Source organism: Micromys minutus (assembly GCF_963924665.1).
Source record: "Micromys minutus genome assembly, chromosome: 7".
NCBI classification, from domain to species: domain Eukaryota; kingdom Metazoa; phylum Chordata; class Mammalia; order Rodentia; family Muridae; genus Micromys; species Micromys minutus.
This window is the reverse complement of record NC_137976.1, coordinates 64894200-65016095: the sequence shown is the minus strand read 5'-3', so window position 1 is coordinate 65016095 and position 121896 is coordinate 64894200. Positions and strand designations below refer to the sequence as shown.

General features: G+C 38.2%; 1 protein-coding gene and 1 pseudogene across 3 annotated transcripts; both read left to right on the top strand.

The window, feature by feature from the left end:
* Positions 1-816: 816 nt before the first annotated feature.
* On the top strand, positions 817-51323 carry CCDC50 (coiled-coil domain containing 50). 2 transcript variants are annotated; one of them, XM_080919637.1, is made up of 12 exons: positions 817-945; positions 16073-16135; positions 17086-17212; positions 19823-19913; positions 25960-26077; positions 30054-30581; positions 35972-36087; positions 36783-36827; positions 36912-37016; positions 38627-38703; positions 43997-44103; positions 45586-51323. In XM_080919637.1, the coding sequence occupies exons 1-12, from the start codon at positions 897-899 to the stop codon at positions 45603-45605; spliced, it is 1446 nt and encodes a 481-aa protein (XP_080775763.1). In that variant the 5' UTR covers positions 817-896; the 3' UTR covers positions 45606-51323. The 2 variants fall into 2 exon arrangements, with proteins under 2 accessions (XP_080775763.1, XP_080775764.1); XM_080919638.1 differs by lacking the exon at positions 30054-30581.
* Positions 51324-75113: 23790 nt separating this feature from the next.
* Positions 75114-76604, top strand: LOC308422903 (tubulin alpha-1C chain-like; annotated as a pseudogene). Its single transcript has one exon. The product of its transcript is annotated as a tubulin alpha-1C chain-like (transcript).
* The last annotated feature ends 45292 nt before the right edge of the window (positions 76605-121896 follow it).

Here is a 121896-nt window from a genome sequence, read left to right as displayed (position 1 = left end):
CGTCACACCCATTCTTTGATAAATATGCATGGTTTGTGGACTAATGGACTGAAAGATAAGGTTAGTGAAGATTGAGTTTAGGACTTCAAGGCTTCCTTTAGGAGGAAGAGACAGTTCCCAAAGGAGAGAGACTGCTGTATAGATCCATGAAATGAAACATGAAAAGTCGCTTATTTCAGGGAAACACAAATGCCAGAATTATAGATCAATGAGTGGCATGTTGGAACTGGAGAAGCCCACACAATTATGTCACAGGCTCTCCACCCCCGAACTGAATATCCGATCTGGTAGACATTTATAGGTTTTTGTTGAATGAATGACTCAGTTTTTCCTGCTGGTTGTGAATATTCCTTTTCCTGAAGGGCCCAGAATTTAATTCTGTGTCTTGTATACTGGTTCCTTAAAAGAAAAAAAAAAATGTAAACACACCCCCACACACTCACCTATGTATGTATGTATGTATGTATGTATGTATGTATGTATGTATGTATGTATGTATGTGTGTGTATGTATGTATGTATATATGTGCCCACGAACCCCAGATACATGAGAGCCTGCTTGATAATACGGATTTTACTAGTCTTAATCCCCGAGTGGAGCTCAGACTATCCTGGCGCCTAGCTGGCAGGTGCAGCCTTCGGTCGGGGATTTTGTGGCCGGGGCTGGGCGCGGCAGGCACGAAGGCTAGGGGAGGGAGGCGGTCCGGCTCGCCCGCCTCGCCGTGCGGTGCAGCCTTGCAGCCCCCGCCCCGCGCCGCCGCCGCCTTTCTGTCTCCTCTCTCCCTCCGTACTGGACTCCGGTGCATTTCCGGCCCGGGGGAGTTAGGCGTCGCCCCGGCCAGCCCGCGGGGTGGGCGTGCGCCGAGGTCTCCGCGCGCCCGAGGCCGAGCGGCCGCCATGGCCGACGTGAGTGTGGATCAGTCCAAGTTGCCCGGCGTGAAGGAAGGTAGGTCGGGGCTCGCGTGCTCCGGGGAGCGGGGCTGCGAGGGACGCGCGGCCCGCTACGAGCGTCGCGGACCGGCCTGGTCCGCCGGGGGCTGCGGGAGGCGCCCAGCCTGCCCGCGAGGCCTTATTCTGCCCGGTGGACGCTTAGCATAGAAATCACAGCCCTTCCAGGCTGGTCAGGGCCAGGGGGTGGCGTTCAGAGTGGAGTCTTTGTTTTGAAACATGACCCTCTCTTTCCCTCCTCTGCTCCTTCTGCTCCTCTCTTCTCCCTCCTTTTTTCTACCCTCTAGTTCCTCCCTCCTTCTTTCTTGCCCTCCTTTCTCCCGTCCTCCCCTCTCCCTCCTCTCCCTGGCTCTTAGGGTTTAAAATTGTAGGGTTGGCATTGCTTTGAATGGTGGACCTCAATCCCTATAAGCATCTCCCCACTTCCTTTTTAATAAAGACCAGATTGAAGGGGGTGGGAAGCTTGTGACCCTGTCTCCTCCACCAGCCCCCCATGGCTCAATATATTGAAGTCAGGAAAATAAGACTAAGACTGACCAGGCCTAGTTTACTTCATCACCGCCCCTCTCCCTCGCCATCCCCTGGGGCTAGCTTTTTATTTTTTTTACTGTTTTTGTTACTGGCTCATCTTAATGTCACTCTTTGTCTCTCCCCTTTCCGGGAGCAATGGAGTTCCAGATTTAAGTTATTACAAACCCTAGAATGTCCAAGAGTGCAGTCTTAAAAACCTTAAGTTCGGAGGGCGTCTTTGTTGTGGATCTCTTTTTGTTTCACCAGGGATCTGTGGCCAACACTGTCTGGGACTGGGGGTGTGTTGTGTAAGTGAGAATACTTTTTCTTTCTTGAGACTTTAGGTTTCATTGCCAACTTAAAGTGACTCAGATGGTCGTGCTCTGGCCAATCTGGAAATCCAAGACAATTAGTGACTACTTGGCTGCATCTGCTCTAGGGTTTCAGAGGAGGACAGTGGCTAGGAGTCCGTGATTTTTTTTTTTTTTTTTTTTTAATGTTCAAAATTGCAGTAGGCTTGGATCTACTCCATTGCTTCTAAAGAGTAACAATGTCCTCAGGCTGTGCTTTTGGTTTGAGCTTTTGGTCTTAGTATTTTTCCATCATTTCTGTTCCCAGCTTGACTTTGGTTATTTCAGTTTTTAGTAGTGGATCTAAGGAGCTGGGCCACAGGGAAGACAAATTGGTTCCTCACCTTGAGACCCATTGTAGAGCCCCTCTCTTGCTTCTGGATATGGGTTTTGTGTGCAAATGTGTTGGATTTATGTCTGAAGAAAAAGTGCTCCCTTGACAGTACTTTCATTGTTGGTGGGTATTGCCGAGAATGGAGTTCAAACAAAACCTGATGTGCAAGGTGTGCAAGGAATGCTTCAGTGCTGGGGTGCTGTGCCCGCCCTCAGCCCTCCACCTTAAATAGGTGACCTGGAAAGAACTTCCTGTTTGGGTATGCTTGGAAACCCTGAGGCCTTGTAATTTACTAAGACATGCCTAGTGCTAGTTAGTATCTTATTTCACAAGGAGGTCCCAACTTTCCATATAGGCCTGCAAGTTTTTTTCATTTCCCAACTGTTGTGTTAGAAACAGAGGGGGTAGGGTGGGGTGGGGGGACGGGTAGGGAAGAGAGAAGAGAGAGGGAAGTCAAGAGGGTCTGCCTTTTATTTAGCCCGTGCTTGTAAAGGTGGGAGGTAAATCAGGTGGATGCTCGGAATGTATGGTGATTGCCATGGCAACAGATGTGCAGGTCCCAGCCACCATCATTGCTGGATTTGGTGGTGACCTGTAACTGGAAAGCCCGTTCCTGACACCAACACCAGTGCTATGAGTTTTATGCTTGGCAATCCTGTTTAGGGACTCTGATGAAGTGACAGGGACATTTAATGTGGCTCTTTCATGTGTGTTTGTTAAATTAGAATTTGATACTTTCTCACTTTGAAGAGGTCAAAAGCTGTTGTGATCATTGTCCTTACCAGCACCTGGCTCTAAGATCATCAACGGCCATGTTGGATTTACTAGGAAAGTCCCCAGAGTGGTGAGAATTTGATTTGGGAAGTATTCAAGTCTAATAACTTGTATCTCCCTTTCATATAATTCTTAATTACGGCCCAGTTTGCACCTAACAATCTTTCTCCTAATTAAAGAGAACCCGGAGATGCCAGTGAAGGAGCAGAGCACGTCCTGACACCAAGCAGTCCCGAGGCCCTCAGCTACGTCCCAGCGACTTACTATGACTTTGTTTAATATCTTGGCTCAGATATTTGAACGTCATAAAAAAAAAAAAAAAAAAAAAAAAAAAAAAACCACTACCTCTTGTGTTTTCCACTTTTCTTCAGAATTTAAATCTTGGTAGGTTTATGCAAGTTACAGTTGACATCTCGGAGCGGATTATAATAGAGACTAAGAAGAATGTGGGCATGTGTTCTGTCTCACTCTCCTACCTTTAAGAGAGGGTAGGATGCTTTGATCTTTGATGTATCAGAAACAGATACCAGGGTACGGGACTACTTCAAAATCTTCTCCCCTGGATTAACATGTAATGCATGCCTGTTTGGTTTTTTTATGGAGGTCAGAGCTTCATTGGGAAAACCCTTCATAACACACCCAATTGTGATGTGTGTGGATACTTTGAAAAAAAAAAACAAATTAGGAGACAAGAAAATCTGAGTTAATACAAGTGAAAAGAGTAAAGCCAGTTAAATATCAGTACACCCCTATTTCCTAATCAAAATATGTTTGGGACAGCCATATACTTTTTGTAAAGGAAAGCCTATTTTCTCCATCAGTCTTCTTTCTCCCCACGCCCCTTCCATATAGCAGTTCTCCAAATCTTGTTTTGTGTTCCTTTTGTTCTGATGGCTGGCAAGGCTTATCATTTGCCAAGTCCATATAACTCTGCACCCCATGGCCCATGTGTGCTCGTGTGTTACCGACATGCTTACTGTCTAAAGTCAGTGCATCGGTGTACCCAGGAGGGACTTCCTGTTAGAGCCTAGGCCCTGTTTGTGACTCAGCTCTTTTTTACAATAAACAATAAAATTAGTACAGTTCTAGAAGTAGCTATGCAAAGAGTCACATCTGGAAAGCACTGGTCGGTTAAGCGTCTTAGACCCCCAGGTTGCACAGTGGGGTAAATGAAATTATTGGTGTAACTTGAGACTTGAAGAGGAAGATAAAATAGTGCCTGGCATGGTGAGTTGAGTCGTGTCAGCGACCCACCACACCTGTCCCCTGGGAACTGCTGTGATGCCAGCATTTGTTTGGTCACAGGGCAAGTTTACCTACCTTTTCAAAGTTCCACAGCAGATTGTGCTGGTCTTCATGGGTCCATATTGGGTTTCTTACAAATATTTTATTTATCTCATTTTTTTCTCCTCATCTAGATCCCTGGCGTTTATGGAGCCAGCAGTTACTCATTTAAATAATCAAATATGTGAATGAATGACTAACTGAATGAGTACACATATTTTAAATCTTTTGTCTGGTTTACATATTCTATTTATAATGTAACTTTCAGATTCCTTCTCTGACTATAGGCTTTTAAAAACATCGTTCCTTTTAATTATGTATGTCACACACCAATAATGCTACATTGAGATTATAAACCCACTTCTACATATACACATACTATATACACATTTATGTAAATATATAACTTGTAAGTAGAGTTAATCTGTTATAAACATGTAACATACACAAAAGAAATTGCTTGCTTTCCTTCTGGCTTTGAAAATAATACTAGAATAAAATTATACTAAAAGCATCATTTTAAATACAATGCAGTGTGACTGAATATATATGTGTGTGTGAATACATTTTTTGTGTGTGTTAAGGTGCTTAGTCTACATGTATATCTTCACCATTTGGGTGCTCAGAGCCTATAGAACACAGAAGAGGGTATTGGAACCCCTGAACTGGCATTACAGATGTTTAGGAGCTGCCATCTGGGTTCTGGGAATTGAATACAGAGTTTCTGGAAGAGTAGGTGTAAGGAAAAGATGACAGGGCACCAATGAAAGGAAAAGTCATGGGGCACCAATGTTGTGAAAAGATGACATCCTGGGTTTCGGCACCAATGTTAGGGGAAGGATGAAGAGAGTGGGGGGCATATGGCCCATGGAGGTGCGAAGGCCTGAGGGCAAGGGAGATGCCTCTGAGGGACCCATGTTGGGAATCCCTTCTCCCTGAGGGACCAGACACACAACGGTATAGTACAGAATAGAGTTTATTCAGGTCATGGGAGAGTTAAGAGCGTGGTAGAGGAAGAGACAGAGAGAGAGAGAGAGAGAGAGAGAGAGAGAGAGAGAGAGAGAGAGAGAGAGAGAGAGAGAGAGAGAGAGAGAGAGAGAGAGGAGTAGAGGCCGGCTATGAGTGGAGGGAGAGGGGGGAAGGGAAGGGAAGAGGAGGGGTAGGGATGGGAGAGCAAGGCTGCAAGAGCACAAGAGCAAGAGAGAGAGGAGGGGTCAAGCAGTTCCTTTTACAGTGTCAGGTCACTGGGGCGGAGCATACCTGGCTACTGCTAGGTAATTGATGGGCGGGGTATACCTGGCTGTTGCTAGGTAACTGAGGGGTGGGGTTTACAGAATCCCAACAATAAGTAGTTCTCTTAATCTGTGAACCACCTCTGTAGCTGCCAGATACATATGTTTAAAAATAATCTGCTCCTTGCCATATAAGGTGAGAGAGACAATAGCTCCATAATAAGAGTGCTTTGTGCTACATGCTTGTGATCTTGGTTCAGTTGCAATATATGATGCAGAGTTGTACAGAACCTTCTAGATTGCATTGCCTGTACCATGCCTGTAATCTCAACAGGCAGGAGGGTTACACGTTTGAGGCAATCTTGAGCTATATAGTAAGACCCTTTCTCAGAAACAAAGCAGACATGTTCACATTTACATTCTTACTTGTTGGAGGAGTTGAAAATCTGTCACTTTATTGTAGTGTAATGGTTTCTTGAATCAGTAAGTGAATTTTCCTTCAAATGGATGTTTGTTTTATTCTTTTCTTTCTCTTTTCTTTCTTTTTTTTTAAAGATCTTATTTATTTATTTATTATTGCTCTCTTCAGATACACTAGAAGAAGGCATCAGATCACATTACAGATGGTTGTGATCCACCATGTGGTTGCTGGGAATTGAACTCAGGACCTCTGGAAGAGCAGTCAGTGCTCTTAACCACTGAGCCATCTCTCCAGTCCAGGGTCTGTTTCTAAAATTAAAAACAAAACAAAACAAAACAAAACAAAACAAAAAAACCCCAACACAAAACCATAAAGCCAGCAATACTGCAGGCACAGAGAATACAGCTGTCATTTAGAAAACAATAAAGTTCACTCTCATTTTTAAAAAGATAGTTGAAAGCACTAAAAACAGCATATGTGGCAATGTAATCATTTTAGTTATGGAAATCTGGCCACCAGAGGTGGGGACTGAGTGGTCATCCCGAACAGGTGAGGTTCTGAGGGCATTGGTACCAGCTCCGACTCCCCTCCTCTCCCATCCTTTTCTCGCCTGTCTTCACACCTGTTTCCGCTAAGTTGCCATGCAGATATGTAAATGTAACTTCTGAAGTGTGTCAGATGCAGTCTATCTTGGTTAAACTACTGGAATGAAAGTGAGGAATGACAAGATTGAGGGGGTTTCCATAAAGTTATTTTGGGGATACTGTTTTCTGTGATGCTTTACAGGCTTTACTTTTAACTAAAAGTTTTCTTTTCAGCTCTCATGTTTGAAGAAATAAATTGTATGAATTACTAACATCCTACTCCTGCCTCAGTGGTTTTCTCCTTGGGGGAAAACCCACTTGTGTTTTCTTGTGTATTCAGCCTTCATGAAAGGGTTAATATTTAAGGACATAAACTGTCTAAAATTAATTTTTAAGAATAAACTCAGGGAACCCATAGTTCCTGGTCTTCCCTTACTTTCTATAACTATTTTTCCAGATGTATGAATTTTATTTCACTGACTAGAAGCACTTTGAGAGGTAGCCACTGTTAATGCCATTGGATGAACGCTTTTAGCCAGTGACACACTTAAAAGATGTCCTAGCTTCATAGATAGACAATTAGGATACGTAGATCTCTTATAAAACATTGAGAGGATAATTAGTTTTATGTGCAAGAGGACTCCAGAGAGTCTTTAGGTGTTTCGCATAAGAAACTAGTGTAAAGAATGATCAGATATTTTTTAAATAACACCATTTTATTTAAAATCGCACGCGCACACACACACACACACACACACACACACACACACAGTTTGTACACAAGACAGTTGGTAATGATAGTATCATGAAAATGTTACAGTTTACCTAGTACTTGTTTGCGTATTCCTCTTTCTTTTCTTTTGCTTTCCATTTTCAGTAGAGTTCACTGAAATATTCTGTTTAGTGTGATTGTGAATAGTTGTAGAGTGTTTAACAGAGTTTACTTATTTTTATAATTAGACTTCTGATTGAACTTGGACAGCTTTTCAGGCATTCTGAATTATCAAGTAATGTCAGTTTTAAATCTTAGTTTAAAATCACAGCACTGTGTACAGCTGCCTTTATTTTTTTGAAGTTAGCAAATGTCTTATAGATGTTCCAGGAAGTTCTTTTTAAGACTGTATCTGTATTGAGCATTTGGGAAATAGAGAGGGAGAATATTGTGGCAGTCTTAGTCCAAGGATTCTGAAATTTTTTCAGGTTTTTGCAGTTAACATGTATCTGTTACATGCTTGATCTGTAAATAAATGTTCAATTTCATTAGCTGCTAAAACCTAAAGATGCCTGTCTTCAAGACTGTCCTGAGGGTCTTAGCTTATTTTTAAATTCATAATTATGAAGTGAAACCTAAAGTATACACTATAAAATGGAGTAGAAATGATTGAGGCTTCATTTGTTCAGTCCTAATTTTACAAAGACTCTCCTGTCTTGTTACTTTTTTGCTTGCTCTCTATTGGTTTTCCTGTATATTTCCTTAGAAGGTAAGGAACTGATTTTGCAGGATAAGAGTTCTACAAAATGTGTGATTTATGATTCTTCATTAGCAGTATATAATATAACTATCATTTTAATTTTTATTTTAAGATTACATGTAGGTGATTTACTCCTTTGCTGTAAGCATTTCTACTGTACACTTTTCCAGTAACTGAGCCATTCCTAGAATTACTTGATTGTACATACTTTAATCCTGGTATTTTATACAAGGATATATGATGTAATGTTTAAACCAAAGTAAACATGTGTCCAAATATTTATCAAAATTCTTTTATCCTATGGAAATGCTCATCCTATTGCTATTTTATATGGAGTCCTTTTGTTCCATAATGTACCCGAAACTTTTTCCTGGTCCCTACAACTCTGTACTCACTAAATTACATTTCCCCAGTTAAGAAACATGAGGTTGAGATTCCCCAGATGAGAAGCAAACAGATTAGTGAATTGCCTAAAGGGTGTTAGCTGATGAGTAAGCAATGTGTGAATCCTGATCCATGCAGCTCCAAAGATGATGTTTTACTTTCTATGGAAATAGTTCAGAAATACTAAACAAAGTTCACAACATATTCATGTTGCCACATTGTACTGTTTATCTTGGAGCTTAGCATCCTTACTGGAATTCATCTCAGTGAGTTTTTGCTTCTCTGCTTTCATAGTAAAAGCTGAATTTCCAGCCTTTGCGAATAGAGAGTTATCAAAAATCCACATGTGGGGCTGGAGAGATAGCTTAGCAATTACAAGCTCTAGGTACTCTTTGGACCTACAAGAGAGCTCACAGTTATGTAACTTCAGTCTCAGGAGAGCTAAAGCCCTCATCGGCCTATGTAGGTACAACATACATGTGGTATATACAAATACAGGCAATACACCATACACATAAAAATAAAATTTTAATTATTCATGTTATTTGAATACCAATTAGATAAATACTTTTTTTTCCCCTCAAAATAAGAAACAAAATGTCTCAGTTTAGGTTTTCATGACCATGACAACTCTTATAAAGAAAAACATTTAATTGGGGCTGGCTTACAGTTTTTTAGGTTTAGTTTAATATCTTCAAGGGAGCATGGCAGTATGTGGGCAGACATGGTGCTGGAGAAGTCTTTATTTGGATTTGAAGGCAGCCAGGAGGAGACTGAAATTCCCCACTGGGTAGGAGACCTCAAAACCCTCCCCTACAGTGATATGCCTCCTCCCACAAGGCCACATCTCTTAATAGTCCCCCTCTCCATAGGTCAAGCATTTAAATGCATGAGTCTGAGGGGACCAAACTATTCAAACAACTACACAAAACAAAAATAAAAAGATTACCTCAGTCAGTTTACATAATCCCTTTAAAGAGCTTTGTGCATTTCCTCATTTTTTTTATTATAATCTTATGTTTATACTGGGAATCACAGACTGGTTCCTTTGTAATCACTGTAGGCTCTCTAAGTCGACTTTATTTCTAGAGAATGATTATCCAATTTTAGTCTTTTTGTGTGATACTGGGAAAGTAGGTCTGTTCTGTGTGGACCCTAAATCAGGAGCTTGAATGGATTCTAAGAAGGTGCCTGTGATCTCAGGGCATTGTTTGCTCACATTTCCTGACCTTGATTAGGACTAGTTTCTCTTATACAGTATTTCAGACCAAACTTGTGGGAATTTCAAGACTTGCTCATTAGTTTTTTAACTAACTCCATATTTTGAGGTTACTGAAAACTTGTATAGATTTTTGACAGAGTTATCAGAATGAAAATCTGAATTTTACAATTTTTGGGAAACTTTTTAGAGATGTTTCTCTTGTCTACTTTTCTTATAAGCTGCAATAATGTTGGATGTTTTTAGTACTGGTTATTTATTTTTAATGAGATAAACTTACTACTACTAATAGGGGAAAACTTGACAACCAAGTCTGTACTTGAGAAGAGAAGTGAAAGTGTAGTCAGCCACTCATAGGCTAGGACAGGGTGTCCCCTGGGAAGTTGGGCTGGATGGGATCTTCTGGGTTTTAATGAGCTGCACTGGGTTTTTTCTACAGAGGTTTAAGGAGATGAGTGGCTTTTCTTTCTAGGCAAACAGACAACTTACTGCCAAATCCTAGGAGGCCTTTCAAGTGCCAGGGAAAGTGCTGCTCCAGTGAAGCCATGGATGGGTGGAGTTCTTTTCCCTAAATGAACTCAAAGTAGGAGAAAGCAATTTTTATTGTCTGGATAATTTTAGAGGAAAAGGGCTTTGAAAAAATTCTGTGTGTTGCTACTTAGTGTTTTTGAGAATGCCCTGTGGCTAACAATAGTCTCTTATTTTCTAGACTGAGACTGACTCTATCAGAGTAAGATGAGTAGTTTTAGAATGGTGATTTGCATTGCTTAAGTACTTACTGATGGTTTCTTCTCTCATGTTAGAGATAAGTAACTTCCGTGTTGTCAGAATATTCATTTAGAGAAGCCAATCATGGTAACCCGTTTCTGCTTCCTTGTGCAATGTATATTTATTGAGTGTCTCACAGAACTAATGTCATATAGCATACATGCATTTACCAATGTAAAGATGAGAGCAACATCTTTTTATAAAGATAATTAGGAAATTCTGGATTTATTTGAAAATAAATGCAACATTTTAAAACAGAGGAGCTTCTGTTTTATTAATTTTTATGATAGACTAATTTAGTTGTTTTAACTTCAAATGTTCATGGGTTGTTGTAAAGATCAATCATATACAATGTTAATTACCAAAAGGAATAGTGGTAAACATTTAGGAGGAAGCTTTTTCAAATGTGATCAGTTTGTTGAAACGCATGGATATACACATTTGCTAATCCAGTTGTAGGCCCCTTGGGTATGATGAGCCTCTTGAGCAATGAACCTCTCAACTCTGATGATGCCTGCTCCCTTCTCTACTTGAGCTCTGTTTACTTTAGCTCTGGGCTTGTATCTCCACAGTGCTTGCCTTAAACGCAGAGTGGCTTCTTTTCCTTTGTACTCTTCTGACCTTATAAAAACTGCCATCAACTAACTGTACAGCTAAGGGACAAGGAACAGGAGAAGTCTTAGGATATAAGCATCTGAAGCTAAACTGGTGGCTAAGACAAAACCAAGCATGTTCTCAAGTCCTCAGTTGTTTGTGTAAAGTGATTTGTAATTCCAAACAGGTGTGCTTCCACATACCTGGAGACACATATACATATACACACCTGCACACTTGTGTTGTATAAGCATGTTCACATGTGGTATTGGTTTTGGTATTTAATATTGTAGAGCACTGTCCCAGCTGTAGAGATCTAATTATTCTCTAGAACACTGTTACCCAATAAAACTTCTTTGGTAATGAGATTATGGTATATCCTACAAAGTCGTAACCACCAGTCCCATGTAACAGTTTAGTACTGGAAACATGGCTCATGGAAATTGGACCTCAATTAAAAAATCAATTATAATGAACTCAGGCTGAAATAGGTACTTGACTAATGTAATATGAAAAAATGTTATTATGTTTTTAGTATTAGATAAATAATAGCTTCAATAGAACATTCAGCTTTTGATCTTCAAACAAGGTCTTACCTAATTTGTCTACTAAATGTTGGGCCACAGAGAATATACATCACTTGTGATGTTGAAGGAACACTTGTGTCTTCTGAATGGAATAGAAGAAGGAAGAGCTCAACCATAAGTTTGGTGATCTTCAATTGAACTCATCTCAACTGTAGGTGTTCCTGGAGAAAGCAGATGCTGTTGTTACTCCAGTCTCTGTATACCTATGAGTATGTGCATCTTTAATTTCTAAGAATGGACAGGATCCGAACTTGCTTAGGGTAGGTTTTGGATTATTACTACTGCCAAAATATTTACGTTTCACAGTAATTCCAATTACTAAAGTTTATTTCTGTAACAGAGGAAGTTTATGGAGTTGTATATTCTAAACTTAGAAGGGCAACATGAAAGGACTGAAGGAGCTGTGGGGGTTTGCAGCCCCATAGGAAGAACAACAGTATCAACCAACCAGAACCTCCAGAGCTCCCAGAGACTAAACCATCAACCAAAGAGTTCACAGGGAGGGACCCATGGCTCCAGACGCACATGTAGCATAGGATGACATTTTCTGGCATCAATATGAGGAGAAGCCCTTGGTCCTATGCAGGTTCATTTTCCCAGTGTACGGGAATGCCAGGGTGGTGAGGTGGGAGTGGTTGAGTGGGAGAGGAAGCATCTTCATAGAAACAGGGAAAGGGGATGGGAGGGGGGGGAACCAGGGAAGGAGATAACATCTGAAATGTAAATACATAAACTATTAAAAAGAATTACTAAACAACAAATGAAGGGCAACATGAGTTACTTATGGAAAGTTATCTCTTTCAAGAAGTATTACCAGTATGAGTAATAATTCTGTCCCTTGCTGCTTTGTAGAAGTTTCCCTGCTGCTCTGAGCCCTGGTCATTTTCTCTGTCAGATTGGAATTCCTGACTCAGCGTTTTCTCTTTGAATACTCACTTAGTTACCCTGTGGTTTTGATAATGAAGTAAATGGCTCGAGATATTAAAGTGGTACGTCTGATTTGACGACTTGTATAATCTCAGCAATTTCAGAACTGCTGGTCTATAATCTGCCATGTCTGTGGTTAGCTATAGTCCTGCTTGCCAAGTAAGTGGTTTAAGTTACTGGTTTTACACTTAGCTTTAAATTCAGGGGTAGGAAATTCTAGTGGCACAGAAATTTACTTTGATAAATTGCATAAGAGTTAAAATTTTGAGATTAGATTGTTCTGCTTTTTAAAATGTCTCTTCTGTTCTTAGACTTGATTTTGTGTGAATGTGCAAGTCTGTGTGTGTGTGGGGGGGATTTGTGCATCTATGCACATGTTTAAACTCATGCATATTACTTTTCTATTCTATAAATGTGTGCATTTATTTAAGTTCCAACATGAATTTACTTGCGTATTGTATGCTAATAAACAGTTGTTCCAAGTGAAGAAATGGCTTTATTTATTTTTCTGCTAAGAGTGGAACAACTGTTAGTATTTCATATTTACTGCTTCAGGAAAGTCATACAGATTACGTAGATTTTATTTGCATTCTTTGCCATAAAACAAAAACTCTAAGGGAATAGTATAAATTGAACCAATGAAACCTCTACTAAAACCTGTCTTTTTCCTAATGAGGGTTTGTTGCCTTACTCTTTGGATATTTAAGCTACTGTAAAAACACATCTTTTTATTACAAAATATTTTGAAATGATTATAATATCCCCTTTATAGAAAATAATTGGAAAATAGAAATGTCTCAAAAGGAAAGGAATTTTAGTTGCATTGTAATCCTAAGCTATATTATTAGGGTTTTTTATGTTTATTCTTTCTGGAACACTAAAAATTCAACTCAAGTTGAAAAGCCAGATATTTCTGTTGTAGTCAGAGTATTCTGTAAGGCTTCCCAGCATCATTGTGAGGCTCTACTTGTGTGTACCCCAGATACTACTCAGTCAGTGCACTAGCCGGTAAGATTGCCTGCACAAGTGGGCATCTGTGTGGTACATCAAACAGGCTTCAGAGTGCCGTGTGGTTCAGTTGTATGGGTTGGGGAATGTGGATGTCTTGAGGCTTAAACCAAGACTGCACTGTACATGATCCCCACTGTAGGTCACAGGTTGTGTTTTTCTGAAGACCATTTTGCTTAGTTGTTACTTAATGCTCTGATGTGAGTGAGAGGAAGAAGCCTTCATGCTACCACAGTACTTAATGGGACTATAAATCGTTACTTGGATTGGACAGGGTGAGACTGGATTTGACAACTATTGGAACTGGTTGTCACTGTTAGTTGCACGTTGGATGAGGTGATAAGCTAGTCACCTTTTCTGTGAACAGTTGCTACGTTTAGACATATTGAAATGAAGCCTGTCATATAAGGCTCTTGTTCTCGGTACCTCCTTGGGAGTAAGGGTTTCTGACGCTAGATGTGTTAGAACTGACATAGTGATTCTTTTAAGTTGCATTTTGGGAAGGCACTATCCCATTGCATAACTTTTTAATACAAAAGTAGGGGTTTTTATGTCAGCTTTCCATATTGCAGGGTTATTAACCCCCCAAAAGTTTTATGACTAAAGACTTTTTTATTTTCTTTTTGATTTATTGAACTTGATTTGTTTTATTTGAATTTTCATGCAGTTTACTTAATTTGTTAATATTTTCTACCTTTACAAGTATTTGGCAACCAGCAACTTCTGAGGTCATAGGCCGGGTTTTTCAAAGCAGTGACTCAAGAAATTGATTCCAAATTCTGCAAATTGCTATCAGTATCTTACTACATGTTACACTCTGCTTTAAAGTGCCACATACATCCTAAGTTTATTTGCTGCTTGCCTGAACAAACCTACAATCAGCGTACACACATGCACGCACACACACACACACTCACACACACACATATGCTGTACTGGGCTCTATATTAGTATGGTATAACTTTTACCATTTTGGGATATCAGGATTATTTTTTATACGTTTAGTGGTATGTTTTATTATGGCTCAAGGAGACAGGTAGTGGACTACCCTTCTGAATAGATGTCAGAGTTTTTTCAGGTATAAATACATGTACTGAATTTGGGTTGATGGAATTTTACTGTTTCTTGAAGAAGGATTGATAACTTCTTAGGCCTGTTTTGAGTAGGTGGAGAATGTAAGTGAATCAGTATACTAGGTGGACATGAGTGGGGAAGTTTAGAATTTCATGTGCGTGGTGTGTGTGTGTATGGTGTGGACTACATGTAATGAAATCCTTATTTAAAAATTACTGTACAGGCATTATAAAGAGTGGGAATAAAATGACCAATAAGATATTCCTCTTTTTCAGAATTTACAATATGTACTGGAGACTCAGATGAATAAGATTATTTGTGTTATGAGTCAGGGCTACAGCATCATCATATAAACAGCTGAGTGCTCGTGAGTGAGCCCTATGTATTGCTACAAGTTTGGATTAATGGAAAGGTGGCAGGCATTTGAAGTGGGATATTGAAGGCCGATCATAAATTTTCTATCTAGTATTGGTGTATAGTTTTGGCAAATAAAACAGGTTTCTCCTTTCCATATCTTCTTCACATATAATGATGTCTCAGCTTTTTCATACTTGCTAGTTCTTTCTGTTTCTTTGCTACATATATGCAACAACCACATAAATGAAAACAAGTCCTTTGTTTTAGACTTTAAACTTTTTACATATATGAGTGTTTTGCTTGTATGTACATTTATGTACAGCATGCCTGGTACCCACAAAAAGCCAGAAGAGTCTATAGATTCCCTGGAACTGGACTAGATACTTGCGAGCTGCCATGTGGGTGCTGGGAATGGAACCTGCCTATACAAGAGGCTGAAACCTCTCTAACCGCTGAGCCACCTCTTCAGCATCCTTATCCTCAGTTTTACAACTTCATTCTTCAATTTACAATATGCAGCATACAAATATAAAAGTCTTTATCTTTTCTGATTTTGACAAAGAAAATTTAGAAGTCTTTGTACTATATGAGTAGTTTAGTAGAGGATGAAAATATACTAAGGATCATGTCACACACACACACACACACACACACACACACACGCACATGCACACGCACAATGGATCACTGTCTGCCAGGAAGGAACAGTGTCTCCCAGGCAGACAGAGAGGTAGATGGGAATTTGTAGATTTGTGGGTTTCAAAGCTGTGCTTAATATTTTTACCTCAGGCAACAGACGAGAGTTAACCATTGTTTTGTATCATACTTGCTTGATATTGGACAGGAACTATGGGCCTTTCTGTTATGATTTACTTTTGTTTATTTGTAAGTGTTTATTTCCGTTTCTGTATGTGCAGTGCATGGGTGCCTGGTGCCTGTGGAAGCCAGAAGAGTGTGATCCACTAATGTAAGCTTCCATGTGGGTTGCTGAGATCCAAACCAAGGTCCTTTGCAAGAGCAGTGATTGTTCTTAACCCTTAAACCATTTCTCCAGACCCAACATTAGGGATTTTTGTAAATGATGTTAAATGAATGCATACTTTAACCAGATATTTTACACATTACAAATTATTTAAAGTAATAAGCCAAAAATTGAAATTATTCTAAAGTATATAGAATTTATTTACTTGTATGTGTAAGTGAAGTAATACTAACTAGTCCTCCATTCTGTTTTTCTCTTCCACAGTGTGTCGAGATTTTGCTGTCCTGGAGGACCACACCTTGGCTCACAGCCTACAGGAACAGGAGAGTAAGTACCAGCTCTAATTCACCAGCCTGCAGCTTTCTCTTTAGTGGCAGCTTGCCTGGTTTCTTCTTGTGAGGTACGGAGAAAGTCACTAAGTATACCTTATGTCTTCCCTGAAGATAGGTCTAGGCAAATGGCAAGAGTGCATAATGAATTCTACATGTTTTGAAGTGAGAGTCAGGGATAAAAATCCTCACTGTCTGGGAAAAGCACAGACTTTCCCCTCTCTTCCTTGGGAGAGTGGCAGTGGTTGTAAGTATATCTGTAGTATGTCAAGAGGCTTTCCTGTGAAATAGAGACAGGCATTTTTCACAGGCGATAGTAGTGTCTTCATTAAGTAACATTGTGGAACCATTTGTTGTTTAAGAAGGGGTCTCATGTAGCCCAGGATGATCTGAAACCCCCTGTATAGTCTAGGATGATTTTGGTACTCTGATCCTTCTGCCTCTGTGTTCCAAGGGCTGTGATTACAGACATGTAACACCACTCTTAGTTAATGCTGTTGCCAAGGATGGAGCCCAGGGCTTCCTGCATATTAGACATGCACTCTGCCAAGTAATGCTGGTACAATTCCCAACCCCATAGTGTGGATTTTTCTGTGTACTTACTTAGTGTTTTAGTGGAAAGTAAAACACAATTAGATACCAATCTGTGGGTACATGGAGTGGCAACAGAAATTAGTAGAAAGAACAGTGACCCACACAGAGCATCTATATAGACACCATGACACTGCTGCTTTTATGTCACGTGACCAAAGCAAGTGACTTACTCCTTTTTGTATTCTTCATAGTCAGTGAAATAATTGCTGTAGTGCTTTTACCTAGTGTTAAAAATATAAAATGGAGTGGTGGAAACACAGATCTTTGTTATGTGTGAGTTCTCTCTTAAATTAACTGTGAGGTTCTTAATAGCCAGTCCGCACATGGTAACTCCCTTTTAATGGCTCTGTGCAGTTGAGCATCACTTGGCATCCAACATTCAGAGGAGCCGTCTGGTCCAGCATGATCTGCAGGTTGCTAAGCAGCTCCAAGAGGAAGACCTCAAAGCCCAAGCTCAGCTCCAGAAGCGCTACAAAGCCCTGTGAGATCTGGGGAATGGTGTGGACATGAGGCATGCCTATGGAACCTGCAGCTAGGGTGGGGAGGGGCCCTCCCATCTCTGTTTCTTCTGTCTGGGATTTCAAACTGTGTGGTGGCTGTCCTGTAATTTTCCTTTAAAAATGTCTTTGTTTTTGAAATAAGTATTGGGAAATGTTAATCATGTTAGGCAGGCTTTTAGCTCTGTGACTTTGAACTGATTGGTTTGTCTCTTTCAATTTAGTCTTTGTACCCATATCATGAAGAAAATAATCTCTTGTCTTCTGACTGTAAGTTTGTTTGGGGGAAGGCACTGGAATAACAGACACCAATTTTTTATGTGCTATAATGAGTTTCTTTAGTTTTCCTTAGCTATGTTTGCTGCTCCGTCTTTCTTTGATTTCCTTGCTTTTCAAGAAGCACAATGTTCTAGAAAGCACTGGCTTGTAGAGCGATAGGTTCTAAGTGCTAAACTTGAGAAATACAGCATTTCATTGTAGGACCCATGAAATCAGGGGCTCCTAGGATGCGAAATGGTAGCTTTTAGCCTTTGCTGTCTGGCAGTCTGGATAACTGCTACAGCAGGAATTTTAATTAATGGTACGTGTCACTCCGATTAGAACCCTTAACTACTATTGAGCCAGGCTGACAGTGTTGAGAACTGCTTGCTCAGGCGTTCCTTCTTGCTCATGGTTCTGTGAGCTGACAACTCAGAGTTCACCTTACTTGGAAGCTTTGAAGTCATTAAGCTCAGCCTAAGCTTCACTTTCACATCTTGTCATTTGTGGCCTTTGCAATTTTGATCTGCTTTCCACATTGTGCTTCTGCTTTCTTTCTGCTCATTAATACCTTGTTATCGTTTGTTTCTTTGTTTTAATGGGTAAGATCCTAACTTATTTTACATATAACATGAAGTCATTAAGCCTAAGCCATGATACATAACTTACTCAGTGGCATGACAAGCTCATGCCTGACCAGAATCAGGCCTATAGACACTTTATTTAGGGATTGTTTGGAGTCTACCATGTCTTAACGCAAAATCTGATGTGAGCTCCTATATACTCTGGTTTGATTTTTACTACCTTATAATGTGTATACTATATGTATGGTGTGCAGTACACTGTGTACACAGTATATACACATAGTAGACACTACTTGTATAGACACACATGTACTTTTAGATACATCTTGCACTTCTGATACAAATAAATGATTTTATCTCTTGGGCTTTGTTGAAATAGAATATTTGGGTTTCAATTGCTCCAGAGAAGTTAGGGTTGTCCTGATAGTACTTTATAATGTAACATGCTGATTCTGAACATGGAGTATACAAACATGTCTGAGACTCAAAAAATATTTGAAGTTCAGTTGTTGGAGGGAAATATATTTTATTTATCAGGTGAACAGCAAATCATAATTTGTTTTTTTTTTCCCAGCTTGTTTCAAAGTAGCAATTGCTAAGCACACTTCAGTGCATCTTTCCTAAATGATTACTTTGTCAAAGCGATAACTCCCCAGACTTACCACATCCTAGAATTTTAAATCTCTCATTTTTCTTAAAGTCTGAAAGTTTATAGTAATTTCTGAGAAAATCAGACTTCTCTGTTTTAATGGTGCTAGGAGAGGTGGCTCACTGAAAACAGCATTTGCTGCCCTTGGAGGGGGCCAGGTTTGGTTCCCATTACCACCCATCACAACCATCTACAGCTCCAGTTCTAGGGGCCTGATGCCATCTTCTGGCCTCCTTGGGTACATGACATATGTGGTGCCTATACATACATGTAGACGTAACACATACACATAAGATAAACAAATACATCTTAAAGGTGCTATTTAAAGATTCCTTGTTTCTTACAAAATGATTGTCCCAGTTCCTTCCATCAGAATGTAGGATACACTTTGTGTTTCTTTGTTTCCTCCTTGTTGAGCATCATTTTGGGCCCATAGGAGGTACTGCTTGATTTTCTGTTTTTTTGCATTAATACCAAAATTGAACAAATAAGCAAAAACTAAAACCAAAAGAGCTGTGGTAAGAATGTTTCTAATGTCCACAGCACTGAGAAAACTGGCATTTTCCAAAGAAGCCTCAACTTGGAACCACAGCTAAGGAATGCAAGCTCTTTTTGTCCTTTAAAATTTTTAACACATCTTTTAGTTACTAAATTTAAAAATAATAAAGATTATGTTTTGTTTATATAACACTTTAAAAGCCATACAACCACTTATAATCACAAAATCATTGATTTTTTTCATGAACTTGCTCACATTGTTTTTCTGTGTGCTCAGTGTTTTGATACTGGTGGGTATTGATCTCCAAGGCTGTGCAGCTTCTGCAGAATTCTGGAAGAGCTTGCGCCTTCTTGTAGAGTGATCCCAGTTGATGTAGCGTTGATTAAACTGTCTGAAGGAGATGCCAGCTTTCCCACAGAGTCACGTTGTGTTCCAGTTTTCTCCTCTGTTCAGTTGGGCGTTGATCTTTTTTTTTTTGGCAGTGCCATGCAGATTGAGTTAAAGTATGTTAACAGCTAATAGTGAGTATTCAGTAAACTGTTGTGTTTAGGAAAAGTGCTCCCTTCTGTTCTTTGGTTATATCACCTTTACCTTTGTTTTATAGTGAACAACATGATTGTGAAATTGCTCAGGAAATCCAGGAGAAGCTCACAATTGAGGCTGAGAGACGACGTATTCAGGAGAAGAAGGATGAGGTATGACTTTGTTAAAGTTCCAAGTCCATGGAAGAGGCTTATCTCAGTGCATACTTTATGTGTCCTGTAGACAACTGTTTATTGCCTCTTGATGGCTTGTATCCTGGGGAAGTGTTGACATGAAATGTAAGTTAGTTCTCTAGCAGTACGTAAGTTATCCCTGCTGTGATAGCCTCACAGCGTAGGAAAGCATTCTCAGAAGCAGACAGTCTCAGATCAGATATGGCCAGCTTCTCTGGGAATCTATGCCCTAGCTGTCAGTGTCCACTTCTGTCTCATTGTCATATGGAAGAAACTCATGATTGGTTCAAGGACCATGTCTTGGTCTGTGTGTCCTTAAATAGTAAATAGTTATATCTGTAAAGGACTCATGGGGACACATTCTGAGACTCTGAGAATTGAATTGCTGAGAACATTCTTCAGCTCACTAAAGGTCTCTGCATCTGGGTTCAGCTTTTGAGAGCCATCCTAGAGTAGAACTCAGACTAGAGCGAGGAGTGAGTTCTCACTGTCCTTATGTGCTGGCCTAATACATTTGATTCTTCTGGCTTTTTGATGGCTTGTTCTTGAAGCTGACATGGGTACAGTTGACAGTGGTGCTTGGATTGTGAGACGATGAATCTGCACATTTGCAGTTGTGTATATGCAATACTCTACACCGAGAATTTTATTTCTCTGCCCACTTTCAAAATTGTTGTGTGTAGTTTTAAAAGCTACTGACCTTTGCTCTGAGATTGGCCTGCCACCAGCTCCTCTGGCTTCTCTTTTGTTCTACCTGCCTTTTCTCAGACAGGGATACCGGCTCCCACTCAGGCGCCTTGGATCTATGGATAAAAGACACACATGCAGTTTGTTACTTTACAACTTGCCTTCTAGGTGGAGTTGTTGGCATTACTATCTCCTGCCCGGGAAAGCGTGAGATAGTAATCGTCTCCTCTCTCCACTTGCCCTAAACTTCTGTGGCTGGTTCCACCTAGTCCCTGCCAAGTGTCCTTGGCCACCCTCCTGTAGCATCTGCTACAGGCACCAGCTCTCCTGGAGACCTCACATGGTTGCAGTGTTCTTATTCCTCCAAAGCATGGCAGAAAAGAACCCCTTTCCTTCTTCTGCCTTTTCCTTCTGGAACCTGAAAGTCACACCTGCACCTTCCACCTAGCAGTTGGCCTCTGGCCTTCTTTGATGACAAATCAAGAACCAACTTGGAAACAAGACCTTAGCATCAGAAGTACCCCTTTCAGGAAATAGGCTTTGGTCCTCATTGTATGGCTTTTTAACAATGAAGAAAGTGATTGGTCAATCCAGGGACACATTTCATAGCTACAGTGGGTGACACTAAATCATGTAAAGTGTGACTGTTCTACACTAATTGGCATGTGTTACTTTTAGATAAATCAGGGTTATTAGTAAATTAGTTTATATTACACAGAACCACCTTTGCTCCTTAAGTGTTATTTAATTACCAATATGTGTGAGATATCTGAGTGTATTTAGCTGTTTGTTAAAGAAATAAATCATGATTGTCTGACAATTATGACAAGGATTAAGGTAGACTTCTGACAAGAGACCTTTTCTTACTGCAGCAGGTCTTGCTTCTCTATAGTAAAAGCTCTCCTTTGGGATGAAACCAGGCTGAAAGAAATAATTGTACTTCATAGTCAGGAAGCTTCTGTTTGTAATTTGACAGGTGCATTTACATTTGTAAGTGCTGCTTATCTTCTCTGATCCTGCCTCAGTTCAGGAAAACTCAAGATAGGAGGAGAAACCAAACACTTGAGTTTTAGGTCTCCGAACAATAAACACAATCATTTGACAATGATGTAAACCGCCTACCTAGATAAAACAAATTGACCCATAGGAACCCTTAGAAATAATCATATCTACCTATGGCCAATTAAGACCACCAGGGTCTAGAACCTCCTTCTTAGGGGCTCTATCTTGAATCTTCCTCCCTTCCTCCTCTCTCCTGCCTTGCAAAAACTTCGTCCCCGCCCCACTCTCTACTGTCAACTTACAGTAAAGAAGGTGTAATTAAAGTAAGAGTTAAATAATGACTTCTTCCAAGTTACAGTAAGATACTGGAGAAACTGTGCTATGTAGTTCGGTTCTGACATGTACTACAGAACAGTATCTAAGTGTGCGATTTACAGTTGCGATGATCGGGCCTAAACTTTAGGTTTTTAGATTTAGCTGTCTGATTTTCACCTTCTTAGTTAAATGTGTTAGGTATATCAGTTCCTGTATCTCTGCAGCTAGGAGGCTGTGGTTGGGATTCAGTGAGAGAGGATCTAAAAGAACTTCAGTGCTTATGACATTTATAAGTGCTTTCCTGTTTGTTTTAGATGGCTGGTTTTTCTACTTTTCTAGAGTATATATGCAAAATTAGAGGAAAATTAAATAACTTAAGTTTGTTCCAATATGATGTGATTTAAAGGTTTTTATTTTTTATTTTCTGCTTGCTTACCCTTCACTATGTGTTAACCCATGTGGCCTCTTTCCTTAATAGAGTCAGAAGTAAACTGAGAAACACAGTTGGGGATTTTAGCAGCTAAGCCATTACAATTGGCCCATAGAAACTTTCTTCAATTTTTTATCTGCTTAAACACATGCCTTAGTTATATCAGGATGGTTGCTGTGCAAGATGTTCTTTCCTTCTTCATGAGAAAGGTGCGACTTTCAGTGACTGCTATGGTATTAGTAGTCACTGAATGAAGTTACTTTATGGCAGCTAAAGGATGGATCTGTGTTCTTTAGAAGCAGAGCAACAGTTCCATGTCTCTGATAGAACTGTTTTTGCCTGATTTTGGCAAAGCATTCCTGCTTACTAATGAGCTATCTGCTCTTTTTCCCTTTCCTCTCCTTGTTCTTCCTGTAGAGTCAGCTTAGGTCATTTCTCTGTAAGTGTAGCTGTGGAAATCTACTCTGGATTTTCTTTGGAGACTCTGTGTCAGCTCTCCTGAGTAGTTTATCCCCACCTCCACCTTCACCCACCACCCCAAAATAAAGATCAAAGCCTTTCTTCTTGGTTCAGAGATGCTTTTCTAAACAGTGTTGTTTGTGAAACAGAAGTGTACAGTGTTGCGTAGGTGAATGAACATTTTCAACTATTACAGTATTTATTATAGTTCCTATTGGGTGTGTTAACAGAGAGCTTGTGTGAGGAATGCAGGGCTGTTGTGCAGACAGATGTAGAAAGGACAGGAGGCTGTCTGATTAGCATTACTCTAGTCCCCATTTTCCCTCCCTCCATCCTTTTCTTCCTTCTACATGTACCCTCCCCTTCCTCCTCCTCTTCTCCATACTCTTCCTCACCCCTGTTATTTCTTTTCTGTTTAACAACAAGCAAACCTCTTATCTAGTGTCTTAATTATACTAGTTAACATTTTCTCTAGTTGCTCATTGGAGAGGCCTGGAGCTTTTTGTTGTACAGTATTAGTAGGGTGTTAGATTAAAATGTCTGGGTTGATTCCATTTTGGTGCGTATCTCTTTGGTCATAATATAGGCATTTATTACTGTTTTTAAAGTAAATCAAAAGAATGTATATATCTAGTTGACTTAAACTAATATAAGTTGACTTATAACTCTGTGTATGTGCATGACATGTATGTTTGTATGTTTATCTTTCTCTATGTCTCCCCCCCCCCGTGTGTTTGTATGTGTGTGTACAAAGGCATATTGTGTGTTGTATATTTAAAATGTTGTTCGTGTGATATACAGCTATTTTAGGAATGTTTTCTTTTTCTTATGTAAACATTAGTGTGGCTAACTCTGTCATGCAGGGTTACGATTTTGGTCCAGTAGTCTGAACCATCTGGACCATGAACTGCTAAGAGATAAACTTAGTAACTGATTGAAAATAAATGAATCCAGTATGCATTGCGTTTACTTAAAGACTCTCAGGGTGTTATGATTCCACAAAATTATATTTCTTTAGGTTTATTATCTTGAGACTAGCTCAAATAGCAATAGATTGTGTTAGTACAACTTATGCTGTGTATTGATCTGTAAAACGTGTGTATATATGCATCAGTGAGGCAGAGGGAGCAAGTTCCTCTCCCACTGAGGCTAGACAAGGCATCCCAGCTAGAAGAACATATCCTATGTACAGGCCACAGCTTTTGGGACAGCCCCTGCTTCACTCAGAATGAGATCCACATGAAGTCCAAGGTACACATCTGCTACAGACGTGCTTAGGAGGCCATTTCTAGCACATTTATGCTCTTTGGTTGGTGGTTCAGTCTCTGAGAGCCCCAAGGGTTTAGATTAGTTGACTCTGTTGGTCTTCCTGTGGAGTTCCTATCCCCTTTGGGACCCATAATCCTTCCTCCTATCCTTCTATAGGAGTCCCCCAGCTCCATCCTCTGTTTGGCTGTGGGTGTCTGTACCTGTCTGAGACACCTGCTAGGTGGAGCCTCTCAGAGGATATCAATGCTAAACTCCTGTCTGCATGCATAACATAGTATCTATCATTAAGTGTGCCAGGGATTGGCACATGCCCATGGGATGGGTCTCAAGTTGGGCTGCTTATTGGTTGGCCATTCCCTCAGTGTCTACTCCATACCCTGTCTGAGCCTGCATTTCTTTTAGACAGGATAATTTTGGGTTGAAACTTTTGTGGGTGAGTTGGTGTCTCTATTGCTTTACTGGGGTCCCTTCCTGGCTACAGGAAGTGGCCTGTTCAGGTTCCATATTCCCAACGTAGTGAGTCACAGCTAAGGTCATCCCATTGGTTCTTGAGCACTTTTCTTATCCCAGGTCTCTCTCTTGTCCTACAGATGCCTCCACCTCTTCACCCAGTCAATTACAGATTTTCACTCATTTTCATGGCCATCTAGCCTTCTCTCCTGTCTTTCATCACATCTGATCTTGAATTTCCCATTCCCTTCCCATTTCCTCTCCCATTTCTCCTACCTCCCAGTTCCCTTCCTCCCTCTGCCTCTAATGCCTAGTTTATTCTCCCTTCTAAACGAGAGTCTCACTTGAGCCTTCCTTGTGTGGAGTGCAGGAGGGAACCTCTATTTTATGGCTAATATCCATCTATAAGTGAGTACATACTATGCATGTCCTTTTTTTGGACTAGTTTTCTTCACTCAGAATGATATTCTCAAGTTCCATTCATTTGCCTGCAAAATTCATGATGTCTTGGTTTTTAATAGTTCAGTAGTATCATATTGCATATATGTACCACATTTTCTTTATCCATTCTTCAGGTAAGGAACATATAGGTTGTTTCCAGTTCTGGCTAGTATGAATAAAGCTGCTATGAACATGGTTGACCAAGTGTCTTTGTGGGATGTTGGAACATCTTTTGGGTATATGCCCAGGAGTGGTATAGCTGGGTCTGTACGCAGAACTATTTCCAGTTTCCTGAGAAACTGCCAAATTGATTTGCAAGGTGGTTGTACAAGTGTGTATTCACTCAGCAGTAAAGGACTATTCTCCTTGCTCCACATCCTCACCAGCATGTGCTCTCTTGAGTTTTTGTTTTTATCTATTCTGATAGGAACCTCAGAGATGTTTTGATTTGCATTTCCCTGATAAGTAAGAACTTTGAACATATTTTAGGTGCTCATTATCCATTCATGATCCCTCTGTTGAGAATTCTGTTTAGTCTGTACTCTGTTTTTTAAATTGATTTGTTTGGGTCATTGGTGTCTAACTTCTTGAGTTCTTTATAAGTTTTGGATAATATTCTTCCATTAGATGCAGGGTTCTTGGAGATCCTTTCTCAAACTCTAGGCTGCTTATTTGTCCTATGGATAGTGTCTTTTGCCTTAAAGAAGCTTTGCAGCTTCCTGAGGTTCCATTTATTGATTGTTGGTCTTCGAACCTAAGCCACTGGTACATTTTAATTAGGGAAAAATAAAGCCCACCTTGCTTTTCTACAATATACTTTTGCTTCTGCTAAGCCTCTGAATAACATTTGATGAATGTGTGGAAGTCTGAGGAGACTTAGCAGAGGAGAGCAGGCAGGGGAGTCTAGTTTCACTGTGTCAACCTCGTGCACTCTCTGATGATGCTGTTTTCTCCTCCCTTTTATTTTTGTAGGACATAGCCCGTCTTTTGCAAGAGAAGGAACTCCAAGAAGAGAAAAAGAGGAAGAAGCACAGTCCAGAGTTTTCTGGGGGCAGTGCCTTTGGAGATGACTACTCTTATGAGGATGGAGGTAACAGCCAGTGTCTGCAGTGTGGCCTACACTGCCCTTAGCCTCAGCTACAGAGCTCCCTTTTCATTTCGGTCCTATCCTCAGCCCTGAGCGACTTTACATTGTGGCAATGTTCTATCTGATTTAAACATTTTTATTTTATCATAGTGGACGACTGTATTTCAGTTATGACAGTTGTCTTTTGACTTAAAACGTGAACATGGCTTTGTAACATTTATGCACTCCTTTGTGATAAAGCCATTGTAGGGTAGTACTACTTCCTAAGTGCAAAACTTGTGGTAGAGAAAATGGTGGGTGTGGCTCTGGACATATTATTTTACTCAAAGAAGTCTCAGCAGTGCTGTTTGAGTACAGAAGGTACTTCATGCATCAGTCACTGGGTAAAAGCTTTCTTCGCCCTTCTTTCCTGTGATGGTCTGCAGTACGCGCTGGAAAATTCACTGTTTACTCTTCATCTTAATTCCTCTGCTGCTTGATTATTGTCACATAGAAAAATCTGTGATGGAAGGACTCCTTTTGGAGTCCCATGTTCTAGTGCCTGCTTTTTCAATGTGGTGGTGGTGACACTGTGGTGACACTGTGGGAGTGCTGATTTTCTTCAAAGTGTGTTGGGAACAGAACATTTGCAAACATAAAACTTAGTTCAGCTCTTTCAGAGGTATGTCAAATGAAGGAAACTTCTAGCTTCATGTTTTACTGATTTTTGAGGTTCAATTTGGAGATTATACTTGCAGAAATGCCAGTGAACAAAACTAAAGACATCCTAGAGAGTAAAAATTTCAGATCAATGAACCTAGAGGGTTTAGAAAACCAGTTATCAGCTTCTTTAAAACAATTCCATCATATAAAAGTGTACCTTTGCTTTTAATAAACTGACGGTGTGTGTGTGTGTGTGTGTGTGTGTGTGTGTATGTGTGTGTGTGTGTGTGTGTGTGTGTGTGACAAGATTATTGTAGTTTGAGAATAATATTGTTCAGCTCCTTCCCCATCTCATTTTTTTTCCTAATGAAGAGGGCGTCAGAACCCCTGAAGCTGGAGTTATACATGTTTGTGTGGCACTCTGTGGATGCTGGGAATCAAACCTGGGTCCTCTGGAGGAATCTTCTCTCTTTACCACTTGAGTCATCTTTTCAGCCCCTCTATTTTAAAAGTCTGAAAAACATTAGGGTAGCAGAGTAGTGAAGTAAAATGTCCATTTTAGGGACTTGTATTAAAACCTAATACTAACTTGAGCTGGTCTCAAACCTGTGTATTTGGATTCCAGTACTGGTATCTTGATGAGGCTCTATATTAGGAGACTATTTAAACATTTGTGTTTTTTGGATTGAGGGGGTTGTTTTGTTCTTTGTTTTTGTTATTAGTTTTGTCTTTCTTTTCAGGATCCCTAAAATTATAGTTACCTCTGTAAAATTGTAGACAGAGAGTAAATGCTGCTTCAACCTATTGAGGGTATTAGGAATGGGAACTGTTGTCTACTCTGAGTTTGTGTAGACACTGGTACTTCCTTGGGCTACACTATAGTGTCTGCTTCCTACTGTGTAGTTCTCATTTACCTGCCTGTGAGTTAGACCAGGTTGGATTCCACACGGAGTTCATCTAGTATTACGAAGTAGTCTATATATGCTCTGTAAGGATTCATTCCCAACACACTTGATGAGTCCATCATTCTGAGATTCAGCCTTTATGTCTTCTTAAATTTGACTTTGACCTTAATTATGTGATAATCATAGTGCATCACTATGCTTTTCCTTTCAGCTTTGCTATACATAAGCTTTAGTTAATCTTAAAAATGATCAGCTGCTGATTATAAATTTGAAATGATCCAAGATATTTGTTACTTGCTTATGGAAAAATAACACAAATTATTAAGTTTTAAATCCACTTTCTTCTTCGCAGTCACTTGCCTTGCATAATGTTCATATGTGTTATTGTTTTTTATCCACCGTAACCTGCGAAGACTAGCATTTCTTAGGAAAATTTGTAGTTTGACTTCTGGAATTTTTTTCTTATTTGAATAACGCGTAATTATAAAAATATATTCCTTACATAGATTTTGGAAAGATCAAATAATGTGATTTTTGATGAATGACTTGTAATTTTTAAAGTTTATTTAAAGTTTTATATACATACACTTATAAATACATATACACATACATAGATGCATATGGATATGTATTTTTTAAACAAAAACTTTCTTTGAATGAGAAACAGAGACACACAGTTAAAATGTACATATGTTTTTATATGTGTGTATGTGACATACATACTACACAGATTGCCAGTTAATTATATTTGGCAGATAACTTGGTCTCAAGAACATCCACGTCCCTCTGTAAATCCAGAAAGGGTTGGAAAGGAGTCGGGTAGAATCCTCAACTGTGGTCTCCCGACTCTAGATTCAAAGATGCATGTTAGGTAAACAACTGAAAATACAACTATAAATTACCTCTAAAGGAGTAATTAAAAATAAATCATAGTCTCATAAATTCATGTTCAAACAAAAGTCTCTGGGTTTAACGACGGACTCCACTGACTCCATAAAGAAGCGTGCACAGACGCTGTGAACCACAGCACTGTTCATGGCAGGAGGGTATCACTCAGTAGCTGGTCAGTGCTGTGGTAATTCCTTATCTTTGTTAAGGCAGAGTTAGTGAGAATTAAAAGAACAGATGTTTTTATTGTAGAAACTGATACATTTCATTTTTTATGTCAAGTACAAGTTTTACTATGAACTCTGGAGAAAATCTGTACTTAGATATCTGATGAAGGGAACAAATTTTAATCTAGACCCACCTTTGAAGGAAAATTTCTTTTCTTTTAGGAAGTATAAAGGGAGGATGAGATTCTGAGTGGAAGTTATTTTATACATGTTGAATTTAGTGCATACTTTCCTTCTTTACATAGACAGTATTTTTACATCCTTTTGTTTATATTAGAGTCAAACAACCCTTCCCAACAAAAAACTCTTTTAAGTCTGCCTAGTCAAGGAAGTTGTTTCCAAGTTCAGCAAATGATTGAATATAGAAGGAACAGCTTAGTTATCTGAGCATCTTTCCATGGGGTAAGAATTTGTTTTTAACTATTTCTGAACTGTAGTTAAATGTTTTAGAAATGCTAAAATTCCTATGGCCTTGCAAAGTGCTTATTAATTTGTTTTCTTGTTTTTATAATATACTTGGGCCGGATAAGATTCTATAAAAGTACCTCTGTATATGGTAGGCTGTTTTTGTTTTTTAAACTAGGGACTTATATTTATAGCTTATACTTTAGATATAGAAGACAGTATGGCTGTTTTTGAAATATATTTGGAAGACGACCGACCCCTGCTCACGTATGCCATATGGCATTTCTCTTTTATTATTTTTTTTCCTTGCTAAGATTCAGAATTAGCTCAGTATAACAAGTCATTTATGTCTTAACAATTTCCTTCACTTTTTCTCTTTCTTCATGAACTGCCATGCAGGCTGCTCCAAAAGTGTGGGGCATGCTTGTTCTGGACACATGAGGGGGGAACAGCGAGTCATTTTACACTACGCAGCAGTAAGGAACATTGTTCTCTCTCTTTACTGTCACAGCAGTAATGATGTGATGTCATCTGATTTTAAAGCACAACAAAAGTACTGTTTTATAAAACTTTACAGCCTCTGTTAGCACCTATTCTAGCTGCTCATTGGCTTATAAAGTAGGATTGTTGCCCATCATTTTGTTATTGGCAAATATGAACATGCTAAACTCTTCTTAATCATGATCAGATTCTTGTAGATTCAAATTATTACACTTATGGTTTGCTTTTTCCTGTTGGCTATGTATGCATGAACCATCCCTGTATTCATCTCCAAATCTCAATTTGGAAAAGTTTTAAAGCAATTTCATCCACTTAAAATATGTTAGTATTGGGTCCCAACTCCCTGTGAAATGTATTTATGTTCTCATTAAGTGATCCTTTTTGATTTTTATACCCTCTACCTCCACTCAGACCAGTCAAGGTCAAGGAGGGACAGGGAACTGGGTTCTGGACACTCAAAGTTCTGTAGACTACAAAACGATGGGAAGAGTATAAAGCAAAAGGAGAAATGGAGGCATCAAGAAGTGAACGTGGAAGAGCTGGAAGAGCACCATCCATCAGAGAGATCCCTGTCTTCTGCTAGCTGGGGCAGAGGGAGGGATGATGCCCAGACTGCCTGTGAGCAGCAGGGAAGAAAGTCTGGTCAGGAGAGGCTCTGGAAATCTTCCCTTCCGAAGATCAGTGGGGAGGTAGTTCTGAGCACTGATTCTGAAGACTGGGAAGCTAACTGTAGCCCTGGAACTCGGAGTTGGGAAAAGCAGTCTCGACACCATGGCAGACTTTCACCAAAGCAGTCTTCACAGATAACAGGACTTCCCTGCAAGGAAATTGTGTATGGGAGGGACCTTGGGCAAGGTGACCACAGAGAACGGAGGCATAAGCCCAGCACTTCTCCCTTCTCAGAGGATAAAGAACTTCGCCACCACCACCATGTTGCAGGTAATGGAATAACCTGTTGGAAGTCCAGTATCTAAAGCTAGTCATCTTAAGCAATCTTTGTCTCTATTCAGTTTGAACTTGTGTCCTTAAAATGAATTGTGGAGTGAGATACTATGTGAGGTGTCTGATTGATCTTAGGAAGAAGGAAAGACCTGTACTGTCTCCTGTTTGAGCATTCTTAGGGGGTTCTCTAGGGCCATGCTGGAAGAATGCCCATTCTAGTCATTGTTTGCTACAGCCTTATCACATACTCTCATTCTACTTTGAAACCTCTTGGCTGTTTGGTTTTATTTAAATGAACTGAGATGTGGTTGTAGTTGACTTAGGTGTTGGTCTAGTATGGTTCCAGTGGGGCTAGAAGTACTGCAGCCTCTTGGTCTCATTGTCTCACCTGGGAGGGGACATCCAGGTCACCTGTCAGGGACATTTAGGGTGGGAGACAGCTAGCACAGGGTTCTTTCTAGAACTGGAAAGTTCTGGGTGGATTTGGAGGATTTTAAACCTAGAAGTAATAATGTAATTAATGATTAAAATCACTGTTTTCCAGTAACGTTTGAATATGCACTCTTAACTCTATAGTTGTTTTGAGTGCCAAGATATATAAACTCTCAATATCGGTAAAGAAATGAGTGTAAAGGCTGGGGAGGAGTTTTGTGGGTGAAGTACTTCCTACATGGGTATGAAAACCTGACTTTAAAGCTCTTGAGCTCATAAAAACCCAGGTAGTCTTAACAGCTGCCTGTAATCCCCACAGTACCAGAGAGAAAAGAGGATTCCTGTAACAAGCTGGATAGCTACCTTAGTCAGAAGTGATTCATTCTGAATTTAGCAAGAGACCTACCTTCAATGTATCAGATTGAGAGGGAGCAAGAATAAAACACCAGATAACTTTTGGAGTCTATACATACATGCATACGTGCACACAGGCATACATTCATTACTAACACAGCACACACCCATACACATGCATACTTTTATACTATATGCTTACATGCAAAAAGTAAAATTAAAAAGCACACAGTTTCAAAGAGAAGGAATGAATTGTATATAGGAGATAGCTCCAGGTTTGAACACCTCTGATGCTTATATCTTAGTGCATCGTGGACAAAGTGTGCACACTCTGTGCTGCTTGGGACATACTGAGGGAAGACTTTTCCTTGTGGCTATAACACTCATGATACCACATAAAATTCATCAGTAGGGTTTCAGTCAGTGTTTTACAGAGATGGAAAGATTATTGTAACAGAAGTAGGAAGGAGGACCTGCCATGGTCAAGTCAAACTTTGTGATTGAAAAGCTAGTTTATAGGTTGCATATTCATCAGACTCTGTTGGCTTTTATATCATAGTTCATGTTAAAATGACTTGGGTATAAGAAAAATTAAATTGTAGTTTAGCAAGCTATACTGAATACTACATAGATTGTTGTTTTGCGCTTTATGTCAGTGTCTGAGCTTCAGATGCACATGGATATATTTAAAGATGTGTACACAAACATTTTTATATTTGATGTACCATGTTAGGAAGACATGAACAAAAACTTTGGAGACTAGAGAGAGTATACTAGAGTTGATAAGTAAAGCTTATGAGAAAGTTACACTGTTGCTAGAGCCCCCTGTGGGTAGGGGAAGAGACTGGGTGGTTCCCTTGGCTGCTACTGTCAGATTCTGGGAACCTGATTATGAATGTGCTCCCTGGAAAGGACAGTTAACCTCTAGTGCGTTTATTTCAATGCTAGGATTTTCAAGCAGATTTGGGTACCTGAAACTAAGCATAGATAGAGAGTTCTAAGTAAATGTTTGCTCTGTTAACACAGGGTTTAGAGAATGGTATGGCTTTAGCTGCTAAAATGATTATTGTGTGTATTGCGTGGTGCATTTCACTTTATACTCAGCTGGCTTCAGACCTTTAGACTTCCCAGGTCCTGTTGGGGTTTGATTTTTGAACCTTCTTGGTGTAGTGAGGAGATTACATTAAGAAGTAATAATTTGGTATTGGAGTCATGTCTTGCTGTTAAAAATAGAGTTCTTAAAGATGTAGTATGTGCCAGATTTGCCGGATTCTGTTTCAGTTAATGATGAATAAACTTAGCAGGATGGCAGACAATGCTGAGTCCAAGAGTACTTGCAGAATAGGTGTGCAAGAGAACAGATGCAAATGAAGTTGCTAAATTAAAGCGAGGATTGGTTGGTTTTCCATAGAACAGTTAACCTGGGTCTTCCTTTGAGAGGAGCTCACTGTATGTCTGTGACAGCATATTAGTCACACAGGCTAACTTCTCACATTCCAGAACCTTCAATACTGAACTTACCGCTGTAAATCCCAGCCCATATACATTATAATGTACCCTAAATGTCACGTGTTTCTTAAAAATATACATAATACACAGTTACCAAAATATAAGTTACATTTTAATTCATACTTAGTGTAAATTTATCTTCAAGCTAGTTTTGCTTTCCCTTCAGTTGTAGTAGTGGTGCACACCTCTGTCTATTTCCAGTACTCAGAGAACAGAAGAAGAAGGATCTTTGTGTTTGGAAGGCCATCCTGGTCTATGTAATGAGGTCTAGGACAGCTAGGCCTGCAAACAAGACCCTGGCTAGTGAGCTTCCACTCCCATTTATCTCACCATATCAATTTTTAGTGAGAGATACTAGTTCATTTGTGTTTCTTTCTGGAAGTATTTGTGTTCCCTGACTGCAGGCTGTTAAGCAGAAAAGATAAGATACAGGATAACTATAGAAAGTGGAGGTGTTGCTCAGGGTAAAACACTTGCCCATCAAGTCATCTGTACACAAAAAGAATAAGGGAAGAAGGGGGGCGATGGAGAGAGAAGGAAACAGCTAAGGTGTGGCTCATCTATTTAAAGGTAGTTCTCAGATTCTATTTAGAGTGGTGTACTAGTCAGGGTTTCTATTCCCACACAAACATCACGACCAAGAAGCAAGTTGTGGAGGAAAAGGTTTATTCAGCTTACACTTCCACACTGCTGTTCATCACCAAAGGAAGTCAGGACTGGAACTCAAGCAGGTCAGGAAGCAGGAGCTGATGCAGAGGCCATGGAGAGATGTCACTTACTGGCATGCTTCCCATGGCTTGCTCAGCCTGCTTTCTTAAAGAACCCAGGTTGACCAGCTAGCACAGGGATGGCACCACCCAAATGGGCTGGGCCCTCCCCACTTGATCACTTGTTGAGAAAATGCCTTACAGCTGGATCTCATGGAAGCATTTCCTCAACTGAGGCTCCTTTCTCTGTGATAACTCAGCTTGTGTCACGTTGACACAAAACCAGCCAGTACAAGTGACAAGCCCACTTACTTATGTTTTTATAATGGTGACTTTCCAAGGCACTGTCTACTTAGTACATTTTATATCACTTCAGGTGTTTAGCATACCATACTGGGGAGACCTGTCCTGTTTTAGGCTTGAAAATTTTTAAGAAATGAGAGTTGATATTCCAGTGATGTGCAGGGATCCAAGTGAGCTGTCATCACCTATGTAGTTGAGCCTGAGAGAGCTATTACTTTAAATTGTGACTTCTGTTAATGAGTTGTATTCCTTCTGAATTCATGGTAGATATAATCTTATCCTGTCAATTTAGTAAGACTATTCATTTGACTACATCTTTGTTAGAATTTTAACTGAAATATTGTCAGTTAATTTTATTGCTAATAGTAGAAGAACCCACTTGTGGAGAATCTTGGGTTTTTTGCAAGTTGAGCATATGCCCATTTACCATTTATACAGGTGGCATCTCAGAGGCGTAATCTGTCATCTTCAGCAAGGCTTTAGGCTGCTCACTCACTCACTACACTTCTCTGTTGTGTAGGAGTGTGGTTAAAAAAATATGTCCTTCACGTACTTTACCCAGGACCAAATACCCTACTTAAACATGCCTTTCTAAATATGCTAATGCAAATTATAATTCAAATAAGTGTACGTACCCAGTTGCAGATGCCCTAATCTTGAGAGTATCCCAAACCTGTCAGAAATCTGTTGTAATTAGGCCAGACCAGTGCGTGATTCAGTATGACTAGAGGCGTTTTGTGGTGATCTGTGTAGTCAGGTTCTTTGACGTGAGAGTTAAAAAAGACAAGCAATTTTTATGATAAGATGCACACACATGAGTCTATAGTCAAAGTTTACTACAATGCAAAGGAGAGTGTCTACAAATTTATTTTCATTTATGTATATGTGTTAAGAGATTTGGAAACAAATTATTGAGGTAGTTTTGCTGTCATTTTAATATGGGTTTTATCTCAATGACATAATACACTGAGCCAATAATTCTATGTTTTTTGAAGATAAGAATTCATTAGAAAGGCTTAAAATATATGGCCAAGGCAAGGGCTCACTCATCCTACACAAGTTAGAATATATGGTATTTGGGAAAACAGTATCTTAATATTGGTCAAACACTCAGAGGGTGTGGGTGGCTCTGACTAATAGTCCAGGAGGTGTAGATGTTGAGAATAAATTAGGTGTCTCCATTTGGTGTTTATTTACTGGTGGTTATACTAGGTACCTGATCTATGGATTCCATTAAAAGGTCTTGTTATTTCTGAAGGCAGTATATTCTTCTCTTGATGTAACTGTAACTTAAAAAGGCATGCAAAGAAAAGTATCCACACTTTTGAAATGACATTAACTTTTAGCTTATTTGGCATGTATAGACTGGTGAGTGCTCCGGTAACATTGTGAAATAAAGCATAATTGTCAGCCATGTCTCTTTGTTTTTTTCTAGAGGATGCAGTCTAAGGTCATTGCATTTTCTGACATTCCCTTCATGTTTTGTTTTCCCTAAAAGTTTGTATTGTCACTAGCAGATGGGTGGGTCCAAGCTGTGGGAAAGATCTAGAGCACATTGGTTTTATTTTATTTTGTTTTTGGTATCAGACAGAGGGTAGGCAGGACTATTTCTGACAGGTTTTCACCACACTTGTAGATGACCGTTACTGCTCTGCAGGAAGATGTGCAGGCTAGATGAACCAGAAGCTGTTGTTTGTTGTCGTAGCCACAGTAAAACTCTGATTCTGGAACATTTTTTGTTTATTCTCTTCATTTTCAGTAGCTTTGCTTTGCTTTCTAGTTCCTGCTCTGAAGGCTCACTTTGTTTCCTGGTTCTTATGTGACTTTCTGATACTGAAACACTATATGAGAAAAGTTTCTACCAGGCAGATTTTGGGAAGTAACTTTGTTAAAATGCTTGAATTGTGCATAGTAATATTTGATGCCAGGTAACATTTATTTCAAATGTTTTCCGTGGTGCTATCTACACATGGAGGCAGTGTCCTCAGTATTAATATGAAGGGAGAGAGTCTTTCCTTTCCTGAGATTTCCCTCTTTTCAGAAAACAGCCTGTTATCTCACTGGATTGAGTTTTTTTTCCAGGACTGAAACCAAGAAGAATAAAAGAAGCTGTCTCTACTCCAGCACGAGCGAGCCACAGGGACCAGGAATGGTATGATGCTGAAATTGCTCGGAAATTGCAAGAGGAAGAACTTATGGTGAGTACATTTAAGGTAAAAGTTAAAGCAAAGGGCTGTACAAGCTGAGTCAGGATTCAGTGTAATAACCCTTAGAGAGCTCTGATGTTGGCGTTATGGCTCCTTCAATGGAAGTCCATAAGTGGCATCTGTACAGGGCTGTGGACAGTCAGGACAGCGCAAGTCCAGCAGGACATTCCCCTCACCAGGGTTTATGTGCTGTACTTCTGCTTATCTGCCTTTGAAAATAGACACTTTGAGTACATTATTCAAAGTGGCACATTCCATTATTGGGATTATTCATCTGTTCCTGTGAGCGATTTGTACATTAAACCATTTTGAATTTGTTTGCATTGGAAAAATAGTCTTTGCAGGGTTTGGTGTCATCTGCAGTTTCAGGTAGTGGTTTGACTTGGTCTGTAGGAGTGTAGCTTAGTGCATAAGGAGGTCTTCGGCATCTAGATGTGGGGATTGATAAAGCATCAGCACCAGAACTCTGTATCCTGATTTCTGCATTAATACATTTTGGTGGTTCTCTAAAAATATTCTGTTGAGTAGGTTTCAAAGTCCTTCTATTGTGGCTGGTGAAAGTATACCCACTGACCAACAACTTCAGGGATTCACTACAACTGCTTTCAATTTCCAGTTCATTTTATGTGAGGTATTTTAAATGGACAGCACAGATTCCGGTTATTTGTTGTGTTTCTGATTCGCAGGCTACTCACGTGGACATGAGAGCAGCTCAGGTTGCCCAGGATGAGGTCAGTCACATTAATAAGATTTCCCTACATTGTGGGAAACAACCTCAAGTCTGTATTTAATGATATTGCCTGTGTCTTGCTTAGGAAATTGCTCGACTTCTGATGGCTGAAGAAAAAAAAGCTTACAAGAAAGCCAAAGAGCGAGAAAAATCATCTTTGGACAAAAGGAAACATGACCCTGAGTGCAAGGTACTGTGGGACCTTTTTGTTTTGCTTTATTTTTAAATCAGCAATAAAATGAGAGGTGAAAACAGGGTCCTGCTCTCAGGCTAACCTCTGAAATCTATTTTGGTAAGTAAAAATACATGTGCTGCATGAATGACTAATGTTTTACAGTGAAACATACACTTCATTGAATTTATGCTGCTGTTTGCAAAGCACATTTTAGTCATTTCCAGACTGACTCGGGTTCAGGGATCTGATTCTGTCTAATCACATTGCAAAAGGATGCAGTGTTCACCTGCTTTCAGGGCTGTCCCACTGGCCTGCACTAGCCCTGTTCCCGCATTGTGTGCCCGCATTGCCCTTCTCCCTCCAGATACCTTTCTCTTGTGTTGATAGAAGGGGCCTGACAAGTGACTGCATGTTCATTTCGGCCATTGCTTATGTCTTAGTACAACAACGCTTTCACAGGAGCTGCCATTATTATCTTTCCCTTGTTAATCAGACATAGTTGCACATAATTTTTCTACTATTGATTAATCTAATTGTTGTATACACTGGTTGTAAGTTAAATGTGACAATCAGTATTTGTGTGGAACACTCTGAGAGGAAGACAACCAGTTGTGTTGGCACAATGATAGGATATACTGAAGAGGCAGAGGCAGGGGAGTCACTAGAGTAAGAAAAATGACAGACAGCTAACAAATGTAAAGCCAAGTAGTGTGGAAGATCATATAGGTTGGAAGAGGAGTCAGGAAGTAGGAATCTAGAAGCAGAGGTTGTACTACCTTGGGAAGATGTAGCCTAGAAGATGGACACATAACACGCTCCTCTGTCCTGTTTCCTGCATATTCCTTTCTCTGTGTCTAATCCTGACTCACAGCTTCGTTAATTATTGTGAGGCAAAATACCTCAAAACTGTCCTCATAATGCCATGTAGCCCTTCTTCTTCACTTAGTTGCTAAGTATCCATCTTAAAACAAGTGGAAGTATTATTTGGATGTTAATTATATCTCTCTAGTCCACCCATCTTTAGAATTCAGGATGTCTTCTAACATATTTCATTTTGGTTAAACATCCCCAAATGTTCTGTTACATAAAAGAAGCCACAGATGCTTAGATTCTTTAACCAAGAAAAGATAGTTTACTTTCTACTAATTATAAATCAAACAACAGGACCATTTTGCTAGCAAGTATCCTGCCTTTTGCAGTTTTTAGATTCTGTAACTGCTATTGGTATAAATCTTTTCTTAGAAATTTTACTTGAAATGTGTTTTAGTGGTTGGCTAGAAAACCTTTGTGCTAAGTTGGATACACAGAGAAGAGCTTAAAAGCTCAAATTCAGATTTTATTCACTTTGTCTTCTAGATCTGGTCAACTGTGCAGCACCTTTGTTACTTATTGTCTACACATGACTGTGAGGTTCACAGTGTGTGTGTGTGTGTGTGTGTGTGTGTGTGTGTGAGAGAGATAGATTGTACCAGACCATTGTGTCTCAATTTTTGACTTGAGTAATTCTATAAATTCTTTATTCAGCTAAATGTAGCCAGAAATCTCTAAAGGAAAGCTTGCTGGGGTATAGATGTTTTATAACCTTTTTCTTTCCTTCTGTTTGGGGTTTGTTTTTCTGTTCACAGTCTAAGGCGAAGTCAGCACACTCAAAGTCAAAAGAGGGTGATGAAACACAACGTGCCAAGATCGACAGGCCATCACGGTAAGACGACACCAGAAAAGGAGAATGAGGAAGTTAGCTGTGGGTTAGTGAGGACATGTCAGTTTTCTGAGAACACTGTCTTTCCTGTGGCAAGCCAAAAATCTTCAACGGTGAGTTAGTGTCAAGTGTGAAGAGTTATTTTCAAACCCTATTCAGAATCTTACGTTGGTGATAATCATGTAAAGAATATTTATAATAGACACTGGGATATAAAAGGAGAGATTCCTGTGTTAAACCTGCTTCTTGGCATTTAGGGAGTTTGTACCCTCAGTTAGAAAGATGAGATTAATTAATTTCTAAATTAAAATCTTAGATTTTAAACATTTGTTGGGGCTGAGAATATAACTCACTGGATAAGAGCATTTCTGTGCATACCTGTATTTATACAATTAATTGCTTTGTTGCAGATTGAGTCTCATTGTAGCAAGTAGCTGACTGTTAAGTGTTCTTCCTGACTTACAGTCACAGTGTTGAGGAACTGCTGTCTTTTCACCTTTACTAGTCAACAGTTGAATCTGGAGGAGAGAGTTGTATTTTCATTATTATTTACATTGTCTTTCCAGAATGTTTGATTAAAATATGAAGAGAAGCTTTAAACACAGAAGAGTGGCCTGGAGAAAACATGGGTGAATAGGGGAGGTTCTCTCCATGGAAATTAATCTGTAGTTAAGTAAGAACAAGAAGTGTTGGTACTTCGCAGGAGGCAGACCATAATGTTATGATTTGTACATCTCAAGCCCCTAGAGGAAGTGTATGAAAGCTTTCACTATGACAAATGTGTGGGAGAGAGCTGGAGAGATGGCTCACAGAGGACCTGGCTTCAGTTCCCCACCATCTGTGTGGTGGATCACTGTGATATATTACTTCAGTTCCAGGGGACCTGATGCTCTGTTCTAGCTTCTGACAGCCCCAAGTATGCAAATGGTTCACATACATACTTGTAGGCAACTACTCATACACAGAAACCTTAAGTACACCTAGTTCCCAGAGACTAAGCCACTAACCAAAGAGCAAACATGGATAGGATGGTCCATGGCCCACAGCACATATGTAGCAGAGGGAGAGTATATAGTCTGTTCTCAGTGGGAGAGAATTTATCTAGTCCTAAAGAGGATGCAAGGGAGCTGAGGGTGGGGAAGGGTATATATGTGGGGGGTACACCCTCTCAGAGGTAAAGGGGAAGGTGGATAGGAGGAAGAACTCTTGGTGGGGCAGGGAATGGGGGCAACATTTGGAATGTAAATAAGTAAAATAATTTTAAAAAAGAAAAAAGAAAAGGAAAATCCTTAGCATGGTGGCACATCATGCCAGCCAATCCAGAGTGAGAAGAACTTGTATCCCTGTGAGTTCATGGCAGTCCTGGAATAAATAATAAATTCCAGGCCCATGTGGGCTACATTGAAACATCTAGTGTGAAAAAAAAAGGTAAATAAAGTATTAAATTTGGATTTTAATGAAAAAAAAAAAAAAAAAAACAGGAGAAAAGAAAATAAATAATGGGGCTGGACCAGTGGCTCAGTGAAGAGCACTGCCTGCTCAGAGGACCAGGCTGGAGCCCCAGCACCCACATGCCAGCTTGTAACTGCAGCCCAGGACACTGCACACATGCTTTTCATAGACATCCACGCAAGCAAACACCCATGTGCTCACACACAAAATACAGTAATAAGAAAAAGTGGAAGAGGAGGTAGGTATGTTCAATCAGATTTTGAACTATGCTACCTTTCTATGTATCCATTAAAATTAGTTTAAATGAGCAGGTAAGAGCTGGGCTATCCTCAGTTTGTAGAAGTATCACCTAGCACGAGAGAACGTCTGGGATTGTTGCCAACACTGCAGAAACTGGGTATGGTGGCTCATGTGTGTTGATCCTTTCAATAGGGAAGTTGAAGATCAGAAAGCCAAGGTCACTCTTATCTATATAGCCTGTTTAAAGTAAGGGTACAAGAAACCAGGTCTCAAGGAGATACTAAAAAAAGAAAGAAAATACACTATTTCAAAAGCTCTGAATTAATGAGTGTTGGCTTGTAATCCTTATGTAACATGTATTAAAATCACTTTGGAGATTGCTGACCTGGCATGCTTGGGCTAGAGTTCTGATCCCCACTCATGCAAATGATCATGCTTGGTGGGCACTTGTAGTCCCTGTACTTGGGAGGCAGAGATGGCATCCTCAACACAGCTGGTTAGCTGCACTGGCTGACACTGGTAGGCCTGTGTTTAATGACACTCTGCCTTACTAAAGATAGTAAAGAAGCTACTGAGGGACCATGAAGCATTAACATCAAGTCTCCAATTGCACATGTTTGCCAACACAAGTTTGAATACTTGCACACACTTTACACAAATATACATACATATATGTAAACATAAGTTTTATAAATGTAAGATTAAGCGTATGTTCTTTCAAAAGGTAAGCACCTTTCAATACTGGGTTTGTATTACTCTGAGGACAATAGTAACATTTGGTTTAAAATCAGTTGCTCTTTAGCTTTTCTTGAGCATGTAAAGAATGTTTACAGCTATTAATCTGAATATTCCTACAGTATCCAAGGAAAGGAAAAGACAGTCTGTCCCCAGGAAATAAATATACTGCTTTATGTAGTCAGATGGGTTCAAATCATTTTAGGGGTGCTTCTATTCAGCCTTCAAAGTCCCTTGCCTCTATTGAACGTTAATATCATTGACAAAAGATAAACTGGACTAACTGGGATGATGTTTGTAATGTTCATTAAAATTAAAAGCAAGTTCTCAGTTTATAAGTAGATCCTCTGATGAAATGAACAGTCAGCTGATCTTGTCCCACGTGCTAGGAGTTAGAGTGCAGCGGTGCACCCATGGAGCCTTGTCTCCTTCAGACTGAAAGCACCACTTGTTTTAAACATTATTTCCTAAAATACTGTGGATATGAGAAAACAAATGAATAAGGATTTTATGAAACACTGTTTCATAGTTTGAAACATGTGGAACATCTTTGTGAGTGTGTACCTGTTGCATAGCAGCGGTTTTGTTTCACATGTAATTATGATGGACAGTTATATGACCATTTGCACAGACAGTATAACAGATAGCAGAACATGAGCTTCCACTGTTACTCTGTGTAAGGCTTCAGCTAAGCAGTGGCATCAGTCCAAAATAAATCATGTAAATTTTAGAATAGTCACTGTTAAACTCCCAATTTCTTATTTATTCTAAGTTCCTTCCTCCTTTTTCTGGAAATTGATGATCAGTTTATAATGTGCATTTATTCTGAGTCAGAAATTTTATGGGGCATGCTGTTATACACTTCCAACCTAGTGAGGCTGAGGCAGGAGGAGGTTGTATTATAAGCCACTTCTGAAAAAAAAACTGCCTAAGGAAAGAAAAACAAACAAGGCTTCAGGTCCAGACTTTTATACTGAAAATGTCAGTTGCTATTTGTTTTTTACCATAGAAAAGTCTAAAACTTTTACAAGTCCCCTTTACTTTCTAGCACGTTCATATAAATATTGATTTTATTTATCTGCACTTGATTATCTTTTGATTATCCTAATACTTAGGGCTAAGAACCGTCTCCAAGAACATTTCTTTGCTGTTGTGGTAATTACCCAGATCCCTAGGTGATTTGTTAAATGACATGGGTAAAAACACTGGGTATGAGAAGCCTGAGGAGCCACTTAGCCTGATTCAGGTGCAGGCAAACAGCAGCTGATCTTTGAAGTGAACTCTGAAGAACATTTAGCAATGTTATTAATTAAAAATAGAATGTTAAGAGAAAGAAGTAGCTAATTGTAACACAAGAACTACAGAATAAACTCTCGATTTGTAAGGATTTTCCCATTTTTAATCAATAAATATTACTAGCCTGGAAACAATCATCTCCACTGCAGCGTAATAGCACAGGAAACAGTGAATCTAGGTATGTTCCTTGTATGGCCTGAGGAAGGCTGCTGTGAATTGGTCTATTCTAGAAATGGCTGTGAAAACAAGATCTGAACAATAGTAATATAGGTAGATATGTTACTGTGGAGGGGGTTATTTTGCTGGGTTCTGCCCATAAAGAACTGTAAGTAACTGTTAGCTGCTGGGAGAAGGAGGAGGAGAGTGAGTTTTTACCAGGATGAGCCAACTACTCTCAGACTGTGTTGCTCTTTTGCCTTTGGGCTGCAAAAAGTACAGATTTTGACCTGTAGCTTCTATTTAAAAATATATAAACACATGTTATATGTGCAGGCACTGCTGTTCCTACTGATACACACATGTGTATAGCTCTTCGTTGATCAGAGCTGTTTGAAGAGTCTGCTTGCTTATGTTAGTAGCTGCTTTCTCTCTAAGCTGAAGTATGCATTTGGATCAGTCATCCGCCTCATCTAACCATGTTGTAGGTCAATCGAGCTATGTAGAGTTCTCTCTGTACATACAATTTGTCATTTTCTTTGACTCTATCAGATACCCGCAAAGAAATTTCTGCTAGGGACAACTAAAGAAATTCAGTATCAGCTTTGATTTGGAGATACATAGTCAATTTTCTACCAAACTAACTAGAGCTTCTCAAGCCTCAACATATTTACACCTTATGATTATACAAAGCATCCTTTAATACTGTTATAGATCTGATCTATAACAGCCTTACCAGGCTCCACGTTTTACTACAGAATTTGAGTATACCTTTGAAAAATCAAAGAATTAAGCTGGGTTTTCTTTCCAGTTTCATCAATGCTAAATATTTGCAAAAGTTTATATTAAATAATTAAGAAATACTTACAATTATCTATTCTTTTTTTTTTTTTTGAAATACTCCTCTTTGACATAAAACCTTTTAAATGATTTGCATAGAAAATTGAAATGTGTTGAGGTAGACTTGGCCGCCTAGTGGATAAAGAACTACCATTGCTTATGAAGGTTCACTCATTCTCCGTAGGCTCTGCCCTTTCTGACTTCTTGTTTTTTTTTTTTTTTGTTTTTTTTTTGTTTTTGTTACTTTCTTTCTTAATGTATTCATTTCTTTCTTTACTTGGTGAAATATGGCAAGACAGAGTAAATTAAGGGCAGGCTATTCCTCATTCTCATTTGGTTTCATAGCAATTACTCATACGTGTTGCATATTGGGAATAAATTTAGAGACTTATACATATCAAGAATAGTAAGCTAAAAATAAAATAATTTATTCAAAGACATGGAGCTATCCAAGAACTAAAAAACATTCTGAAGCTCTGGACCCTCAGGTTCTACAGAAGAGCTTTTGCTGTGCTGCTCAGTGAGAGCTGGAACTGTAGTAAACATTTTAGATTCTTTGAATTTTGTTTGCCTGCAGACCACCACCCCCCACAGTGATGGGCCCTGAGGATGTGGATTCTACCTATTTTACAAACCAGCATAGTAATACACGTCATATTTCAAAGTCAGAGTCCTCACATAAAGGTAAGAGGCATCTGTGTGATCAAGCTGAGATTCTCTTCGTTTGTCTTGTATTATAATAGGAAATGAAATGTTGTCTTTTAATTATGGGCTGAAAAAAGTAAGCCATCTGCTGCTCAGCAGTTATTAAATACAAGAAAGCGAAAAGTAAATCACTTTAAACTAAGTGCAAGGTTTCCTGCATCTTTACACTTTTCTGCAGGGAGAAGTTAGTGCTCTGCTCACATTACTGAAGGGAGATGCAGTCCTGCTTATACTGGACTGTGATATATGTACAGTTTAAACCACGGAAGGCTGAACTAGTCAGTACTAATGCATCCAGTAGACAGTTTCAGACTTTCAGGACATTTCAGATGTAGATGTTTATGACTAAGGGTACCTCACTTGCCATTTGATAGTCAAACAGTCAGTAGTGAGAAATTAGATAGTCTGCATATGTTTAGAGAAAAGTTTCAAAACCTAATAACAGTTTTGTTTCAACCATAGTTGATGATACACAGCCATCCTTGAAGGTAGGAATTAGATTAATAGTACACACATGCACACACACAGACTCACAAACTCACACACTCCACATTGTTTGTCAAAGTTACATAGTGAGATAAAGAGTTTCATTTTTAGCTTCCCTATCTACAAAGTAGTGACAGTAAACTACCCAGTCAGAGCTGTCAGTTATGTGTAGTAAGCCTGTGAGGGAAGGCTGTGGTGTTGTACTTCTGTAGTCCCAGCACGCTACAGCACGGGGAGAGACAGGAAACATGGGCCAGAATGAACGGCAGTGAGGCCTTGGGAGGTAGGGCAGTGAAGAAGAGATGACTGCAAAAGCAGTCATAAGCATTAGGTCTCAATATTTGATTGAACTTATATGAAGATTTCTTAAGTGATATTTTGATTATTCTTTTTTATTTGCTGATGTTTTCAACATATCTGATGCAGCTGGAAGTTGCTTATGGTTTTGTTCTGAATATAAGTTTGTATTATTTGGGGACAGTGTAAAATATAAAAAACATATATTTGCTGCAAAAATATTAAAATGACAAATTGATCCTGTACATGAATATTTTATAAGCAAATGATTTCTAAAAATGCAAGGAGAAGCCATTTGGAATACATAGAAACAAAGATGTATCTTGGACAGGGAGACAGCAAATTTAAAATTTTTTCATCTATTTTAATTTATTAAATTTTTATTTTAAAGAACTTGCAAATGAAAAATTAACATAGCAAAATGAAGCAGATTCAAGGCTTATCCATCTTCGTGAAATCACGTGGCGTTAGAAAGCCATTCAGAAGGTATAGAGCTTCATGGTGGAGTTCACACTTTTACTGCTAAGTATTTATTCTGGACTTTTATACTATCAAAACTGTAAAATCTGTGACAATTGAAACGGCAAAAAGAGCTTTAAATTCTTTTTTCTGTCTCTCATGCACCCCCTTCCCAATTACCTCGATTTTAATGGTTTTTCTTTTTTCTCCTTTCTCCAGGCTTCCATAATAAGCAGTAAAACAAAACAAAATAAACAAAAAGGGATCTGCCTCGAAAGTGGACTTCTTGTAGCACGTATTACAGACAGATACAACATGCATTCCACAGTGGCTGTTGTGCTTCCGTGTGCCATTGCTGGGAGTTTTCTCAAGTGTTTTCTTACTAAGAGTATTTCACTTCATTCAACAATTTTGGTTATCTTTGTCACTTGGGCAATGTAAGAAAACGTAGCTTCTGAATACTGGCCATCTCTTCTGTGCATATATTTCCTGGGATGTAATAATTCTATAAAATGACAGTTGCTAGTTACAGGATATTGGCATCTTGGGACTTGAGTTTATTTAGCAGTTAGAAGTGTACAGAGATTCATTATCAAGCTAAGTATAACATTTGGATGCAATGAAGTATAGGAAAGTGTATGGAATAGTTGCTTTGCTGGTTATTATTATGATATTTTGAAAGATACAGCCTTTGTTTTTTATCCTTTTCAAAAAATGTAAAAACAAAATAAAGTGTAGGGGAACACCCAGAGCAGTGGGAGACTGCTTTTCTGAATAAATGGATTGATAGAGGCTCTGGATGGCCATGTACCGCTGACTCCTTAGCCATCACTGCTGGTTCCTCAGGATCAAGTCATTTTTGATGCCCTTAGGCAGTGAATCATGTACTAATATTTATTTGTGTAGCCCTTAATGATTTGATATTTTCTCTCAGGTCCATGAAGAATCAATTCAATAAAAGAACAAATAGCCTTCCATTGCCTTTTTAAATTTAATTATAGAGTAAAAGGAATAGAACAGTTTCCATAAGACTTGATACCATTAGTCCACCCAGCTATATAGATACAGCCTTTGGATCCTAGGATAGAGCAGTTTTTGTTGGCAACTTCACAGTGATGTTTTATGCACCTGCAATACAAGATTAACTCAGTGTGAAGTTGAATTTGATGAAGTGAGTCATTATCGAGGTGTGTTCATCTGTGCCGATGGTCACTGTATTCCTCTGTACGACCTTTAAGCTCCTCTACAAAACTTTTCTTCAGTCTGTGTATTTATCCATACACTTAATATAAATGGCAGTGGTGTTTGCAGAACCTATCTTGATTGCCATTTCCCCTGCTTGACTTTCTGTTCTTTTCAGTGTATGGAGCTGACACTTTCTGCTGCTTATTAGAAAAGAAGAAAAGGTTGCTGAGAGAAATAGTTTAAGGACTACCTGCCTTCCATTTGCCTTGTCTTTTCAAATTGTCTTAAACTTGTGCAGGATTCTGGGAGGCTACTCCCAACACATTTTTTATCTCTGATTTGAAACCAATCTTTTGTTTCATAAAGTGACACCTGTTAGAAATTTGAGTGAAAAGTGACAAGAAGTGAAGGTGTGGGCAAACGGAAGTGAAGGTGTGGGCAAGCGGCAATCTGGAATGACACACAGAGGCGGCAGTGCTGTCACCTGGAGGGAGGGAAATGGCCGACCTGAGGGCCAGCATCATGTCCATGTGGGAAGCTTTTCCTTTAGGAAGGAGCCCAGCCTCACATCAGTGTCTGCTCGTCAGCGTCTGCACGGTGGCTCCAGTGCCACAGCTGAGCTTCACCGGCTTGTAACGCTCTATCCTTCATCTGCCCTGTGACTCTACTTCCTTTTTAAAAAGGCATTTTGAAATGGTAACTTCAAAGAAAAAATATAGTTGCAATTATTTGATAATTAGGCAAAACAGGCAACATCTGCCATATTTTTGTTTTATAAATATTTATTTTTCTATCTCATGAATGATTACTTTTAACTTTAAAAGCTGCATTTCTTTTGTTTTTCATGAGCTTCATTTGATCATATTTATTATTGTAAAATGGACGTGTTTTAGTTTAAAAACTGACAAGCCACTTGAGCAGAATGCTGGAGTCCTACCTGTCACCATGGATGGCCAAATGCAGCGCTACCTGTACGGTCGCCAGCTCAACATCAGTACTGAAAAATTTGCTACTCCCTAGAGTTTTTTTTTAAAGACTACAATTTTAAAATATTTGTTTTATTTTATTTTTGTAAACTGAACAGTTTTTTAAAGAATACCAGTAATTATTATGATTAAGAAGATAGAAAAATGTTCTTAATTATTCCTAATTAAAATTTTTGCTACCCGTCAAACAATATATCTTTGAGATGATCGACACCCCTAACAGCTCTTAATGAACCGCCAGTCTTCACTGTGGTCTCTGCTCTTTTAGTCTTAATTTCTGTGTAAAAAACGAAAGCATTTTTTGTTCCTGTTATTGAATTTGTGCAATTCAACTGCTACGTCCACACTGTATTATGCTTCGCTATCAACATACAGACTAATTCTTCTAGTCCTGAGAACTCTTGTTTCTAACTTGTTTTCTCTGCAGGCCACGGGCTGTTAACTGCCGCTTCACCGGATGAGCACAGTATGTTAAGTAGCCTCATCATAAGACTGCCCGACATGACATTTTCTTCTTTTCTAGCCTAGAAAAGATGCTCAGTAAAAGTCAGGTTTATTATGCTGACTTGAAAGAAAATTAATTCCAGTATTTAAGCTACTGTTAGTCATAATTGCCTTGTTGGGAGCATAGAAAAATTACTTTTTTTGTTCTCAGAATATTGAGAATTTTTGCAAGTGACTGCATGCCATTGAAGTGCTGTGGGGTCAAGTGACTTCATTACACATGGCAGTGTAGTAAGGAACTCAGAAGCCAAACAGCCACAACCAAACTATGTATTTCTGATCTTGAAAACAGTTCAATTAGGAAGAGAGATGCAAAAATATGTGCACAAAGAAAATTCTTCACAGCGGCCTGCACTGTGCGTTTCACACAAAGACAAAATACTGTAATGTGGTGTGTTCCGTTTACCACATAAGTGGTTAATATTTTACAGCCTTGATGTTTAATGAGTAATGCTTTTTGTATAAACCTCAGTTTGGGAAATGTGAACATCTGTTACTCTTCTTTAAAAGGTAACTCCTGATTGGATGAGATCATCACCCTAATGAAGGGATGAGGTGCAAGTAGAAATAACTGGAAGGCCTGAGATAGAATAGAGCTTCAAGTCAATGGCTCCTTCATTTGGGGAGGGTGGTGTTTGTGGAAGGAGTACTGCCATTGAAGTCACACTGACAAGGTGATGTTGGTTTCACTGTGAACACAGTGCCGTGTTCTCACAGCACACTATTTGAATGCCCCTAAGACATTCAAAATCTGATCTTTCATTTAAAAAAGTCTGTAATGTGTCTGTCATATGCTGTTCATAGCAGAGAAATGACTTGGTCACCCATTTTCTCTTCCTATCTCATAATCAGAGAAGTGACCCAAGAGAGTCACCCCATTTCTTTCCCTGTCTGTTGTGCCTGCGTGCTTTAGAGCCATATCTGTATGTGACTGGTGAGGGATGCTTGCTTCTTTCTGCCCTCTAGTGGGGCCACACAGGCAGAGAGCCAACTGCGGAGTGTCCTCTCAATGCTGCGAGGAACAGTGTTATCTGAATATGTGGTGGGAGTTGTTGTTTGTTTGATTAGTTTTTATCGTGATGATATGTAAGAATTAAAGGGAAGAGATGAAGGCTTTGCTGCTTCTGCCGTATCTCATCAGAAATGCTTACATTTAATTGTAGCATCTCCAAGAAGGCAAGGATAATCTAGGAAAACATTAGTAATAGCCACCTTTCTGATAAGTCCTGCACTTTATTTCAGCAATGTCTGAAGATCAGTTTTGCCTTAAATTAGTTTGAGTCCACTGAGGCCATTGCGTTGAGTATATATGAGCTCTTGCCATTCATAAAAGAGCCTCAGACATCATCATCACCTGGAACTTGGACCTTCTCCCACTGTGCTCTGGTCGACTTGTAATATTAATAGAAATATCTTCTCAGGTCCCTGAGTAGCAGAGGCATGGACAGAGCACCCCTGGGGGAGAATTTCCTGGCTGGAGTATTCACAGAATGATAACTTGCTGAACAGTTGGGAGCTTCCTGTTCTGTTTTATGGTGACTGCAAAAGCTGTTCTAAAGATTCTTTGGTTCATTGGTAACACTTAGATTATTTCTAAAAATTTTCACAGTTACCTTTGTATATCGAAAAGCTTACTTACCATTAACAAACATAGGAGAAACCCTTCCCCCAAATGGATGTATTACTTGGAATGGTGATCTGAAGGATGCTGTAGTTGATTTAACAGAATTAAGCAGTAAAGTGTGGGTATGGTGGAGAAGATGGAAGAGCAGCTTCTCTAGGCTGCGCAGAGACAAGTACAGTCGTGCAGGAGCCACACCCATTCACATACCTGTCAGCCACCAAAAGCCATTTTCTGCCCTTATACACCCAAGCACTGCTGCTAATATGTTCAGCTTGTATTTCGTAAGCTTCTCTATTATAAGTAAGATAAAGTGTGTTTTTCTCATTTTAAAAAGTTGCTTTTCACAGTTTGCTGACTTCAGCATTTTTAGATTAGGGCAGGATTAATTATGTAACTGCATTGCCCCGGTCTTTATTGGTAAAATCCAAATATGAAGATGAAAAAAAATTAAAAAGCTCGAATAACAAGTCAGTAAGGATTGCCAGCAGTGAAGAGTAGGCACTGAGAGGATGCCCAGTGACGAGTGACATTCTTTGGATATACTGTTACACTGAATCCACACTGTAATTGCTGAAATTGATTCTAGATAAAAATTTGGTAAGAGTTTTGGGTGTGAGAAGTTTTATACTTACGTATGAATAGACTCTAAGTTTCTTTAGGCTGTCGACCTTGATGTAATCTGAGAGACAGATGTCCTGTCCAAGGATAGCTGTATTTTTCATTGTTTTAAATGAGCAACCAGATATTCATGTAAATATTAGAAAATAATATGAAAGCTGACATATAAAGTGGCATTCTAAAAATGACGAGTCTTTGTAATGCCTGGTGTCTGCTTAGAACAATTTTATCTCTGAAACATTGAAAGATGTTGGATTTGAAAGTATAAGAGTTTGCTACATAAGTCAAATTTCTCAGAACATTTGAGGTGATACTGCCATTTATTTCTGTTGTAGTGTGGAAAAGTCATTGCTTTAGTTAACACTATGAGGAAACCGCGCACTTCATTTGGTAAGAGTGCTTTGAGCGCAGTGATCTAGAGAAGAGTATAAAAGACGTGAGATAGGATCCCCTGTGCTGGTCAGTGTGTGGTCAGCCCGCCCACTCCCCAGTGGCTTGTGAAGTACATATTTCTTGGAGGTGAACAGAGCTGCAATAGACTATCATCTCTTGTCTGAGAGAGACCACCTCAAACCACATGCCTATCTAGAGATTGAATAAAACTGTGAGGAGACATTGTGTGGATGCCTTAAGGTGCTGGTGCTGGTGTTGGCGCTGGTGGGCATGTATGCGCTCATCTGAATCAGACTGTAGGGAACAGTCCATTTTGATTCATGTTCACATAGCCCAAATTGCTCCTGTGCATACATAACCTTGTTGAGGAAATGAGAAATATGGTGCTGGTAACTTTGACGTGTCTGGGGAGGCTGACGTCATTGGTTCATTAAGGCACTGTCCAGTGCCCAAGCCTTCCTTCATACCACTCTTACATCTACATCCATCCATTCATCTATGCAAGCTTGTGTGTTTGTGGTTTGTATTTCACACCAGAACATCAGCTTTAACATTGGTGTTTTAAATAATTTTTAAACCAAAGTATTGTATGAGTAAATCTGTGTGCTTTGTTTTTGTGAATAGTTTGAGATAAATGCCTATCTTGTTTGCACTTAATAAAGTTATCTGTTTATTAAGTCAATGTTGGCCTCCTGTTTTTGTTACTACACTCAAAGTCTGAAGTTTAAGGAAGTTACAGCATATATATGCATTTATTACCTTTTTATATATAAAGAAGCTCCCCTAGATTTTTTTAAGTGCTGGTAAAATTTTATGACGTCCATGTTCTTTGGTTGAATTCATGTATACTGTGACACTGTACAGTGAAGATTTCAACAAATAGTTCAGAATGTAAATCATAAAAGTTCTACTTTGTATGTGATGTTTGTTGACAGAGTTGATATATTTTGTGAGAGGACAAAGTGTAGCCTGTGGTTCACACGGTAACCTCATGACCAAACTGTATGAGTACAGCTCATCCTGTCTGGTAGACACCTAAGTGAGCTTTGAGAAAATGGAATCATCAATTCCTTAACATTCATATAGTATTTTATCAATAAAAGAATTGTTCTTTGATCTTACTGTCCCCATAACTGATACAAAACCATTCACAAATCTTTTAAGAATCCAGTGCTATTTTAGTTACCCCTGACTTTACTGTTCAATACCCATGGAGCCCATCCTCTGGAGTTAATTTCTTCTCCAGGAAATATGATAGGAAATTATAGTTAACTTTCTGTGAACTTGACAGAAACTAAGCTAAGAAGAGCGACTTTGAGGAAATGCCTTCATCAGATTCTCCTTAGGCAGATCCCTGACTGGGGCTTTGTTTGATTCATGATTGTAGGAGGGTCCAGGTCACTGTGAGTGCTGTCATTGCACTGTAGATGATCTTGGGATGTAGAAGGCAAATGCGCCTTTTCTTAAAGTCATCCATTTAGTAAATCCGAGATGACCTCATATTTTCTTTACTAAGTAACCAAAAACATTGCAATTATTTTCTTTTTTGATAAAGTAGTGCCAATAGAACTTTTTCAAACTACTAGCATAATTCTTTCATATTTTTTGGTTAAATACATATACTGCACAGTGAAATTTCAAAAATAGTTCAAAATATAAATCAAACTATTTTGTGTATGGTGCTGTCCCAGACCTGAGACATTTGCCAAGCTTGAACTTCCAAAATAGGATTAAGATTTTATAATTATTGCACTGCAGTATAATTCATTAATAAATCCTGACATGGAGTTACTACCTGCCTCAATAGTTTATGTTCCCAAATCACACACACACACACACACACACACACACACACACACACACACACACACACATGGATGGGGGCGGATGGGTGGACAGACAGACAGACTTTATTCTTTAATATGCCTTAAGCAGCACAATAACTAGTCAACTGCTTACATACACTCCATGCTGCTAGAATCTACCTCCCACCAATTACTCCGAGTTCTATTACTAATCTCTATGTTCCATCTTGGCTGCACTTAACTCCAATTTGCCCTCTGGCTCATGTCTTCTTGGTCCAGAGCCCAGGCCGCTCTCTTTGCTTCTCTACCGGACGGGCAGCCCTTGTCTCCCTCCTTCCTCCCCAGGAACCTTAAACCCTGCCTATGTCTCTCTTTCCCAACTACTGGCTGCTGGCATCTTTATTTACCAACCAGAATTAAGTGTAGGCAGGTTCCCAGAAACTATATTTAGACCCTCTCCTGCAAACAGTTTTTTTTTTTTTTGGGGGGGGGGACCCAGTTAGCATTAGAATACAAACAGCTAATTTTTAACTTTCATTCCAGGAGAGGAAATAACTAGTGTTATTGTACGTGGGTCTCATGCTTTGACAAGCAAACAAATGCAGAGCAAGAGCTGCAGTACTACAGAAGCATGCATCCACTCTTCCCAGTCTATTCAGCTCGCTTCTGTATATATGACCTTAGGGTTGGCCACTTGGTACTTTGTAGTCACGTGTGTGCTCATCTCACTTGGGAGTTTCTAAGAGTTAAACTGTTAATTTAGACTCATGTTTGTGTATTTCTTTGTGAAGACGGGAACTCAGCTGTGCTACTGCTAAGGGCCATTCTTCGTAATTTGTTTTAGGAAAAATATGTTATTTTTTGTATGCATGAATGAAACTTGATTTTATTACCTTACATAGTATATTTTCTATTATCAACCAAGCTACAAATCCTATGACCAACAGTGACCTATTTGTAAGATAGTCACAAACGTGATGTAACCAACCACCTTCTGATTGAATTAAGTTTCAATCCATGAGGTAGAACCAATGCCTAACACTACTGATGTGGTCAAGAACCTGGGTCTAGACTGGCTATGGCCTGAGGGAAAACCAAATACTATTCTGGCAAAGAACATAGCAATACAAGGACTCCTAATGACATATTACTACATCCAAAGATCAGCAGACACTCAGCTGTCATCAGTGAAGTTGATTTTCACACTCTATGGGAACTAACTCAGAGAACCACAACTGTACAATGTGTGGAGTGAGAGACTTCGGAGCACTTAATAATCAAAGGGGATGTCTTTATCAAACCTCTCCACTCAACGTGGAGGTATCTGTGAAGAAGAGGCGTTGCTAGAATGACAGGTAATGGATGACTGGGAAAACAGCATCTTCAGACACAACAGAACGGATGTAAAGACCAACTTAGAGAGACTATGCAACACAAGTTAGGTCTATGCAGATGGGGTCCCAACCCTGAGAATGCAAAGAAAACATGGCCTTCCACTCCTAACTAAGGAGCTAGGTTGAGCTGATATCCACTAGCAGAGTTAAAGTTAGTTTATCCACTGAGTTCTCTCCATTGGGTATATTCCACACCTCAGAGTAGGCCTCAGGTCAGGGAGGAGGTGACCATCCAAGAAACAAATGGTATTTGCAGGTACCTAAGGTCTCATTTGGCTTAGTTTGGGATTTTTTTTTTCATTCAAACATCTTATTGGCCTTTCATTTTTGTATATTGGTTTCTGTTTTGTGGGGATATTTTGTCCATGTTGTCAGGGAGATGTTTCTTTTGGTGCCTTTTAAAGAGAGAAAAAGTGGTGGGTTAGAGAGGTAGAGAGGATCATGGGGGGAATTGGGGAAGGAGAAAGATGATCAAAATAGTATGGAAATGGTTTGGAATAATAAAGAAAAGGAAAAATAACAGTAACCAAGGCAGATATGAGAACCAACATCTGGGCTTGTTTATTGCCTTCAGAAGTTCACTATGGTGTGAACACTTCATCATTATTATACACACATGTGCTCATGCACACACACACACACACACACACACACACACACACACACACACACACACACACGCCATTCTCCAATAATTACTAGGTCCCTACAGAAAGGTCTGTATTGTCCATAGATGTATAGGGAAAAAACAGCTAAAAAGTATTTGTGGGTATTTGTGTGAGGGGGGTGTTGTGCATACTGTGGAGGTCATCTTGGCTTTTCTTCCACCACCCTGCACCTTATATTTTGGAGCAATTTCAATGAACCTAGGGTTCATCTCTTAGGCTAGACAGGCAAATATGTCTCTGCCTCCCCAGCACATGATCTGTAATTAGGTACTCAAGCTCTTCAGCGTGTTCTTTTCCCATGAGACATCTCTTTCCAGTCTCTGAAAAACATTTTAAATAGCAAGGCAAATGTGAATTTAGAAAAATACAGAGAACTACAGAAGAAATAACAACCCTCCTGCCCCAAATCTGTAAAGAAATTGGAGAAAGAACAGAGATATTAGTGGTGTTTTCATTGCAAGCCAACGGAAAAGAAAAATCTGTGGTAATTAGCGAAATAAAATAACTGATGGTATAAAGAACTGAGTGTTAATATTTTAGGCACTACTATGATCTCAAGATTTAGGTTGTCCATCTAAGGACAACCTTTTCATTTCAGGGCTCAGAGATCCTGCTCTTAGTTAAGTTGATCGTGTGCGTGTGTTAACTCCCGTTCCTGGGGATCTGGTTCCCTCTTCTGGTCAGTGGAAGCACTGCACATGATCCACATCTGTAAATTCAAGCAAAACACCTATTCACATAAAATAAAAAAATAAATCTTAAAAAGCACAAAGTTTTTTTTCGGAAATACAAATCATAATGTTGATAGATACTAGTGGATAAAAATTAAGGAAGAGTAGAAGATGGTGATCATATTTCAACCCCTGAGGATGCGTACATCTGATTCGTTGCACTATTTCTCTAAAAGTTTATTTAAAAATGATCCCGGTAGAGGTTTTTTAAAGTGAAAAACACACACACACACACACACACACACACACACACACACACACACACACACACTTTTCAGATAAAAAAAAATCAGTGCAAAAACTATACTACCATAAATTTGCACATGCGTGTTTCAGGCAACAGAAAATTCTGGAATGAAAAGGCAGAAATGTTTTTAAAAATGAAATATAACTCAAAGGTGTGTATTTGGTGATAATGAAAGGTGGATACTGACTTTTTCAACTAATTTATTTAGTTATTCACTTACATCCCAATAGCAGCCTCCCCTCTGCTCCCAGTGCCCCACCTCACAGGACTGCTCCCCTATTCCTATCTTCCGCTGAGAAGGGGGAAGTCCCCCCTCAGTACCAACCCACCCTGGCATGTCTAGTCTCTGCAGGGTTAGGCACATCCTCGACCACCGAGGATGCTAGACAAGACTGCACAGTCAGGGGAACGGATTCCACAGACCGACGAAAACTTTAGAGACGGCTCCTGCTCCAGCTGTCTTTTGGGGGACCAAAATGAAGACTGAGCAGCACATTTGATATGTATGTGTAGGGAGTGAGGCTTGGTACTTGTATACTCTTTTGTTGGAGCGCAGTCTCTGAAAACCCCCTAAGGGTACGGGTTCATTGACTGTTGGTTTTCCTGTGGCATTTTTATCCCCTTCAGGGCCCACATCCTTCCTCCAACTCTTTCTTAAGAGTCCCCAAGCTCCGTTCTGTGTTTGGTCCTGGGTTTCTGTATCTATTTCGGTCAGTTGCTGGGTGCAGCCTCTCAGAGGACAGTTATGGCAGGTCTACTGTCTGGAAGCATAGCCATAAAGTTAATATTGTCAGGGATTGGTGCTTGCCCGTGGGATCGGTCTCAAATTGGGTCAGTTGTTGGTCAGCCATTTCCTCCGTTTCTGCTCCTTTCCCAACCCCTGTATTTCGTTGAGACAGAAAAAAAAAATTGGTGTCCAAAAGTTTCTGTGAGTGGGTTGGTGTCCTTGTCCCTCCACTGGGCTTGGCCTGGCTACGAGAGGTGGCCTTTTCTGGTCCCTACTGCTGTGCCTCTCAGCTAAGGTCACAAAAATTGGCTCCTGGGTACATTCCCTATTCCAGGTCTCTAGCATGTCCTAGAGATATCCCACACCCATGGCAGCTGCAATTTCCATTCACTCTCCTGCTCCCCTGGTCCTCTTTCCTGTCTCTCCCTTTACCTGACCCTGAATCCTCATTCCCCTCCCCTCCCCTCTCTCACCCAGTTGTATTTCTCCCACTGCCTCCTAGGACTAGTTTATTCCCCCTTTTAAATGAAACTCAGGCACCCTTGCTTAAACCTTCCTTCATGTTTAGCTTGTTCTCATCTGTGGACTGTGTAGTGGGTATCCCACACTTTATGACTAATATCCACATACCATATATGTACTTTTGGGTTTGGGTTACCTCACTCAATTCTAGTTCCATCCATTTGCCTACAAAATTCATGATGCCCTTGCCTTTAATAGCTGAATAGCATGCCAGTGGATAAATGAATCACATTGTTGGGATTGTGTAAACCCCACCCCTCAGTTACTTAGCAACAGCCAGGTATACCCCACCCCTCAATTACCCAGGTATGTTCCGCCCCAGTGACCTGACACTATAAAAGGAGCTGCTTGACCCCTCCTCTCTCTCTTGGCCTCTCTTGCTCTTGTGCTCTTGCAGCCTTGCTCTCCCACCCCTACCCCTCCACTTCCCTTTCCCTTCCCCCTCTCTCCCATGTGCTCATGGCCGGCCTCTACTCCTCTACTTCTCTCTCTCTGCCTCTACCACCCTCTTAACTCTCCCATGACCTGAATAAACTCTATTCCGTACTATACTATACCGTTGTGTGGCTGTTCCCTCAGGGGGAAGGGATTCCCAACATGGACCCCCCAGAGGCATCTCTCTTGCCCCCAGGCCTCACCGCACCTCCATGGGCCATATGGCCCCCACTCTCTTCATCCTTCCCCTAACATTGGTGCCGTGACTCGGATTGTTATCCTTTTACAACATTGGTGCCCTGTGACTCTTCCTTTCAGTGACTTTTCCTTTCATTGGTGCCCCGTCATCTTTTCCTTACACACACGATTATTCTTCCTTTAATGGACATCTAAGTTGTTTCCAGTTTGCAGCAATTACAAAGAAAGCTGTTATGGGCACAGTGGAGCATGTGGTATAAGGTGGAATGTTGGAGCATCATTTTTTGGGCATGCGCCCAAAAGCAGTATAGCTTGGTAAAATCATTTCTAATTTTCTGAGAAACCAACAGATTGATTTCTAGAGTGTGTATATAAGTTTCACTTCCACCAGCAGAGGGCTGTTCCTCTTTACACACGTCCTTGCCAGCATGTGCACAATTGAGTTTTGTATCTTAGAATATTTCATATTATGACGGGTGTTGAGACAGAATCTCAGAGTTGTTTTGATTTGCATTTCCCCGATGACTAAGAATGTTGAACATTTCTTTAGGTGCTTTATGGCCATTTAAGATTCTTCTGTTGAGAATTCTCTGTTCAGCTCTGTACCCCATTTTTAAATTAGGTTATTTGGTTGTTGGTGTTTCCTTGAATTATTTATATATTTTGGATAATAGCCATCTGTCAGATGTAGGGTTAGTGAAGATCTTCTCCTAATGTATAGGCTGCGGTTTTGACCTATCAACAATGTCCGTTGCCTTGCAGAATAAGCTTTGCAGTTTCATGAGGTCCCATTTATCAACTGTTGATCTTAAAGCCTGAGCTATATATAGGTGTTCTGTTCTGGAAATTGTCTCTTCTATCAGTGTGTTCAAGGGTGTTTCCCACTTTCTCTGCTATTAGATTCAGTGCATCTGGGTTTATGTTGAGGTCATTGATCAACTTGTACTTAAGTTTTGCTTTGGGTAATAAACATGGATTTATCTGGATTCTTCTACATGCAGACATTTAATCACACCAGCATCATTTGTTGAAGATGCTTCTTTTTTTTTTTTTCCACAGGTATGTGTCTTTATTTTTATTTCTGGGTCTTTGATTAGATTCCATTAAACAACCTATTTGTTTGCACCTCTAAACTACTCATTTTAAAAATTACTCTTGCTCTGTAATACAGCTAGAAATCAGGGATGGTAATTCCTATGGAATTCTTTTTTTTTTTTTTTTTTTAATTGTTCGGGATTTTTTGGTAGCCTCAGTTTTTCTGTTTTCCCATATTCGATTGGGAGTTGCTTTTTAGAGCTCTGTAAGAAACGTGTCCTGGAATTTTGATGGGAACTGCATTCAATCTGTAGACTGATTTAGGTAAGTTCATCATTTTCACTGCTCTCTCTGTTGATCCAAGAGCATGTCAGATCTTTCGATACTGTGATACCTTTTTCATTTTCTTTCTTCAGAGACTTGAGATTCTTGTCATATCGGTCTTTAACTTGCTTTGTTAGAGTTACACCAAGATATTTTATATTAACTGTGAATATTGTGAAAGGTGTTGTTTCCCTAATTTCTTTCTCAGCTGGTTTATCATTTGTATAAAAGAGGGCTGGTTATTTCTTTGAGTTAATTTATATCCAGCCACATTTCTAAAGTTGTTTATTAGCTCTAGGAGTTCTCTGGGAGGATTTTGAAGGTTGTTTAATGTATACTGTCATAACATCTAGAAACAGTAAGACTTAGATATATTCCTTTCTAATTTGTATCCCCTTGTTCTTTCTTTTCTTGTTGTATTACTGCTTTATTTAGAACTCAAGCACTATATTGAACAGATACGGAGAGAGTAGGTAGCTTTGTCTTGTCCCTGATTTTAGTGGAATTGTTTGACGTTCCTGTTCATTTAATTTCATATTTGTCTTTTGGCTTGCTGTATATTGCATTTATTATATTTATGTGTATGTGCCTTGTATTCCTGGGCTCTCCAAGACTTTTAATCTGAAGGGGTGTTGAATTTTATCAAAGGCTTTTTCAGCATCCAATGAGATGTTAGTGTGATTTTCTTCTTTCTCTTTGGTTGTATAGTGGATTACATTAATGAATTTTCTTATATTGAACAAGCCCTGCATCCCTGTCATGATGCCTACTTGATCATGATGAATGATATTTTTGATACCATCTTGGATTTGGTTTACAAGACTTTTCTTTAGTGTTTTGCATTGATGTTCATAAGAGAAATTGGTTGGAAATTCTCTTTCTTTCTTGAGTCCTTGTGTGGTTTAGGGGTTAGGGTGACTATGGCCATCTAGAATGAGTTTGGCAATGTTCCTTCTGTTTCTATTTTGTGGAATAGTTCGAGGAGTGTTAGCTCTACTTTGAAAGTCTATTAGGATTCTGAGATAAAAACATCTGGGCTTGTTGTTGTTGTAACTTTTATTGACAGTTTCACTTTCCATAGGGTTATAGGACTGTTTAGATTACCCGATCTTGATATCTATATAGAAAATTATTGATTTCACTTAGATTTTGAAATTTTGTGGATTTTAAGGGTTTTTTTCCTTTTTATTGGATATTTTCTTTACTTACATTTCAAATGTTATCCTCTTTCTCGGTGTCCCCCTCTGGAATTCCCCTATTCCTTCCCCCCTCCCCTTGCCTTTATGCAAGTGTTCTCCCACCTACCCCAGACCCTGCACCTTCCCACCTCCCTGCCTTGGCATTCCCATAAACTAGGGCATAGAACCTTCACAGGGCCAAGAGCCTCTCCTTTCCTTGATGCCCAATAAGGTCACCCTCTGCTAAATATGCAGCAGGAGCCATAGGGTACCCTATGTGTACACTTTGGTTAGTGGTTTAGTTTCTGGGAGCTCTGGGAACATCAGGTTAGTTGATATTGTTGTTCATCCTATGGGGTTGAGAACCCCTTCAGCTCCTTCAGTCCTATTTCTAACTCGTACATTGGGGACCCCATTCTCAGTCCAATGGTTGGTTCAGAGCATCTAATTCTCTATTTCTCAGGCCCTCATAAAGCCTCTCAGGAGACAGCTATATCAGGGTCCTGTCAGCATGCACTTCTGGCATCTAAAATAGGGTCTAGGTTTGATGACTATATATGGGATAGATCCCCAGGTGGGGCTGTCTCTGAATGACCTTTCCTTCAGTCTCTGATCCACACTTTGTCTCTGTATTTCTTCCGGTGAATATTTTGTTCCCCTTTATAGGAAGAACTGAAGTATACACTCCTTGGTCTTCTATCTTCTTGGGCTTCATGTGGTCTGTGGGTTGTATCTTGGGTATTCTGAGCTTTTGGGCTAATATCTACTTATCAGTTACTGCATACCATGTGTGTTATTTTGTGATTAGGATACTTCACTCAGCATGATATTTTCTAGTTCTATCCATTTGCCTAAGAATTGCAGAAAGTCATTGTTTTTAATAGCTGAGTAGTACTCCATTGTGTAAGTGTACCACATTTTTGTATTCATTCCTCCGTTGAAGGATATCTGTGTTCTTTCCAGCTTTTGGAGATTATAAATAAGGCTTCTATGAACATGGTGAAACTTGTATCCTTGTTAGATGTTGGCGCTTCTTTTGGATATATGCCCAGGAGTGGTATAACTGGGTCCTCAGGTAGTACTACATTCAATTTTCTAAGGAACTGCCAGACTGATTTCAAGAGTGGTTGTACCAGCTTGCAACCCCACCAACAATGGAGGAGTGTTCCTCTTTCTCCATATTCTTACCAGTATCTGCTGTCACCTGAGTTTTATCTTAGCCATTCTGACTGGTGTGAAGTGGAATCTCAGTTTTGTTTTGATTTGCATTTCCCTGATGACTAAGGATGTTGAACATTTCTTTAGGTGCTTTTCAGCCATTCAGTATTTTTCAGTTGAATAAGCATCATTTGTTGAAAATGCTATATTTTTTTCCACTGGATAGTTTTAGCTGCTTTGTCGAAGATCATGTGACATAGGTGTGTGGGTTCATTTTAGTGTCTTCAGTTCTATTCCATTCATCAGCCTGCCTGTTTCCCTACCAATATCATACAGTTTTTTTTTATTTTTTTTAAATCATAACTGGTTTGTAATACAGCTTGAGGTCAGGGATGTGATTCCGCCATAAGTTCTTTTATTGTTGAAAATAGTTTACACTCTCTTGTTTTTTTTTTTTTTAATTATTCCAAATGAATTTGCAAATTGTTTTTTTTTTTCTGCTTCTGGGAATACCTGAGTTGGAATTTTGATCTGGATTGCATTGAATATGTAGATTGCTTTTGGCAAGATGGCCATTTTTACTATACTAATCCTGCCAATCCATGAGCATGCAAGATCTTTCCATCTTCTGAGATCTTCTATGATTTCTTTCTTCAGAGACTTAAAGTTCTTATCGTATGAATCTTTCCCTTCCTTGGTTAGAGTCACACCAAAGTATTTTATATTGTTTGTGACTATTGTGAAAGGTGTTGATTCCCTAATTTCTTTCTCAATCTGTTTATCCTTTGAATGGAGGAAGGGTAATGACTTGTTTGAGTTAACTTTATATCCAGTCACTTTGCTGAAGTTGTTAATCAGCTGTAGAAGTTTTCTGGTGAAATATTTGGGATCACTTAAATATACTCTCATATCATGTATAAATAGTGATATTTTGATTTCTTCCTTTCCATTTTTTATCCCTTTGACATCTCTTTTGTTGTCTAATTGCTCTGACTAGGACTTCAAGTACTATATTGAACAGGTAAAAAGAGAGTGGGCATCCTTGTTTGGTCCCTAATTTTAGTGGGATTGCTTCAAGTTTCTCTCCATTTAGTTTTATGTTGGCTTCTGGTTTGCTTTTACTATGTTTAAGTATGAGCCTGAAATCTTGACCTTTCCAAGACTTTTACCATGAAGTGGTGTTGAATTTTGTCAAATTCTTTCTCAGCACCTAATGAGATGATCATTTTTTTTTTTTTTTGTTTGAGCTTGTTTATATAGTGGATTATGTTGGTGGATTTCCATATATTGAACCATACCTAAATCCTTGGAATAAATTCTACTTGATCATGATGGATGATCATTTTTATCTGTTCTTGGATTTGGATTGCAAGAATTTTGTTGAGTATTTTTGCATTGATATTCTTAACAGAAATTGGTCTGAAATTCTCTTACTTTTTTGGGTCTTTGTGTGGTTTAGGTAAAAGTGTGATTTTAGCTTTATAGAAGGAATTTAGTAGTGTTCTTTCTGTTTGTATTTTGGGAAGTAGTTTAGAGAGTATTGGTATTAGGTCTTCTATGAAGGTCTGATAGAATTCAACACTAAATTCATCATGTCCTGGGCTGTTTTTGGTTGATAGACTTTTAATGGCTGCTTCTCTTTCATTTGCAGTTATAAGACTGTTCAGATAGTTTTTTCCCAATCTGATTGAACTTTAGTATTTGGGCTTTGTCTACAAAGTTGTCCATTTTCTTCATATTTTCCAGTATAAGGTTTTTTTTTTTTAAATAAAATCTGATGATTATTTTAAATTTCCTCTGTTTTGTATTTTTATCTTCTTTTTTTTTATTTCTGATTTTGTTAATTTGGATACTGTCTCTGAGCCTCTTTGTCAATCTGGCTAAGCAATTATCAAACTTGTTGGTTTTTTTTTTTTTTTTTTTTTTAAGAACCAGCACCTGGTTTTGTTGATATACTTTTTTCTTTTTATTAGACACTATGTATTTATATTTGAGGTGTTATCCCTTTACCCCGCCCCACTCTCATTCCCCACTTCCCCTCCAGTTGCCTTCACAAAGGTGCACCTGAGTGACAGGCTTCCTCTGGGTGTTGTGGGAAAGGGTGTAGAATCAGCACCCAAGGTCTCCTCAGGGTACAAGTTCAGATACAGAAGGACCAGCGCCACTTGATGGATGGGGGTTCCTGTGTCCCTGGATTCTCAGGACCCAGTTACTCTGGGTTTTGGGCCGGATGTTGTGCTCTCCTCACAAGCCCTATACTTGGGCTTGTTATAACACCTGGGTGATGGGCTTTCTCTCAGTTTTGTAGGAAAGGGTGTTGAGGCAGTGCTTAAGGTCTGCTCGGAGCAAGGGTTCAGAGAGGAATGGCAAATTTCGGTTTTTAAAGTAAGACTAATGAATTAAAAAAATTCCTTAGTGTCTGTTTTTATGTTTTCCTATTTCTTTATGATTTTCTTAAATTACATACTGTTTCTCTGCCTTTTAGCTAGGTTGGATAGGGATTGCTTAATAATTTTTTTTTTCTCAAAGAACCAGATCATACTTTTCTTTATTCTTTGTATTGTTCTCTCCATTTCTAATTGATTGATTTCAGCCCTAAGTTTGACTATTTCCTGCCATCTACTCCTTATAGTTGTGTTTGCTTTTTCTTGTTCTAGAGATTTCAGTTGTGTTGTTAAGTTGCTAGTATAAGATCTCTCCAGTTTCTTCACACAGGCACTTAGTGTTGTGAACTTTTCTCTTAAAAGGGTGTTCATTTTGTTCCATAAGTTTGGGTAGGTTCTGCCTTCATTCAAATTGAATTCTAGAAGGTCTTTAATTTCTTTCTATATTTCAACCCTGACCAAGTGATTTGTCAGTAGGCAGTTGTTCAGTTTTTATGAGACTGTGGGGTTTCTGTTGTTTCTATTGTTTTTGAAGTCCCCCTTAATCTGCAGTGATCTGATATGATGCAAGGGTTATTTCAATCTTCTTGTACCTCTCGATGCTTGCTTTGTGACAAATTATATGCTTAAATTTGGAGAAGATTCCATTTCTATGAGGTGCTGAGAAAAAGTTATACTTTTTTTGTATTTTTGAGTGAAAGTTTCTATAGATATCTGTTAGGTTCACTTGGGTCATAACATCTGTTATTTTAATTATTTCTTTGTTTAGTTTCTGTTTCAATGACCTGTCAATTGGTGAGAGTTGTGTGTTGAAGTCCCCACTATTATTGTGTCGAGTTCAATGTGTGATTTAAACTTCAGTAGTGTTTCTTATGTAAATAGAGGTACCCTTGCATTTGGGGAATAGATGGTCAAAACTGAGGTGTCATTTCATGGCTTTTTTCTTTAATGAGTATGAAGTGCCCCTCACCATATTTTTTTTTATTACTTTTGGTTGAAAGTCTATTTTTAAAAATATAATGGCTACACCAGTTTGTTTCTTGGGTGTGTTAGCTTGCAAAATCTTGTCCAGTTCTTTACTCTGAGGTAGTATCTATTTTTGTTTCTGAGGTATGTTTTTATATGCAGCAGAGCGATGGATCCTGTTTAGGTAGCCATTCTGTGTTTTGTTTTGTTTTTTAAATTGGGGAATTGATTCCATTGATGTTGAGAAATGTTAATGACCACTGATTGTTAATTCCTGTTATTTTGATGTTGGCAGTGGTACTGTATGTGCATGTGTTATTCTCTCCCTCTCTCTCTCTCTCTCTCTCTCTCTTTGTTTTGTTGTGAGATGATTAAGTTCTTGTGTTTTCTTGGGTGTATATGCCCTGGAGTTTTCTTTCTAGTATTTTCTATAGGGCTGGATTAGTGAAAAGATGTTGTATAAATTTGGTTTTGTAATGAAATGTTTTGGTTTATCTATCTATTGTGATTGAATTTTTTTGGGGGGTATAGTAATCTGGGCTGACATTTGTGGTCTCTTAGGGTCTTCAAGACATTTGTGTAGACCCTTTTAGCTTTTAGAGTCTCTGTTGAAAAGTTAGGTGTAATTATTATAGGTCTATATATTTTTCTCTGTTCTGTATATTTAGTGTTTTAACTATTATGTGGTTGAAGGATTTTCTTTTTGGGTCTGATCTATTTGGTGTTCTGTGAGTTTCTTGTATGTTTACAGCCATCTCTTTCTTTAGATTAGGAAAATTTTGCTCAAGATATTTTTTTTGAATTGGGAATCTTCTCACTCTTATATTCATATTATTTTTATATTTGGTCTTTTTCTAATGTCCCAAATTTCCTTTATGTTTTTAGTAAGAACTGTTTTAGATTAGGCATTTTCTTTGATCTATCAATGTCTTTTATTGTATCTTCTATGCCTGTGATTCTCTCTTCCATCTGTACTATTTTGTCAGTGATGCTTGTTTCTGTAGTTCTTGTTCTTTTTCGTAGGTTTTCCACATTTAGTGTTGTTTTTATTTGTATTTTTCTTTTTTTTGTTTTTATTTTCAGGTCTTGAACAGTTTTATTTATTTTTTTCACCTGTTTAATAGTTTTTTCCCTGCATTTCTTTAATCAATTTATTCATTTTCTTTTTAAAGGCTTCCACCATCTTCATAAGATTGAAGGTCAATGTTTTTCTCCTGATGTGTTAGGAAATCAAGAACTTGAATTTTTAGGAAAGCTGGCTTCTTATGGTACCATGCTACACTTGCTTTTGTTGATTGTGTTCTTGTGCTTGACTTTAGCCATCTGGCTGTTTCTGATGTTAGCTGACCTGGTAGTCCCTGGGAGTCGCAGGCCTCTGGTACCAATTGTCCTGAGTGGCACCAGGCCTCCTGGGAGACAAGCAGAGCTTTGGGGTGTGGTGTGGAGTGCAGACCTGACATTTCAGGGAGAGGTGTGTCCTGGAAAGTGGAGCTCAAAATGAATATAACAAACCTCATGGCTGCTGGATTTGCCTGGGGTCCAGTGGGTGGGGTAAATACTGACATTTATGCAATGACACTTTGTGACTTTAAAATGCAATTGAAATGAAAGTATATGATCATGGTACATAAATGACAAGTGAATGTTGGTAAATTATACCAAGGTAGTAATATTGCTGTAGCTTTTCCCTTACTAAGGAAGTAGTTTGTGAAAACATACATACCTGTCAGAGGCTGAAATGTTGGGCTGTAGATTTTTAGAAGAAACAACTTCCAGTGGTGTTTTTTTTGGTTATTATTTATTTATTTTTGTTGCTTATTTAAGAGCACATTATTTCAGGAGGAAAAGATGTCTTCTTCAGTATCTTAAAAGAATCAAAAGTGCTATTAAGCTTTTATATACAGTTTTGTAAAATTATCATTAATTTCAACTACAAAGTAAACATAAGAGAATACAAAATAATCAAGAATCTCATTAGAAGCTTTTAGTGAGACAGCACACTTTCGGGCACAGATTTATTTCTTTTGGATAGGTATAAAGGAAAAAGAGAAACCAAAGTTTGCCTCCAAGCAAATCACCCAGGGCTTAGGAAAGCTGCCAGGGTAGAGGAAGATTCATCTGCAAATCTAAGCAGTCAAAGGTCCCTGGAAGTCAACCTGCTCAGAGTGTTACAATCAAAGGAGGTGTGACTATTTAGCCACTGTGTTGACACTGCCTTGTTTGCAGAAGACAATAACAGAACCCAAGATTTCTCATCAATTCCTTTTCTATCTTGGGCAGACTTTGAAGAGCACTATTCAGCCTTTCATGAGAAGTATATAAGAGAAGATTGAAAGGGTCAGAATTGCTCTCCAGAGGATTCTCTTGCCTAGCAAGTAAGGAGTGGGGAAAAGGATATCTTCTGAAAGGAAGACAGAAGTGTGGACCAAAGGGAGCATCAGGGTTTAAATGATGGAATTAAAGAGTTTTGAGTATCTATTCTGAATGTTTTGGGGCTCAGCATTTCTATTGTAAGAGACAAGACTATCTGCAGGCTAAAATCTATCCAGCTGGTTCTTTATAAGAATTACTCGAAGTGTACAGTACAGAAAAAGTGAAAGTCGTATATTTTTATATAAACTCACCAAAATATTGTATATATATAAATATATACATTCTTCGGTATCTTGAAAGAATGGAAAGTAATATTGTGCACTGAGTTTTGCATACTTATCATTAATTATAACAGAGAACACACAAAATGACAAAGAATCTGGCTACACATAGAAAGAGACACACACTCACATGTACAGGAATGAGCTGTGAAGGTAAGAACTTAATCTCACCAGGTATACTTGACAGAATGGGAATAGGCAATTTCCACTCAAAGCTATTTATACAGGATGCATATCTAAAAAACAGTTGCCCACCACTCTGATGTGGTCATTTCAATCCCACCTTCTCCAAACCCTTGACTCACTTGTAAGAATACCAAGAGCTCCACCCATATAAACCTCCTTGAGGATTAGCTCTTCTGTTATTCAAAGATACTGTGCAAGCTTCCACAGTAAATAGTTTTAGTCATCTGTAAAGCCTATGAACTACAAAAAGGACAACTCTCATATCTCAGGCTGGATTTGGACTCTATGTAGATGAGGTTTGCTGCATACTCCTGATCTTCTTGTGTGTACTTCTTAAGTGCTGAGATTACAGGTGTGAACTACCAGGTCTAGCAATGGTCACAAACTTTTGAGCTGTAAGGTCTGTGCTATTTTTTAATGATTGCCAGCAGAGGGTGCTCAGAGATGGCAAGACAGTCATAACTCTCAAAGCCAATGGCCTGATTTTGCTGAACAAAAAAATTATAGGAAAAAATTATGTGTTTACAAAGTACTAGTTTATCTGTAAAAGTATCAAACGTTTATGAGAAAATAACTTGATACTATTGATAAGTATAACAAAAGCTAATTACATTATCATTTATCCACCAAAACAGTTAAAAGCTTTAGTATATTTTGAGAACCCTGTTCACTAATTACATAGAGTGATGATTGCACTAAAAATGTGGCGAGTAGGGAAGTTACACATATTTAATCGATGTTCATAACAACCAACAAGAAAGGGAAAAGCTTAAAGCACATGAAAAATGTGTTAACAATAGAAAAATATTCCTGGTAAAAAGAACTTGAGATTTATAGGATAACAGAGACATCATATATATATATATATATATATATATATATATATATATATGTATGTATATGTGCATCTGTGTATAGAAAAAGAACCAACTGCCTGTAAAGAATGGGACAAGTCATATGTAACACAGGTATGAAGAAAGCAGTGCGGCCATTTCTTGAAAGCTTTTGCAAGACAGAGAAAATTTCCTGTACTGAGAATGAAGGGGGCATTTTAAAGTCTAAACTAAGGGGCACTTAGAAACTCATGGAAGATGGTGACAGTTTGGAGAAATGGCCTAGGAGAATGATGGTGGGCCTGGACTAGGAATCGCTGAGTCCCGTGGCTCTAGAGAGCAGCTGTGATCGGATTTCTTGCATCTATGGTGGCATCAATCTTCATGGGTGCTTGGTTTTAGCAGCTATATCAGCCACCCATATGTAGAAGTAGAAACAAATGGATGAAGATGAATTGTCACTGAGAATGAGGTGGAATTGAGCACCGGGGAGCTACAGGAACAGATGTGGGGAAAGAAATTAAGGAGCACTGTGGAAGTGATGGGTGTTAGGGAAGGGAAGTGATATTATCAGAAGACAGGAACCTGTAGTATATATTAATGCATGCATCACGAGGTCTAAAGGGTAAAACATTAGGGCTCCAAAATAGATACTTATACATGAAGTAAGTCTGAAGGAAAAGAAGTAATAACTGTAGAAGAGAAAGATAACCATGGAGAGGGTTCACATAGCCTAAGGCTGCTAAAAGTATCATTTCTATAAGCACTGAAGTCTGGAACATGGAAAGAGGCACCATCATGAAAGTTTGTACTAATATAGGAGAAATGGTCCAGGGAAAACAATGATTTTTCTTTTTTAAATTTCTGGTGATGATCTTTCAGGTAAATTCTGGCGCCATTTTAGGAAATTTCCAGGTCTACTACTTGGGATTGAAAAGGGGCCATTAAAGAAAAATGAGAATACTTTTGGATTATAAATTTTAAGTGCTCTCAAGCCAGGCACTGACTTAAGTCTAAGGACATCAGACAGATTTAGATTAGAATCAAGTTGGTTGAATAGCATATAAGCTCTGGGATTTTTACTATGACAAAACACACTGAAAAACCAACCAAATGACAATGGAATGTGTTTGGCTCACAGTTTGAAGGATTACTCAACAGGTCTAGGGAAGGAATGAGGGAAAAGTGTGAGGCAGCTGGTCATGTGTTGCCTTTCTTCTTTTCATGCTTCTTTCTCTTATTCAGTCCAGGACCTCAGCAATGAACCAGGGTGCTTCAGTCTACGTTCAAGGTAGTTCTTTTCTTCTTAGCTTAACCTTTTTGGAAACAGCATCATAGATAAACTGAGAGGCATGATTCCATAGTGATTATCCTATTTCTGGTCAGATAGGTAATGACAATTAAACATCACACCATTTCTATATATCTGATTAAAACTAGGAACTATTGCAAAAATCTTCAGTGATATTTTTAGGATATTATTTAATAAATGATAGTTACCATAATCAGAACAAGGGTAAAAAAATCATCCATGTATCTGTTGATCAGCACTCGGGCATACCTACTCTGAAGCTTAAATTAAGTTGCAAGCTAAGTAGACGAATTGCACTGGGGAAAAAGAAAATACATTTGCCAACGAAAAGAAGTGAGTTTGCATGTTCTGATATATGTGTGGGAGTTTAAGTGTTCCACTAATGGAAATATGGGGCATTTCCAGAGTACTTGAAGTAGACAGAGCGTTTTTTCAAAGGAAGAAAAATAATCATGGCATAAAGAAAAGTCAGCGACAGTCAAGGTAAACAAGACCAGCTTAAAATGGGCACTGTGCTCATGGTGTATGTTCCTGGGGGGAGAAAACCAACCCGTTAATCAGACAGTGTCATGGTGAACATTGGATGGCACCTACACATGGGGAAACAGGCTTCATGGTAAACGGCCGATTTTTCCTTCTCTATCTCTGTACTCTCTTGCTCTGTTTTAATTGGTATGCGTGGCAGTTATGATCTATCACAATAAAGAGAGAATTTTTGCAGATATAGACTGGTCAGACTTCTTAATGTGACACCAGGGCAGAGGAAAATCTGCATCTAGCCGTGGGAGTTCTGGCTGTCAGGAGATGACAGCACCCTGCTCTACTGAGTGGGGTGCGCCGTGTCAGAAGTGCTTTTGCCCAGAGGAAGCAATACTTCTGAGGTAAGAGCCTATGCATCAGGAAGCTGGCTGGAGAAAGATGTCTGGCAAAAAGAATTATATCACATCTGACAGAGAAGGTGATCAAAAACAACAGGGCACAGGCAGCTGAGGAAAGGTGCCCCTTGGATGCTTCGATGCTTCCAAACAGAGCTGATCCCAAAGACCTAGGGCATGAGTGAGTTCACTCCCACCAGGCTTCATAGAGATAAACGGGCTTCTCCAGGCTTCTTGCTCCCTTCCTTCTCTCCTCTTTAAAGTTTATCCTTCAAAATATACTGCTTATTAGGTTATCGAGGCATAGTATTTTAACTGTAGATTTTGTCTATTTCAATGTGTGTTATTTATTGGGAAAATCTATTACTCTCTTGAACACACTAGAGACTACACATAATTAAAAGCCAGATGTTGAGATGAAATGAAAAACTGTTTGCAGTAGAAGGCACATCAAAATCCTCCAGTTCATTGTGTTTTGACCACAGTCTCCAATGGATGTTTCATTAAGTATGCAACTGTGTAAGGGAAGAGGTCACTTTCTTGGGAAGATAATTTAATTTTCTATTTTCTTTATAACCAAATAGTCACTGTGATGTATTCTCAGCAGGACAGTTAGTCTTTTAAAATAAGCACATTTACTATAATTAAAACAATTGTAAAATGATTCACCAGAAATAACAAAATTAAAAGAGTATTTACTAAAAAAGTATTTCATATTTTAAAAAGCCAACTTATTGTTTTATTGAAAAAGACGCATTGAGGACAGTGTGACCCCTAATGTCACAGGTTCTGCCCTGATCAATGACACACCTCCTTAAGAGCGAACAGAGGCCTTGAAATATTTTCCCCTGACTCACACTGCCCTTCTCTTTTCAACCTGCTTTCACATCTCCATTTACAAATCAAAATCCATTATCCAATGATAATCAATAAGAGCCTTCAAAGTCCTTGTTTTTCAAAGTGTGTTCTGAGAACAGGTATGGACGCTCCAGGCAGGATGTTAAAATGCAGACTCTTAGCATATGCCTTGAAGCCCTGGGTATAGATTTTGAATTTTAATCAGTCTCTAGGACCTACATGTGCAAACAAATACTTCATACACAATATTATCAAGCAAGGCTTTTAAGTTTAATTGATGACTATTTTGTTAGGGTGTATACTTTAGCTCTTGTGAAATTGTAAATTAGTAAATCAAATAATTTTTCATTTTACTGATTTGGTTTTCCCTGGGACAGAAGTTTGGGGCCACACTGATCTTGAAATGGTCTGAGACAACCTACCAACCTTGAATGAAATAGTCTCTTGTGGCTTCTATTTAAGATGTGTCTTAATTTGATGTATACTAATATAGGGTTGTGAAAGTTTCAAAAAGAAGTTTTTGGAAGTCAAATCAGAAGATAGGAGATAGAAAATTTTTCTTCCTCTGGTAACTAAATTTATTTATTATAAACTCGGGCTTAAAATGTCCTCTGCAAATGGGTTGATGGCCAGGAAAATGTCCTATGCCTCTTTTATAAGTGAATTTTCCCAGAAGTAAGGACGAGTTTGATGATGCAAATATTCCTACTGTAGGATATAGAGATAGTGGGCACTTTAGGGGCCCCAACAGTAAACTTGTGTGTTTCCTGTTGACCCCAGTTCTGCATGTGGGCAGAATTTATTACTGCAGACCCATGGCTTCATCCTTCCAGAATTCAAAGTTGCTGTAAAGATCCTTTTGATTAGGCAGACAAGTCCTGTAGATATGCAGCTGCCAGAAATAACATCTGTTAGTGGAGCCTTGGAGGAAAAACCTCTTGGGAACCCAGAACTGCAGAGACACAATTGTATATTGTCAGCCAAGAGAAATGCAAGTACATAGCCCCATCAAATGAGAGAAGTACAAAGTCTGACCAGCAAAGCAAGCCTTGGTAGGAACCTAGGCCTGACCCTCAGGTGTTTGTACAGGAGGATGTAGAGTCTCAGATGGTTCTAAAGGCTGAAAGTGTAAAATACTATGGTGTTGTGTTGACTTAGACATACTAGGGACCTGTTACTTCTCCCATCTTCCCTACGGCTCCTTTTGCAGTGGGAACCCATAGTCTATGCCTGTCTTTGCCATTGTATTTGGGAGCAAATTTTTTACCCAATGCTATGGATTAAATTGATGTTGAAGCAGTTAAGATGTGTGGGGATACTAAGACTTAGTGATGTGTATCTGTGGAAGACTTAAAAATGAATATTGTACTTCAAACGTTTGTACTTTCTACCATATTTATTAACATTTGATTGTTGTATGCCAGGTGGAATCTTGAGATGTGATCGGGCTATTAGGCCCAGGCTTCATGAGTGGTGCTATAGTTAGAATATGGTTTATCCCTTCTGATCACCTTAAATTCGATTGCCACGGTGCTGACATTGAGAAGTGGCACCACTTAATGGCAATTAGGAAAATAAACTGGTTTCATGTCTTTCTTGTAGGGGTAGGTTTGTTCTTGTGAAAGGGTTGTAATAATTCAACCCCGCCATTATAACTTGCTTGTTTTATATTCTGTTTTCCCCACTCTCTAGGATAGAAGCCTACTTGCCCTTCAGTGTTTCGAATATGTTGTGATGTACACAGTTTAGCCACCCTATCATAAATGTATCTGTATCCAGAACCATATGGAACCAAATAGACATTCCATTGTAAGTTATTCACCCTTCTTAATTCAGATGAATAATTACAGAAAGAACACAAATTTACAAGGTAATTCATAGATGCCTGTGGTGAGACTGTACCTTTCAGGCAGGGCAGGGTGTTTTTACCCATGACATCACAACAATGCAGTGGTCAAACAAGGCCTGCATAATTACAATACCAGTTGTTATGCCAATGTGGATGGGGGGAACTTCACAAGCATGGGTGGGAATGAGGACATACACTATGGAGTGTGGGCAGCTGAAGAGCTCCAGGAAAAGGAATTGAGGATTTCTTTGTGTTATATGTACAGCCATGTTATTTTATGTATTTGTAAAATGAAAGTGAAATACATTTAATTTTTATCAGAATTTTCATTGACCATCCTTAAGACAACTATTTTCATTATTATATAGTAATCTCCATGAAATATATTCATGGCTATGTTTTGGCTTTTTATTTGCAAAAGACTCTTCATATGAAGCCTAGGCTGACCTTTTGTTCTTCCTCAGCCTTCTGACTGTTGAAACTAATGGGCACTAGCATATCCAGCATGACTGTTTTAATTAACACATGTTGCTCTCACACATTCATGTGATATTTTCCTATCATGTGTTTAGTACACATCGGTGAATGAATTTTAAACTCCTTCCTCTACTCTCTTCACCACTCCACATACTTGTCAGTCTCAGTTTTTAGGTAGATATTATTTTAGTTTTCACATATAAGAGGAAGCATGTGGTACTTCATTAATTACATTTTAATACAACAAAACTTCTGAAATAACAAGCACATCATGTAATCCAAGTAATCTAGACCATATGCACATATCTATCTGGAATAGAAAAACCATTTGAGATGGTAAGCTCATGGATGGTAAGGGTGGTTATTCCTTGTCAGTGGTTTTTATGGGTAATTTTAACATACTTTTCTTTCTGCTTATCTGCTTTTAATCTATTTAAATGATCTATTTAAATGTTATGCTTGCAAATCTTAATTTGTTCCACATTACCTGGAAATTGAGGTTACAGGTGATAGACATACTTTGCATGTTAGTTTACAGATCAGTGCCTAGTTTAACCTTACTGCTTTCAGTTATTCAATTGTTTCTTTTATGTTTGCTTTTGCTTAGCTATTGTTGACATAGAAAAAGAAGAAAAATCCTTTTATTCTTTTCCAACCATTAATCACTAACCCTAATCCTAACCCTAACCCTTTCACCTACCTTGACATTTAAATTTTTTTTAACTACTAAAAGTGGACAAACTAAATGGTTAGTTAGAATAGTAGTCTATCTATTTGCTTGGAATGCATTGGTGAAGAAATGTTTTTTAACTATGGAAATGAACACTTACTTGGATAACTCTTCTTTCAACTTACCTGTTAATGGAAATACTTTTATGACAATTCCTAAAGCTAACTACTATGTACATTCTTAGATACTTTTTCTTGAAAAAAAAAACCCTAAAAAGATGACTTGAAGTAAAATAAAACACATAAAAATAAAACTTATGAAACAATAGGCATACCAACCAACCAACCAACCAACCAACCAACCAACCAATCAATAAAAAAACCAACTATGCAGTTTACAAAGCACTGAAGAGACAGATGGTTCAGCATTTTAAAAGCACTTGCATTTCTTTGAGAGAAGGTGTTTTCAGCTCCTAGCACTTACAGGAGGTATCGCATAGTTGCTTATAAAGTCAGTTCCAAGAGATCTGACACCGTGTTCTGGCCTCTACAAGAATCCACATATAGGTTCTCAGTACACTCACATGGATAGTTGTTTTGTTTTAGACACACATACAAATAACAAAAAGCTAAAAGAACAGCAAAATAAACAAGTAAGCAAAGAGAGAGAGAGAGAGAGAGAGAGAGAGAGAGAGAGAGAGAGAGAGAGAGAGAGAGAGTTCTATATACTTCGAAAGACCTATTTAGCCTATATAGCTCTAGACATTATTATTTTTAGTAATTGTCAACTTGAAATTTTAAAAATACCATTATGTTTTAAGATAGCTTTTACTGGTTCCTAGAAAAATTAACTTTGCTCATTATATTACTTAACTCAACTCTTGGTTGTTGGAACAATAACTGGGACCTAGAGTCTGCTTCTATCATGCTCACCTTTTAATCTGTAGCTATCATGTGTGAGTGCAGCTTCAGTCACATTGGCCAGTGTGACTATCAACTATTGGCTAGTGTCCAGATCAACAATGCCTGCTGGGAGCTCTCCTGCCTGGAACATGACATCCACCCTGATGGCCAGATGCCAAGTGACAATACCATTGGGAAAGGAGATGACTTCTTCAACAACTTCTTCAGTGAGGCAGGAGTTGGCAAGCATGTGCTCCAGGCAGTCATAGACTTGGAACCCACAATTATTGATGAAGTTTGCACTGGCACCTACCACCAGCTATTCCACCCTTAGCAGCTCATCACAGGCAAGGAAGATGCTGCCAATCACTATGCCCATGGCCATTACACCATTGGCAAGGAGATCATTGACCTTGTCTTGGACAGAATTCTCAAGCTGGCTGACCAGTGCACAGGTCTCCAGGGCTTGTTTGTTTTCTACAGCTTTGGCTGAGGAAATGGCTCTGGGTTCACTTCCCTGCTGATGGAATGGCTCTCTGTTGACTACAGAAAGAAGTCCAAGCTGGAGTTCTCCATTTATCCAGCGCCCCAGGTTTCCACTGCTGTGGTTGAGCCTTACAATTCCATCCTAACCACCCACACCACCCTGGATCACTTTGATTGTGCCTTCATGGTAGACAATGAGACCATCTATGACATCTGTTGTAGAAACCTCTATATCGAGTGCCCAACCTATAATATTCTTAACCTCCTTATTAGCCAGATTGTATCTTCCATCAATGCTTCCCTCAGATTTGATGGGGCCCTGAATGTTGATCTGACAGAATTCTAGACCAACCTAGTACATCCACTTTCCTCTGGCCACTTATGCCCCTGTCATCTCTGCTGAGAAAGCCTACCATGAACAGCTTTCTGTAGCAGAGATCACCAATGCCTGCTTTGAGCCAACCAACCAAATAGTGAAATGTGATCCTCATCTTGGTAAATACATGGCTTGCTGCCTGCTGTATCCTGGTGATGTGGTTCCCAAAGATGTCACTGCTGCCATAGCCACCATCAAGACCAACATTCAGTTTGTGAAATAGTGTCCCACTGGCTTGAAGGTTGGCATTAATTACTACCTCCCACTGTGGTAACTGGTGATGACCTAGCCAAGGTCCAGAGAGCTGTGTGCATGCTGAGCAACACCACAGCTATTGGTGAGGCCTGGGCTTGCCTAGATCACAAGTTTGATCTGATATATGCCAAACATGCCTTTGTGCACTGATATGTGGGTGAGGGCATGGAGGAGGGAAGGTTCTCTGAGACCCGTGAGGATATGGCTTCCCTAGAGAAGAATTATGAGGAGGTTGTTGTTGTTGTTTTGTGGAAGGAAAGGGTGAGGAAAAAGAAGAGGAATACTAGTTTATTCTTCCAGCCCCTGCATCATGTCAAACTCACAACTCCAGCTCCAGAATTAGCTGCAGGCATTGATGCTTCAGTTCTGTTTCCATTCTGTGATAATGTCTTTTTCCAAGTGTACCCTCCAAATTTTCCATGATGTCTCAAAGGAAAAACTTTAAGAAAAGAAAAAGAAAAACACTTTTAAAGATATTTTCTGGACCTACATGCTTCTTATGTAGCTTATCTTCCATTATTAAATTAAAAATGATGCTAAATTATAAGAATTAGTCAACATGAATGAGTTTCTTTCTTTGTATCTTTAGATTTGAGAGCTGAGTTTCAGTAGAGTCATGAAAGGAACCCTCTATTGTGAATAAACCTGCAGAGGATGAGGGCAGACTCTTGGGAACAGGAGAAGAAAAGGTGATATTTGAGGAGACATTTGAATAATAAAAGAGCTAAGAAAGAAGAATGGAGGCTAGAAGAGCATCTGAAGAACAATAAGGAAGGCTGGTGACACACTGTACAAGTGCTAAAACCAGAGCTTGTAGCGGAAAGAGAGCCCAGTTCAACATGAACCTAACACAAACCGGAAACTAATAGACAAGCTAGAGAGGAAACATCCAGGATAATGGGAATTCTGATGGACTCAACTGATCTGACAAGATTCTTGAAGAAGCAGGTTGACAGACATCTGATATAAGGATTGAGGAATTTTATTGGACTTTTCAGGCTTTTTTTTCTATAAGAGTTTTGATCATATATTTATGTGGATTTCTGTACTGGCCTTATACAATTACTTTTCTAAACGGAGACAAGGAAAGGATGAGTACTGAATCCCAGGATTCAGATGAAAAGAAATGAGTGGGGCCTGAGTATCTCCAAGTAGACTCATCTGGAGGAGAGAATATTTAACATGGGGGGGGGATGTACAGGGAAAACTAGAAACCTGAACATGATAAAGGAAACAGGTACACACCATCATCCTCTCGAGATAGCTAACACCATATAGGAATGTAAACCTTCAATAAACAGGAAGAGACCTGAGATCCTGCTGAGCACTTCCATCCTGCAAGAGGTCCAGGGCTATGCTAAAGAATCACCAAAGGTCTGACTAAAATGTCATGTCTGGGACAAAGGCCTGCATCCTGTGTTTCTAATTGTTTCACAAAAGGAAATGTGTGTCACTGCTCTAGGCAATAGAATAAAGAAACATATCTACTACATTACCCTCATTTTATAGATGAATCATTCTAAACTCAGATGTCTGAATTCAAATATCTACATAAATGACAAGCTAAACAACAGAAATCTGCCCCTGCCTTGTCACACCTCCTAGCTACAATAATAGATAGGTAGGTACTGGATATCTTGTGGTAGGATCTTAATGAAACTATGACTCGGGGTGCATCAAAGAAAAACTGAAAACTAGAGTGTAGCAGTAAATACTTTTTAAAAAATGTCACCGTGCCATACTAATTCCAACTATTCTCTGGCCCCATTTGTGATCTTGCTGCCATGGCTAGCCCCATGGCCAGTCGCCGCTATTCCAGCCCCAGCATGGCCACCCTCTCACCACTCCCTTTCTGCAGACTCTGCTCACATTCCCAGCATCTGCCCTTGTGATTATAGTCATAATTCCCAGTAACCTGGTAAAATGAAAACCCTAGAAGCTTATAATTTATCAATCAGATTTATATCAGTAAAGTTTTACTCCACAAAACATCCACAAAATAAACTCAGAGTCAATTAATATTGACATAAACGGCCCACCTATATAAGACAAACTGTCCTGTGATTATCCATCCCTCATAAGATACTTATAGCTACCAGTGGCTACTTAAAGCCACATGGGGCTGGGTCATCCTTCTCCTCCTCCATCTTGTCTTCTTCTCCTATCTCTCTTCCCTCTCAAAACTTCTGTGTCCATCTTTTTCACTGCCCAATCACAGGCCTTGCTTTATCTTGTACCTGCCCTCACCTGCATGTAGACATCAATCCACATGACAGTGACCCAGAAACACAGTGAGAACAATTGGTCTAATTTTCAAGTACATTCTGAATGATGTGCATGATATTTTGTTAACCTAATGTACAGTTAGTTAATAGATTAATAACAATGAAGGAGCACCTGAATTCTGGTTGTAAACTTTACTATAATGCTGCTATAATGAAAACAAAAAGAAAGGGAACAGAAACAACTGGACATCAGACATACTGAGCTTGAAGGAGCTGTGAGTCCTGTAAGGGAGATAGTGTAAACAGATGAATAAGCTATTCTAAATTCAGAAAATGTTTTGAATTAGAGTTAGATATTGGGAGGATTATTTCTTGGTACACATAAGCATTAGCTCATGACTCTAAAGAAAGATGAGGTTCAAGGCTCAACTCAAGAATTTACAACATTAAAAAGCTGAGGACATGAGGAGGAATGAGAATCCTTGTCAATAAAGGGCCTGTTCTAAAGGAAGGAATCCCGTAGAGACAATGTCCTGTAGGTATCCTAGTTGCAGGAGAGAATGCCCACAAAAGTGCTGGCGGTAGAGGTTGCTATGAAATACTTTTGTGATTATTTTTTGACAATTTAATGACAAAGAATAAAGCAATGAACCAAAAATGCAAGTGGAAAAAGAGAAGTGGGAAATGCTATCTGAAATAATTATTGAGCATTAATTTCTTTATTTTAAACTTTTATTTTATCTGAATTTTTGTGAGGGTGTCAAATACCCCACAAATAATATTACAGATATGAACTGGAAATTGATCCCAGATCCTCTGGAGTAACAGGAAGTGCTCCTCAACACTGACCCATCTCACCAGTGACAGTCATGGTGCTTTGTCACAGAAATAGAAAAGTGCCTAAGACAGTTTGAGAGGGGTATCCTGTGCCTGACACGTCAATTTCTCTTGAATAACTCACGTTTGTAGGGATCACTATTCTCATGTCTGTAAGATATCTCTGGCTAAGTCTCTTTCACTTAAAATTTTACTATATTTTCAAGTGAAATAGAGTAATACCATTTTTCTTTTTTTGCTGTTCATTTCTTTCTTTATTGGACAACTTTATTTTAAAAAACAAAGATAAATGTACAAATTTTAAGCATTATAGCATAAAAGTATACGAATACATTTTTGTCAGTGCTTGGTTTCTTTTTTAAAGGTTTGATAGTGTGCATTAAGATATTACTAGTTACAATGAGCATAAAGTACATGTAAAACGGGATGTAAACTGGAATTAGTCAAAGTTTTCTTGTTGTGTAAGGATTAAGCATAATGATTTTTTCTTTTCTTGAACTTCATATAGTCTGTGAGTTGTTTCTGGGGTGTTCAGAGCTTTCTGGGGTTAGCATCCCACTATCAGTGACTGCATATTATGTCTGTTTTTTTGTGACTGGGTTGTCTCACTCAGAATGATATTCTGTAGATGCAGCCATTTTCTTAAGAATTTGGTTAAGTCATTGTTTCTGATAGCTGAGTAGTACTCCATTGTGTAAATGTACCACAATTTTTGTATCTATTCATTTACTGAAGGATATCTGTGTTCTTTCCAGGTTCTGGCTATTATAAATAGAGCTGCTATGAACATTGTGATGCATGTGTCTTTGTTGTATGTTGGAGCTTATCTGGGGTATATGCCCAGAAGTGGAATAACTGGGTCTTCAGGTAGTACTATGTCCAATTTTCTGACGAATCACCAGACTGATTGACCGAGTGGTTGTACCAGTTTACAACCCCACCAACAGTGGAGAAGTGTTCCTATTTCTCATCATTCTCGCCAGCATCTGTTGTACTCTGAATTTTTGATCTTGGCCAAGTGTGAGGTGCAATCTCAGGGTTGTTTTGATTTGCATTTCCCTGCTGGGTAATGATGTTGAGCATTTCCTTAGATGTTTCTCAGCCATTTGTGTAGCTCTGTACCCCATTTTTTTAATAGGGTTGTTTGATTCTCTGGTGTCTAGCTTCTTGAGTTCTTTTTTTTAAACAACTTTATTTTATAAAACAAAGATAAATGTACAGAATTTAAGCATTTTTTTGCATAAAATTATACAATACATTTTTGTCAGTACTTTTTTTTTCAGATTTTAAAATAATTTTTACATAAATCTATATGAATATATTTTTTAGTCAGTACTTGATTTTTTTAAAGGTTTGATAGTATGCATTGAAAACTTAATAGTTACAATGAGCATAAAGTACATGTAAAACAAAATGTAACATGGAAATAGTCAACGTTTTCTTGTTGTGTAAAGATTTTTTTTTGTTTTGTTTTCTTTATTTCTTGGAATTTATACAGTCTTTGAGATGTTTCTGGGGGAGTGCGAGCCTCTGGGGTTAGCATTCCACTATCAGTGACTGCATATTATGTCTGTTCTTTTGTGACTGGGTTATCTCACTCAGGATGATATTCTCTAGATGCAGCCATTTTCTTAAGAATTTGGTTAAGTCATTGTTTCTGGTGGCTGAGTAGTATTCCATTGTGTAAATGTACCACAATTTTTGTATTCATTCATCTTCTGAAGGGCATCTGGGTTCTTTCCAACTTCTGGCTATTATAAGTAGAGCTGCTATGAACATTGTGGTACATATATTTTTGTTGTGTACTAAGGTGTCTCTGGGGTATATGCCCAGAAGTGGAATAGCTGGGTCTTCAGGTAGTACTATGTCCAATTTTCTGAGGTATCGCCAGACTGATTTCCAGAGTGATTGTATTAGTTTGCAACCCCACAAACAGTGGAGAAGTATTCCTTTTTCTCTTCAACCTTGCCAGCATCTGTTGTCAGCTGAGTTTTGGCTCTTGGCCAATCTGACTGGTGTGAGGTGGAATCTCAGGGTTGTTTTGATTTGCATTTCCCTGCTGGCTAATGATGTCTAGCACTTCCTCAGATATTTCTCAGCCATTCGATATTCCTCAACTGAGAACGTTTTGTTTAGCTCTGTACCCCAATTTTTAATAGGGTTATTTGATTCTCTGGTGTCTAGCTTTTTGAGTTCTTTGTATACCTTAAATATTAGGCCTCTATCTGATGTGGAGTTGGTAAAGATCTTTTCCCATTCTGTTGGCTGCCGTTTTGTTTTCTTGACAATGTCCTTAGCCTTACAGAAACTTTGCAATCTCATTAAGTCCCATTTGTTAATCTTTGACCTTAGAGCTTGAGCCATTGGTGTTTTGTTCAGGAAATATTCTCCTGTGCCAATGTGTCCTAAGGTTTTCTCTCATTTCTCATCTAATAGTTTCAGTGTATCTGGTTTAATGTGGAGATCTTTGATCCACTTACAATTGAGCTTTGTACAAGGAGATAAGAAAGGGTCTATTTTCATCCTTCTGCATGCTGAGTGCCAGTTGGACAAACACCATTTGTTGAATAGGCTGTCCTTTTTCCACTGAATGTTTACAGATCCTTTGTCACAAATCAGGTGACCATACATGTGAGGGCTCCTTTCTGGATCTTCTATCCTATTCCATTGATCCACATGCCTATTTCTTTACCAGTACCATGCAGTTTTTAGCACAATTGCCTTGTAATATAGCTTGAGGTCAGTGATGGTATTGCCTCAGGTGTTGTCCTGTTGTTGAGGATGAATTTTGCTATTGTAGGTCTTTTCTTATTCCAGATGAAATTGCACATTGCTTTTTCCAACTCTATGAAGAATTGGGTTGGTGTTTTGATGGAGATTGCATTGAATCTGTAGATTTCTTTTGGTAAGATGGCCAGATTTTACAATGTTTATCCTTCCAATCTATGAGCATGGGAGATCGTTCCATTTTCTTAGAACTTCCTAGATTACCTTCTTTAGAGGTTTCACGTTCTGGTCATACAGGTCGTTCACTTGCTTAGTTAGAGTCACACCAAGGTATTTCATATTTCTGTGACAATTGTAAAGGGTATCTTTTGCCTAATTTTTTCCCCCACGTCTGTCCTTTGTTTAGAGGAAGGCTACTGATTTGTTTGAGTTAATTTTATATCCAGCCACTTTACTGAACTTGTTTATCAGCTGTAGGAGTTCTCTGTTGGAATTTTTGTGGTCACTTATATACACTATCATGTCATCTGCAAATAGGGATGTTTTTACTTCTTCCTTTCCAATTTGTATCCCTTTAATTTACTTTCGCTGTCTAATTGCTCCAGAAAGGAACTCCAGTACTATGTTGAATAGGTAGGGGGAGAGTGGTCAGCCTTGTGAAGTCCCTGATTTTAGTGGGAATGCTTCAAGTTTCTCACTGTTACGTTTGATTGTTAGCTGTTGGTTTGCTCTATAGTGCTTTTATTATGTTTAGGTATGGGCCTTAGATTCCTGTTCTTTTCAAGACATTTATTATTAAGGGGTGTTGAATTTTGTCAAATGCTATCTCAGCATCTAGTGAGATAACCATTTGGTTTTTTTCTTTGAGTTTGTTTTTATGGTGGATTACATTGATGAATTTTCGTATTTTAAACCATCTCTGCATGCCAGGGATGAAGCCTACTTGATCATAATGAATGATCATTTTGATGTGTTCTTGGATTTGGTTTGCAAATATTTTGTTGAGTATATTTGCATCAATGTTCATAAGTGAGATTGTTCTGAAGTTCTTTGTGTGGATTAGGGACAAGGGTTATTGTAGCCTCAAAAATGAGTTAGGTAGCGTTCCATCTGATTCTTTTTTGTGGCATAGTTTGAGAGTATTGGTATTAGGTCGACAATAAACTTCTGATAAAATTCTGCACTGAACCCATCTGGACCTAGGTTTTTTTTTTTTTTTTTTTTTTTTCTTTTTGATTGGGTGGCTTTTGATGACTGCTTCTATTTCTTTAGGTATTATGGGATTATTTAGATGGTTTACCTGGTCCTGGTTTAACTTTAGTATCTGGTATCCATCTAGGAATTCATCCATTTCTTCGAGATTTTCCAGCTTTGTTGAGTTTATGCTTTTATAGTAAGATCTGATGATTTCTTGAATTTCCTCAGTTTCACTTATTATGTCACCACTTTCATTTCTGATTTTGTTAATTTGGATACTCTTTCTTTGCCCTCTAGTTAGTCTGGTTAAGGCTTTATCAATCTTGTTAATTTTCTCAAAGAACTTGCTCTTGGTTTTGTTGATTCTTTGAATGGTTCTTTTTGTTTCTATTTGGTCTATTTCTGCCCTAAGTTTGATTATTTGTTGCAGTCTACTCCTCTTGGGTTCATCTGCTTCTTTTTGTTCTGCAGCTTTCAACTGTGCTGTCACGTTGCTAGTGAATGCTCTCTGCAGTTTCTTTTTGGAAGCACTCAGAGCTATGAGTTTTTCTCTCAGTACTGCTTTCATTGCATCCCATAGATTTGGGTATGTTGTGTTTCTGTTTTCATTAGTTCTAGAAAAGCTCTAATTTCTTTCTTTATTTCTTCTTTGACTCTGCTATCGTTTATTAGAGCATTGTTTAGTTTCCATGTATATGGAAATTTTGGTGCCTTTGTTGTTATTAAAGACCAGCCTTAGACCATGGTGATCTGAGAGGATGCATGGGAATATTTCAATCTTCTTATATCTATTGAGGCTCGTTTTGTGACCAATTATGTGGTCAATTTTTGAGAAGGTTTGGTGAGGTTCTGAAAAGAAGGCGTATTCTTTTGTTTTAGGATATTATGTTCTGTAGATTTCTGTTAATTCCAGTTGGTTTATGACCTCTGCTAGTTTTACTGTGTCCTTGTTCAGTTTCTGTTTCCATGATCTGACCTTCGTGAGAGTGAGGTATTAGGTCTACCACTATTACTGTGTGGGGTGCAATGTATTTTTTAGCTGTATTAGGGTTTCTTTTATGAATATCTGTGCTTTTGTATTTGGAGCATATATGTTAAGGATTGAGAGTTCATTCTGACAAATTTCCCCTGTAATGAGTAAAAAGTGTTCTTTCTTATCTTTTTTTGATAAGTTTTGGTTGAGAATCTACTTTATTGGATATTAGAATGGCCACTCCAACTTGCTTTTTGGGGCCATTTGCTCTGAAGTGTTTCCCCAACTTTTTACTCTGAGATAATGTCTGTCTTTGTCTCTGAGATGAGTTTCTTGTGTGCAGCAAAATGCTGGGTTTTGTTTATGTATCCAATCTGATAGCATATTTCTTTTTATTGGGGAATTGAGTCCATTTATGTTAACAGATATCAAGGAATAGTGGTTGTTGTTTCCTGCTATTTTTGCTTTTGGAGGTAGAATTGTGCCTGTGTGTCTTTCTTCTTTTGGTTTTCTTGCTTAGGAGTTTTCTTGTTGTAGGATGTAGTTCCCCTGGTTTTATTGGGTTTTCCACATATAATTTGTTGTAGTGCTGGGTTTGTGGTCAGATATTGTGTAAATATAGTTTTGTCTTGGAATATCCCTCCATCTATAGTGATTTAGAGTTTTGCTGGGTATAGCAGCTTGGGCTGACACTTGTGCTCTCTTAGTGTCTGCATGATGTCTGTCCAGGATCTTCTAGCTTTTATAGTCTCTGTTGATAAGTCGGGTTTGATTCTGATTGGTCTGCCTTTATATGTTACATGACCTTTTTCCCTTACTGCTTTTAGTATTCTTTCTTTGCTTTGGGCACTTGGTGTTTTGACTATTATGTGTCGGGAGGAATTTCCTTTCTGGTCCAACCTATTTGGAGTTCTGTAGGCTTGTTTTATGCTCATGGTCATCTCACTCTTAAGGGTAGGGAAGTTTTCTTGTACAATTTTTTTTGAAGATATTTACTGTGCCTCTTAGTTGATATTCTTCACCCTTTTCTATTCCTATTATCCTTAGGTTTGGTCTTCTCATTGTGTCCTGGATCTTTTGGACATTTTGGGTTAAGAGCTTTTTGGTTTTTGCATCTTCTCTGACTGTTTTTTCTATGTTTTCAATGTTGTCTTTGGCCCCCGAGATTCTCTTTTCCATCTCTTGTAGTCTGTTGGAAATGCTTTCATCTGTGACTCCTGATTTCTTTTTAGGTTTTCTTTCTCTAGGGTTGTCTCTTTTATTGTTTTCCTTATTGTGTTCATTTCTGTTTTAAATTCTTCTTCTTTTCTTCATCCCTTTGGTTCTGTCTTCCTCTAGTTCTTTGAGTTCTTTGAGTGTTTTTCTTGTTTCTTCTTTAAAAGCTTCTGATTCTTTTCGCTTTTCCTTCCTGTTCTTGTTTAAGGATCTCTATCATTATCTTGAGGTTTGATTTCGGGTCTGAGTCTTCTTTTTCTGGAGTGTTTGGCATTCTGCTGTTTGGTGTGATGGGAGAGCTGGGTTCTGGTGTTGCCAGGTTGTTTTGGTTTCCCTGGGGTATGTTCTTTTGCTTTCCTCTAGCCACCTTTTTTTTGTGTTTATACATGGTTTTATTGTCAGTGATTGGTTCTTGCCTCTCCCTTGTACCTGGCCTGTGTCCCTGGATCTCCGAGTATTCCTGGTGGCAGATGGCCTGAGAGTCTCTTCTGTATGCACAGCCTGCCGGCTGATAACAGACAGCCCAAAGCAGGGTTCCTGCTTCTCTGAACTAAGCAGGTGGTGGGGTAGGGAGCGCTCTTTCCACGTGCTCCGCACAGACCTCTCTGTTCCCTGGCTATTCAGAATGCCTTCTCACCAGGCCTGTTTCCCTGGATCTCCATTGTTCCTGGTGGCAGACTAGTATTAATTTCAAAAGAACAAAAAAGGAAATTTTTATTTGTGTTTGTGTTGTATAATATTATATACATAAATAAACTTTTATAATATGTGTGATATATACATGTTTAAATATATATACATACACACTAATTTGCACTTATATGCATAACATAATTGAATATCAGAAAAATGAGGAACAAAATAAGTTTATATTGTTGACATATAAACTGACATATAAACATAGCTGACAGAAGTGTGCAGCTTAGCAGATCCTCAGGTTTCTAGCAAACACTTGGAGCTTACTAAAGAAATATCTTTGTATGTTAAGGAAGTTAGTGTGTTGTTTTTATCTGTTTGGAATACCATAACAAGTTTGTCAGACTAGGTAGCTTACAAATAACAGGAGTATGTTTTTGTTCTGGTGTTGGAGGCTAAATGTACAGGATCAGGGTATTGTCATGGCTCAGACTCAGTGAGGACTCTCTGGGTTGGATATGGCTAACTAAACTTACAGTAGAATATGAGCAATCCTATGGGGGTCCATATTGTAAAACATTAGTTTGTTTATATATCTAGTAATGTTAGTAATCATCATGACTGAATTACTCCAGTACTCAATTAGGAGTGGGGATTTCATCATTTGAATGGTATGGCACATAAATAATCTGTTGCATGCACTTTGTGAAGAAACTTATTTGGATCCCATTCAGGGAGAATGGAGATTCCAAGGAGCTGACTTTCCCATATGGATTAGCCTTTAAACATTTGTTTTTAATTGTTTATATTTTTATTTTATACTATATATCAGTAAATCCATGGTCTTGAGTTGGATGGCAGTCTTTTTCTCAGCTCCTTCAGTACCATATCTGCCTATATGCGGTCATACTTTCCTTCATGATGAAAATGGACTACACACCTGAAAGTGTAAGTCAGCCCCAATGAAATGTTTTCCTTTATAAGAGTTGGTGTGACTTGATCATGTCTCTTCACAGCAATGAAAACATGATTCACATACACACAGGCGCAAACAGACACACATGCACACACACACACACACACACACACACACACACACACACACACACTCCTCTTCTTTTACGAGTAAGTTTGTCTGAGAAAAACTTTGCAGAGATCTCAATATTAATACTCATTGGATATGCACATAAAATAGTCTATAGTTACAGGTTTAATTCAGTTCGTAACAGTGTAAACCTCATCAGAATTTATTTGTGGATTTTTGCTGTCTTCATAGTTAATGTTCAAGTAAAAAAATATGGGCTAATGCCATCTGCTTGATTATAATGGCCCAATTTCTCAGTCCCAGGAATCAACTTAGGGTTAGATAATTCAAATGAGGAGGTTGTTTACAGTTGGGAGATACACTAAAGCTATCTCAGAAGAGGCAGAAGCTTTGGAGATAACTCCTTTAAGAATTCGAGTCAGCTGGGGATACATCCCATATGCACCCGATAAATCTAAGCACCGTTGCTGATGCCAAGTAGTGTGTACTGGCAAGAACCTGATATTGAAGCCTCCTTAGAGGCTTTGCCAAGTCATACTGATACAGAGGAGGATGCTTGGAGCTAACCATCAGACTGAACATGAAGATTCCAGTGAAGGAGTTAAAGAAAAAACTGAAGTAGCTGAAGGGGTCTCCAATCCCATGGGAAGAACAAAATGATCAACTCACCAAATACCCTCCAGAGCTCCCAGGGACTAAAAACATCAACCAATGAGTTTGCATGGAGAGATCCATGGCCCTATGTGCATAAGCAGCAGAGGAAAGTATATTCTGACATCAGTAGGAGGAGAGGCCTTTGGTCATTTTTCCCAGTGTAGGGGAATGCCAAAATGTTGAGGTGGAAGAGGGTGGTTTGGAGAGGGCGCACCTTCATGGAGCCAGTGGGAGACGGAGGGGGGATGGGATTGTAGGAAAGAGAACAACTGAAATATAAATGTGGAGAATATCCAATAAAAAATGTTGAAAATAAAGAATCTGAGTCATACCCTTCCATTCTCCTAAAAGGAAATGTTAAACTGGCCTATGGGGTCAAGGGTAACAATTCTAACCATGGTTGTGAAGTTCTACTGGCTACAGGTCATCTTTTATGTAATCTACAGGGAAAACACAAGAAAATATTTGGGGTCACTGCAGAGAGACTCATGAGAAAAGCCTGAGAAAGTTCCTAGTTTCCAGATGTAACATTCATTCTATAATCCTCTGCAATTCTATCGCCTGCCCTAGGAGTCACTAAAGAACAGCTTTTGCTTGTGGACATAGCTGGCTATCTTTGGCAAAATTTCACAGATCTTGGCTTACTCAAGAAGATGACCCTGATACTTAGAGGATATATGGGCATCTATGTAAATTACTTATGGCCTGAAATCTTGTACATTCTTTATCCAAGGTTGTGATGCAATATGGATTAAGGCCAGGTTATGCCTCTCAATATATTAACCATGGTTCACATTCTTCCCAGATGGTCTTTCCTGTGTGGAGTCTTTTGGACAGCTCTGTACTTTTTAAACCTTTATGACCCAGACATCTCTCAAGGTGAATTGGATATGTGTGAGAGTTTATTTCAGTATTAACTTCCTTGTGAAGTGGTATTTTGTGCTCCTCTTTTATTGGGGTAAATCTGAGCTGAATTTTCTGCATCAAAGCAGCTACTCTTAGTTATTAAAAAAATCGAAAATAAAACATAGGGTGTCTGATTGCATTCATTTCATTGAGTAAGTTTGACTTCTGATGAGTTACCTATTCAACATTACATTGTAAATTGTGGAGTCTGTTTACAACATTCATATCAGACCATATTTTGAATCCTGCTATTCATTATTAGCCCAGAGGTTCTGAAACACTGGCACATCAAATGCATAATGTAGATTTCTGGATGCCATCTTCGGGCTTTGTGACTCAATCTTTCCAACATGCTCCTGAGGAAAGCGGATTACTAATGGTTGGGATCCTTCATCTTTTATCCATATGTTGGATTTTAATGCCTGCTGTTAAATAATCTGATAATATTAAGAAGATCAGATCATGAGGGCTTTGCCTCATCAATGGGATTTAGTGTGTCTATAAGAAACCCCAGAGAGGCCCTTTAATATTCACTGATTAGTGTCAAGTTATCTAAGAACAAGACAGCAAATACACACTGGATATTCTGTTTGCCAGCAGCCCCTTTAACTTCACTTCTCAGCCTCCAACGTGTAAGCAAGAGACCTCAGATATGAATGAATGACACATGGCATGCTCCGATGAACTGAGACACTGATGTTATTGAAGCAGAGAGGTGTCCTGAGTTCTTCTCCCAGACTATACTGGAGTCTTGAAAATGTAGTTATGATTGAAGAGCTATATTGCCTTTTAATTTGGAGAGTATCTCCAACCTCTTGCATATTGTTACATATGATAAAATATTTTAGTAGTCAAAGAGTAATTCTAGGCTATGTTATAGTTTTTATTTCTGTACTTACTTTGAAAGGAAACCTTAAAGTTCTAAGGGAGGTATGAAATTCAATAATTTGGTTTTATTTTCCTGTGAATATAGGACAAAACTTTGCTTGGATTTAACTAAAGCAATGTTTTCCTCTGACATTTCTGGAATAAATTTTTAGTAAAATTTCCCTATCCTTTCAAATTATTTTAAAGAAAAAATATGGCATTAAGGTGTAGACCTGACTATCCTCTTTCTTTTGGGGAACATGTGAAACTACCTTTAAGAACTTTTGCTGATTCAATCCTGATCCATCCTCAGTATACGATCTGTGTTATGTGATCATGCCACTTCCCATGGACAGTGTTTAAGCCAGAGTATTTTGTTGATCATGCCAGATGATATGGGAAAATTATATGAATAATGTTCCAAAACCATTGAACGATTAGTTTTGAAAAAAATCAAATAGTATTAGTAGGGGTACAGTGATTGTACAATGGTAGTTTTTCTCTAGAAATTTTTATATAATCAACAATTATGTCAGTCTAAATGCTTGAAGATAAGTAGAAAAGCTCTGGATAACCCTTGCATCTGTGGAATTTGTATCTATTTTCAAGATGATGCTGGCTCTTGGTTGGCTGACAGGTTACATGTACTTGGTTCAGCAGCACTCAGTAGGATTTCAGAGGGCAGAACTTGTTCAAGATGCATGAAGTTATCATAAAACTGTGCAAGTGAATGGTGATGAATCACCTATCCTATATGTTTTTCATTCTAAGATAAATTTAAGGCTCATTCTATTTTCTGAAACTAAAATATTGAACATTTAAATGGAAATTGTCTTTATTCCCAGAGGGACATCAGTATGGTACTACTGTTTTTCTGTGCTTTCTCATTAAAAACTGCATGAGTAGCTAAAGGGACCAACTTTTCTGAAATGCCTTTTTAAGTAATCAGAAATTGGTTGTTGACTTATAGAAGCTCTAAGCCCAGAAAATCATGGTGAGTTCTGTTTTTTATTTTTTCTTTTTCAGAAAATACCAAAATTACCCATAAAACTTTTATGAGCAAGGCAATTTTCAAAGTTGAAAAGCATAAAATAATGTTGAAGCTTTCAAAGTGAAGGAGGTAAAATCACTCCTAACCTCTCCGACTCCCACCCGGCTTTTGTCCTAGTTTTGAGTTGAAAGCTATTTTGTCATATTGGTCTCTTCTTCTCTGACTGACTGATTTGCTTTGCCTTGGGTAACTTCAGGGAATACATCTTTAGCATACTGGGTTCAGTACATATTTGTGTCTGTACCATTTTCTGGCTCTGGAGGGCGGGGCACTGTCATAAGGTTTTCTGGAGTCCTCTCATTATTCCAGTTTATAATAATCAGAGGAGATGGCAAAGACTGGCTAATGCCATTCTTTTGAACCTCATGCATCATCAGCCAGAACCCTGCTGGGAAAAGGGAAACCACACTTATTTAAAATACAGTGAATTGCTTTGGGATGTTGTTACACAGAGGCTGGTAAGATGAAAGAAGAGAAAAGGAACACCAGTGGACCAGAATAATAGTTATAGACAAGTCTGGGAGAGAGAGCAAAGGGTGGCAACAAGGGACCTTCTGTGGCTTTGGGAACACAGAAGAATGTGTCATCAACAAAGGAGCTGGAGGGAAGAAGGCAAGGCAGACAGAGAGCATCTACCTTCTCTTACAACTTTCCCGTTCATTGTTCCCTGTAATTCTGCCTGTTAAAAAAGTTGCAGTTAGTCATCAGACAAAGGAATTTGGAAATGAAGTTTTTAATGTGTTCCATTATCTCATAGTGAAAGAGGTAGAGAGGAAGGATAAAACAATAATCTGCATGGTCACAATAGTTCAAATACAAAGAGAGCCATTGTCACTATATTTTGTTTTCTATAGTGCCATCATTGCTGGGTGTTTTAGGTAAATAATTATGGTATGAAATCTGTCATTTTTTTGTTATTCATAGTATTATTATATATTATTATATATAATGGAAATATTACATGTTTATTTTCTGTAATTCAATAATTTTTAATCTCTCCATTTGGTTTAGAAAATATTTTATGTTAACATTCATAATTTGAAGTAGATTTTAAAAGTTTCTTGTGCTTATTTGTAACTGACTCTCTAATGTATAACTGCACTTGATCGAATAATATAGAAAAGTGTTAAATATAATCAATTCAAAAAGAGTAAAAATGTGTGACAAATTATCTTTCCCTAGTTAAAGGAGTCTTGGGATGCACACTATTAAGATTTATAGAAGCCAATGTATCTAGTAGATGAGCCATAAGTGTTTAGTTCTTTTTTTTTCTGAATTCAATTATTTTCTAAAGGAAGTTAGTGCTAGCCTGAGATATTATAGGAAATGATGAAAAGAGATTTTTCTCAGTACAACCTGACTTCAAGCCCAGTTTTCCTGACCAGTGTAAATGTGGAATGTTTGAAGTGTAAGAATCAATAAAAGGTACCCAACAAAGAAATCAGTGAACTGGGTAGATGCCACTAGAATTATATCTGGGTGCTATAGTGATGGATCAACAATTAAGAGCACTTACCACACTTCCAGAGCACCTGGGTTGATTCTCATTATCCACGTGACAGCTCACCATCTGCAATTCAAGTTCTGTGGATCCAATGCTTTCTTCTTACCTCTTGACACTACATGTATTTGGTACATGGACATAATTATAGGCAGAACGCAATCCAAGTAGAATAAAATTGAACAAAATCTTGGAAACATTGAAAAAGTTATTATTAAAATACAAAGACAGGTGTTATTTTGGTCTGCATGCATGCATAATGCACTTTCTGGAATCTTCTCTGTACTTGGAGGAAAACGTTTTCATTCTTCAACAGAGGAATTATCAAAGAGCTTACGGCAGTGATGTGAAAAGTAGACACAGGTTCATTTAGATTAACCCCATGTAGAAAAGTGTGACTGTAAGCTGCCCTTGCCACGTAAGAGCTCTGGGAAAGCGAGTGGACACTAATCATGGGGCTCAGTTTCCTCTTCTTTAAAAGTACAAATCCATACATGTATTTTATGCGTATGGTAACTAGTGGGATTTCAATTCGTGCTATCAAACCTCTAAAAGAATTGAGTACTGACAAAAATATTCATATAATGTTATGCCAAAATGCCTTTAAAAATCTGTATATGTATCCCTCTTTTTTTCTTAAAAATAAAGTACACATCCCAGTAGTACAGATCCAAGTAGTCCAGTGTCCTATGACTCAGCTCGGTGGCCCTCATCATCCATTCCAGCACATCCTTAGCAGGTGGTGGAGGATCTGCTTTTCCTCTTCCTGCAGGGTCTTTGCTCCCCATTTCCTCCCAACATGAAACGTATGTGTTTCTTTATCTCCTCCTGATGAAACCCAACCTCTCTTTCAAAACTCAGTTCAAATTTTTTAAGGCTCACACTCTTCCCAGATTCAGCTACCCCTTAAAAATCATTTTTCCTTTGTCTATGTGTCCTACATCAATAATCCTTTACTTTGTGGGGAGGGGGGTAAGTTTCTTCTAAGATACTGCTGTGCAACACCATGCGTACTTTTGAGACCTTACATGAACCTTAGAAAACCGTGTACACTATATTCAGAGAATGTTATACTGAGACTGAGAATTTCAGAAGTCTACTTCTGTTTGGCACATCATGTTCTTTACTCTGGCTTCTCCTTTCCATCCTCTTTTTCTCATTTTCTTTTTCTATTTTTTCATTTTTTATCTTTAAGCTTGTTTTCCTTTACTTATGTGTTTTTTTTTTTCTTTTTTAAATGTGGATAGTCTTTCCTTGAAATAAGTGCATAGCTTAATACAGAATGACAACAGCAAATCTCAATCGACATAGATATATTTACGGCGAGTAACTCAGTTGAAGCCAAACCAAATTATTCTCCTCACCTTATCACATGCTCATCATCACTATAGAATTAAGCAGTGGAAATAACTCAGTACTCAAAGACACAAAGGTTAAAGTTTCCCAGCTGACATGAATGTGAATTTGAAAATTAATATCCCACCAGAGAATCAAACAACGCTATTAAAAAATGGGGTACAGAGCTAAACAAAAAGTTCTCAATTGAGGACTATCGAATGGCAGAGAAAAAAAAAAAGAAAATGAAATAACCATTATGCTTAATCTTTACACACCAAGACAACTTTGCCTATTTCCAGGTTACAACTTGTTTTATATGTACTTTATGCTCATTGTAACTAGTCAAATTTTAAGGCATACTATCAAACCTTTAAAAGAAATCAAGTACTGACAAAAATGTATTCATATACTTTTATGCAAAAATGCTTTTAAAATCTGTACATTTATCTCTGTTTTTTAAAATAAAGTTGTTCAATTAAAAAAAGAAATGTAAATACATAAAATATCCAATAAAATACATTTCAAGTGTTAAAAAAAAAAACGAAAATTAGTATCCCTTAAACTGTCCGTATCACGCAACATCTATACGGACAAGCTTTGTGAACTTAACATTAGATAAATTTTGGAAGTTATTTCTATTTTCTTAATAATATGAGTTCTTATAACTCACCATCATATTTAAATATAAATACTAAAATGTTCTAGGATATCTAACATTTCAGAGAAGCAAAGAAGTGAAGTATCTGAAGACCTGGGTCAGGGAAATTTATACAAAATGTCTTATTTCTTACTCACTGTTTATTATCTCATTAAAAATTTGAAAAGCAAGATATAAGTTAATCTGCCTTGAGAAGCTGAAACAGCACAGTCTGCAGAAGAGCATGCAGAGGGAGTTCCTAGACTCTTCTGATACACATGCTTGGTTAGCTTCTTCACACCTTTTGGACTAGATTCTGAATGCCCAATGTCACTACTATGAGCCTGAGGATAAAGCTCTCACTGTGCTAAGTCTAAGTAACTTTGTTTCTCTGTGTTCCTGTTCTTTACCTCACTGCACAATACTTAGGGCTCGGCTGGCACTAATTGACTCTCGCTTGCTACCTTATCTAGGTAATGTCCCGAGGCATCCCATGTGTCAGGAGCTTACTTTTGGTTTTGCAGAATGGCCCTGGCAATGCCCGTTGCCCTCCACTGTGAGAGAGCCCACTTGTGGGTGAGTGATACCACAAGCATCACGACTCTTAATTATTATCAACAAAATCTAAAGGGACCTTAAAGTCCCATAAAAGATCCCAGAGGCCCATCATTAACAATAAAGGAATGAAACAGGCTTAATTTTTAAAGCTTCAAATCTTTTGATGTTTCTAATTATAAGACATACTTTTACTCATATTACTTTTTAAGACATGATTTCTTTTATAATATGAAAAGACTGAACTACACATGTTAAATATCCTTTAACCTCTATGATACATTTGATTATAAAAAATAATGTTTTAATAATATTTATATGTGATGCTATATATAATTTAAGTATATTGAATTTATATTTTATTATAAATACAACATCTACATGGATATATTTAAATTTTATTATACATTGTTTTAATTCATACATTTAAATTATACAATACTGACTATAGATATAAATATCTTTATTTTATTATATAAGATATACAATATAGATATGATTATATAATTATAGGCTTAATTTTATATATAATATATTTATATAATAGAGATACTACATGTAACATAACTTAATTTCTATGTTGCAGTAAATATTAAAAGGTGTGGCTGCTGGTTCTAGCGTTCTCGTTCTTCACAGAGTTGCGCATTCTATGAGCTGCAGAGCCCTGAGCCGCGCTCCCTGGCTGCTTCTCTGCCACGCTGCTTCCACTCGCTGCTTCCACTCGCTGCTTCCTTAGCGGGTTGTTACCATGACTGGCACACACATCGCGTTCTGCAGGCCACTACAGCATGGCACCATGGCACTATGGTAGCCCCGGATACTCTCTAGTCGCCTTCCGCCAGCTGTCTCTCTGCCAGCCGGGAACTTCGTTTACATTCCCCGAAGCCCGGTAAAATCAGGGTTCTAGAAGTCCAGTATGGGCAGGGCTATCATGGTTCTCTGCCATGGAATTGGCTTACACTCCCATCAACTGCAACTCCCAACTGCCCAGTGAAATCATTACTCAGTAAGAAATAATTTACCAATCAGATTTATATGTTAAATTCTCTATCCACAATACATCCACACAATAAACTCATAACCAATTAATAAAGATATAAACTACCCACCTAGACTAGATAAATTGACCTGTAGAGAGATCGATCCTGTAAAAATATGCATAACTACCTATGGTTCAATTAAGACCACATGGGTCTAGATTATCCTTCTTTCCATCCATCTTGATTCTCTTCGCCTTCCCCTTTCTCTCTCACCTTACAAAAACTTTGACACCCGCCTTTCTTTTTACTATCCAATCATGTATGGCCTTGACCTAACTTGTGCCTTACTTTTTACTGTCAAATCATGTATGCCAGCCCTTACATGCAAATAGACATCAACCTACATATCTATATGATATTTAATAAATTACATGAATTAAAATAATTTTGTCATCTATGTGTGTAACCATGCAATTATTTCTTTGTCTTTTTATTTATGTTGGTATGGAGAGTTGAGCTAAGTGTCCTGTATGACTAAGAAGGCATTCTACTTGCAGTCTATAGTCATAGTTCCCAAAGAACAGTATTTACCAGAGAACTGTATTTTCTCAAATGTAAATGAAGAACCTTTTCATATGTAATGTCTCAGTTATATATATGTCTAGTTATACCAATCTTTCATGCATTCCAATCTTTCATACCCACAAAAGCATTTTTAATAATTCAAAATTGCTGTTTGCTAGACATTTATATTTTTTTGCCATGAGAAAATTTTTGTGTATATGAACTTGAGTATGTGAAATTATGAAGTGTAAAATTATGTACAAGAATATTAGTGCTTACAATAAAAGAAAAATCCTGATTGATATTTCGCTTAAACTATTACTGAAATGGTGACTATCAATTGTCAACTTGATAGGATATATAATCATCTAAGGGACCTCTGAGCACATCTATGGGTCAGTTTCTAGATTAAATTAATTGGGTTTGGAAGACCCACACTAGACCATATGGCACCATTACACCAGTTGGCGCAAAGGAAACTGAACCCCAACATTGATCGGTAGTTTGTACTGTCAAATGAAATATGCTATCTTCTGCTACCATGCCTTTGACTGTATTTCTTCAAGCTGTGTCTCTCCCTTACTTAAGAAGGTTGCTGTGTGTTTGTGTGTGTGTCTCTCTGTGTGTGTGAGTCTGTGTGTATGTGTCTGTGGTATGCGTGTGTGTGTGTGTGTGTGTGTGTGCATGTATCTATTCCCAACATGAATGTCAGGAGAGGGCATCTTGTATTTTTCTCTCTCATTCTCCATTTTATTTTCTTGAGACAAAAATCTCTCCATGAACCTGGGACTAGCCTGCCAACATCAAGCTGCAATGGTCTTTCCTCTCCACTCACACTACAGAGCATGTCTTCATGTAAGTTCAGAGGATTTAAACGCAGGTCTTCATACTTGAATAGCAAGCCTTATGCCAACTAAGCTGTCTTCTCAGTCCCTTTAATTGCTCTGTTTGGTATTTTTGTCATAGCAATGAGACTTACATAAAATTAAACACTTATAAATTGAAGCAAGAATATATGTGTTCATTTTATCAGGAATAACAGAGGTACTACCTAGGGAGAACAATGTCCATGGAGAGAGAAGTATAAAAATCTCACGACATTCAGGTGATGGCCGAGTGGGAGGGAAAACGTGTAGGCTTCTTATAAATAATTTAACCACAGAGGAGATGACTGGAAGATTCTGAAAATTGAAGTTTTGAAAAATACTGAGAGAGAGAGAGAGAGAGAGAGAGAGAGAGAGAGAGAGAGAGAGAGAGAGAGAGAGAGAGAGAGAGAGAGAGAGAGCTGGTGCAGGCACTGATGGAGAGGATGCTGTAAACTCACTAAGTAGAGTAAGATTTAGGGCACAGCTTGAAGTTTTATGCTGAGACTTGATGGCAGATAAGGAGACTGGAAAGTGATGATAAGAGCTGGGGGAGATGCAGCTGCTTATTGACAGACAGTGGTTGGGAAAAACACCAGGGTACCATGTGATGACCAGAGACATTCCTTTTGTAAGTGAAACAGCTTGATGCAATGCTGATACTTCTGAATATTTCTAACATTTCACTAGCACACTGATGTCTGATGGTCCGTTAAATGTAGATGACCTGCATGGCAAAATATTTTTTCAGTAAAATGTTCTGTGCAATGAGATTTTGAAAATTATTTTATATTACTGTGATGCCTATTTGGGCATTTCTTTATTCAGAAACTGAGTCCTATAACAAATTTTAAAAACTTGTTTGCAGAATTTAATGCTCCAATGTCTCTGAGTGGAATAATCCAGGAAATTTCTATGTTGGGTTGAAAGGCTGAGGTTTTTTCATTTCAGTGCATAGCAGAAACAGAAAAAGAAGGACGTTTTATAGAGTTTATTCACCTATTTAATAAGGACCAAGTTGTGAATAAATGAAAGCTAATCAGTTGTGACACTATAATACAAGTAAAGTCTGCATGATAATCCAGCAGGGTGAAATGATAATCCACAGGCTAGCCACCACACCATACCAGGTTAGTTTATGGTTTATAGCTTCTGTAGAAAGAAAAGTTACATGTAGAGACATATAAACTTGATGACCATATGAGGAGTCATATGAAACTCAATATAGCAGAAACTCCCATAAATGTACTATCTAAATAGAATTACCAAATGGTGGCCAAGAGAGAGTCTCAACTGGCCGTTTCTCATCAGCAAATAAAACTTCCAGTACTAAAAATGGGTTACATATCATTGAGTTGTTCACCAAAAGCATCCAATGGGAGCCCCCAAACCATCCCTAGTTGCCGAAGCTATTTAGGTTATTGACTGCAATTTGACAAAGACAATTTATCTGCACTACTCATTGAAAAAGGAGTAGTAACTTGGTGCTTACAAGAGCCTTTTCTTCCACAGATTAGTGCATTCAGAACAAGAAGGTACTCTCGGTGCTACCAAAGAAGAAACATAAACACCAACCCAGCTACAAAACCTTCAACCTGCAACAGTGTCCTGCCTATAATATAAGGTAGTGCAGAGATGGCACAAAGCTTGTAAAAGTAACCAACCAATATCTAATGATACTCAAGGCTCACTCCACAAGACTGAACCCATGCCTGACATTGTTGGGTGACCAAGAACCTATGTGCCAGGGAAAAACCAAATACTGCTGTTCTACTAAAGGAACATTGTATTAAAATGACTTCTAATGACATTCTTCTATGCTCATAAACCGGTGCCTGGCTCAGACATAATAAGAGAAGCTTCCTCCTGTGTAGATTGAAATAAATGTAGAGCTTCCATATGCAGGGAGTGAGAGATATTGGTTCTACATGGATCTAGATCAGATAGGGTCCCAGTGCTGAGAGAAGGGGCAGAAGCACCCATCATAACCCACATGCCATTGCTCAGTTAGAACAACTTGCAAAACAATATTTAGCTTTCTGCAAGGAGTCCTACTGGGAAACCAAATCACTCTTATGCGTCGACTCCATGCCCCACAGTAGAAGACCAACAGTAGATGAACTCAATGGCAGCTTTGGAAGCTCCTTGACACGTAATGTGTCAGAATTTTTATTGTAAATTTTCCTTTTTTTAAAATTTATTCTATTATTCTACATTATATCCCAGTGTCACTCCCCCACTCTTCAACTTGCAGTGTCCCACACCCAACTCTGATCTCTCCCAGATCCACTTTCCCTGCCTTTCCCTTCAGAAAAGAGCAGACTTCTCAGGGACATCAACCGAACATGGAATATTAAGTCGCAATAAGACTAGGTATTTTTCTTCATGTGAAGGTGGGATGATGTGACCAACTGAAAGGAAAAGGGTCTCTCCAAAATTGACAAAAGAGTTAGAGATAGTTCTTGCTTCTACTGTTAAAAGCCCCACAAGAACAGCAAGCGACACAGTTATAACAACCACTCAGAAGACCTAACTCAGTCTCATACAGGTTCCATGATCGGAATCCCCATGAGCCCTACCTAGTTGATTCTGTGATCTATCTCCTTGTGGGCTCTCCCTGGCTTCCAGGATCCCTCTTCCAGGTAATTTTCTTTTTCCTTCTTGATTGTTTTAATTGACCAACTTTATTTTAAAAAACAGAGATAAATGTATAGATTTTAAAAGCATTTTTGCATAAAAGTATATGAATACATTTTTGTCAGTACTTGATTTTTTAAAAGGTTTGATAGTATGCCTTAAAATCTTACTAGTTACAATGAGTATAAAGTACATGTAAAACAAGAAGTAACCTGGAAATAGTCAAAGTTTTCTTGATGTGTAAAGATTAAACATAGTGATTTTTTTTCATTTTTATTTTTTTTGGCCTTTGATTTTCTTGAACTTGATATAGTCTGTGAGTTGTTTCTGGGGTGATCAGAACTTTCTGGGGTTAGTGTCCAATTATCAGTGACTACATATTATGTCTGTTCTTTTGTGACTGGGTTGTCTCACTTAGGATTATATTCTCTAGATGCATCCATTTTCTTAAGAATTTCATAAGGTCAGTATTTCTGACAGCTGAGTACTCCATTGTGTAAATATACCACAATTTTTGTATGCATTCATCTACTGAAGGACATCTGGGTTCTTTCCAGCTTCTGACTATTATAAATAGAGTTGCTATGAACATTGTGGTGCATGTATCTTTGTTGTATGTTGGAGCATCTCTGGGGCATATGTCCAGAAGTGGAATAACTGGGTCTTCAGGTAGAATTATGTGCAAATTTCTGAGGAACCTCCAGACTGATTTCCTGAGTGATTGTACCAGTTTACAACCCCACCAACAGTGGAGAAGTGTTCCTCTTTCTCCACATCCTCACCAGCATCTGCTGTCATCTGAATTTTTGATCTTAGCCATTCTGACTGGTGTGAGGTGGATCTCAGGGTTGTCTTGAATTGCATTTTCCTGATGACTAAAGATGTCTCTCAGCCATTCGATATTCCTCAATTGAAAACTTTTTGTTTAGCTCTGTACCCCATTTTTTAATAGGGCTGCTTGATTCTCTGGTGTCTAACTTCTTGAGTTCTTTGTATACCTTGGATATTAGGCCTCTATCAGATGTGGGGTTGGTAAAGATCTTTTCCCAGTCTGTTGGCTGCTGTTTTGTTTTCTTGACAGTGTCCTTAGCCTTACAGAAACTTTACAATCTCATTAAGTTTCAATTGTCGATATTTGACTGAAGAGCAGGAACCATTGTTGTTCTGTTCAGGAAATATTTTCCTGTGCCTATGTGTTCTAAGGTTTTTCCTAATTTCTCTTCTAAGAGTTTCAGTGTACCTGGTTTAATGTGGAGATCTTTGATCCACTTACACCTGAGCTTTGTACAAGGAGAGAAGAAAGGGTCTATTTTCATTCTTCTATGTGCTGAGTGCCAGTTGGACCAACACCATTTGTTGAATATGCTGTTCTTTTTCCCTTGAATGTTTACAGCTCCTTTGTCAAAAATCAAATGACTATACATGTGAGGGCTCATTTCTGGATCCTCTATTCTATTCCATTGATCTACTTTTTTATCTCTGTACCAGCATCATGCAGTTTTTAACACAATTGCCTTGTAATATAGCTTGAGGTCAGGGATGGTGATTCCCATAGATGTTTTCTTGTGGTTGAGGATGGATTTCACTATTCTAGGTCTTTTGTTATTGCAGATGAAATTGCACATTGCTCTTTCCAACTCTTTGAAAAATTGGTCTGAAATTTTGATTGGGTTTGCATTGAATCTGTAGATTGCTTTTGGTAATTTTGTCATTTTTACAATGTTGAGCCTTACAATCCATGAACATGGAAGATCTTTCCATTTTCTGAGCTCTTCCTTATTTTCTTCTTCAGAGATTTGAAGTTCTCATATAGGTCCTTCACCTGCTTAGTTAGAGTCACACCAAGGAATTTTATATTGTTTGTGACTGTTGTAAAGCGTATCTTTTCCCTAATTTTTTTCTCTGCATGTTTGTTCTTTGTGTAGAGGAAGGCTACTGATTTTTTGAGTTAATTTTATATTCAGCCACTTTGCTGAACTTGTTTATCAGCTGTAAAAGTTCTCTGGTGGAATTTTTGGGGTCACTTATGTACAGTATTATGTCATCTGGAAACAGTGATGTTTTTACTTCTTCCTTTCCAATTTATATCCCTTTGCTTTCCTTTTGCTAATTGCTCCGGCTAGGACTTCCAATACTATGTTGAATAGGTAGGGGGGATTGGGCAGCCTTGTCTCGTTCCTGATTTTAGTGAGATTGCTTCAAGTTTCACCCCGTTAAGGTTGATTTTGGCTATTGATTTGTTGTATATTGGTTTTATTATGTTTATGTATGATTCTTGGATTCCTGTTCTTTCCAAGACTTTTAACATGAAGAGGTGTTGAATTTTGTCAATTGCTTTTTGAGCATCTGGTGAGATGACCATGTGGTTTTTTTCTTTGAGTTTGTTTATATGGTGAATTACATTGATGGATTCCTGTATATTAAACCATCCCTGCATCCCAGCGATGAAGCCTACTTGATCATGGTGAATAATCATTTTGATGTATTCTTGGATTCAGTTTGTAAGGATTTTATTGAGTATTTTTGCATCAATGTTCATAAGTGAGATTGTTCTAAGGTTCTCTTTCTTTGTAGGATCGTTGTGTGGCTTAGAAACGAGGGCTATTTTGGCCTTGGACAATGAGTTAGGTAGTGTTCACTTTGACTCTATTTTGTGGAATAGTTTGAAGAGTATTGGTATTTTGTTGTCAATAAATATCTGATAGACACTGAATCCATCTGGTCCTGGGCTTTTTTGGTTGGGAGGCTTTTGATGACTGTTTCTATTTCTTTAGGTATTATGGGATTATTTAGATGGCTTACCTGGTCCTGGTTTAACTTTAATATCTGGTATCTGTCTAGGAATTCATCCATTTCCTCCAGATTCTCCAGCTTTGTTGAGTATAGGCCTTTGTAGTAGGATCTGATGATTTCTTGAATTTCCTCAGTTTCAGTTGCTATCTCTCCACTTTACTTTCTGATTTTGTTAAGTTGGACACTTTCTCTTTGCTCTCTAGTTAGTCTGTCTAAGGGTTTATCACTTTTGTTAATTTTCTCAAAGAACCAGCTCTTGATTTTGTTGATTCTTTGAATGGTTCCTTTTGTTTCTATTTGGTCAATTTCTGCTCTGAGTTTGATTATTTCTTTCTGTCTACTTCTCTTGGGTGTATCTGCTTTCTTCTTTTCTAGAGCTTTCAACTGTGCTGTCACGTTGCTAGTGTATGCTCTCTCCAGTTTCTTTTTGGAAGTACTCAGAGCTATGAGTTTTCCTTTTAGTACTGCTTTATTGCATCCCATAGGTTTGAGTATTGTGTTTTCATTTTCATTAAATTCTTGAAAATTCCTGCTCCCCTGAACCAATCCGGAGTGCTGTGCCTCCCTTGTTCTTGGCCCAGACCTCTCTGTGCCATGGCTACTTGCAGCACAGTCTCACCAGGCCTGTGTCCCTGGATCTCTTTTGTTCCTGTTGGCCCCAGGTAATTTTTAAAAATAACTTTTATTTTCCCCCTTGCTCTCATTCCTTTCCATCTCCATTTCTTTCCCCTACACCCATCTCTATTTCTCCTTTCTTCTTTTAATTTAATGTTGATTTTTTAAAATAAGATTTCTGAGTGTCCTTACAAGTGGATTTCTGCCTTTATATCTGTTTCTTTTGTTTTTTCTTGGTCTAGTTTCTTCCTATTCTAAAGTTTTTATTTTATTTGATCTTATATTTTATTATTATCTGTTATAAGCCCATTTGTTTTCTAATGAGGAACAGAAGTAGCGTGTATCTGAGCAGGAGTGTATGCAGGAAGGAACAAGAAGTAGAGGGTGGAGAATCTATAATCAGGACATAATATATGTAAAATAAATATTTTCAGTAAAAAAAAAATCACCCAGAAACAGTTAAAATGTCAAATCCAATGTGAAGCCCTGTTGCTTAAGCATGGGTGTTTTTACAGTAAAGAAGTTCATTGACACATATAGATTTGAGAGTGGTTAAGTTTGGTTTGGTTTAATTTTTTTCTAAGTTTTTTTTTATAGTAAAGATTATAAAATTAAGAATTTTTGTTTATAGGAAGCTCTAGAGAAAGCTTGCCAAATGGTGTTTGTTCTGTACAACTTAAACTAAGAATGGACACCCACCCAGAGCTGGAATGCCAGAAAATTTCTATTAAATATTCTGAATCATTTGATAGAACATGGTTCAATAAGGCAAATAAACATGACCATGTATGGTTTACATTATATTGGGTACATGCTTTTTTATTTTTTATTTTCAGCCTCCATTTCTCCTAAACTCATTTTTGTTTGCTTCACCATAAGTATCAAAATAAATGTAATACTCACATCCTGGTATTTGAAACATTTAAAACTTTTTTGTTTCTTATTCTTATAAATATTCAAACATTTAGCATATTCATTATATTCCAGCACCAAAATTACTGACAATAATAAAACAACAAATAATATTTTTATTCATTGTGATATGATTTTCTGTTCAATTCTTTTTTCTCCTTTTTCTTTTTATTAGATACTCTTTTTATTTAAACATGCAATTACATGTAGTGCATTGGCCTAACTTTGCTTGTATTTTAATGTTAAGTGCTGGCCTCCAACACTGGATTCAACACATTGCCTTTGTTACCTGGCCCCCACATCAATTCTAATTGGTAGGAAAAGATGCCAGTAGCCAATAGCTGGGGGACAAGGGAGATAGGTGATATTTAGCCTTCCTGGATTAGAGGCCATGATGAAGGAAGAGGAGGGAAAGAAGAGTTTGTCATGGCATAGCAAGAACAAGCAAGGAGAGCTGCTGTGGCCTGTGGGCTAAGAGAACATGGCTCAGGGGACTGGCTGGTCGGAGTTAAGAGCAGCCACGATGAAGCATAGTACGTAATAATGGGGTTATTTATAGAAAGTAGATTTTAAGAACATGAAGAGTAGGCAGTTGTCCAGATATTTCACTGCTTAAAGTATATTAAGACATCAAGGCTGTATGTGTGTGTGTCCTTCATCTGGGAATATAAATGGTTTAAGGCAGGAACGAATCCTGCGCCAGGATATTTTTCAATTTTTTTTACAAGACTACTAAATGTTTGATACACTACGTTTGTAACAATTAATGACAAACACAATGCATAAAGGTTTACTGGTTTAAAATATAAACAAACCTTTTACTCCTGCTTTTCTGCTTCTGCTTCTGTTGCTTCTTCTTCTTCATTGTTTTTCTTATTCTTGTTCTTGTTCTCATTTTTCTTTTCAAAATTCCTTACCTATACCTGTGTCTTCCTGTCCCCATTTTCTCTTCTGGCGGCTTCTAAGTTTCAGTTTTTATATTGTGGTATTTGATCCAATTGGACTTAATTTTTGTGTGACATCTGAAATAAAGATCTTATTTATGCTTCTATATGTAGCTATCCAGCTTCCCAAATGCTATTTGTTGATGATTTCCCTTGTCCAGTGTGTATCTTGGCAATTTTTGTGTCAGAAACCATGTACTGTAATTATGTAGATAGAGTTGAGTTTTATATACAATTTCATGAATCTGTGTGTCTGCAACATTGTTTGGATATCCTGTTGTTACCCAGTGTCATGAAGATCCTGTAAGTTTGGACCAGTAGAACTGGCCACTTCATGCACTCCAGCAGTTCATGAGTGGTTTAGATGTTGGAGTGGGTCAACTCAAGGCTCTGGATCTGTGTCTCAGAGGTATATGTGCTGGTTAGCCCACTAGCTCTATGGCTGCCATGCCCTCAAAGATGGCTTACCAATACCCTCTGCAACTTAAGCCGACTCTCCCCTGTTGCCCAGGTTAGAGGAAGATCTTGCTTTTGCAAGTGCTATACAAGTGAGCAGGAGGACCAACTCTACCACTCAGATCACCTCAGGGCTAGCTCTCTTGCCTTCCATATGTGGCAAGGGATGAGAGGTAGGTGGCATTTCTCCCTTACCCATGTCACTACATAGAAGACAAGTTGTGGACCAGCTCTTCCACCCTCATACGCTCAGGGCCAGCTCACCAGTAATACTGTCATCAGGGTCAGCTCTACTCTCCTGCTCAGAAGAAGGGCAGGGGCTTGCTTTCATGACCCCACTGGAAATAGCTTTCAACCAAATGCCAGTGTTTAGGGCAAAGGACATTATCTGATAAGTTTTCTCCTAAAGCAGTTGAGAATATCAAGACCCACAGCCAGACATTTTGCAGAACTTTGAGACCTTGGAACACTTAGCCCTAGAAAGGATGTCTCCATCATATTTCTTTTATCATGGCTCAGAGGTTCACATATTAAACATTCATATTATAAATATTTATTGTATGCTGAGAGAAAGCTGTATGAAATGTGATATGAGAATTAATTCTAGTAGCTAAGAATATAATAAAAGACCTTAAATTCACATCAGCCATATTGCCAAAATAGGTGGTGATATCTGTATAGCTGTTATAAGTGAAAAACATTATAACTTGTAAATTTATTGTTATGAAATATGGTATTGTAGAAAACCACAAATGTGTATACTGATGTTTCTGGCACTCTATTCTCATAACATTGATGCAGCCTTTGTTTGCATTTTGTTTGCATTTTATGGCTTATTTTATGTATTTATACTTAAAATGTTATCTTTCTTGATTCACCCTTCTCGCCTTCCCCTCTCCCACTTCTCTAAGGATGTATAGAAACCTGCTCCCACTCACCACCCTGGCATTCTCCCACACTGTGAAAATGAGCCTTTACAGGACAAAGGGTATGGTGGCATATGACAATAGGATTTGCTGAAAAAGGCAGAGGCAGAAGGAACACAAGTTTGAGGACAGTCTGTATTTCTATCAGCCTACTTCTGAAACTTCTAGAAACTCTAACCTTTTGTAGCCATTCGATTATATATGTGTGCATGCTTGCACATGCATGAGCACATCCACACACACACATCCACACACACACACACACACACACACACACACACACACATATCTATTTATAGATTGCTCTATTTATTGTGTGATGTTTGACACATGAAATGAGAGTTAATATTAATAATTAAGATTGGAAGAGGAAAAAAAAAACTATTCATCTTGTTTGTTCAGATAACCATGAGAACAGCATTATCAGACAAATCTCCTCCTTTAAAATGCTATAACTTGTGGATTTATTGTAATTCAAAAATAAGTTAAAACATTGTAAGAAAGACACAAGTACTTCTGACAATCATATAGCTTCTGGAATAGTGTGCTCAAGATAATACCCATATTTATGTGAAGTTGAAACCATGGTGTGGCAATTTAAAAATTTAATATTATCTCTATAAAGCTACTTTGAGAGTTTCTAAGATCATCATTAATCCTGTAGAAGCATAGATTTTTTTCCCTCCAGGTATAAAATGATCATTACTATTTTGAAGTAGAAATTACCTTAGCCTAGTAACCATGGCAACTAATTGAACAGAACAATACAATAATAGCTACTTCTGTATAATGGTAATGGAGCTATAGAGACCCTCTAGTAGATGAAGGAAGTGTTAGAGGAACCTCACATGGGATTCCAGCCATGAATTTTTCCTCTTCAGCCTCCTGATGCCAAAATTGCAGTGATCTTAAAAGATTGTTGAGATCTGGCCGCGTTCTGCTTGAAGTATCTCCATATCGTATTAAACTGAGTTTTTTTTTTCTTAAATAGTCTATGTCTTGTCCTAAAGAACCCCATTCTGAGGGCAAACATAGAGACAGAATGATTTTACACCTTAGTGTCAATAAAAACATATTTTTGAAATCCCTCCTTGAGGCAAAAACAAATAAATGTGCTAATTGTTAAGGTAGAGAAGGTGCCAGTAGAAAAACTTATCAAGGTGAATTGGGACTGTGGGGATAGAAATCTCTGCTCATGTTTGGGCAAACCACATCAAGCCAACAAGGTTCTACATGGAGAGGTTTAATGAAACAATGAGACAAAGAGAAAGAAGGAGGGGTGGGTCAGTCTTCTATGTGGGTTGTGACATCCCTTGCTACCAGGTGTAGGTGGGCGTCTGAACTGGTATATGCTGGGAATGTATTACTGTTTTCATGACAATGGATATGCTGGGTCCCTGTCACCTTTGGGTGATGCCATGCATAAGAGTGGGAGCAGTCTTAGTGCTAGCAGGGACTGTTTAATACGGGAAATTTTTTTAAAATGGAGAAGAATTAAAGTAATACCAAAAAACAGGGCTCAAAATGTTTCTAAGACACTGGATGGAGAAAGTGCAATACCTTCACCTTAATAAAGGATATCTATCAAGGTGATGACTTCAGTCACCATCAACATGCCACTGGATCTATCTATCTATCTATCTATCTATCTATCTATCTATCTATCTATCTATCTACATATATATGTAATATATATAAATTACACCAGGCAGAGAACTCTCAACTGTGCTTGGGACTTCATCTCAGTTTACTCCTTACTGTTAAGACAACCTACTTGCTTTACAACATATATACACCAGCATCCTCTCTTTGGACCTATTTTCCATGTATCTGCCTATATAGACCTAGTCAGCCATTCACCTCTATGGCTTTCATGATCTGGCACATCACTCCTTAAGCTTGACTTAGTACCAAATTTCATCTAAAAACTCTGTCCTTGTGACTTTACCCTATAGCACAGTTGCTCAGCTGGCATTCAATAGGGTTTATTAGCTGATCCTCACAAGACCACCTTATATTGTTATCAGTATTCTGCATCTGTCTCTCATGAATTTTAGAATTCCTTGAACTCTGCTTGTGCCTCTTGTAACTGTATGTGAGTGTGTATGTGTGTATGTGTGCGTGTGTGTGCATGCACATGTGCATACTCTTGATTATGTGTGATTGTGGGTAGAATGTGGGTGATCTGAGAGGTGATTTTAGCAAATAAGATTGGACTAAATGAACCCATATTTCCCGTTTGCCTTAAGATTCTCAGGACTGCCCATGGAGGGATGTTGCTTACTGGCTTGCTTCCCCTGGCTTGCTCAGCCTGCTTTCTTATAGAACCCAGGTCTACCAGCCCAGGGATGGCACCACCCACAATGGGCTTGGCCTTCTCCTTTTGAACACTAGTTGAGAGAATGCCTTACAGCTGCATCTCATGGAGGCATTTCCTCAACTGAGGCTATTTTATGTGTAATAACTCCAGCTTATATCAAGTTGACACAAAACCAGACAGTACAAATGGCAAGCCCACTTACCTATGTTTTTATAATGGTGACATTCCAAGGCACTGTCTACTTTCCTGAGCATTAGCTAAAGCCAGAAATGAGCTATATCAAAGAACAGTGTGATTTTTCCCCCACTGGGAAACCATTTAATATTAATTCTAGAATACTATGAGTGAGAAGTTGCCATTTTACATAAAATGGAGAAATAGACTCTCTTTTAAAACATCATACTGGGAGTGGAAATTATTTTCTCAGTTAGTGATGCCTTCAAATGCCAATCATGTTTGAGGAAGAGGCAGGATACTGGCTACAATTTTCTTGCTGATTTAGAGCCTACAGGATATAAGCACTAGCCAGTGTGGCAGAAAGAACAGACCATGTGCGGCCAAGCAAACAGCCTCAGTGCACCTATTAGTGGTGGGGAGGTTCAGTGTGGCCCCAAGGCAATGTCTAGGAATAAGAAAAAATATGTGTCACGGAAAATGGTTATAGATTACATAAAGGTAAAAATAAAAAAGGGTCTCTCACATCTGCTGCTATACCCAAAACTGCTCTTTTGAGGAAATGATTGAAGTGGCAGGGTGCTTCTTGCTGTATTAGACGTTACTAAGACTTTTCCCTTATATCTCCTTAGCTACTAATTCTGAAGTATGATTAGCACTTGTTTTTAATGGGCAGTAAGGAATCTTCAAGATTCCTTGCAACCTTCTACCAAAAATATGTCACTACATGCATGATATATAGAGCTGTGACAGCTATTGGTTGTCAGTCTGTCACTCCCAAGAAAAAAATCCTTAATTGATAATTGCCTCCCTAAGATTGGCATATGGAAGAATGGAAACAGTCAACCTTGAGAGGTAGGAAGTGGTGGACCCTCCAGAATGTACCAGAGACCTGGAAGTAGAGAGACTCTCAGGAGTTAAAGGGAGGGACCCTAGATAAAATGCCCTACTGTGGAGAGAAGGAACTTGTAAAACCCAATCCAGCAGAAAGAGGGCTTGGGTTGATATCTTACAGTCGAAACTCTGACTCATTTTTCTTGTCTGAAAGATCTGCAGGGATGGAAATGGGGAAGAGCCTGAGGAAAAGTAGGTTCAGCTACAGGCTCAGAGTGGGATCCAGCTCAAGGGGAAGCCTCAAGACCTGACACTTCCACTGAGGCAAAGGTGTACTCACCAAAAGGGACCTATCATGATTGCCCTCCAAAAGACCCAACAAGCAGCTGAAAGGGTCAGATGTAGATACTTACACCCAGCCAATGGACAGAAGCTGTGGTTGAATTAGGAAAAATCTGGAGTTAAACTGAGGAGGAGGGTGACCCTGGAAGAGGACCAGCAGTCTCAATGAATATGAATCCCCGAGATCTCTCAGACACTGTGCCATCAACCAGGCAGCATACAGCAGCTGATATGAGGCTCCTAATGCATATATAGAAGAGGTCTAGGTTCAGCCAGAGAGGTTCATCCAACTCTCAAGAGATTGGAGGCTCCAGGGAGTTTAGAGGTCTGGTGGGGTGGGTGGGATAGGGGCATCTGCATGGAGACAGGCTAGTGGAGAGGATCTGGAGGGTAAAGAAAGAGTAAATAAAAAAAAATGCAGACAAATGAAAAAAAAAAGATTGGCATATGGGCATGTTTTAGGGTATTTTCTTGATTGCTAATTGGTGGAGAATCGCCTTGCTCATTCTGTACAAAAATCATTCCTGGGCAATATTCCTGGGTTGTTTAAGAAAACTTGCTGAACGGAATGAGGACTAGAGAAGAGTGTGCCATTCCTTCATGGTTTCTTCTTGAGTTGATGACTCTAGGTTCAAGTCCTGAATACCTACTTTGTCTTTCCTTGAGGATGGGAAGTGATCTGTTAGTCAAATAGATTCCCTTCTCTTCAATTTGGTTCTGGAAATGATTTTACTATGGCAAGAGAAAACAAATTATGCTAAGCTAAGCACTAACCTCCAAGTATCTTATACTAGTAAGACAGTCACTCAGGGTTTTAAATTGATGTGTCTTAAATGGGTAAGAAAAGGGAAGGCTGTCGAATGGATACTCCTGTGTGGAGAGTGCCTGTATCCCTATGGGTTGTTGGTTGTATAGACTACCCAATACTTTTGGTTCTACTGTCAGAACCACAATGATAAGAATCTATTGTTAGAGACACTGAACTCATTGGTCAAACAAACACGAAATAAAGCTTAAATTGGTTTGGAAGCTTCATCCTTACTGGTAGATTTTCATGCTGTCAGAAGGTGTGCCTTATACCTTCTGGCAGGGAATCATCTCCAAGGTCTATTCTGTTCTGAACCCTCTGTTTTACACTAGGAAAATTCAAGGTAATATGTGCTCATTGGTGTAACAGTAATACAGCTATTACCGCTGCAACCAATGTCTTTCTGGTGGAATCTAAGGACTGGTTCACAGGGGTTATTCATTTCTGGTTCAATTAAGCAGCAAAAAAAGTCTAGGGAAGCAGGTGTTATAATTTCTTTAATGCACATGATATGACAATCTAATTTATTGATAAATATTTGTGCTTGGGCCCATACATTTTGGCACTAATTGTGGAAAGATTTTCTTACAATAGGCTGTGGCTACAGACTGAGAGATTCATAATCAGTCCCATTGCCAAGATAAGTGACAACTGCAGTGGTATTTTTATTAGAGCCATATATAAACTGACAATATGACCACTACATAATATAATTAATGGTTAGTTTTTTATTATAGCTATGAAAGAACAATCAGATGTAGTCGTTTTTTTTCTAATGTTTTTATTATGTGAGCTCCAATTGGTTTTTGATTGGTAAATAAAGTTGTTGGCCAATGACTGGGCAGGGAGATAGAAGCAGAACTTTTATCATTCCCAGACAAGGGACCAAGGAAGGAAGAAGAAAGCAAGAGCCACCATGTCTGGTGGAGTGACACCATACATGAGAGGGGTAGAAGACAGAGAGAGTAGACATCATGTAGGTGGCATGCACTCACTGATAAGTGGATATTAGCTCAAAAGTTTGAATTATCCAAAATACACTTCACAGACCACATGAAGCTCAAGAAGAAGGAAGACAAGTATGTGGATGCTTCAGTACTTCTTTTTTTTTAACATCTTTATTTTACAAAACAAAGATAAATGTACAGATTTCAAGCATTTTTTGCGTAAAATTATACAATACATTTTTATCAGTACTTTTTATTCAGATTTTAAAATAATTTTTACATAAATCTATATGAATAGTCAGTACTTGATCTTTTTAAAGGTTTGACTGTATGCATCGAAAACCCAATAGTTACAATGAGCACAAAGTACATGCAAAACAAAATGTAACATGAAAATAGTCGAAGTTTTCGTGTTGTGTAAAGATTTTTTTGTTTTGTTTTGTTTTCTTTATTTCTTGGACTTCCTACAGTCTGTGAGTTGTTTCTGGGGCAGTGCAAGCCTCTGGGGGTTAGCATCCCACTATCAGTGACTGCATATTATGTCTGTTCTTTTGTGACTGGGTTATCTCACTCAGAATGATATTCTCTAGATGCAGCCATTTTCTTAAGAATTTGGTTAAGTCATTGTTTCTGGTGGCTGAGTAGTATTCCATTGTGTAAATGTACCACAATTTTTGTATCCATTCATCTTCTGAAAGGCATCTGGGTTCTTTCCAGCTTCTGGCTATTATAAATAGAGCTGCTATGAACATTGTGGTGCATATATCTTTGTTGTGTACTAAGGTGTCTCTGGGGTATATGCCCAGCAGTGGAATAGCTGGGTCTTCAGGTAGTATTATGTCCAATTTTCTGAGGTATTGCCAGACTGATTGCCAGAGTGGTTGTATTAGTTTGCAACCCCACCAGCAGTGGAGAAGTGTTCCTCTTTCTCCGCAACCTTGCCAGCATCTGTTGTCATCTGTGTTTTGGATCTTGGCCAATCTGACTGGTGTGAGGTGGAAGGAGAAATAAAATATTTAGAGGAGAAAATATGAAGACAATGTTTGGAGCAGAGACTGAAGGAAGGCTATCCAGAAACTGCCCCACCTGGGGATCTATCCCATATACAGCCACCTAATCCAGACAATATTGCAGATTCCAAGAAGTGCTTGCTGACAAGAGCCTGATATGGCTGTCTCCTGAGAGGCTCTGCTAGATTATGATATATACAAAGGTGGATGGTTTCAGCCAACCATTGAACTGAGAACAGGGGAATCAACAGAGGAGTTAGTGAAAGGAGTGATGAGCTGAAGGCTTTTGCAACCGCATAAGAACAACAATACCATCCAACCAACCAGAACTCCCAGAGACGAAACCACTGCTCAAAAAATACACATGGACAGACCCATGGCTCCAGCTACATATGTAGCAGAAGATGGCCTTTTTGGGCTTACATGGGAGGAGAAGCACTTGGTCCTGCCAAGGCTAGATGCCCCAGTGTAGGGAAATGTCAGGGCTGGGGTGGGGGGGTTGTGGGTTAGTAGAGGAACATCATCATAGAAGAAGCAGAAAAAGAGATGAGATAGAGAGTTTTGGGAAGAAAAACTGGGGAGGGGAAGAGCATTTAAAATGTAAATAAAAATATCCAATAAAAAGAAAATATCAATAAAATGTCTATATCCTTTCACAAAGACAAATAAATAAATAAAATAAAATTCCAGGATAATATGTTTTTTCAAAAAATTGGCAATGTATTTCCACACTAATGTACCTGAGAAAAGCAAAATGGTATACAACATAATGAACTCAAAATCACAATTCAAAATATGTTCAAGGAACTCAAACAGGATATAAATAGTGACATAATGAAGACTAAGAAAATACATTTCTGTGGAAAAGAATACAATTCAGCATGGAAACAAACTTTAATAAAGAGACAAAATATCTCTTTTATGAATTTCTAGACAGATACAAGATACCAAAGTTAAACAAGGACCAAGTAAACCAGATAAATAATCCCATAATACCCAAAGAAATAGAAGCAGTTATCAAAAACATCGCAACCAAAAAAAGCCCAGGACCAGATGAGTTCAGTGCAGAGTTTTATCAGATATTTATTGACGACATATTACCAATATTCTCCAAACTATTCCACAAAGTAGAATTCAAGGGAACACTACCTAACTCATTTTTTGAGGCTACAATAACCCTCGTTCCTAAACCACACAAAGACCCTACAAGGACAGAAAACTTCAGGCCAAACACACTTATGAACATTGATGCAAAAATACTCAACAAAATCCTAGCAAACTGAATCCAAGAACACATCAAAACGATCATTCACTATGATCAAGTAGGCTTCATCCCTGGGATGCAGGGATGGTTTAACATAAGGAAATCCATCAATGTAATCCACCATATAAACGAACTCAAAGAAAAAACCACATGGTTATCTCACTAGATGCTGAGAAAGCATTTGATAAAATCTAACACCCTTCATGTAAAAAGTACTGGAAAGAAAAGGAATCCAAGTTCCATAACTAAACATAATTAAAGCAATATATAGCAAACCAACAGCCAACATCAAACTTAATGGTGGGAAACTTGAAGCAATCCCACTAAAATCAGGGACTCAACAAGGCTGCCCACTCACCACCTACCTATTCAACACAGTACTGGAAATCCTGGCTGGAGCAATTAGAGCAGCAAAATGAAATCAAAGGAATACAAATTGGAAAGAAAGAAGTTAAAATATCACTATTTGCAGATGACATGATAGTGTACTCAAGCAACCCCACAATTTCCACCAGAGAACTCCTACAGCTAATAAACAAGTTCAGCAAAGTGGCTAGATATAAAATTAACTCAAACAAATCAGTAGCCTTCCTATATTCAAAGGACAAACATGTGGAGATAGAAATTATGAAAAAGATACCGTTCACAATAGTCACAAAAACAATGAAATACATTGGTGTAACTCTAACTAAGCAAGTGAAGGACCTGTATGACAAGAACTTCAAACCTCTAAAGAAAGAAATTGAGGAAGATCTCAGAAAATGGAAAGAACTCCCATGCACATGGATTGGAAGGATCAACATTTTAAAAATTGCCATCCTACCAAAAGCAATCTACAGATTCAATGCAATCCCCATCAAAATTCCAAACCAGTTCTTCATTGAGTTGGAAAGATCAATGTGCAATTTCATCTGGAATCACAAAAGACCTAGAATAGCAAAATCCATCCTCAACAACAAGAAAGCATCTGCGGGAATCACAATCCCTGACCTCAAGCCATATTACAAGACAATTGTGCTGAAAACTGCATGGTACTGGTACAGAAATAGGCACATGGATCAATGGAATAGAATAGAAGATCCAAAAATGAGCCATCACATATATGGTCACCTGATTTTTGACAAAGGAGCTGTAAACATTCAATGGAAAAAGGACAGCCTATTCAACAAATGGTGTCATTCCAACTGGCACTCAGCATGCAGAAGAATGAAAATAGACCCTTTCTTATCTCCTTGTACAAAGCTCAAGTGTAAGTGGATCAAAGATCTCCACATTAAACCAGATACACTAAAACTATTAGATGAGAAATGAGGGAAAACCTTAGAACATATAGGCACAGGAGAAAATTTTCCGAACAAAACACCAATGGCTCAAGCTCTAAGGTCAAAGATTAACAAGTGGGACTTAATGAGATTGCAAAGTTTCTGTAAGGCTAAGGACATTGTCAAGAAAACAAAACGGCAGATAATAGAGTGAGAAAAGATCTTTACCAACTCCACATCAGATAGAGGCCTAATATCCAAGGTATACAAGGAACTCCAAAAAGCTAGACACCAGAGAATCAAACAACCCTATTAAAAAATGGAGTACAGAGCTAAACAAAATGTTCTCAATTGAGGAATATGGAATGGCTGAGAAACATCTAAGGATATGCTTGATATCCTTAGCCTTCAGGGAAATGCAAATCAAAACAACCCTGAAATTCCACCTCACACCAGTCAGATTGGCCAAGATCCAAAACTCAGATGACAGCAGATGCTGGCGAGGTTGTGGAGAAAGAAGAACACTTCTCCACTGTTGGTGGGGTTTAAACTGATACAAACACTCTGGTAATCAGTCTGGCGATTCCTCAGAAAATTGGACGTAGTACTACCTGAAGATCCAGCTATTCCATTTCCAGGCATATACCCCAGAGACACTCCAATATACAACAAAGATATATGCACCACAATGTTCATAGCGGCTCTATTTATAATAGCCAGAAGCTGGAAAGAACCCAGATGTTCTTCAGTAGGTGAACAGATAAAAAAATTGTGGTACATTTACCCAATGGAGTTCTACTCAGCTATCAGAAATAATGACTTAACCAAATTCTTAAGAACATGGTTGCATCTAGAGAATATCCTGAGTGAGATAACCCAGTCACAAAAGAACAGACATAATATGCTGTCACTGATAGTGGGTTGCTAACCCCAGATGCTCGGACTGCCCCAGAAACAACTCACAGACTGTGTGAAGTTCAAGAAAAAAAGAATAGAAAAGAAACAAACAAAATAACATTATGCTCAATTCTTACACACCAAGAAAACGTTGACTAATTCCAGGTTACATCCTGTTTTACATGTACTTTTTGCTCATTGTAACTAGTAAGACCTTAATGCAGAGTATCAAACCTTAAAAAAAAAAAAAAGAAAAAAAATACCCAAGCACTGACAAAAATGTACTTGTATACATTTATGCAAAATTGTTTAAAATTTTTTCTTTTATCTTTACTTTTTAAAATAAAGTTAAAAAAAGAAAATGTATGCATCTAGATAATATCATCCTGAGTGAGATAACCTGGTCACAAAAGAACCGATATAATATGCAATCACTGATAATGGGATACTAACCTCAGAATTTTCTGAACACCCCAGAAACAACTCCCAGACTGAGTGAAGCTTAATAAAAAAAGAATATATTTTAATCAAAATAGAACTGTATCACATCCCTTTTTCCTCCCTACAACCCTTCCTAGTCTCACTCCTATCCCCTCAAATTAATAGCCTCTTTTCCTATATTATTGTTACATATATATATATATGTGTGTGTGTATGTATATGTACCCAGAAATACTTAATTACAATCTTAAGAAATGTATCAGAAATAAATAAAAAAGAGACAAAAATCTACAGAAAAGTCAAACCAAAATAAAACCTGAAATTACATATTCAATAACTCCAACACAAAGCCCAGCACAACATTTTACCACCAGACTGGATCAGGTAGAAAGAGTATGTCATGACATGAAGAAAAGGTAAATAAATTAGACCATATGGTCACAGAAAAGCATTAATCTAAAACACTCATAAACAAAACATGCAGGAATAATATAAAAAGCCAAACATACAAATTATACATGTAGAAGGAGGGAAAATGCAGAGCAAAGTTAAAAATATTCTTAAAATTCTATAGAAGAAAACTTGCCAAATCTAAGAAAGAAGTTGCCTATTCAGGTCTAAGAGGCATACAGAACAACAAATTGATTAGATCATGAAATAAGTTCTCCACATCTTGTTACAAAGAATTAAACATGCCAAAGGATTTTGAAAAGCTTTAGTAAAGAAACAGCATGTTCACATATGGAATTAGGCTTATCAGAATAGCTGGTGATATTTTAGTAGTGATTTTTTAAGACAATATGGTCTTGACTGATAACATACAGTGTCTGAAATAACACAGAAGGAAGCCCACTTCACTACACACAGTATACCTATCTATCATTACTGAAGATGAAAAAAACCAAAAAACCCTCCATTATAGAAGCAGGCATACAGAACTTATGACAACTAAGTCAATTACCAGAAGAATGTATAGAAATAAAAATAAATAAATATAAAAAAGATAAACAGATCTGAGTAGAAATGAAAAAAATACAATATTACATCAGCGATTAATCAAAGGATAAACTAGAAAACAAAATAAGATGAAAGGAATATATATATATTTCATGAATGACTGATTATCAATCAGTTTAATTCCATAAGAAAAAATTAACGATTATTAGACTATATTTAAAAGAGTATCTTCTAATTTGCTGCCTCTAAATCACATAGCTCTAAACAAAACAGAGCCACTCTCTTACAGTGAAAGGAAGGACAATGTTGCTCTAAGCAAATGGAACCAGGAAATAATTAGAGATTAACATTCTAATATCTGCTAATATATGACAAAAAAGTACTCAAGTAGTTTTTACTGATTAATGGGACAATATTACGGTCCTAAATGTGAATGTTCCAAACCTGGGTAGACCCAACATCATAAAGCAAATGCTAGTATAATTTTAAAAGCATACAAATTATCCATAGTACATTAAAAATGGTGATTTCAGTACCCTGCATCCAGACAAAAGTCAGAGAGAGAAATATCAGAGCTAGAACATATCCTAACTTGAATGGGATTGTGAGATACTTACAGTGATTATTATCCAAATGCTAGAAATTAGACATTTCTTCAGCTAGGACGTGTAGAAGATTATGTGAACAGCTTTTCAGATGATGATGGCTTTGTGTCATGGAGAGGAAGAGTGTAAGATAGTGCTCTTTCTCTTCTTTATGGCCATCTTTGTTTATGTGTGTTATTATTTTCTCATTAATTTTCTAGTAGCTTGCCTTCTACCTTGGATGCTGCATACTGTTGCAAAATTGTGTTTGTGGGTATGTGTTTGTGTTGATATTTTTACATTTCCAGTTCACCAATGCTTTAATAAATTGTCATGTATGTAGTTGGGCTAGTGGGTTACAAATTTTATGTCTTACAGATTGGAATAATAGAAAAAAAATTTCTGTTCTTAAGCAACGAAATACTTTTCCTGTAGTTTGTTCTGAATAATTTATGGTTATATTAAAATGCCTCTGAAAATTAATCTATTTTCTTGACAAAATTATGCAGAGTTTATGTATTATGCTTTTTGGTACTTATCCAGTAGCACCAATACTATAACATCGTTCCCCAGTGGACTTGAGATACTGCTTTTGAGCCTCCAATTGCGTTGGCTTGCCATCTTCAGTATGAAGGGTTTCATCTTGTCTTATTATATCTTAGTTTTTCCTGTCCAGTTACAGTCTCTCTCAGAACTCAGACCTCTTTCCCTGCCTCAGAGAAAATGGAGGGGTAGAGGATCTGGAGGAGAGGGCAATTATGTGAGAGCTATGGGGAGGAGGAGAGAAGGGAAACTGTAGGTTGCGTGTATTATGAGAGAAAAATCTATTTTTAATACAAAATGTAAAAATTAAACTGTTTAGAGAACTTCCTGATGTATTTCTTTCACTATGAGATACTCCCTGTTGTATGATTTATTGGTCCATCAGTCTGTCCAGTGTCATACATTGAGTATCTTTTAGCAAATATACCTTCCTTCACTGCTATTTTTAGAACATTCTTGTGTATTCTTGCTTAGCCTGATTTATTAATTTTATGATTAATTTTTTATATCAAATACACACCAAACAACAAATAAGAATACCTTATTGTATAACCATGAGGAACAGAGGATTTTTAGTTAATTTTCTTACATATTGTCTTAGTTGGCATTTATTACTGTGAATAAACACCATGACTATGCCAATTTTATTTAATTGGGGCTGGCTTACTGTTCAGAAGTTTAGTCCTTTACCATTATGGCAGGAAGCATGGTGGAATGCAAGCAGATATGGTGCTGAAGAGGTAGGTGAGATTTCTCCATTTGGACAGCAGGTAGAGAAAGTTAAACTAGCCCCGAATTTAGTGTCTAAGACCTCAAAATCCACCCCCAGTGACACACTTCCTCTAATAAGGCCATACCTCCTAATAGTGCCACTCCATATAGGGACATTTTTATTTGAACCACGAGAAATATCAAGTTATATTATAAATAAAATAAGTGAAGGTTGACAAGTTTCTAATATTGGTTCTTTATAACATAATTAGAAATTAACAGACATTTTAATCTTATTTTACTAATTCTCTTGAGACTAGTATTGCTTAAGGATTTCCCTATATAAGAAGCTTGTTTCACTATGTATTAACTTGCTAAGTTTTTCTTCAACATTTTATCTTTTCTTTGAATGTGGTTATACATATGTTTTACCTGTTATATTTTCTAGCATTCTTTGTAGACTTGCATCCTTTGATTTCTCATGTAGAATTTGGTTCCATGCAAGGTTGCTGAACCTGTGAGTCTGACAGGTTCTCAGGCAATTGCTTGTGTTTCCACAAAATACAATTACATCATGTGAAATTCTTCTTCATCTTCATTTTCTGTAATCATACTTCCTTTCCTTTTATTCTTAAAGCTGATTAAAGCAATACTGGAGAAAAATGACACCATTGGGGAATGATTGCTTTGTTCAAAGCCCACTGAGAATGTCTTATGTGCCACATTAAAGCATTGTGCTTTTTCCTGAAATATCCTTTAAAATAATGAATATATTAGGAATATATAAACATCTAGTAGTCAATCTTAGTCTTTTTTAATCGACACATTTTAACTTGTCTAAATATTTAACTTGTTATATCAAATTACAGTATTTTTTTTATCAATTTGACATTGTAGTTTGAATAAGTATATTAGTCTAAGTAGGTATCCTAACATTTCAATAATAAATCTGATTCAATAATAATCAGATTTCTAATGGTTAGGATATACCAGTTATATAATACTGTGTTTTATTATGCCATTTCCTGTATGCATATACTGAATTTTGATCAGAATAAGATGATAAGGCTCAGTTACTAGTGTAATAGGGTCTTGGTTTTACTATTGATAAAATTTGAGATAACTGATATCATTTAAATATAAAAATGTATACTTATTAATTTTTATTAACATCATTTACTTTCTTTTTAAACCCCTTGGAACTATGATATTGAGATGAAGATATTTTGTCTTATAGGCATTTTTATATGAAAGGGGAACCACAGAAGTTGCATAAGATCAAAAGTGAAAGGTACTTTAAAAGAGATAGGAACAGTGCATGGTAAAACCAAAGAGGCTAGAGAACATCACAGGAGCCTTCATCAACTATTTGCTGCTTTAAATAGATGACACGGAATGACAAATATTTTACTATGTGTCTACGAGGAAAGGATGCCAAGCAGTAGGTGGAGTATGAACAGAATTTTGAAAGTAGCATATGAGGCAGTGCATAGGGAGAAAAATCAGTCTCCTTAAGGTAGTTTTAAGTATTATGGAAAATAATTTTGTATAGCTAAAGAAATGTCACGGAGATGCCTTCCCAAACAATATTATTCACAAAAATTCTTTCAAGTGCTACTAAGCTTTCAGCTATAAAGAATCTCAGATAGGTAGAACAAGAAAATATCCCGATGAAGAGCAACAATAAGAAAGCATGAAACTAATGAGAAATTGCTCTGAGTTTTCTTTTCCCCTGGAAAGTAAACACCTAAAGATGACGGTATTGTCACACGGCTGCAGAGAAGGAAGAAAATGTGCTGATTGCCAACCACAAGTGCATATTGCTGCCTCTCACTTTTATCACTGGTCACACTGCACCCTTTTGATGGATTTAAAGGATGAATGACCCAAATCCTAAACAGAAAATTCCACATCTGTTCTTGAGAGATAAGATTTCAACATGAGTGAAGAAATAGGAAACAGAAAACCAACCCATACAAATAACCCAAACAAAATAGATGGCTCCAAACTTTATGACTGCGTTAGGACTAGGAAAGAAGGAAGGAAGGAAGGAAGGAAGGAAGGAAGGAAGGAAGGAAGGAAGGAAGGAAGGAAGGAGTTAGAGGAAATAATGTTTTTCAGTATATGAGAACCAATGTTAAAACAAATATTTGACCAACTTCTATGATTTTCAATATTGCTCCACAATTATTTCCTCCACTGTATTTATTTTTCTGTCTTGTGAAATTATTTGGGCATGAAAACATTGCCCAATGTTACAGAAAAGGACACCGATATAGAAGTATTAAGTACCTTCTTGATAAGTCAAAGACTTTTCAAGTGATGTGCCGAGGTCCCGACTACAAATGTGGAAACGGTCTTAGGGACATTATTGATTGGCGGAGTAATTCAGAGGTAATTGGTGAAGCTCATACTCAAATGATTCACATCATCTCTTAGGCCAAAGAATTTTCCTCCACATCTCACTGCTTTGGAAGATTATAAGCTTTTCTTTTGATCATTGTCTTTACATGATTTAGCTAATACTCAAAATATATTTTACAAGTATGTAGTCAATTTGATCAAAC

Excerpts from the sequence above, each read along its gene's own strand:
- CCDC50 (XM_080919637.1), top strand. The coding sequence starts at position 897 with ATGGCCGACGTGAGTGTGGATCAGTCCAAGTTGCCCGGCGTGAAGGAA. Across the intron at positions 26,078-30,053 it reads CTACTCTTATGAGGATGGAG|ACCAGTCAAGGTCAAGGAGG; the intron begins GTAACAGCCAGT and ends ACCTCCACTCAG. Across the intron at positions 37,017-38,626 it reads AACATGACCCTGAGTGCAAG|TCTAAGGCGAAGTCAGCACA; the intron begins GTACTGTGGGAC and ends TTCTGTTCACAG.